General features: G+C 40.5%; 12 protein-coding genes and 2 long non-coding RNA genes across 16 annotated transcripts; 4 read left to right on the top strand and 10 right to left on the bottom strand.

Annotated features, from left to right (window-relative positions):
- The first annotated feature begins 271 nt into the window (after positions 1-271).
- On the top strand, positions 272-5,047 carry LOC108897645 (putative gonadotropin-releasing hormone II receptor). The gene is made up of 3 exons (XM_018697371.2): positions 272-977; positions 2,925-3,129; positions 3,286-5,047. The coding sequence occupies exons 1-3, from the start codon at positions 429-431 to the stop codon at positions 3,795-3,797; spliced, it is 1,266 nt and encodes a 421-aa protein (XP_018552887.2). The 5' UTR covers positions 272-428; the 3' UTR covers positions 3,798-5,047.
- Positions 5,048-16,000: 10,953 nt separating this feature from the next.
- On the top strand, positions 16,001-74,034 carry LOC108897662 (solute carrier organic anion transporter family member 3A1). 2 transcript variants are annotated; one of them, XM_051076415.1, is made up of 10 exons: positions 16,001-16,076; positions 52,552-53,011; positions 65,695-65,793; positions 66,039-66,308; positions 66,414-66,578; positions 66,748-66,946; positions 67,428-67,563; positions 67,675-67,847; positions 68,685-68,749; positions 68,945-74,034. In XM_051076415.1, the coding sequence occupies exons 2-10, from the start codon at positions 52,717-52,719 to the stop codon at positions 69,319-69,321; spliced, it is 1,779 nt and encodes a 592-aa protein (XP_050932372.1). In that variant the 5' UTR covers positions 16,001-16,076; positions 52,552-52,716; the 3' UTR covers positions 69,322-74,034. The 2 variants fall into 2 exon arrangements, with proteins under 2 accessions (XP_050932372.1, XP_018552897.1); XM_018697381.2 differs by lacking the exon at positions 16,001-16,076 and adding an exon at positions 48,783-49,386.
- On the bottom strand, positions 17,878-18,852 carry LOC108897667 (high choriolytic enzyme 1-like). The gene has a single exon (XM_018697387.2). The coding sequence runs from the start codon at positions 18,706-18,708 to the stop codon at positions 17,932-17,934; it is 777 nt and encodes a 258-aa protein (XP_018552903.1). The 5' UTR covers positions 18,709-18,852; the 3' UTR covers positions 17,878-17,931.
- LOC108897668 (high choriolytic enzyme 1-like) lies at positions 20,900-22,014 on the bottom strand. The gene has a single exon (XM_018697388.2). It carries the CDS (start codon positions 21,795-21,797, stop codon positions 21,021-21,023), a length of 777 nt encoding a protein of 258 aa, XP_018552904.1. The 5' UTR covers positions 21,798-22,014; the 3' UTR covers positions 20,900-21,020.
- Positions 24,118-25,038, bottom strand: LOC108897672 (high choriolytic enzyme 1-like). Its single transcript, XM_018697391.2, has one exon. The coding sequence runs from the start codon at positions 24,892-24,894 to the stop codon at positions 24,118-24,120; it is 777 nt and encodes a 258-aa protein (XP_018552907.1). The 5' UTR covers positions 24,895-25,038.
- Positions 27,110-28,266, bottom strand: LOC108897663 (high choriolytic enzyme 1-like). Its single transcript, XM_018697383.2, has one exon. It carries the CDS (start codon positions 27,990-27,992, stop codon positions 27,216-27,218), a length of 777 nt encoding a protein of 258 aa, XP_018552899.1. The 5' UTR covers positions 27,993-28,266; the 3' UTR covers positions 27,110-27,215.
- Positions 30,263-31,365, bottom strand: LOC108897664 (high choriolytic enzyme 1-like). The gene has a single exon (XM_018697384.2). It carries the CDS (start codon positions 31,089-31,091, stop codon positions 30,315-30,317), a length of 777 nt encoding a protein of 258 aa, XP_018552900.1. The 5' UTR covers positions 31,092-31,365; the 3' UTR covers positions 30,263-30,314.
- LOC108897665 (high choriolytic enzyme 1-like) lies at positions 33,353-34,455 on the bottom strand. Its single transcript, XM_018697385.2, has one exon. The coding sequence runs from the start codon at positions 34,179-34,181 to the stop codon at positions 33,405-33,407; it is 777 nt and encodes a 258-aa protein (XP_018552901.1). The 5' UTR covers positions 34,182-34,455; the 3' UTR covers positions 33,353-33,404.
- LOC108897666 (high choriolytic enzyme 1-like) lies at positions 36,443-37,553 on the bottom strand. Its single transcript, XM_018697386.2, has one exon. It carries the CDS (start codon positions 37,277-37,279, stop codon positions 36,503-36,505), a length of 777 nt encoding a protein of 258 aa, XP_018552902.1. The 5' UTR covers positions 37,280-37,553; the 3' UTR covers positions 36,443-36,502.
- LOC108897671 (high choriolytic enzyme 1-like) lies at positions 39,551-40,497 on the bottom strand. The gene has a single exon (XM_018697390.2). It carries the CDS (start codon positions 40,377-40,379, stop codon positions 39,603-39,605), a length of 777 nt encoding a protein of 258 aa, XP_018552906.1. The 5' UTR covers positions 40,380-40,497; the 3' UTR covers positions 39,551-39,602.
- Positions 42,631-43,465, bottom strand: LOC108897669 (high choriolytic enzyme 1-like). The gene has a single exon (XM_018697389.2). The coding sequence runs from the start codon at positions 43,457-43,459 to the stop codon at positions 42,683-42,685; it is 777 nt and encodes a 258-aa protein (XP_018552905.1). The 5' UTR covers positions 43,460-43,465; the 3' UTR covers positions 42,631-42,682.
- A 4,503-nt stretch (positions 74,035-78,537) lies between the features above and the next one.
- LOC108897658 (uncharacterized) lies at positions 78,538-81,749 on the top strand. Its single transcript, XR_001963337.1, has 3 exons — positions 78,538-78,602; positions 81,521-81,575; positions 81,705-81,749. It is a non-coding gene; the product is annotated as an uncharacterized LOC108897658 (long non-coding RNA).
- Positions 81,750-84,659: 2,910 nt separating this feature from the next.
- On the top strand, positions 84,660-91,796 carry LOC108897656 (COUP transcription factor 2-like). Its single transcript, XM_018697379.2, is given in 4 exon segments — positions 84,660-85,469; positions 85,472-85,756; positions 87,086-87,610; positions 89,864-91,796. Coding segments are annotated over 4 exon segments (1,293 nt in total). The 5' UTR covers positions 84,660-85,261; the 3' UTR covers positions 90,139-91,796.
- On the bottom strand, positions 88,263-94,437 carry LOC108897660 (uncharacterized). Of its 2 annotated transcripts, none has more exons than XR_001963339.2 (3): positions 93,915-94,437; positions 92,031-92,099; positions 88,263-89,901 (listed from the first exon to the last, which is right to left on the bottom strand). It is a non-coding gene; the product is annotated as an uncharacterized LOC108897660 (long non-coding RNA). The 2 variants fall into 2 exon arrangements; XR_001963338.2 differs by lacking the exon at positions 88,263-89,901 and adding an exon at positions 90,041-90,127.
- Between the last annotated feature and the right edge of the window lie 11,542 nt (positions 94,438-105,979).

Here is a 105,979-nt window from a genome sequence, read left to right as displayed (position 1 = left end):
TAAGCTAAGGCTCACCATAGAAAGAAACATGAGTGGAAACAACTGACTCTTTTTTTTCTTTCTTTCTTTGCTCAGATAAGATGATATTATCATAGGGTGTAATTAACTTGATTGCTTGTCAGGTGTTGCTGTTGGTGCAGAGACCCCCTCCTATGCACATGATGTGGTTTGTTAGAGGCAATCATAACATCTTTCCACCTCAGTGAGCATCGGAGAGATGTGCCCCCTAAACAGCAGACTGCTTCCTCTCTGCCACTGTATTACTCACTGAACTATTTTTTAGTCTTCTTATGCAAATGCATGGAGATGAATATTTTGCACCAACATAATGCATAAGGCTCATGTATATGTCTTGCTTTATCTGCCTGTGGCGCCGCCAGCCTCCATGTTGCTGAACAAAATGCTGACTCCTTGATGAGGGTCAGAAAATGAACGCCTCCTCCTGCTGTGGTCCGCCAGTCACCATGTATCAGCAGAGTGCCGGATTTGACCTCAATGCCAGCTGTGACTGGCTGGCTCCTCACTGTAACTGGACATCAGTGGACACAGCGCTGCAGCTGCCTACCTTTTCTACAGCAGCCAAAGTCAGGGTGATTATTACCTTCATCCTGTGTGGCATTTCCACTTTCTGCAATTTGGCTGTGCTGTGGGCAGCCAATGGCCACAAGCGCAAATCCCACGTCAGGGTGCTGATAATCAACTTGACTGTAGCCGATCTCTTGGTTACCTTCATCGTGATGCCCATGGATGCCGTGTGGAACATCACAGTTCAGTGGCTGGCTGGCGACCTGGCTTGCAGATTTCTGATGTTCCTAAAACTACAGGCCATGTACTCCTGTGCCTTTGTCACAGTGGTGATTAGTCTGGACAGACAGTCAGCTATCCTCAATCCTCTGGCCATTAGTATGGCCCGGAAAAGGAACAGGGTCATGCTGATGGTGGCGTGGACTATGAGCACCTTGTTCTCAATCCCTCAGGTAAGGCCAAGTAACACTGGTTTGATAAGACAGGTCATTACAGATTGTCTGGTACAGTTAAACAGAGGCTGGCCACTCTGAAGACGGTGGTTCAGAGAGAAGTGCTGGGTTATAGGATGCAGAGAACTGATCCCTCTCCTGTGTTAGGCTTTTCCTTGTACATCTGAAACCTCTCCTCCATGATCCATACAGTATTACAATAAGGAAGGCTATAGGTCTTTGTACCTGGCAATGGATGACTGGATCTACAGTATAGATATTATCTTAGTCTCATAGTGCTCACATGCTAGAGGAAATTATAACCTGGCTTTGCATTTACTTGAAACCACTTCTTACACATTTTGCACCATTCTCTCTGTTTACATCTAATTTACATAAAAAAAATGTTTAGGCTTTGATTTAATGCAGAAAAACCTGTTGCATAATTGAGGGGACCCACAGTGACTCAGAGCAAGGGATTAGTGGCTCTATCTGAATAACACTAGGACAGAAAATCCCTAATCCTGCCAGTATAGATGCTTCATGGTGAAGCATCTATACTGGCGGTGAGGGAAAAAAAAAAAAAAAACAGAAGTGTGGCGATACAGTGCAGCCCTCACCACACAGAGCACTGATGTTAGGCGTTACTGCAGAAAAACAGATTACATTTGATGGCATTAGGTTTAAATGTTCAGTACCAGTGTTTTTAAATCGCCAACTTGTACAATATCCACACATAGCAAATACAACAAGAGCTGAAATTATTAGGTGATCAATCCATTGGTCTGATAGGAAAATATACTACTTTGGTATTTGCAAAATTTGAGTGGGCATTTGTGACTATTTTTGGACATGTTACAAAATAACTAATTGATGAATTAAGAAAACAACTGGCAGTAATTACAAATAAGGCATGGTTGAGGTTAAGACACCAAAACTTAGATTAAGAGGTAGAGAAAAATCGTCTCGATTAAATATGCAAAAGTCAACACAACTGATTGTTTGTTGCTCTGTCTGTTGAGCTTCCCATTCTCACACAGCATATACAGTTTCCAGTGGTAACAGTGGCTGATATACCACTCAAAATTCTTCATAATCTTCACAATGAGCCCTTAATTTCAGACAGATTTAGGCAAAAGCATGCTTCTCATTTCAAGCCTGCAACTGTCAACTTTCCTAGTGAAAATGTCAGCTGTTGCTAGCAGATTTTACCAGCTAGCTAGCTCATTAAACTAACTTGTGTGCCAACTTTTTGATGTATCATTAACCTGTTTTAAAATGGGATCCCTGCATAGGGTCTTAAATCAACAACTCCTCCAACCTTAACAACCATATAGGTCACTCGTTCCTACCCTCAGATATGACCCATAGTAGTCCAACGACAGCCACACCAGGCCTCTGTTGTCATGGTAACAATAATACACAGTGAGTGTTGTTGCATTGAAGGTTAAGGAACAGTCAAGGTTTAATTATGTTTAGGCACAAAAATGTGTTTTTGTTGGGTTTTGGAAAAGATCATAGTTCAGGTTAAAATAAACACTTCCTTTGGGTGAGAGGCCCTTCGACCTGCCATCATGGTTTCAATAATTCATACTTTGAAGTTGTGGAACGGTTATGGATAAAAGAAACAACACGGACTATTGGTTTCACATGGGTAAATCACTGTGTGAAAGTCCTGTGTTTTGACAAAGCATCCATCCACCCCAACAGCCTCCTAATGTAGGCCTCTCCTATGTAATATGTCACCTGGTCCTTGGTAAGCATCAATGTTAAATGTGTAAAATACTTATCAACCACCTCCATTCCTTTAGTTTTTGCCATGTTACATAGAGGACATTTGGAAGTAAATAATGTAACCTGTTGTAAAATGTTATTATATTTCACCAAAGATCCAAACAGAGAAGGAAAGGGAAATACTGAATGACAACTCCAGCTATCTTAATCATTATTTAATCTCTAAACCCACAGATGTTCATTTTCCATAACGTGACCATCACATATCCAGCCAACTTTACTCAGTGCACCACAAGGGGGAGCTTTGTCACTCACTGGCAGGAAACTGCCTACAACATGTTTACCTTCTCCTGCCTCTTCCTGCTGCCACTGGTCATAATGATCGTCTGCTACACCAGGATCTTCATCCAGATCTCCAAACGGATGACAAAAAAGAGCTGTAAGTTTTCTGCTGAGGCCGGTGTATCAGTGGATCAGAAAAAGCCCTCAATTTGATGCACTTACTTTAAACAAAAGGTAGAGTACTAGTAAGTAATTATTTCCATACTTGCGTCCTAGCTATCCCTTAACACTTGACTCCTCTTCTCTATTCTAGTGTCTTCTAATGAGCTACATCTGCGCTGTTCAAAGAACAACATCCCCAAAGCACGAATGAGAACTCTGAAAATGAGCATCGTCATAGTGATCTGCTTCATAGTCTGCTGGACTCCGTACTACCTGTTGGGTTTGTGGTACTGGTTCTTCCCAGATGACTTGGAGGGAAAAGTCTCTCACTCCCTCACCCACATCCTGTTCATCTTTGGTCTTTTCAACGCCTGCCTGGATCCGATCATCTATGGGCTGTTCACCATACGCTTCCGCAAGGGGCTGAGGAGCTGCTACAGTAAAGCCACGGTGACGTCAGACAAGGAGAGTAACGCAGTGATGACAGAGTCTTTGAAGTGTACTGCTGCTGTGTTGCCTTCTAAAAGAGGAATGACCACTGGTGTAAAAGACATCAACTGTGAACAGGCTGAGCCAAGATCCACAGATGACAGGTGTCTGACTGTTTTCAGTCAAAGAGAAGCAGGACAACCTTGCCACAATAGTGCTGAGAGCACAATATGATGATGAGAAAAAACAGAGTACAACCAGGAACTTTATACTATTTAACGGACTGGTTCCATTATTTCACCGTTTTCAGTGTTATCTGTCTATCTGTACAACATCTAACGTGCATGTGTAGAGTAAGTCTGAAAACATAGAATATCCATCACTAATGTCTCATGTAGAGACAAACACATTAGTCAACATTAGTCTACTTAGCCTGACGCTGTCCATCTTACTTCAGGGTTATTTAACTTTATGAATACAGTATAACATATGTGGAGCTGTTTGATGGTTTGTGTGTTGTGTAACTGGCTCCCATCTTGAGAGAAGTTTGCTGTATGTAATGTACATTGACGATACCCTGCAGAAACGTTCAGGACTAAATGAAAAGTAGAAGACGGAGATTGCCAGGTTACACAACAGTGTTGCCTGTGTTCTGTATGTGGCTACACACTGCCCACAGGTCTGTTAGGATGTCTCATATGACTGTTGAGATTACTGAGATTGCAGATTTGCAGCTGCAACACAATCAGATCAGATGTTTCAAACAGAAATCATATGGTTTGAACTATATTATCCTTAGCATGTACACCACATGTTATAGGCCATAGCATTGTTTGTGTAACGAATAAAACTGCAATGAAAAAAGACATAAAACACAACATGAAACACAATACAAAATTCCCATATTAAATATAACTGTCCACCTGATAAACGTTCACTCCAACTCTCTATTATGTGTGTTCAATACAGACTTGAGCTTTGACATGCAGTATGTAACTACAATTGGCTTTTTTCACAGCGGACATTTTGACTTGTTAAAGCTGGAAAAGCACAGGTGTTACATTAACATTAATGATGGCTCTGATCCACTGACATGTCCCCGTATGCTACGACAGAGTGACAGCGAGGCAACATGCACAATATCACAATATCAGGACCTTGAACGGAAGCAGCTGAAAGCAGCAGATTTGTTAGAACAAATTTGAAAAGATCAGTTTATGTTTTTTTTCAGAGCTCATTCATTTTCAGCAAATATGTTTTGTGATTTATAATGGAATATTAATGAAAGAACTGCCTCCAGTAATATAATATGGGGATAATGCAAGACCACTGCTGGAGCCGGGACTTGGTACTACTGCATGCACTATTATGCAGATTACAGTAATATAAGAAATTCATAAAGACAGTCTACTTCTGCAGTTGCCTGATTATGTAAACAGTTTGACTGCTGCTTATTTTTATGTATGTCTCTAATAACTGTTCATCTTAATTTCTCCTATATGCCTGGAAAAGGTTCATGCCGTGCTGTTTCAGTGCTAGATAGATCCATCTATCCATTACTGAGAAGCTAATCTACTTTTTTTTTTTTTTTGCTTTAAATATAACTTATACTTAAATGATCAATCAGTTATCAAAATAGTTTCCAAATGTTTTTTTGTCAATTGACTTTTCAGTTAAATTGCTTAGCTCTAGCTGTTACCATTGGGCCCATCCTTCTTCAGAATCTTTGGAATGGCACATGAAGAGATGTAGTTTACCTCCCTGTTTAATATATGTGTTATTTCCAAAAATCAGCATTTTGTTTTATTAAATGTTAAGGTTTTAATAGTTTCTAACAAACATGTATCCATTGCATTAACTAGGGTGCAGTGTAGCCTCAACAAAGAACAAACGTCAAGGGACTTGTGCTAATGGTTAGCATTTAGCCAGGTCACCACCTATTAGCTAGTTACCATAACACTGTTAATTTATGTGCTTTGGAATGATGCAACTTGATTCTGTGTTGGGAAATAATTAATTCTGCAAAACTGTGATATGCATTTTGATATTCTTTTGTCTCCAGTTGATTCCTAAATATCCAATGGATGTCTCCAGCTAGCATCATGTAGCTCCAACTCTATCTCATAAAATTCTGTTAAATGAGCCCAGAATCCCCAACACACTAGAGATAGATTGCTGTGGAGACGGATGGGACAGGGCCACAAATCAAAGCATGTTATGCACCAGATAATCCCCCCATACCACAAAATGAATGTCTCAAACATTTGAATAGGAAACAACTTTTGCACTGAGCATCACAGTTACAGTTTAGGCAAAAAAAGAAGAATCAAAATAGGTTTGAAATTAGCATAAAGCAAATAAATCTTAAGGTTGGACAACTGAGTTAACTCTTGTGTTTTCATAATGGGTTAGGGTTAGGGTTAACAAATGAATGGCAAAAATTGAATATACTTCCTTCTGGACTACTTCAGTATGAAACAACTGCCTGTTTCCCGGTGGGGTAAACAGATTTTCCCTTTACTTTTTGCTTATTTTAAATTCTTGATAGAGTTCGATTACCAGCCATTGGTTTGGACAGACTGAATGTCACAGACTTTGACTTCTCATCAGTATGTGGCTCCTGTCATGATCTGGTCAGAAATCTCCTGTGATTACTCAAGAAAGGGCAGCAAATCTCTTTGTCTCCCCTCTTCACTGCTTTCTGATGATCAGGATTCAGGATGCTATGGTCTTTTGCTTCACCTCTGGGACTCACTGGCTGGGCTCTCATCTAACTGTAGCAAAGAAAATGAGCTGACCAAACATATGTACAGAAACCAATGAAATCCTCTCAGTCATGCCTTGTATGACTTGGATTAATGGATAGAGCTAATAGAGCCAGGAATAAGGGTTTGCAATAGCAAAAGATCACAGTTTTTCTGTAGCTATGTCTTGTTAGTATAATGCATTACTTTGTATCCATGAGCTTGCGTGAGCAGCAGTCATATTGTGTGCATTGCTTTGGGCCATGTGGCTGGACAGAAAGCTGAGCCACAAGGCAAATCTCTCATTTAATTGGACAATCTTTGTTCCAACCCCCTCTCTATCTTGGAGGCTGTAGCCATGAGTGTAAGATCGTGAAGATAGTGAGTGAAAACACTGAGACTGCAGATCCAGACAGCTAAAAAATGTGTCTCAGGAGATTTAAGAGCTCAGAAATCCAAGACAACCAAAGCCTGTTGGTTCTGGCAGCCTTGATGGATGCCACCTGGATGCTTAGTGTGCAGAGCATGACTACCTGTGAGGATGTTCTGAAGCCTGCATCTCCCACCTGTGAGGGGGAGTTTGGACCATGCTGAAGAGGATAATGGATAGGCTACTATGTAACAGTATAACCTGCTATGCAGCTGTATATATAACAACGTGGTGTGGTTAGCTATACAATAAAGTACCACTATTATATGAAAGAATATAGATATCTAATCCCTTCCTACCTTCCAATCTGTCATTTTGGTTTGTAAAAAGTGCTACCTCTGTATCACCTCCGATGAAATTTAATGCAGATTTTTATTTATTTTTTATTTTTAATTAGAACAACAAAATGTATTGCTCTTGTTGTTAAAAACTTTATCAGATGTAACTAAATGTGGAAGGAGCAATAAGCCACTCAGATGTTATACTTGAGATGAATTCCAAAACAAATGGACTTGTCCAAACTTGCTTCCTAGTAGATTTATAATTTGAAGGAATAGTGTGACATTTTGGGAAATACACTGATTTTCTTGCAGATAGTTAGATGAGAAAATTAACACTCACGTATGTGACTCAGATGTCGAGCTGTAACTGAGAAGCATTTAGCTTAGCTTAGCATAAAGACTGGATAAGGGGGAAACAGCTATCCTGGCTCTGTAGTTACAGAGAAATCAAGCTATCAACACGGCTCAGTCTCACTGTTTGACATGTTTTTTGTTTAACCTTTGCACACAAATGTAATAAAGACAGAACTATCATGTTCTTAACGAACATTAGTTCATCATTTACATTCCTTTAATTATACATAAGTTAGTGTATGTGTAATATACAATATATATATATACAATATATATATATATAAACAATACAGCATGTTACTGAGTTTTTGAGATGGTGGTAAGTGTATTTTTTAAATTTTGGAAATAACGATGCTAGCTGTTTCCCCTTGCTTCCAGTCTTCATGTCAAGCTAAGTTAAGCTAACGGTCACCTGGCTTTAGTCCCATACCACTGCAGAGTGGTATGGGGCTTCTGCAAGACAGTGAATGAATGCATTTTCATCATAAATAATATACAATCATACAAAAATATTTGATAGATCGTAAACCAATCATGGTATATTGAATTTCTTTGTTGTGACACCGCTTTTTCTTTTTTTTTTTTTTTTTTTACACTGTTGTTGAAGACACATCTGTTGTTATTGGCTTTACTGGGTAGGATTTTCTGTCCAGACTGGCTGCTGTGTTGAACTGGATGAGATGGATGGCCCAAATCACTGTCTGTCTCCAAGGGGGCTTGTAAGCTCAGAACATTTTATCACTGATGTTTCCAGTTCCACTGAATCCTCTGGAGACCCTGAAGCTAGGTCCCTATTACCAGAGCAGTCAGCACATCTGGTCAAGGGCAATGATGGTACTCTGTCCTGATGATCTAAAGGACTGAATAGCCTTTGGCTTAATGAAAGAATAAAAGATTACACACTCACCAACAACATACAGTTGACTGTTGTTTTAATCTAGTTGGTCACCTGCCAGGACCTATATCAATGATACCAGAGCTGTTTTCAGTCTAATCCTATCAGCCAAGAATGAAAGATCCTGTGTGTTGGATGACTGTTGTTACTATTGTTGCAGCAGAACAAGTTATTGCTTAGATTGTCTTGGACTTGGCCCACATTATTGTCTCATCTCTTCTCGGCTGGAGAAAGCCAGCTCATTCACTGTTCACTGATCCTTCCCAGGCCTGTCCACTCCTATTACATCTCCTCTAGTGAGAGGGGAGCACGCTGTCTGATGAGCGCATCATCACGTAAGCCTCCCTTCAACATTTATCTCAGTCGTACCTCTCACAAAACAGATGTACATACCTGTAGCTTGCTAAAGGACAGCTGCTCAAGCCAAGAAACATGCCTGTGTTTTCCACCATGCAGCTGCCAATTCAATGCGTTGATCAGCATGAAATCCACAGGAGTGTACTGTTTATGTACAGCATGTACAGCCACTTAAAGACAGTCCAGTGTTACGCACCACTAGTTCTGTATGAGCAGTGCATTTCTTACCGAGTTCATGTAACATTTGTGCTTTTTCATTGCTCTGAATCAGCCAGCTGCTCTGGTCAGATCTTCTAGTCTTTTAGAAATCACCACTGCTCACTGCTTCACTGTTCTCACATTATGTCAGCTGGGTCAGATGATGTCTCTGACTGAGATATTAGCCAGAGTACATTTATTTGCCTGCAGTTGCTTAGCTGTTGTAAGCCTCACTGAATTTTGTGGCCATAAAGTTCATAGTGAGCTCAGGCTGGAGGGTTTTTTTCACCATGTGCATTCAGACTTGTCTGTCACTGTCAGTTAACAGTCCAGTTGCTCTTATTATACTAAAACTACAATAGGACGTGAGTGCATTTTACAAAGTACAGTGATAACTTCTGTTCTCTGTGCCTGCTGTCTTATGGAGGTGTTTTGAAGCACTGCAGGACATTTCTTCTGTGTGCAGCAACGGTTTTGAGGGAGCCCTGTGGAGTTGTTTGAGTCCATATCTTAGTCCATTTCTTAGCACCATCACTTGAATTATTACTGTGACTTTCTGTGCAGTTTTTATATGGCACTGTGGTTCCATTTTCAAGGAGGAAAACATTACATCAAATTACTTTTCTGTAGCTTTACATTCAGATGAAGTAGTCTGTAAAATTCTTGTGTGACTTGTACCAGCATAAGTGCTACCCAAAAAGGGAAAATCTTACTCAGGAGCCAAACCCCTTTCCTTTTAAAAGTCACTTTCAGGTAGTGGTAGAATTGTTGGATTCGTGTTATCGCTGCAGTTGAACCACTGTGACATATAGGCTGATCCAATTTTCCCTGTCAAACATTGGTGCAGATTAAGTGCAGAGATAGCTGAAAGTCATTACGGGCACATTAGACTGTAAGCTCATCCCTCACTTTCCAGATACAGAGGGCTGCAGTCATTGGTAACTGGCTTTGCCATATCAAAGTGGCATTTAACACATCTATCGTGACCTTTTCAAATATGTCAACACTATCAGACAATGGACTGCACTTTGAGTTCTGCTGCAAAGTAAACCTGGAGACGTTCAAAGAGAGTACTTCTCATGTGAATCAGTGTTGATTCAGTTAAGTCTCATATTTAATTTTATTATAAGAGGAATAGGAATTGATATTGATACTTTTGATATTTTAAGTATTTTTTTGATGCAGATACAGAACATTTTAAAAGCATGAATTTTATTTGTAACAGAATATTTATACACTGTGGTATAATACTTGGACTTAAAGGGGCTATTTTTAAGTTTTCTCTGTTGGCAAACATGGTTTCTTGCAGGGAGCAGGTGGTGGATGTGATCACTTGGCAAGAGCTTCAGCCATTGGACTGGGATTTGTCCCAGTACGCTTGATGGCCAGTCTGACAGTGCTTTGAAGTTTATGATACACAGGAGCAGCATGTAAGTAAAACAATACAACTGACAAATACTGATAATGAAAGAATAAGGACCAAACAAGTTTGATGGTTGCCATTTATGTCTAAACCAGGTTAGGGATGTGTTCACCACTCATAAGTGAATTATGGACTTGTGTATAGTATAAAATACTAGTTGAAGATATAAGGTCTACAGGCGAGTAGTGTAACTGCACTGGAACGATATGTTCTGATGTCATTTTATGAGGAACATCTCTCTCACAGGTTTTTGGAGTCATACACCTAAGACAACAGCTCCTTCAACAGTGACACCTGTGCTTTTGTATTACAAGCAACTGTCAGTGCACTGATGCTTCAAGATGATTGGTCAACCCTGTATAGCTTTATTAGAGGGTGTGTATGTATGGTTATAAGAGGGTATGGGTTTGTTTCAGGAATTCAAAATAAAAGGGATGCAGTGACCTTGACTATTTAATTTCCCCTCTTACCAGAGGTGTTGGAATTAATTTCTATAATCATTTGACCTGCAAATAATCAAGAGTCGTTGCACCTGATTAAACTAGGCATGGCTATCTGACTGCTGCTGTGGTCCCGCCAAGCATTTTCTCCTGTGAATGCAGAATATCACTAAAGTCCTTTGCATTTATTTAATCTCTTGTGTGTCTCCTCTCTGTCGCTGTGAAGCTTGCTCTGTGGTGAAAATGTCAAATGGATTCTCGTGAGACCAGAGAGGAGGATGAACTTTAAGAACGGCCTCATCTCAGTGTCTGTGGATTATTCATTTCATGGTTAATCAGGGAGGCTGTTTTTTTTTCTTTCTCCTGCAGCCCGAGGAAGAGACTAAGCGTCTGTAAACTCACTCTACACCCCACACCTTTGCCAATCTAAATTTCATGATCTATCTTCAAACTCAATGCCATGTCAGTGCAGTAAGTGTTTTAAATACCTCTACACAATTTCAGTGCAATAAATGTCGAAAAGGAGCTGAGGACTTTGACAAACAACTATTTAGACACAAAAACTCACAGTTACAAAATAATACAGGGGATTGGCACCTCCCTGTATGATGGATTTGTAAAGGTAATCCAATCAAGTCATTCAATTCGATGGTTTACGGTGAACTACAAGGCAAATTGTGAAAAAATAGTTTAATAATGAGAGAAGGAATAGCAGGTAATGCACTGATTGACAATTTATTAGTATATATGCAGCTTCAAGATAAAATTTCAGACATATCTGAGCACCTGAGGTGTGATAAAATGAAATGAAATGTATACTGAGCATAATGAACCACTGAACATTAACAGTCATACAGCTTACTTCACTCTCAGAGAAATGTGAGCTTCTGAGAGCTCCAGGACAAAGAACAGTTTTGATATAAAAAGTTAGCTTGTGAACCATGAAATTCCTAAATACCAGACAATAAAATATTAAACATTTTAAAAAGTGCATGGGGATGGACGTCATCAGAGGACAATCTTGAAACGTCATTGTGCTCTTCACAGTCAAACGCAGAAAACACACATACATGTACATATGGGAAGCAGAAGGCCCTATCCCATCTGATTACGAGACAGGGGAAGGGATATACATATATTTTAGCATTGCTTGGCTGGAACAATGTTATCTGTTTCTTTTCTGCATACTTGCACAAAACATAATACTAGAGCTGCTTCTTGGGGATCATGCTGGTGCATACAAACAAATCATTGCCATATTTTCTGATGCTGTTTCTCCATTTTAGACACAAAAATATATTTCAGTTTTAAAACAATGAAAGCGAAGAAGACGAGCTTGAATGGAAGTAGTAGGTATATCTAAGTACATTGATTGATTGATTATTGGTACATTTTGAGGTTCCTCTTAGTCTGAGAAATTACTAACGATAGATTTGTTAAGAGCTGGATAAAACAGTTTGGTTCTCTTTTACCTTTATGATCTTACCTTGTTGAAATCGTCTTCTTTTATGTACATGCTTATTTCATTGTTTTTGTCTTGTCTAACTTACCTTGATCCACTTCAAGCAAGGTCCCTGATACTATTGGGAATATTAAGAAATCCTGAGGTTTGTTTTAGCTGAGAAAAAAGTGAACAATATGCAAAGACAAACACTTATGTTTTAAATGAAAGAGTTTTTTTTTCTTTTGCACTCAAGTATGTGATATAAAAATACATGCCAGAAAGCTAGTGGAGTACCTTGTTGTAATAGCCCTTACAGGGACAGGAAATATATTTACTTTATGGACCCAGAAATTCAAGTTACATTGCAAAACCCTCAAAAGGAAATAAGCTTTAAGGTCTGGGTGTAAGACTGACTAAAGACTAAGTGACTAGGAATAATTTTACATTGTGGGAGGTACACTTTTTTTTCTTGCCTAGAGTTTGATCAGGATAGACCGCTCTTATGTCTGTACAGTAAATATGAAGGTGCCACCAGTGGCACAAAGACTGGACACGAGGCGAAGAGGCTAGACTGACTCTGTCCAAGCATAACAAATCCCCCACTAGCACATCTAAAGCTCACTAATGAACAAGTTATCTTGTTTGTTTAATCTGCCCATAAACCGAGGATAAAAGGAACAAGCTGTGGTTTAAAGGAGGGTAATGTAGCTTGCTAATTATTGGCTGGGAGCACTAAATTCCTGGATTCTTGTCCACACAGTGAAAACGCCAGGCATCCAGTGGAGAGTCCAATAAATCACTGCTCCTGACCAAGAAGTAGTCCTGTGCATGCTCCCTGGTAAAACCACAACCTGTTACTTTTAGGCCTACACCTTGGTAATTATAGGTGCTGATATATATTTGACAGAGCAAGTCTAGTTGTATCCCTACTTTCCAGTCTTTGTGCTAACCTAAGCTAACCAACTGATGACTGTAGCTTCATAAGCATATAGACATGAAAATGCTAATGATCTATTCATCTAACTCTTGCCAACTTAAACCTGAATTAACTGATTTTTAGTTTTTTGACTGACAAATAATCACGTTTCAATGAACTTGTTAGCCAACAGTGTTGCTAAGTTTCAGCTGTTTCTGGCCAACTGTTGAATGTAAGTCCAATATTCACTCTGCTTTTAGCTCTTTTTTGGTCTCCACCAGCTCTTGAAAGAATATTTGGTCTTTAGCTAATAAATGCTCCATTGTTGACCAGGCTAACTTTGTCCTGCCATTTGGTGCAGGGAAGACAGCAGCAAATCTCTGATGAGAGCAGTGAAACTGATCCAAAGAAACCAAAATAAAATAAACAGCAAAACACCAAATAAACAGAATACTAATGGTATACAGCACAGTTAGCTGGAAACACTATCTATTTTGTTGACAACAAACCCAATTACAGTTTTACATAGACACTGAATGATGAATTGATTAATTATGGTTACATGATTATGATCTCCTCACTTTGATCTTGCCTGTAAATCCGCTGTACCTAATTGAAATAAATACATTCAGCATCTGGATTACTAATGAACTCTCTGAGGGGATCTCAGTAAGACCAGCTATCATTCAGTTGGCAGCTAATTGTGATCCTATGTAAGAAGAACATGATGTTTACTTTTAAACCACACAGACCCTATGTGCTTGATTATTCCTTTCTCCAGATATGAAAATGGAAACATGGGTTATTTCAAAAAAAGAGCTCTGAATTAAAGAACACACATGAGAAGCAAGCGAACAGCAGGATTACTTCCTTACTCAAAATGCAAAAGTCTGTTAACAATGGAGTGCTTTTGTTGGGGACCTTAAATAAAATAAGTGGCAAGATGCACCTATACTTACTACTAGCTTTTAAACTAAAAGGGCCTCAGTATGTGTGTGTGTTCCTGACAGGTGTATGAGTGGATGAGGTAGATGAAACAGTTGCTATATGCAATATAGCTGCTTGGATTTTGCTAATCTGTGTTTCATTTCTGTCAATAGATGGAAGGGCTGTGCAGGATCAAAGAAAGTTTTGAAAAAGCTACAGTAAGACGATGCCACGCCATGCTAACACAATATGTTAACAGACAAAGAAAAAGTGTGAGGGGGAGAAATAGTTTTTTTTGGATGATGTTTTTTGACCCTGTCAGATGTGTGCACATTCAAATGGAAATGGTTTGCAGAGCAACATCTGATATAGCTGCTCAGTAAAACCAGTCTCCTGTACCAGTGAAGGTAATGTGTAGGTTATATTGTATAACATTCCAATATAATATAGGGCAGTATATGTTGAGGGATGAGGGGGATGAGTTTCTCATTTCCTTCCCCAGTCTCTCTGGGAATTTGAATTTGTGACCTCCTGTCATCTCAAGACCAGGATATGACAGGACAAAATGAAACTTTAATGACCTCAGTGGGAGAACTGTGCCAAAGATATGAAGCAGATAATAGCAGACAAAGAAGAGGAAAAAAGACACAACAAATAATGTAGGGACAAAATATAACTGAAATGACAAGCACAGCAAAGACATCAATAAAAGGCAGACGCAGTACAGAGATAGCACGTGCATATTAGAACATTAGAGTGACACAAACATCAGGTGCTTTGCTGCCATCTAGTGGCACAAAGTCCACACACAGCACAAAACTTCAAAACCTGTAATTATATAACTGTAAGTTCAACAAATTTGTAAATTCAGTTAAGAAGTTTGAAAAATATTGCTGTTGTTATCACTTGCTTTCTGTAAATCATGTAGATTTGTGAAGTTTGGTTAAGTTAATCCTTTCTCTGTATATAATTCCCATATAATTTCATTTCATTCCCAGTACAAATATAGTCTGATCTGTAGCACCTCAAACTACTTCAACTACTTTATACTTCAACTTCATGCGCATTTTAGATGTAGTACTTTTTATACATTATATTTACTCAGATTAAGATTTTATAAATAAGAGGTTTGAGCGGCCCCTAGACTATAATAATGAAATGGCCTCCACAATAAACAACTGCAATATTAAAATTCTACTTATTGCATCAGCAAAAATGATCAAGGGCATTTGTATTAATGATAAGTATTGAAAATAAAATATTATAATCCTACTCATAAGGACATGTATACACACTGAGTACTTTTATTTGTAATACTTTTATTTAAATATAATTTAGAATGCTGTGCATCCACTTGTAATGGAGTATTTTTACTTTGTGGTGTTGTTACTTTTACATAACGATGCTATGGCAGATGGGGACAAAACTCTTGACCTTTAATTACACGGGAGGCTGCAACTTCACATCACCAAAATACAAGTAATCTGTCGTGACAATAGCGACAATCATCGTTTGTGTAAAGCATCTACAGGTCACTATATCTAATCTGTTATTTGACTGAGTCACAACTGCCATTGCAGTGCTATCTCGTTATTTTGACTGCTGGAAAAATGAGCCATCTGACTGTCTTGTCTTTTTGTTGTGATTTAATGTCACCTGTGCGCGCGTGTGATCGAAGTCTAATTGACACTCCACAGCGACGAAAATGAGCTGCACTACCACTTTCAGCCACAGCAAAAAGTAAATGTGTCGATGGCGCTGTTTCAACATGTAGGCAGCTTGTGAGAGGGAATGTGATGAAGAAAATGTGTACTACCTGAAGCCATAACCTGAAACTAAATCGGCTTCTCCGAGGCAAATGTCTCTCTCTTTGACAGTTCATTACGCGCAGCATTCTTTCTTCTTTTAAATAAATAAATAAAATGTGCTGGGTAGCACAGAGTAAGAGAAGGGGGAGGTGCACCAATTAGTGAGTTGTCAGGCATCGGGCTACCTGCAGGAGGAACGCAGGTAGCAATCGTGGGTAAGACCGGTGCAGTGATGCAGGTGCACGCCTCACTCTGGCGTGCAAGGAAGACAGCCCATCAACAGCAGCACCTAACTGGTAGGCCTTAGGCAGTTTACTGCGTGTGGTCTTTTACGCTGTTAAGTTTGAATGTGTGTACAACAATTCGTGTTTTCATGTAGTTCAGCCCTGTTTCTCTGCGGGGCTGAAGGCGGTTGGTCGTCGGTAGCAAAGTGGATCGACGTACGAAGTATTTTAAAGTTTGCTCATGAAGTTTTAATATGTCGTCAGTGTGTATTGTAATATTTTTGCAATTCAGTTTTTGAAAAAATTGTAGAATTGCACTTTTTCAAGGAAGTTGTTGCCACAGTCTTTACAAAACTTCACACAAAAATTAATTACATGAATACTAACATGAAAGAATTATTCATACAGGATATATCCATTGTTATGTACACAAATGTATATACATAGAACTTCTACGCATGATTATTACTATTACTATCAACAGTATTATATTATTAGATATTACTATCACAAGATTATTATTTTGTTTCAAGTAAAGCATCTGAATACGTCCTCCATCACTGATTGGACTGAACTAACCTCCAGAGGGCACTACAGAACACTGTATGAAGTGTACAAATTGAATATGGAATGATAGTTAAATTTAAGGCACTTAGTTTATCAGATTCAGAGATGCTACAATAAAAATGGATAGGCAATGTAACTTAGGTATGACTTATGACTATTCCTTGTGGTGGTTTAGAATTTTAGATAGAGAAAATAGAAAATTCTGAATACAGGCCATTGTCTTTAGTTAGTAAGATATTTATTCATGCTCACATTATGTTTCAAGTCCATGTTATCCTGCTACCTACCATCAGACACCCCCTGCAAAATGGTCCATGATCAAACATGTGGTGCTGTAGTGGCTGTAATACATTTTTTTTTAAGGTTTAAGAATAAGCCATTTGCAGTGAGTGAATTTTGCTGTAGCACATTGTTTATTGATCTTACTTATATTACAATCCCTTAAACAATTGTTGGTTTACAGATCTTTTCTGTGTGGGACATTCACTTGCTGTACAGTACGGTGTAAGAAGCTGCTTTCTGTCTGTCTGTTGTGTATTGGATGGGGGTCCTCCATATGCATTGGAAATGTTCTCATTCATGGCAGAGATAGTTGGCAGGCACACAGCCGAGGTGAGAGATACCACAGGAAGATGAAAACAGATGGGATGAACATGCAAAGGCTGCCTCTCACTGGGGTAAAGGGTAAAAAAAATCTGTTTCAACCCCACAGTTCATCCAAGGTGCATGAACCAAAAAAAGAGAGAACAAAAAAGTGAGCAATTTTTTCGCCTTCTCATTAATTCAGTCTATACACTATAGATATTTATAATAATAGTATCTTTAAAGCTGTATTATCACTTGTATTAAACAGCAGATGAAGCCTCTCACTCTCACCCACCTACTCACATCACACCCCCACTGGGCTATAGGGTTCTACGCACCTGTTTCATTGTGGAGCTAAAAAAAGGACCGACTCTTCAGATGACACTCTGAGAGACTGTTAGTGTTCCTCTTATTTGCAGTAGTTTACACCATTAGACACAGTGCCAGCTGGAAGATTTGTTTTTGTGTGTTGGGGTGGCCCCTGCCGAGATTTACCTGTTTCTGCAAATGTGTGTATATGTAGGCTACAATTTTTGCATCACAACACAATTATCAGTAGGTTTTTGCACTGACTTTATTACAGACATTGGCTGTTTCATTTCCTTCTTGACTTTATCATATATTTTATTGTCTGAACATTTGAAGGTAATGGTGTGGTAATAGAAACTGAAATTGATTGCATTTATACCATATAATTTTTTTCTCATCATAATAACTGGGAAAAAAGTGATTTTGTTGTGTTTTGCTAAATGCTAGCTGATCAGAAACATTGTAGCTAGCAGCCATACAGTGTGTTGATCCTCCTGATGTCCCAGTAGGACATGCCCTGCCTCTGGCCGATCTGGACGTTGGGGTCTGGGATGGGGGTAATGGTTTCCATTCCGTACTGGATGGAGAAGGCTGTTCTTCCATAGTGCATGATGGAGGAGTAGTCGTAGGGAGTGTTGAGGTTGTTGGTGGACTGCCTGTAGAAGTTGTAGGCCATCTGTGGGTCGATGTTCTCCCAGTTGATCTTGACGTAGTAGTCGCGGTCACTCCTGGTCTGCTCGTGCTGGAAGCCCAGAGCGTGGTTGATCTCGTGCTGGATGATGCCGTGGTAGAGGCAGCCCTGTCTGTTGAGAGACAGCACCTGTCTGCCTCCCTCTCTGCCCAGAGCAGAGAAACATCCGCCTCTGTTCTCGATGCTGATGTAGTCGTACTCGTTCTGACGGGGGACGAAGCGGATGCAGGTACTGCTGTGGAAGGACTTCATGGCATTGTCGATCTTCTGCTTCTCCCAGCCGGTGAACTCATTGCTCATGGTGAAGGGGATCATCACATATCCATTGGAGGCTTTTTTCCACAGGCAGCTCTGGGACCAGCACATCATGGCGTTTCTGGTTCTGGGAGCTAGCAGATCTCCTTCCAGCAGGATCTCATTGGTGGCATTGTTGGAAGTAAGAATCCTTGTGGTGATGTCGACGGTGTCTTCTTCGACTCCTTCCTCCTGGAGAGGATGAGCCTGAGAAAGGCCGAGCAGGAGCAGCAGCAGCAGGCTGGCAGAGAGAGTCATCTTCAGGGTCAGTCTGGAGGCTATGGTGCTTCTGTGGGGAGCTGCTGTGGAGAGACTCCTTGAAGCCTGATGTTTGTCTGAGTGCAGGCCAGGGTCTTTATACCCTCCTCTACAGGTGTGTCTGCAGGAGGATTATGGGATGGGGTCCACACTGTAAGGCCTAAATAAACCTCTGAAGGGAGGACTCCACAGACAAACCTACTGTTTCAACATGGTTTATTATCTCTGATCAGTAGATGGATAAACAGGGCTTTACTAAGTGGGATATTTTTGACCAAACACTTTAAGTGGTCTTCAACCAATAAGACCTTATGTGATCTTAGAGGAACCACATGTAATTAATGAAGGGTGCTGTATACCTTCATCTTTTGAGACTTCCTATTGATATTGATATGAACAGATATTGCACTCTGAAGTCATACATACACGATCTGAACATTTGCAGTAGTAGATGTTTTTTCCCATGGGACTGACACAGTTAGCCACAAATTTGACAATTCTTCTTATCAGTGACAAATTGACAACACCATCCACTCACTACTAAAACCAAGATATCACTTTTTACTGCAGTGGCAGGATATCTGATGTTAATTGAGCTTAAAGGTCCACAGATCATTTTTAGAATAATAGAGGAGAGGTGACTCTTCATCATCAGATACAGACTTTTTATTTTTGTATCAGGGTAATCCAGGTGATTCTTGTCTCAATGGTGTGTAAAATTAACTGCTAGTAACCAAAACAGAATGGCTTTTAATGATGATTTGGCAAAATTTAAAGAAATAGGGTACAGGTTAAAAATGCAGAAGTGCACTTAGTTTTATGGAAGTTAAATAATCAGACATTTAGCTGGCTCCAGATTGTGCCTCTTATTTTATTATCACTACATTTCAGTCACAGAGCAAAGGGTCCAGTTTTCTAAAGATTAAATATCCCAGAATCTTTGAACGAGATGGGTCTGCAGTTATGCTAGCAGCTCTGTGAGACTCTTCTCTGGCACAGTGATGCTTCATGCTAAATGGTAATTTCAGATTGCTAACATGTTCACAATAACAATGCTAACATGCTAATGCTTAACAGGTGTAATGCATATCATGCTAACATTTGCTAAATAACAAGTAATGCAAAGTACAGCTGAGGCTAATGGGAATCTCAGTAGTTTTGGAGATATTTGTTACTCAACCAAAATATTGGACAAGTTAAAAGTCTGAGCTGATTGTGGCACTAGATGAAAACGTATGGTACCACCAAAATTGTTAGGGTTCATTCTGTGGAAACCATGAATGTCTGTACAGAGGTTTTGGCCAATCCATTGTGTAGATTCTGAGATATATGAGAGGATAAGGGAAAGCTATGACCTGATGGTGGTGTTATAAGAAAGGTCAGGGGATCACTTAAATCTTTAGGAATCGTCCTCTTGGGACCACATATGTATCCACAAAATTGCATGGCAATCCATTCAGTTGGGGTTGAGATATTTTAGTCTGAACCCAAGCAGTCTTCTGACCAACCATCTGACAGACCAAGACTGCCATCCCTGGAGCTGTTTGGCTACCCTGCCAAAAAAGCCCAGAAGATCATTTAAAAACACTGCTATTCTGAATGTATTTCCAGAAACATTAGAGAGACTTCTAACAAACTGGACAGAATACATACTGTATACAGAGACTGTAGATTAACATTACTCCCCAATTAAATAGTCCATTTATATCCAGTTTCCAACATTAAACATATAATACAAATATCTAAAGACATTAGTGCAGAGTAAAAGGTTCTGTTAATGTGGCATAGTCATATTACATTATCAGAGGGTCCTGTTCCTACATTGATGTGCCTTTATGACAAACAACTAGGCTTGTGTTGTTTTCATTCATTAGATATATTGTAATAACTTGTGTGTTCTGCACAGTTAAAACAAAGCTTTTAGCTTAAAGATCTCCTGAGAGTCGTGTTACAGTGCTCTTGCTGACAGTCATTCAGATCATATGTCAGAACTGGTTCAGTGCACTGCACTTACAAGATATATCTTATTCCTACTTCCAGTGTTTTGCAGATATTCAAGAATTATAGAGCCATTCATCACACTGCACGTGACTGCATGTTTGTGCTAATGTGTGCTTTTGTAAAACTTTTGCAGGTACAAACACTGATAGATAAAAACTAACACAACATCAGTCATGTTGCTTCACTTTTATTACAGTCATCCTAGATATGTTGGAGGTCATATAATCTGTTGTGCTTCTGCTTTTAATTAATTACAGAAAATCAAACATAAACATGGTGTGAATTTGTGACATTTGGCATCAGCATTGTAGTTAGCAGCCGTAGAGTGTGTTGATCCTCCTGATGTCCCAGTAGGACATGCCCTGCCTCTGGCCGATCTGGACGTTGGGGTCTGGGATGGGGGTGATGGTTTCCCTTCCGTACTGGATGGAGAAGGCTGTTCTTCCATAGTGCATGATGGAGGAGTAGTCGTAGGGAGTGTTGAGGTTGTTGGTGGACTCCCTGTAGAAGTTGTAGGCCATCTGTGGGTCGATGTTCTCCCAGTTGATCTTGACGTAGTAGTCGCGGTCACTCCTGGTCTGCTCGTGCTGGAAGCCCAGAGCGTGGTTGATCTCGTGCTGGATGATGCCGTGGTAGAGGCAGCCCTGTCTGTTGAGAGACAGCACCTGTCTGCCTCCCTCTCTGCCCAGAGCAGAGAAACATCCGCCTCTGTTCTCGATGCTGATGTAGTCGTACTCGTTCTGACGGGGGACGAAGCGGATGCAGGTACTGCTGTGGAAGGACTTCATGGCATTGTCGATCTTCTGCTTCTCCCAGCCGGTGAACTCATTGCTCATGGTGAAGGGGATCATCACATATCCATTGGAGGCTTTTTTCCACAGGCAGCTCTGGGACCAGCACATCATGGCGTTTCTGGTTCTGGGAGCTAGCAGATCTCCTTCCAGCAGGATCTCATTGGTGGCATTGTTGGAAGTAAGAATCCTTGTGGTGATGTCGACGGTGTCTTCTTCGACTCCTTCCTCCTGGAGAGGATGAGCCTGAGAGAGGCCGAGCAGGAGCAGCAGCAGCAGGCTGGCAGAGAGAGTCATCTTCAGGGTCAGTCTGGAGGCTATGGTGCTTCTGTGGGGAGCTGCTGTGGAGAGACTCCTTGAAGCCTGATGTTTGTCTGAGTGCAGGCCAGGGTCTTTATACCCTCCTCTACAGGTGTGTCTGCAGGAGGATTATGGGATGGGGTCCACACTGTAAGGCCTAAATAAACCTCTTAAGGGAGGACTCCACAGACAAACCTACTTTTTCAACATGGTTTATTATCTCTGATCAGTAGATGGATAAACAGGGCTTTACAAGTGGGATATTTTTGACCAAACACTTTAAGTGGTCTTCAACCAATAAGACCTTATGTGATCTTAGAGGAACCACATGTAATTAATGAAGGGTGCTGTATACCTTCATCTTTTGAGACTTCCTATTGATATTGATATGAACAGATATTGCACTCTGAAGTCATACATACACGATCTGAACATTTGCAGTAGTAGATGTTTTTTCCCATGGGACTGACACAGTTAGCCACAAATTTGACAATTCTTCTTATCAGTGACAAATTGACAACAGAGAAACACCATCCACTCACTACTAAAACCAAGATATCACTTTTTACTGCAGTGGCAGGATATCTGATGTTAATTGAGCTTAAAGGTCCACAGATCATTTTTAGAATAATAAAGGAGAGGTGACTCTTCATCATCAGATTCAGACTTTTTATTTTTGTATCAGGGTAATCCAGGTGATTCTTGTCTCAATGGTGTGTAAAATTAACTGCTAGTAACCAAAACAGAATGGCTTTTAATGATGATTTGGCAAAATTTAAAGAAATAGGGTACAGGTTAAAAATGCAGAAGTGCACTTAGTTTTATGGAAGTTAAATAATCAGACATTTAGCTGGCTCCAGATTGTGCCTCTTATTTTATTATCACTACATTTCGGTCACAGAGCAAAGGGTCCAGTTTTCTAAAGATTAAATATCCCAGAATCTTTGAACGAGATGGGTCTGCAGTTATGCTAGCAGCTCTGTGAGACTCTTCTCTGGCACAGTGATGCTTCATGCTAAATGGTAATGTCAGATTGCTAACATGTTCACAATAACAATGTTAACATGCTAATGCTTAACAGATGTAATGCATATCATTGTAACATTTGCTAAATAGCAAGTAATGCAAAGTACAGCTGAGGCTAATGGGAATCTCAGTAGTTTTGGAGATATTTGTTACTCAACCAAAATATTGGACAAGTTAAAAGTCTGAGCTGATTGTGGCACTAGATGAAAACTTATGGTACCACCAAAATTGTTAGGGTTCATTCTGTGGGAACCATGAATGTCTGTACAGAGGTTTTGGCCAATCCATTGTGTAGATTCTGAGATATATGAGAGGATAAGGGAAAGCTTTGACCTGATGGTGGTGTTATAAGAAAGGTCAGGGGATCACTTAAATCTTTAGGAATCGTCCTTTTGGGACCACATATGTATCCACAAAATTGCATGGCAATCCATTCAGTTGGTGTTGAGATATTTTAGTCTGAACCCAAGCAGTCTTCTGACCAACCATCTGACAGGCCAAGACTGCCATCCCTGGAGCTGTTTGGCTACCCTGCCTAAAAAGCCCAGAAGATCATTTAAAAACACTGCTATTCTGAATGTATTTCCAGAAACATTAGAGAGACTTCTAACAAACTGGACAGAATACATACTGTATACAAAGACTGTAGATTAACATTACTCCCCAATTAAATAGTCAATTTATATCTAGTTTCCAACATTAAACATATAATACAAATATCTAAAGACATTAGTGCAGAGTAAAAGGTTCTGTTAATGTGGCATAGTCATATTACATTATCAGAGGGTCCTGTTCCTACATTGATGTGCCTTTAGACAAACAACTAGGCTCATGTGTTGTTTTCATTCATTAGATATATTGTAATAATTTGTGTGTTCTGCACAGTTAAAACAAAGCTGTAAGCTTAAAGATCTCCTGAGAGTCGTGTTACAGTGCTCTTGCTGACAGTCATTCAGATCATATGTCAGAAGTGGTTCAGTGTACTGCACATACAAGATATATCATATTCCTACTTCCAGTGTTTTGCAGATATTCAAGAATTATAGAGCCATTCATCACACTGCACGTGACTGCATGTTTGTGCTAATGTGTGCTTTTGTAAAACTTTTGCAGGTACAAACACTGATAGATAAAAACTAACACAACATCAGTCATGTTGCTTCACTTTTATTACAGTCATCCTAGATATGTTGGAGGTCATATAATCTGTTGTGCTTCTGCTTTTAATTAATTACAGAAAATCAAACATAAACATGGTGTGAATTTGTGACATTTGGCATCAGCATTGTAGTTAGCAGCCATAGAGTGTGTTGATCCTCCTGATGTCCCAGTAGGACATGCCCTGCCTCTGGCCGATCTGGACGTTGGGGTCTGGGATGGGGGTGATGGTTTCCATTCCGTACTGGATGGAGAAGGCTGTTCTTCCATAGTGCATGATGGAGGAGTAGTCGTAGGGAGTGTTGAGGTTGTTGGTGGACTGCCTGTAGAAGTTGTAGGCCATCTGTGGGTCGATGTTCTCCCAGTTGATCTTGACGTAGTAGTCGCGGTCACTCCTGGTCTGCTCGTGCTGGAAGCCCAGAGCGTGGTTGATCTCGTGCTGGATGATGCCGTGGTAGAGGCAACCCTGTCTGTTGAGGGACAGCACCTGTCTGCCTCCCTCTCTGCCCAGAGCAGAGAAACATCCGCCTCTGTTCTCGATGCTGATGTAGTCGTACTCGTTCTGACGGGGGACGAAGCGGATGCAGGTACTGCTGTGGAAGGACCTCATGGCGCTGTCGATCTTCTGCTTCTCCCAGCCGGTGAACTCATTGCTCATGGTGAAGGGGATCATCACATATCCATTGGAGGCTTTTTTCCACAGGCAGCTCTGGGACCAGCACATCATGGCGTTTCTGGTTCTGGGAGCTAGCAGATCTCCTTCCAGCAGGATCTCATTGGTGGCATTGTTGGAAGTAAGAATCCTTGTGGTGATGTCGACGGTGTCTTCTTCGACTCCTTCCTCCTGGAGAGGATGAGCCTGAGAGAGGCCGAGCAGGAGCAGCAGCAGCAGGCTGGCAGAGAGAGTCATCTTCAGGGTCAGTCTGGAGGCTATGGTGCTTCTGTGGGGAGCTGCTGTGGAGAGACTCCTTGAAGCCTGATGTTTGTCTGAGTGCAGGCCAGGGTCTTTATACCCTCCTCTACAGGTGTGTCTGCAGGAGGATTATGGGATGGGGTCCACACTGTAAGGCCTAAATAAACCTCTTAAGGGAGGACTCCACAGACAAACCTACTGTTTCAACATGGTTTATTATCTCTGATCAGTAGATGGATAAACAGGGCTTTACTAAGTGGGATATTTTTGACCAAACACTTTAAGTGGTCTTCAACCAATAAGACCTTATGTGATCTTAGAGGAACCACATGTAATTAATGAAGGGTGCTGTATACCTTCATCTTTTGAGACTTCCTATTGATATTGATATGAACAGATATTGCACTCTGAAGTCATACATACACGATCTGAACATTTGCAGTAGTAGATGTTTTTTCCCATGGGACTGACACAGTTAGCCACAAATTTGACAATTCGTCTTATCAGTGACAAATTGACAACAGAGAAACACCATCCACTCACTACTAAAACCAAGATATCACTTTTTACTGCAGTGGCAGGATATCTGATGTTAATTGAGCTTAAAGGTCCACAGATCATTTTTAGAATAATAAAGGAGAGGTGACTCTTCATCATCAGATTCAGACTTTTTATTTTTGTATCAGGGTAATCCAGGTGATTCTTGTCTCAATAGTGTGTAAAATTAACTGCTAGTAACCAAAACAGAATGGCTTTTAATGATGATTTGGCAAAATTTAAAGAAATAGGGTACAGGTTAAAAATGCAGAAGTGCACTTAGTTTTATGGAAGTTAAATAATCAGACATTTAGCTGGCTCCAGATTGTGCCTCTTATTTTATTATCACTACATTTCAGTCACAGAGCAAAGGGTCCAGTTTTCTAAAGATTAAATATCCCAGAATCTTTGAACGAGATGGGTCTGCAGTTATGCTAGCAGCTCTGTGAGACTCTTCTCTGGCACAGTGATGCTTCATGCTAAATGGTAATTTCAGATTGCTAACATGTTCACAATAACAATGCTAACATGCTAATGCTTAACAGATGTAATGCATATCATTGTAACATTTGCTAAATAGCAAGTAATGCAAAGTACAGCTGAGGCTAATGGGAATCTCAGTAGTTTTGGAGATATTTGTTACTCAACCAAAATATTGGACAAGTTAAAAGTCTGAGCTGATTGTGGCACTAGATGAAAACTTATGGTACCACCAAAATTGTTAGGGTTCATTCTGTGGGAACCATGAATGTCTGTACAGAGGTTTTGGCCAATCCATTGTGTAGATTCTGAGATATATAAGAGGATAAGGGAAAGCTTTGACCTGATGGTGGTGTTATAAGAAAGGTCAGGGGATCACTTAAATCTTTAGGAATCGTCCTCTTGGGACCACATATGTATCCACAAAATTGCATGGCAATCCATTCAGTTGGGGTTGAGATATTTTAGTCTGAACCCAAGCAGTCTTCTGACCAACCATCTGACAGGCCAAGACTGCCATCCCTGGAGCTGTTTGGCTACCCTGCCAAAAAAGCCCAGAAGATCATTTAAAAACACTGCTATTCTGAATGTATTTCCAGAAACATTAGAGAGACTTCTAACAAACTGGACAGAATACATACTGTATACAAAGACTGTAGATTAACATTACTCCCCAATTAAATAGTCAATTTATATCTAGTTTCCAACATTAAACATATAATACAAATATCTAAAGACATTAGTGCAGAGTAAAAGGTTCTGTTAATGTGGCATAGTCATATTACATTATCAGAGGGTCCTGTTCCTACATTGATGTGCCTTTAGACAAACAACTAGGCTCATGTGTTGTTTTCATTCATTAGATATATTGTAATAATTTGTGTGTTCTGCACAGTTAAAACAAAGCTGTAAGCTTAAAGATCTCCTGAGAGTCGTGTTACAGTGCTCTTGCTGACAGTCATTCAGATCATATGTCAGAAGTGGTTCAGTGTACTGCACATACAAGATATATCATATTCCTACTTCCAGTGTTTTGCAGATATTCAAGAATTATAGAGCCATTCATCACACTGCACGTGACTGCATGTTTGTGCTAATGTGTGCTTTTGTAAAACTTTTGCAGGTACAAACACTGATAGATAAAAACTGACACAACATCAGTCATGTTGCTTCACCTTTATTACAGACACCCTAGATATGTTGGAGGTCATATAATCTGTTGTGCTTCTGCTCTTAATTAATTCCAGAAAATCAAACATAAACATGGTGTGAATTTGTGACATTTGGCATCAGCATTGTAGTTAGCAGCCGTAGAGTGTGTTGATCCTCCTGATGTCCCAGTAGGACATGCCCTGCCTCTGGCCGATCTGGACGTTGGGATCTGGGATGGGGGTGATGGTTTCCATTCCGTACTGGATGGAGAAGGCTGTTCTTCCATAGTGCATGATGGAGGAGTAGTCGTAGGGAGTGTTGAGGTTGTTGGTAGACTGCCTGTAGAAGTTGTAGGCCATCTGTGGGTCGATGTTCTCCCAGTTGATCTTGACGTAGTAGTCGCGGTCACTCCTGGTCTGCTCGTGCTGGAAGCCCAGAGCGTGGTTGATCTCGTGCTGGATGATGCCGTGGTAGAGGCAGCCCTGTCTGTTGAGAGACAGCACCTGTCTGCCTCCCTCTCTGCCCAGAGCAGAGAAACATCCGCCTCTGTTCTCGATGCTGATGTAGTCGTACTCGTTCTGACGGGGGACGAAGCGGATGCAGGTACTGCTGTGGAAGGACTTCATGGCATTGTCGATCTTCTGCTTCTCCCAGCCGGTGAACTCATTGCTCATGGTGAAGGGGATCATCACATATCCATTGGAGGCTTTTTTCCACAGGCAGCTCTGGGACCAGCACATCATGGCGTTTCTGGTTCTGGGAGCTAGCAGATCTCCTTCCAGCAGGATCTCATTGGTGGCATTGTTGGAAGTAAGAATCCTTGTGGTGATGTCGACGGTGTCTTCTTCGACTCCTTCCTCCTGGAGAGGATGAGCCTGAGAGAGGCCGAGCAGGAGCAGCAGCAGCAGGCTGGCAGAGAGAGTCATCTTCAGGGTCAGTCTGGAGGCTATGGTGCTTCTGTGGGGAGCTGCTGTGGAGAGACTCCTTGAAGCCTGATGTTTGTCTGAGTGCAGGCCAGGGTCTTTATACCCTCCTCTACAGGTGTGTCTGCAGGAGGATTATGGGATGGGGTCCACACTGTAAGGCCTAAATAAACCTCTGAAGGGAGGACTCCACAGACAAACCTACTGTTTCAACATGGTTTATTATCTCTGATCAGTAGATGGATAAACAGGGCTTTACTAAGTGGGATATTTTTGACCAAACACTTTAAGTGGTCTTCAACCAATAAGACCTTATGTGATCTTAGAGGAACCACATGTAATTAATGAAGGGTGCTGTATACCTTCATCTTTTGAGACTTCCTATTGATATTGATATGAACAGATATTGCACTCTGAAGTCATACATACACGATCTGAACATTTGCAGTAGTAGATGTTTTTTCCCATGGGACTGACACAGTTAGCCACAAATTTGACAATTCTTCTTATCAGTGACAAATTGACAACAGAGAAACACCATCCACTCACTACTAAAACCAAGATATCACTTTTTACTGCAGTGGCAGGATATCTGATGTTAATTGAGCTTAAAGGTCCACAGATCATTTTTAGAATAATAGAGGAGAGGTGACTCTTCATCATCAGATACAGACTTTTTATTTTTGTATCAGGGTAATCCAGGTGATTCTTGTCTCAATGGTGTGTAAAATTAACTGCTAGTAACCAAAACAGAATGGCTTTTAATGATGATTTGGCAAAATTTAAAGAAATAGGGTACAGGTTAAAAATGCAGAAGTGCACTTAGTTTTATGGAAGTTAAATAATCAGACATTTAGCTGGCTCCAGATTGTGCCTCTTATTTTATTATCACTACATTTCAGTCACAGAGCAAAGGGTCCAGTTTTCTAAAGATTAAATATCCCAGAATCTTTGAACGAGATGGGTCTGCAGTTATGCTAGCAGCTCTGTGAGACTCTTCTCTGGCACAGTGATGCTTCATGCTAAATGGTAATTTCAGATTGCTAACATGTTCACAATAACAATGCTAACATGCTAATGCTTAACAGGTGTAATGCATATCATGCTAACATTTGCTAAATAACAAGTAATGCAAAGTACAGCTGAGGCTAATGGGAATCTCAGTAGTTTTGGAGATATTTGTTACTCAACCAAAATATTGGACAAGTTAAAAGTCTGAGCTGATTGTGGCACTAGATGAAAACGTATGGTACCACCAAAATTGTTAGGGTTCATTCTGTGGAAACCATGAATGTCTGTACAGAGGTTTTGGCCAATCCATTGTGTAGATTCTGAGATATATGAGAGGATAAGGGAAAGCTATTGACCTGATGGTGGTGTTATAAGAAAGGTCAGGGGATCACTTAAATCTTTAGGAATCGTCCTCTTGGGACCACATATGTATCCACAAAATTGCATGGCAATCCATTCAGTTGGGGTTGAGATATTTTAGTCTGAACCCAAGCAGTCTTCTGACCAACCATCTGACAGACCAAGACTGCCATCCCTGGAGCTGTTTGGCTACCCTGCCAAAAAAGCCCAGAAGATCATTTAAAAACACTGCTATTCTGAATGTATTTCCAGAAACATTAGAGAGACTTCTAACAAACTGGACAGAATACATACTGTATACAGAGACTGTAGATTAACATTACTCCCCAATTAAATAGTCCATTTATATCCAGTTTCCAACATTAAACATATAATACAAATATCTAAAGACATTAGTGCAGAGTAAAAGGTTCTGTTAATGTGGCATAGTCATATTACATTATCAGAGGGTCCTGTTCCTACATTGATGTGCCTTTATGACAAACAACTAGGCTTGTGTTGTTTTCATTCATTAGATATATTGTAATAACTTGTGTGTTCTGCACAGTTAAAACAAAGCTTTTAGCTTAAAGATCTCCTGAGAGTCGTGTTACAGTGCTCTTGCTGACAGTCATTCAGATCATATGTCAGAACTGGTTCAGTGCACTGCACTTACAAGATATATCTTATTCCTACTTCCAGTGTTTTGCAGATATTCAAGAATTATAGAGCCATTCATCACACTGCACGTGACTGCATGTTTGTGCTAATGTGTGCTTTTGTAAAACTTTTGCAGGTACAAACACTGATAGATAAAAACTAACACAACATCAGTCATGTTGCTTCACTTTTATTACAGTCATCCTAGATATGTTGGAGGTCATATAATCTGTTGTGCTTCTGCTTTTAATTAATTACCAGAAAATCAAACATAAACATGGTGTGAATTTGTGACATTTGGCATCAGCATTGTAGTTAGCAGCCGTAGAGTGTGTTGATCCTCCTGATGTCCCAGTAGGACATGCCCTGCCTCTGGCCGATCTGGACGTTGGGGTCTGGGATGGGGGTGATGGTTTCCCTTCCGTACTGGATGGAGAAGGCTGTTCTTCCATAGTGCATGATGGAGGAGTAGTCGTAGGGAGTGTTGAGGTTGTTGGTGGACTCCCTGTAGAAGTTGTAGGCCATCTGTGGGTCGATGTTCTCCCAGTTGATCTTGACGTAGTAGTCGCGGTCACTCCTGGTCTGCTCGTGCTGGAAGCCCAGAGCGTGGTTGATCTCGTGCTGGATGATGCCGTGGTAGAGGCAGCCCTGTCTGTTGAGAGACAGCACCTGTCTGCCTCCCTCTCTGCCCAGAGCAGAGAAACATCCGCCTCTGTTCTCGATGCTGATGTAGTCGTACTCGTTCTGACGGGGGACGAAGCGGATGCAGGTACTGCTGTGGAAGGACTTCATGGCATTGTCGATCTTCTGCTTCTCCCAGCCGGTGAACTCATTGCTCATGGTGAAGGGGATCATCACATATCCATTGGAGGCTTTTTTCCACAGGCAGCTCTGGGACCAGCACATCATGGCGTTTCTGGTTCTGGGAGCTAGCAGATCTCCTTCCAGCAGGATCTCATTGGTGGCATTGTTGGAAGTAAGAATCCTTGTGGTGATGTCGACGGTGTCTTCTTCGACTCCTTCCTCCTGGAGAGGATGAGCCTGAGAGAGGCCGAGCAGGAGCAGCAGCAGCAGGCTGGCAGAGAGAGTCATCTTCAGGGTCAGTCTGGAGGCTATGGTGCTTCTGTGGGGAGCTGCTGTGGAGAGACTCCTTGAAGCCTGATGTTTGTCTGAGTGCAGGCCAGGGTCTTTATACCCTCCTCTACAGGTGTGTCTGCAGGAGGATTATGGGATGGGGTCCACACTGTAAGGCCTAAATAAACCTCTGAAGGGAGGACTCCACAGACAAACCTACTGTTTCAACATGGTTTATTATCTCTGATCAGTAGATGGATAAACAGGGCTTTACTAAGTGGGATATTTTTGACCAAACACTTTAAGTGGTCTTCAACCAATAAGACCTTATGTGATCTTAGAGGAACCACATGTAATTAATGAAGGGTGCTGTATACCTTCATCTTTTGAGACTTCCTATTGATATTGATATGAACAGATATTGCACTCTGAAGTCATACATACACGATCTGAACATTTGCAGTAGTAGATGTTTTTTCCCATGGGACTGACACAGTTAGCCACAAATTTGACAATTCTTCTTATCAGTGACAAATTGACAACAGAGAAACACCATCCACTCACTACTAAAACCAAGATATCACTTTTTACTGCAGTGGCAGGATATCTGATGTTAATTGAGCTTAAAGGTCCACAGATCATTTTTAGAATAATAGAGGAGAGGTGACTCTTCATCATCAGATACAGACTTTTTATTTTTGTATCAGGGTAATCCAGGTGATTCTTGTCTCAATGGTGTGTAAAATTAACTGCTAGTAACCAAAACAGAATGGCTTTTAATGATGATTTGGCAAAATTTAAAGAAATAGGGTACAGGTTAAAAATGCAGAAGTGCACTTAGTTTTATGGAAGTTAAATAATCAGACATTTAGCTGGCTCCAGATTGTGCCTCTTATTTTATTATCACTACATTTCAGTCACAGAGCAAAGGGTCCAGTTTTCTAAAGATTAAATATCCCAGAATCTTTGAACGAGATGGGTCTGCAGTTATGCTAGCAGCTCTGTGAGACTCTTCTCTGGCACAGTGATGCTTCATGCTAAATGGTAATGTCAGATTGCTAACATGTTCACAATAACAATGTTAACATGCTAATGCTTAACAGATGTAATGCATATCATTGTAACATTTGCTAAATAGCAAGTAATGCAAAGTACAGCTGAGGCTAATGGGAATCTCAGTAGTTTTGGAGATATTTGTTACTCAACCAAAATATTGGACAAGTTAAAAGTCTGAGCTGATTGTGGCACTAGATGAAAACTTATGGTACCACCAAAATTGTTAGGGTTCATTCTGTGGGAACCATGAATGTCTGTACAGAGGTTTTGGCCAATCCATTGTGTAGATTCTGAGATATATAAGAGGATAAGGGAAAGCTTTGACCTGATGGTGGTGTTATAAGAAAGGTCAGGGGATCACTTAAATCTTTAGGAATCGTCCTCTTGGGACCACATATGTATCCACAAAATTGCATGGCAATCCATTCAGTTGGGGTTGAGATATTTTAGTCTGAACCCAAGCAGTCTTCTGACCAACCATCTGACAGGCCAAGACTGCCATCCCTGGAGCTGTTTGGCTACCCTGCCAAAAAAGCCCAGAAGATCATTTAAAAACACTGCTATTCTGAATGTATTTCCAGAAACATTAGAGAGACTTCTAACAAACTGGACAGAATACATACTGTATACAAAGACTGTAGATTAACATTACTCCCCAATTAAATAGTCCATTTATATCCAGTTTCCAACATTAAACATATAATACAAATATCTAAAGACATTAGTGCAGAGTAAAAGGTTCTGTTAATGTGGCATAGTCATATTACATTATCAGAGGGTCCTGTTCCTACATTGATGTGCCTTTAGACAAACAACTAGGCTCATGTGTTGTTTTCATTCATTAGATATATTGTAATAATTTGTGTGTTCTGCACAGTTAAAACAAAGCTGTAAGCTTAAAGATCTCCTGAGAGTCGTGTTACAGTGCTCTTGCTGACAGTCATTCAGATCATATGTCAGAAGTGGTTCAGTGTACTGCACATACAAGATATATCATATTCCTACTTCCAGTGTTTTGCAGATATTCAAGAATTATAGAGCCATTCATCACACTGCACGTGACTGCATGTTTGTGCTAATGTGTGCTTTTGTAAAACTTTTGCAGGTACAAACACTGATAGATAAAAACTGACACAACATCAGTCATGTTGCTTCGCCTTTATTACAGACACCCTAATATTAGTCATAATCTGTTGTGCTCCTGCTCTTAATTAATTCCAGAAAATCAAACATAAACATGGTGTGAATTTGTGACATTTGGCATCAGCATTGTAGTTAGCAGCCGTAGAGTGTGTTGATCCTCCTGATGTCCCAGTAGGACATGCCCTGCCTCTGGCCGATCTGGACGTTGGGGTCTGGGATGGGGGTGATGGTTTCCATTCCGTACTGGATGGAGAAGGCTGTTCTTCCATAGTGCATGATGGAGGAGTAGTCGTAGGGAGTGTTGAGGTTGTTGGTGGACTGCCTGTAGAAGTTGTAGGCCATCTGTGGGTCGATGTTCTCCCAGTTGATCTTGACGTAGTAGTCGCGGTCACTCCTGGTCTGCTCGTGCTGGAAGCCCAGAGCGTGGTTGATCTCGTGCTGGATGATGCCGTGGTAGAGGCAGCCCTGTCTGTTGAGAGACAGCACCTGTCTGCCTCCCTCTCTGCCCAGAGCAGAGAAACATCCGCCTCTGTTCTCGATGCTGATGTAGTCGTACTCGTTCTGACGGGGGACGAAGCGGATGCAGGTACTGCTGTGGAAGGACTTCATGGCATTGTCGATCTTCTGCTTCTCCCAGCCGGTGAACTCATTGCTCATGGTGAAGGGGATCATCACATATCCATTGGAGGCTTTTTTCCACAGGCAGCTCTGGGACCAGCACATCATGGCGTTTCTGGTTCTGGGAGCTAGCAGATCTCCTTCCAGCAGGATCTCATTGGTGGCATTGTTGGAAGTAAGAATCCTTGTGGTGATGTCGACGGTGTCTTCTTCGACTCCTTCCTCCTGGAGAGGATGAGCCTGAGAGAGGCCGAGCAGGAGCAGCAGCAGCAGGCTGGCAGAGAGAGTCATCTTCAGGGTCAGTCTGGAGGCTATGGTGCTTCTGTGGGGAGCTGCTGTGGAGAGACTCCTTGAAGCCTGATGTTTGTCTGAGTGCAGGCCAGGGTCTTTATACCCTCCTCTACAGGTGTGTCTGCAGGAGGATTATGGGATGGGGTCCACACTGTAAGGCCTAAATAAACCTCTGAAGGGAGGACTCCACAGACAAACCTACTGTTTCAACATGGTTTATTATCTCTGATCAGTAGATGGATAAACAGGGCTTTACTAAGTGGGATATTTTTGACCAAACACTTTAAGTGGTCTTCAACCAATAAGACCTTATGTGATCTTAGAGGAACCACATGTAATTAATGAAGGGTGCTGTATACCTTCATCTTTTGAGACTTCCTATTGATATTGATATGAACAGATATTGCACTCTGAAGTCATACATACACGATCTGAACATTTGCAGTAGTAGATGTTTTTTCCCATGGGACTGACACAGTTAGCCACAAATTTGACAATTCTTCTTATCAGTGACAAATTGACAACAGAGAAACACCATCCACTCACTACTAAAACCAAGATATCACTTTTTACTGCAGTGGCAGGATATCTGATGTTAATTGAGCTTAAAGGTCCACAGATCATTTTTAGAATAATAAAGGAGAGGTGACTCTTCATCATCAGATTCAGACTTTTTATTTTTGTATCAGGGTAATCCAGGTGATTCTTGTCTCAATGGTGTGTAAAATTAACTGCTAGTAACCAAAACAGAATGGCTTTTAATGATGATTTGGCAAAATTTAAAGAAATAGGGTACAGGTTAAAAATGCAGAAGTGCACTTAGTTTTATGGAAGTTAAATAATCAGACATTTAGCTGGCTCCAGATTGTGCCTCTTATTTTATTATCACTACATTTCAGTCACAGAGCAAAGGGTCCAGTTTTCTAAAGATTAAATATCCCAGAATCTTTGAACGAGATGGGTCTGCAGTTATGCTAGCAGCTCTGTGAGACTCTTCTCTGGCACAGTGATGCTTCATGCTAAATGGTAATTTCAGATTGCTAACATGTTCACAATAACAATGCTAACATGCTAATGCTTAACAGATGTAATGCATATCATTGTAACATTTGCTAAATAGCAAGTAATGCAAAGTACAGCTGAGGCTAATGGGAATCTCAGTAGTTTTGGAGATATTTGTTACTCAACCAAAATATTGGACAAGTTAAAAGTCTGAGCTGATTGTGGCACTAGATGAAAACTTATGGTACCACCAAAATTGTTAGGGTTCATTCTGTGGGAACCATGAATGTCTGTACAGAGGTTTTGGCCAATCCATTGTGTAGATTCTGAGATATATAAGAGGATAAGGGAAAGCTTTGACCTGATGGTGGTGTTATAAGAAAGGTCAGGGGATCACTTAAATCTTTAGGAATCGTCCTCTTGGGACCACATATGTATCCACAAAATTGCATGGCAATCCATTCAGTTGGGGTTGAGATATTTTAGTCTGAACCCAAGCAGTCTTCTGACCAACCATCTGACAGGCCAAGACTGCCATCCCTGGAGCTGTTTGGCTACCCTGCCAAAAAAGCCCAGAAGATCATTTAAAAACACTGCTATTCTGAATGTATTTCCAGAAACATTAGAGAGACTTCTAACAAACTGGACAGAATACATACTGTATACAAAGACTGTAGATTAACATTACTCCCCAATTAAATAGTCCATTTATATCCAGTTTCCAACATTAAACATATAATACAAATATCTAAAGACATTAGTGCAGAGTAAAAGGTTCTGTTAATGTGGCATAGTCATATTACATTATCAGAGGGTCCTGTTCCTACATTGATGTGCCTTTAGACAAACAACTAGGCTCATGTGTTGTTTTCATTCATTAGATATATTGTAATAATTTGTGTGTTCTGCACAGTTAAAACAAAGCTGTAAGCTTAAAGATCTCCTGAGAGTCGTGTTACAGTGCTCTTGCTGACAGTCATTCAGATCATATGTCAGAAGTGGTTCAGTGTACTGCACATACAAGATATATCATATTCCTACTTCCAGTGTTTTGCAGATATTCAAGAATTATAGAGCCATTCATCACACTGCACGTGACTGCATGTTTGTGCTAATGTGTGCTTTTGTAAAACTTTTGCAGGTACAAACACTGATAGATAAAAACTGACACAACATCAGTCATGTTGCTTCACCTTTATTACAGACACCCTAGATATGTTGGAGGTCATATAATCTGTTGTGCTTCTGCTCTTAATTAATTCCAGAAAATCAAACATAAACATGGTGTGAATTTGTGACATTTGGCATCAGCATTGTAGTTAGCAGCCGTAGAGTGTGTTGATCCTCCTGATGTCCCAGTAGGACATGCCCTGCCTCTGGCCGATCTGGACGTTGGGATCTGGGATGGGGGTGATGGTTTCCATTCCGTACTGGATGGAGAAGGCTGTTCTTCCATAGTGCATGATGGAGGAGTAGTCGTAGGGAGTGTTGAGGTTGTTGGTAGACTGCCTGTAGAAGTTGTAGGCCATCTGTGGGTCGATGTTCTCCCAGTTGATCTTGACGTAGTAGTCGCGGTCACTCCTGGTCTGCTCGTGCTGGAAGCCCAGAGCGTGGTTGATCTCGTGCTGGATGATGCCGTGGTAGAGGCAGCCCTGTCTGTTGAGAGACAGCACCTGTCTGCCTCCCTCTCTGCCCAGAGCAGAGAAACATCCGCCTCTGTTCTCGATGCTGATGTAGTCGTACTCGTTCTGACGGGGGACGAAGCGGATGCAGGTACTGCTGTGGAAGGACTTCATGGCATTGTCGATCTTCTGCTTCTCCCAGCCGGTGAACTCATTGCTCATGGTGAAGGGGATCATCACATATCCATTAGAGGCTTTTTTCCACAGGCAGCTCTGGGACCAGCACATCATGGCGTTTCTGGTTCTGGGAGCTAGCAGATCTCCTTCCAGCAGGATCTCATTGGTGGCATTGTTGGAAGTAAGAATCCTTGTGGTGATGTCGACGGTGTCTTCTTCGACTCCTTCCTCCTGGAGAGGATGAGCCTGAGAGAGGCCGAGCAGGAGCAGCAGCAGCAGGCTGGCAGAGAGAGTCATCTTCAGGGTCAGTCTGGAGGCTATGGTGCTTCTGTGGGGAGCTGCTGTGGAGAGACTCCTTGAAGCCTGATGTTTGTCTGAGTGCAGGCCAGGGTCTTTATACCCTCCTCTACAGGTGTGTCTGCAGGAGGATTATGGGATGGGGTCCACACTGTAAGGCCTAAATAAACCTCTGAAGGGAGGACTCCACAGACAAACCTACTGTTTCAACATGGTTTATTATCTCTGATCAGTAGATGGATAAACAGGGCTTTACTAAGTGGGATATTTTTGACCAAACACTTTAAGTGGTCTTCAACCAATAAGACCTTATGTGATCTTAGAGGAACCACATGTAATTAATGAAGGGTGCTGTATACCTTCATCTTTTGAGACTTCCTATTGATATTGATATGAACAGATATTGCACTCTGAAGTCATACATACACGATCTGAACATTTGCAGTAGTAGATGTTTTTTCCCATGGGACTGACACAGTTAGCCACAAATTTGACAATTCTTCTTATCAGTGACAAATTGACAACAGAGAAACACCATCCACTCACTACTAAAACCAAGATATCACTTTTTACTGCAGTGGCAGGATATCTGATGTTAATTGAGCTTAAAGGTCCACAGATCATTTTTAGAATAATAGAGGAGAGGTGACTCTTCATCATCAGATACAGACTTTTTATTTTTGTATCAGGGTAATCCAGGTGATTCTTGTCTCAATGGTGTGTAAAATTAACTGCTAGTAACCAAAACAGAATGGCTTTTAATGATGATTTGGCAAAATTTAAAGAAATAGGGTACAGGTTAAAAATGCAGAAGTGCACTTAGTTTTATGGAAGTTAAATAATCAGACATTTAGCTGGCTCCAGATTGTGCCTCTTATTTTATTATCACTACATTTCAGTCACAGAGCAAAGGGTCCAGTTTTCTAAAGATTAAATATCCCAGAATCTTTGAACGAGATGGGTCTGCAGTTATGCTAGCAGCTCTGTGAGACTCTTCTCTGGCACAGTGATGCTTCATGCTAAATGGTAATTTCAGATTGCTAACATGTTCACAATAACAATGCTAACATGCTAATGCTTAACAGGTGTAATGCATATCATGCTAACATTTGCTAAATAACAAGTAATGCAAAGTACAGCTGAGGCTAATGGGAATCTCAGTAGTTTTGGAGATATTTGTTACTCAACCAAAATATTGGACAAGTTAAAAGTCTGAGCTGATTGTGGCACTAGATGAAAACTTATGGTACCACCAAAATTGTTAGGGTTCATTCTGTGGGAACCATGAATGTCTGTACAGAGGTTTTGGCCAATCCATTGTGTAGATTCTGAGATATATAAGAGGATAAGGGAAAGCTTTGACCTGATGGTGGTGTTATAAGAAAGGTCAGGGGATCACTTAAATCTTTAGGAATCGTCCTCTTGGGACCACATATGTATCCACAAAATTGCATGGCAATCCATTCAGTTGGGGTTGAGATATTTTAGTCTGAACCCAAGCAGTCTTCTGACCAACCATCTGACAGGCCAAGACTGCCATCCCTGGAGCTGTTTGGCTACCCTGCCAAAAAAGCCCAGAAGATCATTTAAAAACACTGCTATTCTGAATGTATTTCCAGAAACATTAGAGAGACTTCTAACAAACTGGACAGAATACATACTGTATACAAAGACTGTAGATTAACATTACTCCCCAATTAAATAGTCCATTTATATCCAGTTTCCAACATTAAACATATAATACAAATATCTAAAGACATTAGTGCAGAGTAAAAGGTTCTGTTAATGTGGCATAGTCATATTACATTATCAGAGGGTCCTGTTCCTACATTGATGTGCCTTTATGACAAACAACTAGGCTCATGTGTTGTTTTCATTCATTAGATATATTGTAATAATTTGTGTGTTCTGCACAGTTAAAACAAAGCTGTAAGCTTAAAGATCTCCTGAGAGTCGTGTTACAGTGCTCTTGCTGACAGTCATTCAGATCATATGTCAGAAGTGGTTCAGTGTACTGCACATTACAAGATATATCATATTCCTACTTCCAGTGTTTTGCAGATATTCAAGAATTATAGAGCCATTCATCACACTGCACGTGACTGCATGTTTGTGCTAATGTGTGCTTTTGTAAAACTTTTGCAGGTACAAACACTGATAGATAAAAACTGACACAACATCAGTCATGTTGCTTCACCTTTATTACAGACACCCTAGATATGTTGGAGGTCATATAATCTGTTGTGCTTCTGCTCTTAATTAATTCCAGAAAATCAAACATAAACATGGTGTGAATTTGTGACATTTGGCATCAGCATTGTAGTTAGCAGCCGTAGAGTGTGTTGATCCTCCTGATGTCCCAGTAGGACATGCCCTGCCTCTGGCCGATCTGGACGTTGGGATCTGGGATGGGGGTGATGGTTTCCATTCCGTACTGGATGGAGAAGGCTGTTCTTCCATAGTGCATGATGGAGGAGTAGTCGTAGGGAGTGTTGAGGTTGTTGGTAGACTGCCTGTAGAAGTTGTAGGCCATCTGTGGGTCGATGTTCTCCCAGTTGATCTTGACGTAGTAGTCGCGGTCACTCCTGGTCTGCTCGTGCTGGAAGCCCAGAGCGTGGTTGATCTCGTGCTGGATGATGCCGTGGTAGAGGCAGCCCTGTCTGTTGAGAGACAGCACCTGTCTGCCTCCCTCTCTGCCCAGAGCAGAGAAACATCCGCCTCTGTTCTCGATGCTGATGTAGTCGTACTCGTTCTGACGGGGGACGAAGCGGATGCAGGTACTGCTGTGGAAGGACTTCATGGCATTGTCGATCTTCTGCTTCTCCCAGCCGGTGAACTCATTGCTCATGGTGAAGGGGATCATCACATATCCATTGGAGGCTTTTTTCCACAGGCAGCTCTGGGACCAGCACATCATGGCGTTTCTGGTTCTGGGAGCTAGCAGATCTCCTTCCAGCAGGATCTCATTGGTGGCATTGTTGGAAGTAAGAATCCTTGTGGTGATGTCGACGGTGTCTTCTTCGACTCCTTCCTCCTGGAGAGGATGAGCCTGAGAGAGGCCGAGCAGGAGCAGCAGCAGCAGGCTGGCAGAGAGAGTCATCTTCAGGGTCAGTCTGGAGGCTATGGTGCTTCTGTGGGGAGCTGCTGTGGAGAGACTCCTTGAAGCCTGATGTTTGTCTGAGTGCAGGCCAGGGTCTTTATACCCTCCTCTACAGGTGTGTCTGCAGGAGGATTATGGGATGGGGTCCACACTGTAAGGCCTAAATAAACCTCTTAAGGGAGGACTCCACAGACAAACCTACTGTTTCAACATGGTTTATTATCTCTGATCAGTAGATGGATAAACAGGGCTTTACTAAGTGGGATATTTTTGACCAAACACTTTAAGTGGTCTTCAACCAATAAGACCTTATGTGATCTTAGAGGAACCACATGTAATTAATGAAGGGTGCTGTATACCTTCATCTTTTGAGACTTCCTATTGATATTGATATGAACAGATATTGCACTCTGAAGTCATACATACACGATCTGAACATTTGCAGTAGTAGATGTTTTTTCCCATGGGACTGACACAGTTAGCCACAAATTTGACAATTCTTCTTATCAGTGACAAATTGACAACAGAGAAACACCATCCACTCACTACTAAAACCAAGATATCACTTTTTACTGCAGTGGCAGGATATCTGATGTTAATTGAGCTTAAAGGTCCACAGATCATTTTTAGAATAATAAAGGAGAGGTGACTCTTCATCATCAGATTCAGACTTTTTATTTTTGTATCAGGGTAATCCAGGTGATTCTTGTCTCAATGGTGTGTAAAATTAACTGCTAGTAACCAAAACAGAATGGCTTTTAATGATGATTTGGCAAAATTTAAAGAAATAGGGTACAGGTTAAAAATGCAGAAGTGCACTTAGTTTTATGGAAGTTAAATAATCAGACATTTAGCTGGCTCCAGATTGTGCCTCTTATTTTATTATCACTACATTTCAGTCACAGAGCAAAGGGTCCAGTTTTCTAAAGATTAAATATCCCAGAATCTTTGAACGAGATGGGTCTGCAGTTATGCTAGCAGCTCTGTGAGACTCTTCTCTGGCACAGTGATGCTTCATGCTAAATGGTAATGTCAGATTGCTAACATGTTCACAATAACAATGTTAACATGCTAATGCTTAACAGATGTAATGCATATCATTGTAACATTTGCTAAATAGCAAGTAATGCAAAGTACAGCTGAGGCTAATGGGAATCTCAGTAGTTTTGGAGATATTTGTTACTCAACCAAAATATTGGACAAGTTAAAAGTCTGAGCTGATTGTGGCACTAGATGAAAACTTATGGTACCACCAAAATTGTTAGGGTTCATTCTGTGGGAACCATGAATGTCTGTACAGAGGTTTTGGCCAATCCATTGTGTAGATTCTGAGATATATAAGAGGATAAGGGAAAGCTTTGACCTGATGGTGGTGTTATAAGAAAGGTCAGGGGATCACTTAAATCTTTAGGAATCGTCCTCTTGGGACCACATATGTATCCACAAAATTGCATGGCAATCCATTCAGTTGGGGTTGAGATATTTTAGTCTGAACCCAAGCAGTCTTCTGACCAACCATCTGACAGGCCAAGACTGCCATCCCTGGAGCTGTTTGGCTACCCTGCCAAAAAAGCCCAGAAGATCATTTAAAAACACTGCTATTCTGAATGTATTTCCAGAAACATTAGAGAGACTTCTAACAAACTGGACAGAATACATACTGTATACAAAGACTGTAGATTAACATTACTCCCCAATTAAATAGTCCATTTATATCCAGTTTCCAACATTAAACATATAATACAAATATCTAAAGACATTAGTGCAGAGTAAAAGGTTCTGTTAATGTGGCATAGTCATATTACATTATCAGAGGGTCCTGTTCCTACATTGATGTGCCTTTAGACAAACAACTAGGCTCATGTGTTGTTTTCATTCATTAGATATATTGTAATAATTTGTGTGTTCTGCACAGTTAAAACAAAGCTGTAAGCTTAAAGATCTCCTGAGAGTCGTGTTACAGTGCTCTTGCTGACAGTCATTCAGATCATATGTCAGAAGTGGTTCAGTGTACTGCACATACAAGATATATCATATTCCTACTTCCAGTGTTTTGCAGATATTCAAGAATTATAGAGCCATTCATCACACTGCACGTGACTGCATGTTTGTGCTAATGTGTGCTTTTGTAAAACTTTTGCAGGTACAAACACTGATAGATAAAAACTGACACAACATCAGTCATGTTGCTTCGCCTTTATTACAGACACCCTATAATCTGTTGTGCTCCTGCTCTTAATTAATTCCAGAAAATCAAACATAAACATGGTGTGAATTTGTGACATTTGGCATCAGCATTGTAGTTAGCAGCCGTAGAGTGTGTTGATCCTCCTGATGTCCCAGTAGGACATGCCCTGCCTCTGGCCGATCTGGACGTTGGGGTCTGGGATGGGGGTGATGGTTTCCATTCCGTACTGGATGGAGAAGGCTGTTCTTCCATAGTGCATGATGGAGGAGTAGTCGTAGGGAGTGTTGAGGTTGTTGGTGGACTGCCTGTAGAAGTTGTAGGCCATCTGTGGGTCGATGTTCTCCCAGTTGATCTTGACGTAGTAGTCGCGGTCACTCCTGGTCTGCTCGTGCTGGAAGCCCAGAGCGTGGTTGATCTCGTGCTGGATGATGCCGTGGTAGAGGCAGCCCTGTCTGTTGAGAGACAGCACCTGTCTGCCTCCCTCTCTGCCCAGAGCAGAGAAACATCCGCCTCTGTTCTCGATGCTGATGTAGTCGTACTCGTTCTGACGGGGGACGAAGCGGATGCAGGTACTGCTGTGGAAGGACTTCATGGCATTGTCGATCTTCTGCTTCTCCCAGCCGGTGAACTCATTGCTCATGGTGAAGGGGATCATCACATATCCATTGGAGGCTTTTTTCCACAGGCAGCTCTGGGACCAGCACATCATGGCGTTTCTGGTTCTGGGAGCTAGCAGATCTCCTTCCAGCAGGATCTCATTGGTGGCATTGTTGGAAGTAAGAATCCTTGTGGTGATGTCGACGGTGTCTTCTTCGACTCCTTCCTCCTGGAGAGGATGAGCCTGAGAGAGGCCGAGCAGGAGCAGCAGCAGCAGGCTGGCAGAGAGAGTCATCTTCAGGGTCAGTCTGGAGGCTATGGTGCTTTTGTGGGGAGCTGCTGTGGAGAGACTCCTTGAAGCCTGATGTTTGTCTGGGTGCAGGCCAGGGTCTTTATACCCTCCTCTACAGGTGTGTCTGCAGGAGGATTATGGGATGGGGTCCACACTGTAAGGCCTAAATAAACCTCTGAAGGGAGGACTCCACAGACAAACCTACTGTTTCAACATGGTTTATTATCTCTGATCAGTAGATGGATGAACACAGCTTTACTAGGATTTTTTTAGACTCAGTCAATTAGATCTCACATTACCAGAACCACGCTTTTAAGCAGAGTGATGTAATTTTTTATCTTTTGTGACTTCCTGTTGAGGGCACCATGGTGTTGCAGTGGTTAGCACTTTTGCCTCACAGCAAGAAGGTTCTGGGTTTGCCTGGGATTCAAACACTGCGTTCTCAAACACTGTGGGGTTTGCATGTTCCTGCATGGAATCTCTCTGGGTACTCTGGCTTCCCCCCACAGTCCAAACACATGAAGTTTAGGTTAATTGTGAGTGTAAGTGTGAATGTGAGCATGAATGGTTGGTTGTCTCTATATGTCAGCCCTGTGATAGATGGGCGATCTGTCAAGGGTGTACCCTGTATCTTGCTAATGTCAGCTGGGATTGGATCCAGCCCCCCTAACAATAAGTGGTATAGATAATGGATGGATGGATGGATGGACTTCCTGTTCATGTGAATGCACTCTGAACAGATGCACACAGGAACTTTTGAATGGAAGACTTCATAGTCAAACCTACTATTTCAGCATGGTTTGTTATCTCTGGTCATTAGATGGCTGAAATGGCTGGTTTACTGAGTGAGGCATGATTGACTTAGTACTTGGTCCTCAATTATTAAGAATTTGCATTATCTTTGTGAAACCAACCTTAATTTCAGCAAAGAAAGACTTCCTGTTAATATGCGTTTCGTGTCCTATATTTTCTTTTGCCTTTTTTCAATAAAATAAAAATATCCAGAGTAAAACAGTGCACAACAGTGCAGTTAAATAAAAAGTCCTGTTTATGAAATTTTTCAGGGACAGCAGGGTCCAATCTTGGCTTTGACAACCCCTTTGTTCTATGAAATTGTGATAAGTCATTTTAATGGTGCTATTATTGAAATTGCATTATTGGACTTTCCAATGAGGTCAAGAGTAGAATTACCTCAGGTCTCTTTGTCAACAACATGACAGGTAGCCAACAGTAAGAAGGTCACAGTCAGAGACACAGCATCTGGCAAAAGACTCACTTTTTAGCCATATTTTTGAGGATTAATATTTTATACTATGTAAAAATATTGTTGTAGTGCATCTGCTGAGAAAGCAAAAAAGACAAAAGTGGCAGTACAGCTTCAACATAGTTTTTGTGTTGGTTCCTTAAAATTGAAGTGGAGGTTCCTATAGATCCACTATTTTACATAGATATTCAGCAATTACTGAGCAATAAATCACAGAAAAGAAATTTGCAATTTTTTTATATACTATCCTGCAAAAACAACAAAGTCTGTATGAATCCAAAATGTACAAGGGTCATCAAAGGTTTTGCCATTCAGAATAAACTCTGGCGTCATTTACATCTGTGTTCTGATGATTTATTTGTTTGTTACAGGATAAATGCATAAATGCATTCTTCTTTCAGTGGACCTTGTGATTAAGAGGCATCCTAAAATAATGTCTTCAGTTGGCTTGCCCTGCATCAGCAGGCACAGGGGTTGATCTTAAATCACCTCTGTACTCTGAATGACTCCATGAGAAATGGATGCTCCTCCTGCTGAGTCCACAGTTTGTCTGATAGATTGTGCTGCTTCAGATGCTATTGAATTGGTCCTGATAGAGCATCTGAATGGTCAGAGGAATATTGTGAGCCAAAAACTGTGGGGTGAGTGGTAAGTGACCTTGGCACTCAGTGCACTCTTATTTCATGACTATGATGGAGGATTTTCGGCCTGTGTTTTTTACTGCTGTCTCTGTGACACTCTGTCCTGCCACTCAGCTGTCATTTTCATCTCTTCTGCATGAAAAACTTCAGAGCAGATGAACTTTATCATTCAGATCCCTCACACAACAAAGACAAATACTTGGACGTGTTTTTGCTGGGAAAAAAGTGGTGCTAGGACTAGGAATAATGGTTGTGGTCGAATAGTCAAAAAGATCTCCTTTCCTAACCACTTTTCCTTGACATCGATGTAAAATGTCATGAGGTCAAGGAAAAGACACAAAGGAGAACTGATAAGGAAATAGGAAAAGAAAACCATGGTATTTAGAGAATCCAACTGCACTTACACTAGGTGTTTTTTTTAAGCCAACTTTATTTATAATACATAGAAGACACACTGTGACAAACTCAGTGCCGTGAGCTACAATTCAATAAGGTTTCCTATACAATACTAATAATATACATGAAAACATGAAAGGAATACAAGTTGGGAAAGTTGAGCCATTAAAATAACGATTAAAAAAGGAATTGTGCAAGAGTCCAGAGTAAATTACATTCAGACAGAAATATATAGATTCCTGTTTTTATACGTTTGTTGAATAGAGAAAAATATTTTTTTTAGAGAGGGGAAGTATTTTCATATGTTTTGGATCGTGTCACAAACATAAAACAGGAGCTCTGTTACATCTACATGAGGGCTACATGGATTTGCCACAGTGAAACTATGACAAGGAATTGTGGGACAGCATTCTGTCCTTTCATAAAGGATGGCCCAGTGTATCCTATGCTAAAGGAGAAAAGATAGGAAGCACTGAGGCTCCTTTCCTAAACATTTAAATAATTCGACCTGCTCTTATCATGGCTGCCACTGAGATACTTCTGGGTCATTTCACTCATTTAGAAACCTTCCTAAGCAAAAAAAAAAAAGGACTGTTCAGCCGCAGCCAATGTTTACATTTTATACGAGGGTCATTCAATAAATAAGGTGAATTTTTTGGTATAAGGACTTCTAATACAGATAGAAGCTTACTTTTTTTTTATTTTTCAACGTAGTCTCCCAGCACTGTCACACACTTTTCCCATCTGTGCACAAGCTTCCGTATTCCCTCAGCGTAAAAATCTTTGGACTGATGTCTCAGCCAGTTGCTCACAACACTTTTGACTTCATTGTCACTTTCAAACTTCGTGCCTCTCGTGAACGCTTTCAAGGGACCAAACAGGTGAAAATCTGAAGGGGCAAGGTCTGGGCTATAAGGGGGATGAGGGAGCAGTTCCCAGCCCAGCTCGTTGATGGTCTGCACCGTTTGGGCTGCTGTGTGAGGCCTTGCGTTGTCATGATGCAAGATGACTCCTTTTGACTGATGACCCCTGCGTTTGTTCTTTATGTCTTTCTTGACCTGCCTCAGCAGTTCACAGTAGTTAGCACTGTTCACAGTGCTTCCTTTTTCAAGGAATGAAATGGTGATTGGGCCTTGCATATCCCAAAAAACGGTGAGCATCACCTTCCCACTGCTCCGTCCTTCTTTAAACAATTTAGCCCACTTGTAGACATTTTTTTGGCTGAAACATGTGGCACCATACACAGTTGACATTCTCCTATGAATTTCAATGGGTTTGCACCCTTCAGCAACCAAAAACTTGATAACTGACCGCTGTTCAATCCTGGAGCATGCTTTTTGGTCGGCCATCTTTGTTAATCGCCAAAACTCTCAAAGTTTTTTTTAATCTGCAAAAGAAATTAAATCCATGTGAAAAAAAAGTAAAACAAAAAAAATTTAAAAAGTAAGCTTCTATCTGTATTAAAAGTCCTTATACCGAAAAATTCACCTTATTTATTGAATGACCCTTGTATAAAACATGTTTGAATAGATGAAAAAACAACTAGTCTAGTATTACATTTAAAAAAATAAAGCTCAAGCTGATCGGAGAATTACCCATGGGAGCCCTTTTAGAGGTGTTGCTGGTCATATTCAACCATCGCATCCATGCCAGATTTCCAGGAGGCATTAACTTTAAATAGCACAATGGAGAGTGACATTACGTTCGCTCGACTGGCAGCTGGATAGCAACAGCAATGCCAGTATTGTGATTTTTTTTTCTTTCCTAGAAATGAGGAAGCAAAATCAATGCATTCATTGGCAGTTGTTACCTTCATGTAGGCATGGTGGCTTAATGGTTACAGAGGTCAGACTTTCAGTTCTCAACCGCTATTACAGATTGTACGCACACGCCCTTTAACAGGACAACGCCTTTTTATCAGCAAGTTACTTGGATGAGAATCAAACTGTCTTGAGTGTCAAAACATAGTATCTTAAAGCTTAACGTGCACACTACAAATCATAAAATAAAAATGCTGTAGACTGTACTGGTCCCTGAGCATTTGTCCACACTGATACAATAGTACTTCACTGAATGTTTTCATGTAGAACAGCTGCAGCAGTACAACACAGTGGGCTGCTGATGTGTGTAATAGAGTTCTTGTGTGGCAAGTGTTGAATTTTTAACCACCCTGATGCCAGCTGAGTGCACTTCAGTCAAGCATGAAGATAGATTACCTAAGCTAAAGCCACTGTTACAATAATGTAACATAACGTAACATAACGAAACATAACGTAACGTAACATGTATGGGGGTGGGGCTGAAAGGGCAACTGCTGAGTTTTAATGTACCTTAATGGGACACATTGTGTTCATGCATCGCGTTTTCCCTAAAGACACTCTTATGTGTCTCCCTGGTTGACCTATGGGACCCTGTGGTTACTTCAAATGCTACACCAGTGCCTTGGGGCGAACATTAACCCTAAAACAAAGAAGTGCCAAAGCACAGAGGAAGTGCTGATTTCTTTTTCTTTAGCCCACATTTTGTTTCACCTTTATTCCCTACTACTACTGCATCCATGAACCGATAATAAAGGAGTAATAGAGCTATAACAGTTGACAGGTGTTTGACTGTGTTAAAATACAGTGTTAACAGTAATACGCAGTAATTGTGCAGTAGTATACCATAGAGGGAAAGCTCTACGCAGTGGACTCCTTTCTGAAACCATATAATATGGCTTTTAATGTGAAATCAGTTTCTCATTGGCACATATTTGAGTTGTTGCAGTGGCCTGTTAATATCCTTAAAAAACACACAACGTTAATAATCAGGAGAAATTGTGCTATGTCATCACATGTCCAGTTGATTTGTGATTGTGCTGGTTTTGGGAATACGTCAGAGAGTGTGATTGAAATGTTGCATTTTTTGTGAGAATGATTAAGCGGAAAGTCTGCACAGGTAAAATGATGTATGGAAACACGTTTAAGGAGAGGGGGGACAGGAGGAAGGAGAGAGAGAGAGAGAGAGATTCCACCTCTCTCGCCCTGCTGTGGTCTGTGGATGGGAGGAGCATCATATCACCGCCTGTAGGATGCAGAGCCGCGTTTCGGAACCCGGCTGAGAAACCAAAGCCAGTCGACACCGGTCCTGGGTGTAGATGTAACATCCCGGATGTGGAGAAACAGCGTCCTGTAGTTCTACGTCGGGTATTAGAAGCCGTCATACATATACATGCGTAACCTACGTATTTAAATATGATGTAGCAGATACGCACTGGCTGGACAGGCGGTGAAGAGAGGTCGCTGACGGACTGCGCGTAATGCTGAGTGGACAGCAGTATTTCTCGCTGTATATTCCAGCCTAGACGGGCTATTGACAGGAGATTCGCACTTCTTCTGCAGTGCAGCTCGTCATCAGAACCAGATGCGCTCCGCCGGACCGGACCCGTTCAGTTTCATGCCGTCCAACCCGACCGGAGCCTGAGCCGAAGGATGCAGGTTAAAAACCAGATCTGCACAGAGCGGAGCAGCACCGACGACCCGGAGCAGGATGACAACCAGAAGAAGACCTCGTGTTTTTCCAACATTAAGATTTTCCTGGTGTCGGAATGTGCGCTCATGTTGGCACAGGGCACCGTGGGCGCCTATCTGGTGAGTTTCCACAGAACAGCCACAATGCCGCTCTGAAGGAACGTCGTATCACAGTATATCTCAGGTAACATCGGGTTAACGCAGCGCCCTTCAAACAGGCGCAGGCAGACAGTGAGTAACGATGCGGCGCTTCAGCCGATGCGGTTAATAATCGTATTATTCTGATCACATTAGAATAATCACATCCTCCAGTAACCATGAGACGCGGCGCTTTCACTGATTGATGAGTTGCTGCGTATTATCCATCAGGCCTATGCACCATCTGCATGATACAAAGCGCGTCACAGCGGCAATAAGCTCCACGTTGTTGGAGAATTTTGTATGCGTCTGTGGAGGGTCTGTCGGAGAGCAGGTTACGAAACACTGGTCAGGAGGTCCATCCAACCTGCCGGCTCTGCTACATCCTGCACCCATATGCTTCAATAATGCAAGGGGCCTTTGACACTGGAGGATACAGGCCTAGGAGATGACGTGATCACCACAACAGAGGCGACAATAGCTTATATTGTATTATAAGAGAAGATTCTTCTCATTTTTCATTCAGTTACTCTTCATTGACAGACATTTCGCTCGAAATGATGTGCTATTCTATGTATTGATACCATTAGATTGATGTCAGCCTCAGAGATAAGCTCAATTCAGTAAATGCTCATATGAATGCATTCATTTTAATCCTAAACCTTTACTCTAGAATGAATGATTTCTTGCATATTGAAGTGTGATGGGAGTATTGATCGTGCTTTATAGTGTGGCCAAAGCCTCGACCACAGCAGCTGTTCCTGTATATGTGGTGACATCCACTTACATTAGTAAGAATTGGCCACTTCCACTTCCTGTAAATCTTTATTAAAGATACCATTGTATACAGGATTATTGTAGGATGGGGGTTGAAATTATTCTTTATCTAAGGGACAGAACACCTTTTCTAAAGAAGTTCTCTCTTCTAGATATAACTACAGTGTAGATAATTAGAAATGCCTTTAGAAAGGTTATTGGTGTCAGATTAGATCCAGCCTTTATTTTGGTGAAGCTTTTGTTTGGATGAGAAAACAGCAAAAGACCTAAAATGTATGTAAACAAACCCTTTAACAATACTGGCTGAAATTCAGGCTCTAGTAATACTGTGCCTTTTTACGTTTAAATGTTTTGCACCAGTCACAAATTTTAAAGTGCATTAGTATTTTCCTGCAGTGGAACTTTCTCTTTTTTAAAGCAGCAGCATCCCAAACCCAAAAGTGCACCTTTAGCAAATCCCTCTGCAGACAAAAGCACTATAGCAGCACTGTCCTCTGTTGTATAAAATATTGTTTGTCATCATCTTTTATTCACTGTCTCTTTTTAATTCTGCTTTTTTTGGTTCACAGTATGCATTTATTTTGTCCTCTTTATTCACTGGCACATTTTTTTATTTATTTTTTTCAAATAAATTACAGTAAAATTGAATGGAGTAGGAGCAAGCTATAATGACTGAAGGTCATCTCTGATCTGAACTGTGTCCTCCTAGTTTGTAAAGTCACGGAACAATTAATTACAACTTTGTCCTAATTCTGTATGAACAGTGGACAGAAGGTAAATGTTCTGTGCATGTAAAGTAGTTTTAACTAATAGGCTGGTAGCGGTAACATCTTGTTTGTCAGTGCTCCCATGTGTGCTGTATGGTGACAGAACTAGGTTAGTGTTCCACAGTTGAAATAATAGACCAGTGACAGCCATCTTCCCATTTTAGAAGAGAATTACAGATTGTTTGTCCTTTTTTGGAAAGTGAGGGGCTGCCAGTTGTCTGGTTTTGTGACTGTTATTCAGACACCTCTGGTGACGTTATACCAAGGACAGGCTCGGTACAGCATGACTAGGCTGAGGGCATGCCACTCAGTCATTTTGCCTTCAGCATAGAAACAGTTTCTACTAGAATACCCATTGGAAGATAAAATTAAGTAAGAGCTGCTTTGTGGGTCATCCTTAACAAAGTAGAAATGGTCCAGCAGTCTTGCTGTACCAAGTAAATAAACCTGCTGCTAGAACTGAAATGATAAGCTGAGTAATTGATTAGTTGATTAACAGAAAATCTGTTATCATTCTTTTTGGTCACTGATTATTTAAGTCATTTTTCAAGTGTAAATGCCAAATATTACCTTGTTCCAAGGTTTAAATAGTTATAATTTGGAGTTTTTCTTTGTTTTAAAGTGAGAGTTTTTGCCTTGTCAGTTGTTGGTGGAGGAAATAAGAACATTAAAACCATCATATTTGGCTTTAAGAATTGTGACTTGTGCTAAATGATTTTCTTACATTTTATAGAGCAAAGGATCACTTGGTGATAAACATACAGACTAGAACTTGTCTGATTCTGCAGTGGAATTTGGTGTGACAAGACGAAGAGAATAAGCAATACAAAAAAGATGAATGGATACATGATCCATCTGATTCTACATGCATATTCATGATTAAAGATGTTAGATGTAAGTTTTTGCTATCGCTACATAGCCAGTGTTAGCATTAACAGCTGTTCATTCACCAGTCCAGAGGTAACCTTGCAAGTTCAGCATCAAACTTTGTCACCAAGAGCTGTCTCCAGCGGCAGAAAGCAATGCTAACGTTAATCCTTGTTTTTCTTCAATTTCTATCACTTTTCTTCTGCTGAAGTTAGCATGCTACCAGAACACAGCTGGTACAACGTGTTTGTGACGGTTGCATAATTAGAAACAGCTGCATGAGGTTTCTTGCCTGAAGTCACACACATGCAGTTATCCCTTTCTCCCAGGCTGGCATCAGGCTAGCCTGAGGGTTGTTTCAGGAGAAAGAGGAGGAGTATGGGGATGAAGATGTTTGGAAACCACTCACCCTGCAGAGTTATCAACAGGGTGCAGATGTTGGTATGAGCTCTGAGGGAGCGGCAGATGGCTGTTTCTCCTTCTCCTTCTGAATAACACCTGAAGCTAAATTCTCAATATTTAACACAAACATTAAAATGGGATGGAAAACATGTAAAACTCACATCGCTTTGAGCATAATTACAGCAAGTAATAGAGTAGAAAACTAAAATCAAGTGTATAAATTTGTCTTAAAAAGCTTGTGGGTTGGCTATGATGTAATTGGCGGTCCTAAATGGTTACTGGTTGTAAAAGCACTTCATAATATTTGTTCTCTCCCTCTCTCTCTCTCTGCCAGGTAAGTGTTCTGACCACTCTGGAGAGACGCTTCAACCTCCAGAGTGCCGATGTGGGCGTCATTGCCAGCAGCTTTGAAATCGGCAACCTGGCCCTCATCCTCTTTGTCAGCTACTTTGGCGCCAAGGCACACAGACCTCGCCTGATTGGCTGCGGTGGGATTGTCATGGCGTTGGGGGCGTTGCTATCAGCCCTGCCGGAGTTCCTGACTCATCAGTACGAGTACGAGGCCGGGGACTCGTGGCACGCTGAGGACGGCAGGGACGTCTGCTCCAACATCACCAGGTCAGAGAACCGAGACTCTGGGTTTAAATGTGGCAACCGAGCCAACACCAACATGATGTACCTTCTGCTAATTGGAGCCCAGGTTCTGCTGGGCATTGGAGCCACACCTGTCCAGCCTCTGGGAGTGTCCTATATCGATGACCATGTCCACAGGAAGGACTCCTCACTGTACATAGGTGAGTGGCACTGAGCTACCGCACAACCAAGACATCAAAGCAGATTTTCTGTATTTTTTTTTTTATTATTTTTTTTTTTTTTGTAGTTCTAAAATGCAACAACCTAATTTTTATCACCAAACCCCAAGCTGAACTGAGCATACTAAAACACTTCCATTACTGATTGAATCCAAAGCTTTTTGTATTGGAACTTCCCTCAACTGCTGGCTAAAACCACTGTTGTTGGCTCTGCCCTGATACACAGTATGTTCCTTCCTGGTTAAACACTCACTCAAAGACCACAAAAGCCACAGAAATAATCATGATGTCATAAATGTGTTGTAGATAGCTGAGCTATTAACCTTTTTAACAATATAGAGGAAGGAATTGTTGGAACAAGCAACAGGCTTAAACCAATTCAGATTCAGAGACTGAACTGAGGAACAAACAGCACCTTAACTTTAACAGCTTTGTTCTCTTTGTGTACAGATTAAATGGTGTACATTTGATCAGCTATACTAATGCACGTTGTAAGTGACTGCAAATCTTTGAATCAGCTCGAAAGAAACAATTAATATCACCAAAGTGATTTGTAATTTCATTGTCCAAGTGGTAAAAGTGAATGAAATCTTGAACCTGGCAGCAGTAGTTCCCTGCTCTGTAATGTTCTACCACAGTGTTGTCTTTTGCCTATGAGGGCTTTAACAGGACATGTGACTTTTGAAGTACATATACATGCAGGGAATGATATCTTTAGCCCTAAGGCTTCAACATACTGTTGCCGAAGTCAAATTTGGCACATTCTCAAAGGCAGCTGAATATGGCGCTAGATGCCAGTGCCAGTATACTCAGTGACACCAGATGTCGGTCCTTCTTCACCAGTGGATGGAGTGCAGAGGTGGGGTGATATAAATGTGAGTCACTCCAATGTTCCCGGGGTCCTATGATCCCCACATTTAAATGGCATATAATGGGAAGCTGAAAAAGATGTTCTCCAGCTTTGTAGTCGGTTAATATGACATGGGCTATTGTGGGAACTCATCAAAGGGGATTTCTGTTCCCCTGCACTGCTGTATGGCTGTCAGAGTAATAGGCCTATACTGGAGGGAACTTAGTAGGGTCAGGGTTTTGAGCAATGGTAATACTGATAAAATATTTTAACTTGAAATGGGTCATCCAAAACAACCATAACACTGTTCCTGGCTTGGCTAAAATTGTTAGAATCCATCCCAACAACAAGAACAAGTTCCTTGATTCCTGAACCAAACGACAATTAGCAGCAGTATTTGATTCCTTCATTCTCTTGCTTTGGCTGACTTGCGATTCCAGTTAGCTGGAAGTAATGAAAGACTAAAGGCTAATGGCACAATAAAACCTGTACAATCACAATATCTATCAAAGTAAATGAGATGATTATGTTGTCATAATAGAAACATGACTGTGACATTAATCATGAACAGAGAGGCTCATTTCAGAATTATACAATTACAATATTACATTGAACCGTGTCACTGATGTAATCTTCATCAAATCAAATGCTATGGTCATTTTGTAAAGCAAGCAACAGAGGAAGTAGTGGTTGGGACTTGTAGCAGGTTGTTAGCTTGATTAAGGGTAGTTAAATTGTATTTTAAATCACGTCAACCAAAAGTAGTATTTAAAAGTCTGTTTTCTCTTGGCTCATTGGCAGTGCTTGTTGCCGTGGTGTTTCCAGAGTGGACTTCACATAGATCAGTTGTCAGTCAGCATGTCCAGTAATGTGATGCCGTCATTTGTGGATTTACTGTAAATGGACAGTGCCTTTCAGTTGATGACTCATTTCCTTAAACGTTTTCCACCACATTTTCTAGAGCAGCTCATGCCAACTGCTCAACTCCTCTTCTTGATACTGATCTACACTTTGTGCCTGGCCTGTCCTCTCTTCTTCTCTTCTCCAGCCCACATCAAAACCAATCATGTGCCATGCAATGCCAGTGTTTGTGTGTGTCCTTGTGCTGTTGCCCTGTTGAGTGAATTTAGCTCACGGGTTTAGGGACAGTCTCTTCAAAGTTTTCTGTCAGATCAAAATAAGAATATCACTAATAGAATAACAAAATCAATGGAAGAGATACACACATTAATCTCTCCTGGTTTCAAGGTGACACGCATGGATGAGTCGCATTACAAATTATATATTGACACACAGTGAAACTACCAACTACTGGTGCACACAATTTTATTTCTAAAAAATAAAAAATGGTTTCATACTTTTTACTGTATGTCTTTTTGTAACATCCACATCTAGGAGACGAAGCAGGGTGGGCAGCATGTTTCTGTGACCCTGTACTGCACTGTATTGATTTAGTTTTGCTCTGTTCTGATAATGAGTTTGGACAGTGGATGGAAAGATCCTTGACTATTAAACATGTTTGTTATGTGTGATCGGATGCATCAGCCCGTCAATACTTGTGCTATTTTTTGCTCTTCTTTACTAAATGGTGTCATGCAGTAGCAGCTCACTGTCGATGTTTCAAAAACAGCTCAATTGTGAAAATTTTGTGTTTAGTGTGATGACAAAATTGAGGAGTGTGTGTGTTCAAGGAACAAAAAATGACTGACAGTATTTCCTGTATTAGCAGCTGAAAAGGAAGTTGTGGGTGGGTGACCCCTCTCACACAGGGACCCTTGAGCAAAGCACTTTATTCTCAACTTCTGCAAATGTTCACAAGCCAGCAGCAGAGGACTGTGGTTATACTTACAGCAGAGACCAAGAGGTTGACATAACACACATTACAGCCTGTCTGCCAAAGTTGCCAAGGCAACAGTACAGAGAGAGGCACTGAGGCTATGTGCCATTCCTGTTCTTCTCACTGCTCAGCGACCTGCTAGTAACAGAGCTCCATCAGGGGCGGTGGAGAGAATGAGACCGAGGACGAGAGAGAGAGTAAAGACGAGAGACTTCTATTAAAGAAATCTAATGTGGACTGTGTGTTACTGGCATATGCTGTTTGTGTAGAGCATGAAAAATCCCACAAAATATTATTAAGGGTTTGTGATATAGAGGTGGCCAATACATTATCGTCTTATAACTGAGAAAAAGTAACAATTGTTATTGTTCAGATAGCAGAAATTAAGGCAATAATTACATTAGATAATAGGGAGTCGTTTTAAGCCTCGATCAAAGCAAGAATAATAATATTGAAGTCGGGCTGATCCTTCATGATCATCTGATCATCTCTAACAGCCAAATTTGCAAGTAGCACACAGCAAGGAACTATATATTGTGAGAAAATAAACTGATCAGTCTGAAAAGTTAGCTTGTCTGTCCCCTTTACGTTTTTGCAGATACAAGGTTATTAGCATTGTATTATTAATCACTGGTTATTGCGATCAGCCCTGAAATTCTATTTCTCCACTCAGCTGCAAATTTGCTAGCTATATATGACATTTAATTCTTGAATGATAATTTATACAGGTGAAATCACAGTCGCATGATAACTCCGTGTTTATGCAGAGGGCTGACACACTGCACATTATAGGCTAAACTATAAAAATATTTTACAGTTATAAAACTGTGGACCAAGGATTTATTTTGCTTGGCAAATGCAAAATGGCTTAACTTGATCCATCAATATTTTTTTAGGAATTCATCAGCACTGTTTGTGTCGAGATCAGTCTGATATCTGAGGACAGCTGTTACAATACCTAGCGTTAGCGACAGAGTCAGCTAACCAGTCATGACAGTTCTGTAAAATGCGGCAGGTCCACATAAGCCTCGATTATTCACGTTACAGTTCACAAGACTGGTGTGACACAAGATCACAGGCGGCTCATATAGCAGCTGAAACAAAAAACAAGGCAAGGAAAGTGCAAAGATCAAATTGATACAGAATCATTCAAATAACTGTTGCTACCACGTGGCTAGTTGCACCTCCTCGCAGTCTTCTCTGCTAGTCCTTGGTGACTCGGATTGTCTCTGCTTGTGTTTCAGTGCAGACCTCTTGCAGGGTGAGAGGCCCTGCGGTTTGTTCTGTACACGCTTTGATCTGTACAGTCTCTGCCAGCAGCATTCAGAGTGGAGGAGAAGAGAGGAGGGAAGAGAGGATGGACAGAGGATGGAGGGGAGGAAGGAGTGCAAACGAGGCTAGCACAGCACCCAACAGCCCACCCTACCCCCTGCTTGGCTAGAGGCCAACTCATACCAGATGCCTGATGTTAGACACAACATTTGATATTTCTATGCCAGTTTAGAAATTTAAAGGAATTCACTGCACTTTATTGAATACAACAATATGTTATAATATGAAGTCATTACCAAAAGTAATAGCTAATATTGATAAAAACATTTTTTTAAAAACTTACATTCTCCATACAACATACAACATTTGATTCTCCTTCATGCTTCCTGTGTAGAGTTTACATTCTTACATGTCTTTTTGTGTAAGTTTATTCCAGTACTCTAAAACATATCCAGGCCAGTTGAGAGGTACAGTACGGTCCAGTTGAAGTTCTCTCTGGAAATTAATTGTATGTATTTTTTCTGACTATTTTTTACACAAACCATCTAGTAGTTGCTGTGACATTTCAACCAAAACCACAAATGTCAACATCATGGTGGTGCTACGGGAAAAGTCAAGGGATCCCCAGAGTTAGTAGGAATGTATCCTCTTGGGACTATGAATGTCTATGCAAAGTTTCATGGCAATCCTTTGACAGTGTGACTAACCCACAAAGACAAAATATTAAAACTTTAAAAATGCTCGGGCATGACTTTTGACAGCAAAAAGAAGTGACTAACTGTGATTTCAGTTGGACTTAAAGTGTCAGAACTGCCTGTAAGTATGAATCTGATTGCGTTTGTCCGTTTATGTTTGCCCAGTGATGGACTGGATCTGACAGTCTAGTCAGTCAACCAAGGACGTCTCTTAACTGCAATTCTTAAAGAGGTACCACCATTTGTTGCTTTTTACCCCACTCCTTGGACTGACATCCTGACTCTGATTTTGTATCAGATACACTGCTCAGTCCTGGCTCAGTGCAAAGTGGACTCTGCAAGTCCACGAGGAACTATTTCTCTCATAACATCCCCCAAGCTTCTTCCTCTGACACTTACAGATAGTCTATTATTCTTTTCTTTCCACCACCCCCTCTCTTTACTCCTGTTTTTTTGACAATCCAGGCATGTTGATTGCCATGGTTACCTCCTACAATGTGACTGCTGGTTCGTCTGTTGAGGCTCAGTAATTGCACGGAGCCCGGTCTTTGTACAGTACATATGTGTTACATGCTGCTTAGTATTTCCATTGCTTCTTTTTCCCCAGTCTCAAGGCGGTGGGTTTGTTTGACAAGCTTGACGTGTGAAGACACAGTTGCATTGTAAGAAAACACTTGAATAATGCAACGTGACAGAAAGGCAGTTAGGAGTTGTTTAGCAAACATCCAACCAGATGATTAAATATTAAAATAGCAGTTCTCCACGGGCTCACTAACAAACCAGATGATAGACAGAGAGGCTGCTCTGTTGTGGCCACATCTTCACCCCACATGGATCAATACTGCCTGAATGAGAGATTGAGGACACTGGGAATACTCAGGAGCAAACCAGGAAACACAGAACAGTTGTCCCCCAGCATGCACCTGTCTTGTATCTGCTCTTTGCCATTAGTGCAGCCTGTTCTTTCTCAAATGTTGTGCAGGCTTTCACTTAGTGTCCATCACCTTTGTGTGAGTGTGAGTGTGAGTGTGTGTGTGTGTGTGTGTGTGTGTGTGTGAGTGTGAGTGTGTGTGTGTGTGTGTGTGTATGTCTGTCTGTCCAGTCAATGTGAACAACAGATAAGGCAGCAGGCTGGTAAAAAGGAACAGAGACCATGTTTTCTGGTAGCTGACTGTCAGATCATTGCTCGTGCCTTCTGGTAGGTGAGAGGGAACACAGATTTAAAAACTGTAGTAATGCAGCAGTGATGCACTGCAGCATAAACAATAAAGAGTGTGATGAAAAGTGTCCTACAGCCATGCTGAGGTTGCACTTGAGCTAAGTCTTTGTAAATCTTTTTCTGTAGAAAATGCATAGTATAATGCATATGTTTGTGCATACTGTGTGTATCAGCACACATGAAAGTTACAATATGTTGGTTAATGTCTATTTAATACTGAAAGTCTTGCCCTCTGGCTTGTACGATCAGCTGTGATACATTCCTGATGGAAGGAGAAAATGGCTTCCCAGAGAAAGACTAACCTGCTCCTGAGCTCTGTTGACTATAATGTCCGAGGTGGATTGTAATTGGATTATTGATTGCTTTCTACTGCTTGACTGATACCCGCGGCAAAGGCAACTAACCCCTCTATCTATTGTACCGCTCACAGAGCCTTTAACAGAAAAGTAGCTTTTCAATTGGAGTATTCTGTGCCTTTGTTTTTTACAGTACAGTGTCTGCTTTACATCCTAATGGGGTTCAGTATGTAGTGCTGTGTAAATGTTTGTATCTTGCTAATGGAAGGTGTAAATCTTGCTCTGCTGCACAGTATACACTCTGGTCTTTTGTGAACACCACAGCAACACTACAGTGCAATGCCTCCAGTTTTACTTGACTTCAGTGCATTTACATCTGCCTTGTGTATCACAAAAACAGATTTCCCTCAGAGGTAAAAAAAAAAAAAAAAAAAAAAATTACAAAAGGCTTTACAGAAACATTTGAACACATAAATTTTAGCAACGCCATTGAACTGTCAGTCAATCCACCACTTTGCCGCAGAATGAAATATCTTAACAGCTATTGATTGCATCGATATTCATGGCTGCCTGAGGATGAAGCCTAAAGACTGCATTGATTTTCTGACTTTTCATCTAGCGCCACCAGCAGGTTACAGGTTTCAATTATCCAGTGAAATATGTCAACATCTTATTTGCATTCATGGCTGGTGAAGTTTTTCTGTTTATGTTCACTGAACAGTAAATTAATGACTTGTTGCACCACCATGAGAATATATTTTATTTAAGCTGTTTTAAATTTTATCTAGTGTTATAGAGTGTGAGCATGGTAGCAGGCTGAATTTTGCGTTTATCTTCAAGCACTGCCTAAGTACAGCCTTACAGAGCAAGTAGTGTAGCTCTAATTCTGCCTTGTATCAAGTGTGTAGTAAATCAGACTAACTTATACTTATACTAACCATTATACTTTTTCTAACTTTGGTTCAAAGTTTAAGTAAGAATTGCTTGACTAACTAGCACACCCCACTTAGACCTTCCCATTATCATGTACATGCACACAGATGTTGAAAATCTGCTGCAGAGTGCCAAATGGCAGCAAAGCTGCAGTCAATTGCAGCACACAACTGTAAGAACAACTGTAACAAAGTACAGTAACCTACTGTACATTACTGTACAGCAAAGTACAAGAGCAGCCTACGGAGCCCTCAGGGTCCAGCTCTGCAGCCGTTGGGTCAGCTTCTCGCTTCCTGCCTCATATCTCAGCCTCTATTCATCGCTGTAATGTGCGTAATGAAGCACTGTGAGGCTGCGAGTTGAGAGTCCACTGCAGCAAAATGTTTTTACTCCAGTGCAGTTATTACTCTTCCGCTGTAGGACAGCAGAGGAAGGAATGGACGCTGACTCAGCACACACTGTCCGTTCAGACCGGCCCAGGTTGTTTTATATGTGCACCTCTCAGGAGCACCTTTGCCAAGATACAAAGTGCCAGTGATTGAACTGTGCCATAATGTGAGTCTGAGTGAGAAATTATTCATGTGCTGGCAGCGTGACCAGGTGGAGGAGCCCTGTCTCATACAGTATGACCTTGCCTCTGCTGCACTCATTACTGCTGGGTGTACACAAGGGGAAGGCACTGCCATCAGCCTAGGCTTGATTTTCATCACCTCTGAGTGTGCCGCTATTTATTTGGAGTTTGTGACTACTGTTTTAAAATCAGACTGCGTTTTATACTTTGATTTATATTCGTATTCAAACAGTTCTCAGGTTTGTCTTACTGGTTTTATTAAAGATAAAAAACTGAGCAACCCTCGACTGCATCCCTTCTTTTAAATATACACTGAGTAAGCAGTATAGAACCATGAGCAGTAAAGAAATAGTAGATTGTAATCAGGGCCATGGTTATCATTGAGGAATCTAAGGTCATGTTCTCAGTATTTTTTCTGGAAAAAACTCACTGGGAAGAGTTTATGTCCAATAATTACAACATACACATGGTTAGTAGTTCATAGGCTGATTGCTGTATTTTTAGGCTTAGCATATTTAAATTGAACTACTTTTATGACAAAAAATAGAATAAGTAAAGCAAGATAAGAAGAAACATTTTTTGACCTCCAGAGGGGAAATGTAGAAAATGTTAATAATAAATAAATAAATTGAACATAATATCTTTCAACAGTATGACAGCATTTAGACCTTTGATGTGCCGAAAATATAACTGTAAATGTAAATAAACTTACAACTAAGATGTGAAATATAGAATAAAATAATCCAAATAGGGACCTTTCTTTTTGTGTCTAGTGGAGGAAACTGCAGTCAGGATTTTAATTGATGTTTGACGCTGTAGTTTTTTTCTGTTATGATTGTGATGTTTGTAATATTTCTGCTCCTTCATGTATGTAAGCAAGGTGGAAAATATTGCTGTTTTATTGGAATGCAATATGATGTATATGTATATTGTATATTGTGTGTATCTGTCACACGGGACCACAAAACTGACTCACCATTTAAAACCATAGAAGAGTGATAAAAGCTCTCCCAGGCATTATTTACTCCTCATATTCTCTATAAATAACCATCCAACCGATAGTCCATACGGTAAGGTATCTAGCAAGCTGTTGGCTTGACGTCACTCCTTGTGCTTGTTTTTTCATGTGCATTTTCATTTGTAGTGTAATGTCAGGTTCAGGCCAAGACACAGGCCTATATTCTACTATATATGGTATTAAACTTACTTAGATACCCAAGGAGGAACTGTCAGATCCTCTACAAGCTCTCGGCTTAAGTGGAGTGTCTCTGCCTGCCATTTCCAAATGGCTGGGTCACACAGACAAAGACTGAGTGTTACATGCATATCAGGGTTATCGCAAAAGTCTTCCCAAATCATCTTTACATTCAAAAATGATCCTGTTAATTATACATTTCTTTTATAAGCAATATCAAGCTTTAGGTGTAACAAATAGTGCCATCGCAACTAAATAAGCTTTCTCAGACTAGTTTTATGGTCATGACCATCTCCCTGTACCTGAATCTGCTGACTGCATGTTCCAAAGCCATCAATCCTTTGATATGTGCAGCTACACTGTAGCTCAACAGAAAACACTGAAAGCATCTACAGCTTTCATCCTCTGTTACACCGAGGCAGAACTGCAATCACTGCATAGTCAATAAGTCTAGAGAGATTTATAGTCAGTCTCTAATGAGCAATCAAAAGCTAAACCAATACAGTGAACATGAACCTATCTCAGAGGAATTGATTTTTATAATTGATGTATTCAAAAATGCGTGCACATCATAGCTCCAAATCATTGCACCGGATGCTGTTGTTTGCAAAATTTATCAAATTACAATGCAGCAGATTTTATTTTAAGTAAAGTTAATATTTCTAGGACAAATTTGTCAGATTAAGATGACATAAATCTTTATGTTCAAAACTTCCAAGGTTTGAGAAATAAATAGCACATTTGCTTATATTTAGAAATAATATTATAGCTTTTTCTTTCTTTCTTCAAATAGACTTTTTAGATAACAGTATAAGACAGATTGAAATTTAATACAATTTAAAGTCATACTTTGAGTGAGTGAGGAGTGCCACAGTTTTCCATAATTTTACATCTGTAGGCAAATTGGGAAAACAGTACTAGATTTGGGTCACACCCAATACATAAACTGCCCACTGTATAATCACAACATACAATCATAATATGCAATATAATCCTGTACAATTGTGTAAATTTTTAATTTCAAAAATAGCTCTTAAGGTCACAATCCACAAATTTTAACTACAAATTCAACTCTGTTACTCTAATAATTATTATAATAATTTCACATTGTTGTAAAATATAGAAACAGCATGTAATCTTTCTTTCAGCAGAGTGTAGAAAATACATTATTTGAATACTGTATGTCGTTGTTGCCATACTAATACTAATAAAAGTTTTTCCAGATGGTTGAAGTTACATTAACTTTAAAGCTCACTTTAAGGCTTTCACTGCCATGACCCTTCAGTCGTGTCTCCAGGGAAATGGCCTCATATGCACCAACTTTTGAGTCCTAACAACAGACTGGCATCAGTCCTGAATGCTTCTCCTGATGGATGTCTAGCAGCTGTTGCTATAGGATTATGAGCTCTCTGTCTTTTCTCACGGCATAAAAAAGCTTACCAGTAACTCTCCCTCATCATGCTTATTGCTGCTATTAACATCAGCTGTTTCACTTCGAGGGCCACTCCAGGCTCTTCCATATTCCAGTCTGTAGGGGACACAGTAAAGCTAGTTGTACCCGTAGTGAGTTTATGAGAATATGGAGCTTTGGTGTACTGTAGATCACATTGGCTGGCACCCAACATTTTCTGCTGGTTCACTGCCATGTTTTTATGTGTGTGTGCGCACCAGGCTGCCTGCATCAAATACATTATGGATTAGTTTTGTTGTCCTGTGTTTGTCTGTGATTTGACCCCTAGTGGAAGGCAGAGCAGGAAATAGGAGTTTGTTGATTGGTTGGTGGTTGAGCTGGTCCTGCTATATCCTCAGATCTCCTCTGGCACCTGACTTTAGCCCCACCAGCATCTGTGACTCTGCTGAAATGAACATAAATGTATTTCTGCTGGCAGAGAAAGTCAAACATGGAAAGGACAACCAAAGTCCACTGTCATAGCTGATTCTTAACAGGAATAATATTTAAAGTATATTATCTATCATTTAAATTATTCTTTATTTTGATATTTGATCATTTGCTGTGAAATTTGGTTCAGTCATGGCCCACGTAAGATGAGCTGTAGTATCTATTCATCTTGCATTATTATCAGATCAAAATTTCAACCTGTCCAGTAGTTTGATTTATGACGAGGTACCTGCAAAACTTATGACATTACAAACAGCTTTACTTTGTGTGTAGAGGCAATTAGCAAATGTTAGCATGCTAGCATTCTAAACCAAGATGGTAAACATTACCCCTGATAAACCTTAGCATGTTAGCATGCCTATTGAGTGTTGAGCTGGGAAAAACCATTCAGCTTGTTATTCCGAGTCAGAGATACCAGGAATTTCTGACACTAATGATATCTTCCATTTGTGAGAAAAACTATAGACATGTTGACAAACTGTTGACAGAATGGCTGCGAACGCACCACCAATGGCAGTTACATCAAAATAGAGTCTAATATTACCTCTAATATAATCTATTCAGCTGGTTTTATAAGAGCCTACAAATACATAATTCAATGAATGCAGCATATGTACAGCCTTATAGAGCGGTTAGCATAGCTCTGTCTTGTTAAGAAACGACAGCATACAAACACTGGACAATGTAGAATCTGGTTTTATAGGCCTACCAGTAATATCCATTTTCTTCATTGATGATTTTGTAAAATATAAAAACCAAAGATCCAGATTTATGCATGTAACCAATATGTTTTGAAATTAGGCTTGGACTTCTGATTGTAGTGATTAGAGTTTCTAATTATTAATGTTTGGGTGTCTGTGCCCCAAAATCGGTCCCAGAATCTGTCAGAAGAAGTACAGATAGGGCTATAGCCCTGACCATCAGTCACATTTTCTGGCATCTCTCTAATGTGTGTCACTTCTAAAAATAAATATGTCTAAAAGTGCTTAAAGATGAATTCTGGATGAAAAAAAATTTTTTGGAGACAATTGTTCTTTCTCTAGCTATGTCTTGGTAACACTATGAAAAATGAAGCGGCCAGTCTGCTCTCAGATTTATCACTGCTGATAACCACAGCACTAATCATTACATCCCTCAGAGAGAAATTGACTGGCCGTGTCATTCTGTCAGGAGGGAGCAGCCTCCTCTGCTGTGGGCTCTGTTATTAGTAGTGAGGCTACTGGAGCTCACTCCTATTGTTCCACTTACCACCAGCATGGATAACTGAGTTTCACTGCCACACACACGCATAGTCTGCTGCTTATTGAAAACCTCTCAGCCCCTGGGCCAGACCGGGGCAGCTTTGCATAGAGGGGAAAGTCAACCACAGCTGCCGTATGTGTGCTTCCCCGCTGCTCTTACACTAAGAACCCATTTCCTGCTTGATTATTTATGATCCCGACGGATAATCTAGTCTTAGATCAATTACACTGTGCAACCTGTGAGCTGCATATTTCAGTGACAGTGAATAAATCTGTCAGTGGGAGACATCTGGTGAAATTTAAAGTCTGCAGGCATGGATTCAATACCTAATCTTTCCCTGAATAGAATACATTTGGTTCTTAATCATGTAGGTTTATCAACAGAGGTGTTCTCTTGGGTAGGAGGATTCATACCACAGCATATTTAATAAAAGGGCCTCGTCACAAGCACTTTACAGTCTTGGTACAATGCTGCCCTCTGCTGAAAGATCAGGTGAAATGCAAATACAGCCAAGCTGGGCTAAAGAGGATTAGAATGGTTCAAAAATAAAAGTTGATTTTATGACACTAACATTGAAATATTATGTTTTTCTGTTGCTGCCTTCATTTTCCAGTGACTGACATTTTCTATTCTTCTGTCCCTCTGTGTCTTGCAGGTATTTTATTTTCAACGTTAGTGTTTGGCCCGGCCTGTGGCTTCATCTTAGGTTCCGTCTGTACCAAAGTCTATGTTGATGCTGTCTTCATCGACACCAGTGAGTTGGCATTTATTCTTTGTGTGCATTTCCTGAGGTACATTCTTGAATTTTTCTTCACTCTGCAGAAATTATGTTTGTATCGACTTCACTGGGAAACTTGAATATATTACATCACAGTGGAAACATTATAAAAAGGCGAAAACAGGCAGAATTTACTGCTAATGGAAACCAGTTTCTTCACATTGATCTATTATTCAGCATCAATTCATTCATTGTGGTACATTCCCCTACCTCCTGTCCAGGTAAGCTGGACATCACCCCAGATGATCCTCGCTGGATCGGGGCATGGTGGGGCGGCTTCCTCCTCTGCGGTGCCTTACTCTTCCTGTCGGCCCTCTTCATGTTTGGCTTCCCCCAGGCGCTGGACGAGCAGGACATGGACGGCGGAGGGGAGAGTGAGCAAGCCATGCTGCCTCCTTCCCTGACCCTGGAATACCAGGGCTCTAAACCCAACGGGACAATTCATGGCTTTGATATAAACAGTGGACTCTCAGTCTGTGAGCACCTGAGAGGTAAGGGGGGGGGCAGATGGTGTGAAAATGTGAGAAATGTTGAAGAGAGGTGATAAGTTTTATCTTTTCTACCACTTCTCTCTGTTTCCTTCTCCCATGACTCAGTAATCCCTCGGGTAACCAGGCACTTACTCTCTAATCCGGTGTTCAGCTGCATCACGCTGGCAGCCTGCATGGAGATTGCTGTGGTTGCTGGCTTTGCTGCCTTCCTAGGCAAATACTTGGAGCAGCAGTTCAACCTTACCACCTCCTCAGCCAATCAGCTGCTAGGTAGGCAGGTCATTATACCATTGAAACATCAGGGCAGAAGAAGCAGGTTAATGTATACAAATCAAAAAATCAAGAACTACCACGACAATCTTTGTACAATGCAGGAACCTGTTTTGAGTAAAATGACAGTAAACGTTTTGGGGAAACAGCCGCGTCTTTCTCTCCTCAGGTATGACGGCTATCCCCTGTGCCTGTCTGGGTATTTTCCTCGGAGGGCTGCTGGTTAAGAAGCTGAACCTGTCTGCACTGGGCGCTGTCCGCATGGCCATGCTGGTCAACCTGGTGTCCACTGCCTGCTACGTCTCTTTCCTCTTCCTGGGATGTGACACTGGACCTGTCGCAGGGGTTACGGTGGCCTATGGCAACGAGTAAGAGTGATGTGAACGAGGAGTCTTTTAAAAAAATTTCTAGTTCTATATGGGCCTTGATCTGTCCAGAAGTCATATTTTCTGTGGAGTCATGATGGTGGTGTAAATCTTCTCATCTAACTCTTGCCACGATTTTCTGTATGGGTGTATTTCCATCATGTATCACTATGATGTCTCAAACAACAGATAAAACCTATCCGTTTTCACTGTATGCCGGAAATGTCTGATGCATAAATATCACATGCATATCCATTATTCAAGTGACAGCTGTCAGAAATCTTTGCTTTTGCATCACTGATCACTTTGTGCCCTTAGCGTTCACTGGTTGAACATTCAGCCCATAGGGAGCCCAGTATAGGCAAAAATGAAATGATGCTCAAAATAAATCTACTTTAAAAATTAACTGTGATTGTCTTTTTCATTTGGTGTGAACACCATACACATACGTTCTCCCTAATATGACATTTGACCTTCTCATTAGGACACTGCAGTCTTGGCAGAGACCTGAGTCAGCATGCATCAGTAACTGTAACTGCTACACAGCATCAGTGAGCCCCGTCTGTGGTTCCAATGGAGTCACCTACCTCTCAGCCTGCTTCGCTGGCTGCACCAAACCAGTGAGTGGGAACATAAATACTCTGGACACAGGATACATTCATACACTCCAACAGTCTTTCTTTAGACAGTGGAGTGGCCGAGCTTCAATTTCTCCCTCTTCTTTTTGTCAGAACCTGACCAGCTGTACGTGTATATCCAGCAACAGTGAAGACGCAGTGGCTTTACCAGGGAAGTGTCCCAGTCCAGGTTGTCAGCAGGCATTCCTCACCTTCCTATGTGTTATCTGTGTGTGCAGCATGATCGGGGCTATGGCCCAGACACCCTCTGTCATCATCCTCATCAGGTAAGAGACCTGCTGTTACACATGAACTCCACAAGAGGGAGCTGTTGACATTTATGGATGATCAAGGGCAAAATAAGTCACAGTCACTTAGGTCATCTCAGGTTATAGACAAGAGATATACTAGCAGACATAATAATTACATCTGTCTATCTACTACATGATTATTCTTTTGTAGTATAATTGCTGTCGGTTTTGAAAATAAAAAAGAAAACAGAAAATCATTAAGGTGTTTTAAAACATAGCATTTTGCTGTGTAAAATTTTATGAAAGTCAGTGATTTATTTATTGGTTTATTGACATCAGACTTTGCACATGTATCATTGAGTTTGTAGATTTTTTGTGGAACTGCCGAAATATTGTACGATAAAGATTAGTTTGTAGTCTGTTCTTTCTAGAAGTAATGTGTTGTATGAATATCCTTTGTGCATTGAATTGTGGGAGAATAAAATCCATTGGTAGCACAGTCAAAAATCTGGTATTTTAGTAGATTTTGACTGTTTTAAATAACTTAGTTCTGTCACTTTTTCACTGTGAACACATTACAAACTCAAAACCTACTTAGAAAGTGCCAGAAATTAAAATGACAGATAATTAGTCTTGTGACATTTTTGTTTTAGATTCAAATTCAAATAAAATGCTTTAAATAAACAGTAAATGAGATATATTCTTTAATTGTAGGGTATGCAGCACAGAGGTCTCTTGCTTGACCCCAGGGCAAAGGAACCCTAACCCGTGCTCTGTGTAGTGCCTTGCTCATCCTATTCAATCACAGACGGCCACTTGCTCACATCAGATCACAAGTACACATTGTTCATCCCAGATGTTTTTCTGTTTCAGAACTGTGAGTCCAGAGCTTAAATCATACGCCCTCGGAGTTCTGTTCCTGCTCCTGAGACTTATAGGTAAGACAGTCACTTACAGTATATCCAGAAAAGCTGTTCTTTGTTCTCTGTTTGTGTTCAATCTCACACTGTTGCTTGTCCTACCTGTCATCTAAATGTCAGAGAGATTTTTCACCTCAGTTGAAATGAACTTCATCAATCTGTCTGTGTGGATATAAAGTAACCTGCCGTCTGTCCACAATCCCCCTTCTCCAGGCTTCATCCCTCCCCCTCTGATCTTCGGCATGGGCATCGACTCCACCTGTCTGTTCTGGAGCTCGGTCTGCGGCGAGAAGGGAGCCTGCATGCTGTACGACAACGTGGCCTACAGGCATCTGTACGTCAGCATCGCCATCGTCCTCAAGTCATCAGCCTTCCTCCTGTACACCACCACGTGGCAGTGTTTGAGAAAGAACTACAGGAAATACATCAAGAACAGCGAGGGTTACCTCACTCCCACCGAACTCTTCGCCTCCAATGTGACTCTGGACAACTTGGGCAAGGAGATCACGCAGAATCCAGCCAACAGGACAAAGTTCATATACAACCTGGAGGACCATGAGATGTGTAACAACATGGAGTCAGTTTTATAGTGGCGCTCTGCACTGGGACTGCAGACTAGAACTGTTAATGTACAACTGACCTGATGTGCAATGTTTCTTTGGTGTCGTATCGGTTTAGAAGAATGTCCTCAGTAAGGGTCTTATCTTCTTCTCACCCAAAACATCAGACATAAGGAAAAAATTGAAGAGATGTTTCCCAAAATGCTCTATATCCACATTGCGCTTCATTTTTTTTCTTTTCCTTTTTTGTTTTATCTTAAATATTGATTATCCAGTCCAAACCAACTTTTTTGTTATTTTGGCATCTTGTCCCTTATTTGACACCTGAGTTTTGACTGACAGAAACCACTGAGAGAGACAGGAGGAATGACACGTAAACTCTGCACACCCCTGGAATGATTTTCTTTACAGTAAGATTTAGTGGAAATAGTCGTATTAGGCTTAGATATACTTCAAAATCATAACTGTGTGAGAAGCAGAAATCTTATTATTCTTTATTTATCAGCTTTATCAGACAGTTTATTTTCCTTCAGAAGGAAGTATTTCTCAGGTCCAAATGTCAGATAGAAAGAATGAGAGTTATTATTTTTTTCTTGTTTTTGGAGCACTTTTCAGATATAAAGAACATACAGTTGTAGTTCAATTGGGGCCTTTCCATTCAGGGAGTACTTATTAACACAATTTTGTGCCAATAACCCCTTTACCCTCACTTTTTTTTTAATTAAGTTTAACAGACAGAGGTGGGCCTATTTCCTGGCTAGTAAGAGAAGAAAGGAAAAGAGAAGAGAAGTACAGACAAAGCTAATTAATTTGTAACACTTTGCAAAATAACCATACTTGATCATCATGAGGATGAATTGAAAATGTAGTTTGGAAAACAACTTCTATTACTTCTATTATTATTCAATATCTTATAAAATAGCCTTGATGTTAAAGCAAGTACAAAAACATTTTACCAGTACAGTCATTTTTTAAATATTTTTGTGCTGAAAGTGGGGTTGACTTTTTCTCAAAAGGTGGATATCTCATTTTGGAGCCAAACTCTTCAGTTTGAGTTGATGTTGCACAAAAAAAAAAATACGTACAGTCTCTCTTAATAGCTTTCAGTGTAATTGGCCTGTTCTTGTTCTAGAGGGCATTTTAGGATAGGAGTGTTGAGCCAACACGTAATAATTATCCCTTTACTGTGTCATGGTGTGGAGCTTTGCTATGAATGCTGGACAAGATTCTGAGACCAATTTTCTGTTTCAGAGCCACAGAACTGTATTTTTTTCTACTTCACGATTCAGTTGATTTTTCTTTGTTTTCTCTTTGGCATTTATAGAAATTAGATACAACTTCCTGAAGCTAATTTACAGAAAAAAAAATCCTTCCCATTGTTTAAATGATGATCTCACCCAAAGCAACTGACTGTGGGTGAGGATAAAGGAGTTAGGAGGCCTACTCATGAATACTTGGATTAGACACACATGTGAGTTGATTCAGTAACTGAGCCGGTGACATTTCAGTTACATCAATATCTCTCCAACCACTGATTTGACCGTACCACCATTATAACTCTGTCACTCATGTCATTGGCAAATGGAGACAGAAATACAGTTTGACTTGGTGGTGTAATTCTACTCTTGGGGATGCCGCCTGCAGCAGAAATGCATGGTATACATAGCAACATGATAAATAACAAGCAGGGAACATTGCAAATAAGACTCTCCAGGGTACATGTATGTAGTAGGGGCTGACGCAGGTGGAGGCTGACTGACAGGGTGAAGGCGTTTAAGTAGAACGCCAAGTCAACATAGTGAGACGTGATGATTGTGGTGGGCTAGCTGTCAGCAGACACAGCATAGCATGACGCATAGTGTCCAGCCAGAATTAGTTCTTTTAAAAGCATGCTGGTAATGCATGTAATGATTAAACAAAAAAAGAAAAAAAGAAATATTCAGTATGTCACTAAGTTACACACACTCTGTGGTTTGGTGGTCATGGTAATGGTCAAATACACATTTAACTCTAATGGCCTGCGAAATCTATTTTTGACCATGGAAAAGCTTTATAATGCATACTGCATTGTGATGTTGACATTTAAAGAAAAACTGACTCATAATCACTCACACTGCAGTGATTGTCTAAATACAGATTTTTTTTTTTTTAAGGAATTCTATGGGATTCTGATTTCTGACATATCCAGTTTATATAGAGTATATTGTTTTTCCTGGCTTACTTTATAAGTATTTAATATGTTTTGCATCAAAAATATGGACATTTGTCCAGCTACTCACCATTGCAATAGATTTTATTTCCAAAATGTTTAATCCCTTTGGGGTTTTAGATTGGGGGTTAAAGGAGTATTTCGTCATTTTGGCAAAGACACTTATTCACTTACTTGCCTAGAGTCACTGCACTCTGCCAAGATAGTGCACATAACCCCCTAATAAAAGGAAACCTCTCAGTTTTAGACCTGTTTGTTGTATGGGCAATGAGATACAATGTGTTAATAGGGTAGCTTTAGAGGTGCTCATGGGTCCTAAAATGAAGCGAACCAGCTGCTGGTTGTTGCTTCATATTTGCTGAACAGACATGACAGAGGTGTCAGTCTTTTCATCTCTTGGCAAGGAAGCAAATAAGTGTATTTCCCAACATGTTAAAGTGTTCCTTTAAGTTTAAGTTTGTTAAAGCCACCTACTATTCTTTGAAAAGTTCCACAGTTCAGTTTCAGGATATATTGCCACATTTTGTGGGTCTTTTTTTTTTTGCCAATGGTGGAGATTATTTTGGAACCACACGACTCATGTGATGTCTTTAGTTTAGCACCTCATTGAACCAACAGTATAAGATTTAAACTATACACTGATGCTGCTTTAGCATCATAAATAATATAGAAAATATTATTCAAACGGGGAAAACAGGCAGTTGTTAGAGAATACTTGAGATCAACTCTTAATGGACCTACAGTTGACAGAGAGCCATGCCAAACCAGACCAGACTCATGTTTGCTTGGTTTGCAATGAGACTTGAATCCTTGAGATGGAGGAAATTTTCAGCACTGATTAGGTAGTGCCTGAAAGCTCAAAATTTGATCGTCCCTGCTAAGATTGGCTCTTAGCAGGACATTCAGGACAGCTGGACATGAGGCTGAGATGTACAAACAATTAAAAAGGAACTCTCCACGTTTCTAACAGGGAGGAGGGTGATAACTAACATTACCAGCTGGTTACCATCTCCTCCTTAGCAACCCCCCCCCCCCCCCAAACAGGTGGCGCTGTCTTTGATATCTGTAACGTCCAGTGTGTCATAGTGCTGACTCCTCTGTACATAATAGTGCCATACAAGTGCCAAAGTGACACCATAGAAGTGTTCTGTAACGTCCTGCAGAGAACTTTGTCTCAACACGCTGGAGCTCAGAGCAGATCCTCCAGCTGTATGTAGCCTTTCTGTGATATTCCCTCCACTTACTTTCACCATATCATACAAAAGTGTCCCAAAAACATATTGCCTATAAAATATTGTATATTGGTCTAGAAAACAGTATTATTTAGGATGTAATAACTGTTAATATGTAGGACTTTTCTACTAGTGAAGGTATTGTCTAATTTAGATTAATCTCTCTTTCCATCAGTGGCAAAGCTGATAACTGTTTGTTGCTTTGGTCCAAATAAAAACAATACTTTGCTTGAAATAAGTGGCACCAATGTTGAGCTATAGCCTGACATTGTACAGTAGATAACGTTGACTGTAGAAAATCAGCCAAACTTCACTGATAGCAGTCCTGCACCTGTGCCTGGATATTAAGCTCTACTCTGAGACTTTTTTCTGACGGGAGCCGATGTTGTGCCATATCAACCTGTGCACTGTAACATTCAACACTCGCAAAGAAGAAGCCAACATATTCTAGGTCTGTCCAATGCGCTGGCAAGTGTGACAGCGCCCGCTTGACCTTGTATTCACCTGCTGCGACAGGACTGTTTCTTTTGGCACCTAAATGTGCTTGAGATGTTTTTGCCTTGTGATGAGAAAAATACCTTTGGAGCGTAAACGTTTTTTTACATCCTATTTTCCCATTATTCTCTTTTGATGACCTTGCCTTTTGGTAACAGCAGGTTGACTTTTATAGCGGATCTATAGTGACAGAGATATTGACATATGAAGAGTTTACTGCCAAAATACGACATTTGGTGGCAAAGATGCTCTTATCTGAGGGATTTCGAGAGACATTTTGCCAACTTTGGCCAACAATAGACAGTTATCCTGTAAATAAGTCCACAGTTAGTTTGACCTTTTTGTTGCTGTTCATCATTTCGTACTGATAGTCACTTTTTGTAGATGAAGGATGTTATTTTGGAAGGAAACTCTTCATATGCAGATAGATAATCCTTTGGTTTGAGCCTTTAGGCAGCATGTTGCCTTTTATTAAAGTGAAACCATGTGCTAACCATGTTAGTGACGGTTTTAGAGTGATGTGTTTGCTTATGTTGTGGGTGATATTCAATATGTGAATTTCATGGCTCTTTGCAGGGGACCTTTGAAAAGGAAAAGGGCATTGAAATAAGAAAATATCACATATTTTCAAAGCATCACGAAAGATTTTTAGATATGCTCTATTGCTTCTTTGTCTTTTGTTTCCTTTGTTTCTTTAAATTACATGAATTTATATTTAAAAGCTTTATGTTCTGTATATTTCTTGGAAAAGATTACATGATTGTATGTTTATTGTAAATACATTAAATATACTATTTTTGTTTTTAATATGACCTTTTCTGCCTGATTATTGTCAACAAACCTATAATAATTTCCTGCTTAATCAGATCTCATTGTCAGTGTGAAGTGGTTTTCACACCAGTGAAACCTCATTTGTCATGTTCATAGTGCCAACACCTGCGCTGTTAAACCAGCGATAAATATTTTTCATGTTTACAGGGTGGCACAGTGGTGCAGTGGTTAGCACTGTCACCTCACAGCAAGAAGGTTCCAGGTTCAAACCAGAACCCTTTCTGTGTGGAGTCTGCATGTCCTCCCTGTGCCTGCGTGGGTTCTCTGGCCTCCTCCCACAGTCCAAAGACATGCAGGTTAGGTTAATCGGTGACTCTAAATTGCCTGCTTACACTCACCAATTAGCGCTAAACAAGAAGTACAGTTGAGACTGATCAGAATGTCATTAGTTTAGCAGGTACTGTATTTGGTCAAATAAAAATTTTGACCATATGATGGTGCTACATGAAAAGTTGTGTGTGACAAATCGCTAATTTAGATCTTATAGGTATGCTAAAAAATCAGTCAGTCAGTAATATCACAGATAATGAATGCCTGTACAAAATTCTATTCATAGTCCTCCATCTAACAGTTGCTAAGATATTTCAGCCTCGACCAAAGCGGAAGACCAATCAACATACCAACTTTACTATCCCTAGGAATACAAGTTTCACATCGTTTTTGCATTGCATCATTGTTTCCCACCCTTGGGGTTTGACCTCTACATGGGGTCACATAATATAGATATGGGGTCATGAGATAACAAGATAGGAAAAAAGAAAAAGATACATTAATTTACACATACTTCAAATCTTTGCTTTTATAATGCAAATGACCAAACAGCTTTTCCTACACTGGACTCTAAGAAGATTTAGAATCAAGCGGTCTGAGAAGGGAGCATAATTTTTTGGCTTAAGTGCTTACAACTCATATATTCTCATATGGGCTATATATGTGTCCTGTGATGAATAGAAATTTGCTGGTTATAGGAGTCACAAGGAAAAAGATCAGGAACCGCTGCGTTAGATGATGATCTGGAGAATATAAGATACTTTGTTTTTATTTGTTTAGACCTTTTTTCATACACAGACAACATGGTGTAATTTTCTACATGACATGTAGAAGCATTCTTGTGATAAAGGGCTATATTCACTCGGTCAGTGTAAGGCCAGATAGGGTGAGAGGTCACATTTTCTTTTCCCTGTCTAAACGCACTGACAGGAGAAGAAGATAGATCCTGACATCAGTTTAATCGAAATGTGCTTGTGCTTTGCTGTGATATAATTTCCTGTCATCCAATCCCTCTGGTTATCCATGGGCCTCCCTGCGGCGCTACAACAGCCAGCAGAGATAATAGCCAGGGTTATGGATTGACCAGTGAATCACCTTGTACCGCTGCTTTGAGGGAGCGATGTACGTGTTCGGGGCCAGGTTGTAGCGTTGCTTTTATGCGAGAACCGGGGCCGAGAGCTCTCCTGTTTCTCGAGTGCAGATGGGGTCTTGCCGGGGCCATGGTGCAGTGAAATGGAAAGCATGCCATTCCCTGTTCCGCTTGATGCCGAGTGACTGTGAGAGGTTGTGTCATGTTCCTTGGCTATTGACTCAATGACTTGGGACTTCACGACAAAAGCCTGAGCCTGTGCGGGCTTTCTGCGTGCTGACAGAGAAATGTGTCTTCCACTTGTCTTCACATTGACCCGAGGACTCTGCTGGACTGACGTGTCCACATCCCCAAAGTCTCACCTCCTGAACCCAAAAATAACCTTTCCACAACCTCGCCTGTCTCCTACGCTCTGTTAGCCGTGGGTCTGACTGCTATTGAAACAATTCAGTGAACTTGTGTTTTTTTCTCCTGATATAGCTATGGATTACCTGTCTGTGGCAGTCAACCTATTCAGCTTCCACTACATGGATGACATGGCTGAGAATTCAGCCATATGTGCAGCATATTATTCACTGTCACACTGGGTTGAAAAGTCAAGGCACAGAATAAGCACAGGCCATTAGCTGGTACTGAAATGACAGCACAAAGAGCCAGAGTTTCATGGCTGCATCTGCCCTGAGGTTCATCCAGGAAACAAAATCTCCATATGCCCTTCATTTGTTGTAAAAAATTAGGATATCTGGACTTGCCACAGTGCGAATAAATGATGATGTATTCCTCTTCACATTGTATGCAAAAGGATCATTCTGCATATTTGACTAATGCCTTGTCTTGTGACGTGACTGCGACAGCTGACCTGATTTATTGCAAGGTTCCTCACATTGTTAAAAAAAAAACAATCTCTGACTCAGTGACAACGGCCCAATTATCCTTTTCATGCAGAAAAGGTCCATATACAAAAGAGGCTGTGAATTGCAAATCCAGTTGCTGGCTATCCTTGCTCTCCTCTAATCTAATAATGTGATCCATCATTTCAGCAGCGACGGCTCTCCACCCGAGGCATAGAGAAGAATCCCACAGAGGATTTATATTATATATTAAACATAGGATGTTTGCATATCTCTATATACAGTCCTAAGAGGCTGTGTAGAGAAAAAAAATCTAAAAAACTTTAATAATTACTCTCATTTCTTTGCTTTTTTTCTTTGATGATGCCAAATAATAATAATAATAATAAAAATCTTGATGATATCTTTTCAGTCTTAACTGATACTGGATGTCACTGAACTTCCAGACATGCATTTGACATCCACAACCAGCATGGATGTCTAGAGGACTAGAAGCTCTGTTTTCAGACAGGAAAACCAGTAAAACGCTGTGTTTCCTGCTCAGTAGAGGCACTGTTGGTTGAAGGATGGTCCTGTTGCAGAATCATCCATTACCCTGATGAGCCTGCAGCCCCTGAGCTATGACAACACAGCCACACGATGAGCGAGACAGCCGACTGCCACTATTTGTTCCACTAAGGCATTCATCACACTAATTACCCATGGTGCCAAGCAGCTCCTGTAGCTGGTGAAGCTTCGGCTGCTCGTTTGGAGCAGAGGTGAGGTAGGGAAACCTCACATGAGTCTAAACAGGAGGCTGTCCTCTTTTTTTCTGCTTCTCCTGCTCATAATTAATTCAGCACTCCAGCAACTTGACAAATTGGAATGATGAATCTGGTCTCTATGAATAGATACAAATACATGATCAATCAAAACTACTGGACAGTATTCTCAGTCTGTGGAAATGTGCTGTTGTGAAGGACAAAAGAAGTGTCTTTGCGTTGACATGACATTTGGCCCTCTGATGGAAAAGTGAGAGGGGTTTTCTGTCTTTGTTGTGTTTGTGTGCTGTGATAATGTAGAAGCAAGTCAGCGCTAAGAGGGTGATGCAGGGAAAAGTGGCTGCAAAATCTCACCATTTCATTACTTAAATGCCAAATTAAAACCATCATACAGACTCCAATTTTCCACACATAATGCCTGTTTTAAAGGACAACACACGCAACCTGCCTCCCATCCTCCTGGAAAACTAGAACAGTTTTCCAAATGCAGACAGATCCACACTGACAGTCTCTCTGGATTACAGTCATTTATGCCACCTGACCTTGAAAAGCACCAAGAAAGACTCATGTTTTTTGAGTTTCCATGTCATTCATACAAGCCTTCAACTGCCTGTGTCCCCTCTGGCCTTTGCACAGCCATCTGAACCAGTGTAACATCCAGTACATCACAACATCCCAGCACCCCCACCCCGCAGTGGCTACAGATCAAGGACAAGGAAACTTAACTTGTCCTTGATTGACCAAATCCAACCTGCCTTCCAGTCACGCTGTGAAAATTTCATGGCTGCTCATCAACCAGGGAGGGAAAAACCTTGCCTAAAGGACTCATAGCAGTACATATGTCATAGACCCTACATCCTCCCATAGGTGGTTCAAAAATGAGCTGTATGGGAATAACAGCTTTTGTTAAATAAATATGCACAGATTTAGAAGATAATAATTGTTTGAATTCCACACTAACCTTATTTATTGTAATGTTTGGGTTTACATCATTATATTACAAATATTAGAATCTGTCTGTTAGCTATGCTGCCCATTCAGCTAAGCAAGCTAAGCTACAGCAGTTAGTTAGGACAACAGCTGTGCAGTTCATCCAGCAAATTCTCATTCACATAATTTAAATGTCAACTAAAACAGCTATCAATAACGTACATTAATTTTGCTGTGATAAAAAATACAGATAATACTTTATGTATCAAAGGTATTGTCTGCGTGAAATTATGTATATGAGTAGTGATGCTGATGTGGTTCACAATAAATACTGTATATATGACAAAAGTAATGATAAGGATGAAATAATTCTTTAAACTCCATGAAACATTTCTAAAAGAAATAACGTGTTTTTGACACACATAACTGAGGTAACAATACAAAAACCAAATTAAAAAGAGGTAATTAAAATAAAACCGTCAGAGTTTACTGTATTGAACCACACCGGTGCGATCCATTCCAGCCAATCATGGCGTTCGTGCTCGTTCACAGGTGAGAGGTTATAAATAGGGCAGCGGGAGCGAGCATCATGGACGTTTCAGCTCATGCTAACGCTAAGGAACCGAGACGGGGTAAGGGCAGGTAAGGACCCTGAGAGGAAACGGTTAGAAGACTATATGTTTAAGAAGAGAGGTATTGACAGAGCTAGTAGGGCAGTATTGATTTGTCCTGTTTGTTCTTGGTGTAATGTTTATCAGACTAGCAGGAGAGTTGTGAGTATCGCTGTTTGCGGTCACTGTGTTAGCTCTGAGAAACCGCCTCGGCCGCTCTGCATGTTAGCTTCGCTGCAGCTAATGTAACACACTCCGTCGTTCGCTCTGCATTGTGATTTTTTGTCCTTACAATGTTTGCGAAGGCATTTATAGACACGAATACCTGAAAACAAAAGTATGCAAGCACAGTGGAATTAGCGTTGAAATGCTTTCTAGGCGAAGTTAGCTTCCTTGTTAGCTAAGCTACAGGACTGTCTTCGGTCACTATAGTTTTGTTAAAACAATCTAAAAACCACTAACTCTTGCTAGTTTTTACTCCGTTGTGTTGCAGATGTTGTTGTGTTTGTGTGTACATCGCGCCTTTGGCGACGTTTAATATTACGTTTGTTTTGACTCAGCTGTTAACAAGCGGACGGAGTTTTTTGGGGGCGGGGTTTCTGAGGGAGCACTGACGGGAGGGGTGTGTTTGTTTTGCTGCTGAGTTCGGATATCACCAGTCTGTCTTTCTTAAATATCTGTATCAGTCAGTAAAAGAACACAAAATCTGATAATAACTTTTTTTTCATGACCAGTTTACACCTCTTTGCCTTTATAAATGCAACCAATACACAATCCCCATGTTGTAATGGCAATAATTTGTCTTTATGCATAACAATTCAGGACAATGTGCAGATGGCATAATTTGTAACAGTAAGAAGGACTCTTACAGCATGATGAAGTTAGTTTGACAAATAAATTCCTCTTTTTAAAATTATGTGTCATTTTGCTGTAAAGATTGTGTCTTATTTTGATCATCCCTCAGTACGTGGGTTAATCTTGTGCCAGATAATGAGATCTAGTCTGAGTGAGGTCAAAGGTTAAGTAGGACTTTGTACAAGGCCTAATGAAGATCCCGACATTTTGCTGGGATGGCTCTGTTCACAAAGGGGAGGACCATGGGTGGTGCATTACAATTGCACACTGACCTGTAGCATAATGTGTCTCTTAAGCATGAAATTCAACTTATGAGGAATACCACAGCAGCCCTGAATGAGTCAGAGGTCAGTGGTCTGTGGTTAATGAAAGGTGAGAGATGATCCGGCTGTCACAGGTGAAGCAGCGACTGAGGTGCTCTAATCTATCCGACTAAACTATTGTAGCTCTTTGCCCAGCATGTGACCCTGCTTAGGAGCCAAAGATACTTCAGATTTGTTTCAATGGCTGACAAGGTTAACAGCAAGGACAGCAGCACCCAGCTCTGTCCAGTATTGGTTGTCAGATTTTGGAACATTTAAAAAAAAAAAAAAGGCAGTCACTAATTATTGTTTCACTTATTACTGTAATTGTCAATATACATTATGTTTTGGGTACAAATAACTTTTTAATGTAACTATTTATCAACATATATATGATCATCATTTCAGTATTTTAATGTCTATATAATAGACCTTTTTTAGGGCAGGAAGAGCACAGATTATATAATATCATCAGTAATGGTAGTAATTTTTTTCTTTCAGGTGTTCTATGCTAATATCCATGTTTCCTCATTGACTTGGAGCCATCGTTACACCTGTGCTTTTCATGCTTTGATTAATAAAAATGTCTGCTTGGAAAAAGGTTGATTAAAATACAGTGGTATTATAGTAGTCTATTATGGTAGAACATTCAAAGCAAAGCACAAACTTCAGTGACATTAAACTGTAAGTCTCAGAATTAGTCATGGTCTTTAAGGCTCTTCACACCCTTAGTCCGCCTACGTAGTTCGTTTGTTGCCTGTTTAGATCTCCTCTCAGGACCATGCAGGAGTGCATAAGCTGTGGTTGATGACATCTTCCTTATTCTCCTTATTCGTTAGTTTTGTTGCCCCTTTTCAATCAGGACGACTTAGACTGTCAGCATTCCTAGCATAGCTCCACCCATTCTCCAGACTCAATGTTTAATCAGCCATGATAGAAAAAGCTGTTGCATTTATATCCACTTTGCTCATACAGGATGGCAAGATACTTACTAACAACTAAAATATGGATAATTCTGTAACTTTATGTCTTTTAAGATAAAACAGCTCATTGTTATTAGAAGAATTACATTTTAAAAAGGCCTGCTGATGTTGGTTTAGGTTTCGGTGCTGTGCCTGTGATAGCACGGGTACAGATGATGGATGGATGGGTTTCCATCCTGTTTTCAAAGACGGTAATACCCCCTGGTTTTGCTCAGCCTGTAGCCATGTGTTTGTCTCCCTTTTATACCCTGGTAAGAGGAGAATGTGATGGCCACTCTCCCAGCATGCATTCAAAACCAGATTTGCCTCTCTCTCTCTCTCTCTCTCTCTCTCTCTCTCTCACTCACTCACTCACTCACTCACTCACTCACTTGCTGGCTCTCCACATTTTACAACATACAATGCAATATATATACATTTGTCCACTAACAAACACCACAGTTAATAACCATCACACATATATGTTACTATATTATGTTGTTGTTTTATTTTGTTTTGTGAGTTTCCTTTTCTTTATCATGGCCTCCAGGCAGCGTTGTGACATTTCTGAGGTTCTGTTAAAACCATAGCAGGAGACATCCACCAGAGGATGTACAACAGGCTGTAATGTACTTTTAGATCACAACCATTAATCTCATTAACATAATGAGCTTACACCACACTCATTTACTCTGAATGGCAAGAATAGTGCTGCGTATTCCTAGAAGTCTTTAATGTAAACAATTCCAAAAACGCTCCCAGTCATAATTTCTCTGTCACTGCAGTATTTTTTGTTATCATGCCCATTACTGTGTTTCTTTTTCCATCAGATAAACTGGCCAACAACCTTTACAGGCTTTCAACAACCTTTTTAGTTTTATTCAGGTACATTACAATGCCAATTTTTACCAGTTTACAGAATACCAATTATTACAGAAGTAAATTTTCAGCAATGTGACATGATTCTGTCCTTTATTGACCCTGTGTGTGTGTGTGTGTGTGTGTCTTCTTAAGGTTTCCTCTGGTGGACGAGCAGAACCCCATCTCTCTTCTCAAGCAGACCTGTCATACTTTTACGGTATCTTTCCTAATATTAAACACTTGGTGGATTAAACAGATAACCATATGGTACCACTGGTTAGTTAGATGGAGCTCAGTGAGGAGATGCATGCAAAGTGCATGAAAAATGCTGCAGATCTGTGAGCAGCAAGCCAGCGATGCCTCCCACTGTGCTGTAAACAGTCACATCCTGGTGGTTTTTGCACACACAGCAGGTCTCTCCTGGCCAAACTCTCCCTCACTTAGTCTCCATTTAGCTCGCTTTCAGCTCCCCACCGGTCTTAAGTCTTAAAGGGCACCAGATCACGAAAAACAGGGGGGGATTTATCATCTTAAAACTCCCAAATCTGTGATTAATGTTAACTGGACTTGTCACATGATAGAGCAGGGGAGGGGAGAGTTCAGTGAATTAAACTGTGGAGGAATGAATCATCCCCATCCAGTGTGGTAAACACTTTAGCCTTGACCTTCCACCGCTGATTGGTCTTGGACGTCAGCCTTGTGTTTTGTTAGCAGGCAGAGCAAAGCTTGTTTTGTGTGTGAGCAGTCGCTGGATGACTGCAGTGCTGGCTGTCTGGAAGAACGTGACAGCGCACTCAGCCTCAAGGCTCGTAGAGCATGAGTCAACAGTGAAATGGCCAGGCAGACATGTTTGGGTGGCAGTGAGTTGCTATTAAAGGCCTCCATGAACATCAAGATCATTAATCACAGGAATTTTTCAAAAATAGACAGGATCCTGGTGAAACAGGTGCTGAAACATATCAAGAGATAACAGTAGTATGTAGAGACACAGATGGCAATCATACAGCTGTAAGTTAGTGCTGCATTATTACACTGTGTGTATTATAACAGAACATACTATATGATAGATGTTGTGCTATTTATGAGCTCTGTCTAACCCTAACCCCAGATTAGACCCTGGAAAAACATGATAGAAGTACTGAATCAGTCCAGTGTGGGTAAACTGACAGTATACTGTAGGGCTGGCAGGGCATTTGGTTTTAATGAAGTCCTGTAGTGAGGATGGATAAGATCAGACAATCAGATTATATATTGATTTCACATAAAAGACACAGTGATGCAAAACATTAATTATTTTTAGTATTCTTGTTTTACATGAGTCTACTGTTTTTGGTGATTGTAAAAATCTTTAATTAACAATAGCCTAATATAGAAAAGAATTTTAAAACCATAGTGGGAGCAGGCATGAAAACTAAACTAGAAGTTTTCTCTTTGGTAAAACTGTTATTAAGTAGAAGAACATCACTAATGTAAAAACTGTTTTAAGATAAGATATTCCTTTATTAGTCCCACAACATTTTTGCAGCAGTATCAGAGATTGAAAAGATAGAAAAAAAGGCATAGATATGAGTAAAAGACAAGGTATAAGCAAGATAATATTATAAAACATAGAAACATAAGAACAGTATAAACAGGACAATGTAAGAAAAAATGAACAAGTGAGCAATATACACAGGACTATATACATAGAGACAGATTGAACAGATATTGCCAATTTTGAAAATGATATTGCACACAGTGAATGACTGATAGCAGCTGTTTTGTCAGGATGCAGAACCTAGTGAAATGGTCCTTGTGACTGTGTGGTCTACTAGGAGCAGTGCTGGTTGTAGAGTCTGACAGCAGCAGGAAGGAAGGACCTGTGATACCTCTCCTTCACACACTTTGGGTGAAGCAGCCTATTGCTGAAGGAGCTCCTCAGTGTTGTCAGACTGTCCTGCATGGGGTGGAGCTCTCTGTCCATCAGGGATCTCTCCCACCACTTCCACTGGGTCGAGGGGGCACCCTAGGACAGCGCTGGCCTTCTTGATCAGCTTGTCCAGTCTCTTGCCTGTCCACTGTTGAGATTCAATTCAATTTTATTTATATAGCGCCAAATCACAACAAAAGTCATCTTGAGGCACTTTTCATAAAGAGCAGGTCTAGATCATACTCTTTAAAATAGGTATTTACAGAGAGAGACCCAACAGATCCCACCATGAGCAAGCACTAGGCGACAGTGGCAAAGAAAAACTTCCTTTTAAGAGGCAGAAACCTCTAGCAGAACCCGACTCAGGGTGGGCGGCAATCTGCCTCGACCGGTTATGCTGCTACCCCAGCCGATCACTCCATAGTAGATGGTTGATGCCGTAACAGTGTCTTAAAAAGTCCTCAGGAGTGCCCCCTGCACTCCAAAGGACCTCCTTTATAATTAAAAAAAAAAAAGCATATTAACAAGACAAACAGAAAAACTGATTTCTTTTTATTATTCTCCCTTCATAATACAAGGATACAAGGATTAATACAACCCCCAGAAAAAGTATATTTTAAAAAACATCAGGGTGATATTTGAAAAACATGCTAAGAAAAGAGATAAAATTACAGTCAGGGTTGATATACAACAGCACAGATGGGAGAGGGGAAATGAATTAAACATGGCCTATTGTCCACGTGTGATAAACACTTTAACATTTTAGAAATGTGTCTTAAGCCATGTGAGTGAGTTAGCCTACTGTAGGTAATTTTTTGTGTAATTTACTGATGACACTAGGTGGCATCAAATTACTGCAGTTAGGACATGCTGCTTCTGTCTGTAATACTCCTCATAAGAGACTAATAAAGTCTGAGCTAAAGTAAGTTATCTCCTTTTATGTTAGAGCAGGCTATACATGACAGATGTCCGAGAGAATAATAGCAAGCAACACACGCGCAGACACACACACACACACCAAGACAGACAGACGACCAGAAAACATAATGGGAGGCAAGAATTCACACCACATCCTGCCGTGTCAACTTAGAACTGAGGCCCCACACTACTGCTCCCAGACCAGCTTCTCCTCGCGTTAGCCCCGCCCCCCAAACGGAGACGTCAACGAGTCACAGTCGTGACGTGTGGACGCACCACTCTCCTCCTCCGTCCCGGAGCAAAGCATCATCAAAATCATCATCCATCACTCTCTCTCCCTCTCTCTCTTTCTCTCTCCCCCCGTTGTCTTTTTAATGTAACTTCTGACTGATCGGGAGAGCAGGGAGCGTCTGGAAAGCCTGGTCCGGCGACTCCATCATTGATGAAGGATCTGCTCGCACGGTATTCTCATTAAAGCTGGACACACCGGACAGAAAGGATCAGATTACATATTTTTTCTTGGGATAACGTTGCTTCCCCTTGTGGATTGTGGCTCAGTGTTGTCGGTCTTTATGTTTCCCTCTGTGGATGTTATAGTGCATTATCTCGGTCTGAATGAAGCTTTCTTTTTGGATTTCCCCCGCGCCGAAGCTGTTTCTGGGTGACTGCCCATTCTTTACTTGCGAAGTCGCGCGTTATAATTTTATTGCCGTTATCTTATGAGCTCCGTTCGTATTTTGAGGCTTAATTTGTATTTAATTTTGGCAAACAATGCCGCGGTCTCCTTGAACGTGTTTTTAGTAGTTAATGCCGAGAAACAAAGTGCGTTAATTATTGCGTAAAAAAGGAAAGTTGGGCGCGCAAAGTTTTGGTGACAGTCGATATGGCTATGGTTGCATGGAGAAACACTGAGGGCGTCGGGGATAGTCAGGGAACCCTCTCCTCCCCGGTGTCCCAAGTCGCACCTCTGTCCCTGTCCGGGGAGCTGACGGGACACATGAACCCGGTGTCCTCTCTGGAAATACCCCCGGCGGCGGCGGCACCACCCCAGGGCGCACCGCAGCCCAATCCGTCCAGCACCTCTACCGCGACCACACCACCAATAACAACACCTCCTCTTCCTCCTCCTCCTCCTCGTCCATGGACAAACAGCAGAGCCAACAGATCGAGTGCATCGTGTGCGGGGATAAATCTAGCGGGAAGCACTACGGACAGTTCACATGTGAGGGATGTAAGAGCTTCTTTAAACGCAGCGTCAGGAGGAACCTGACCTACACCTGCAGGGCCAACAGGAACTGTCCCGTAGACCAGCACCACCGCAACCAGTGCCAGTACTGTCGCCTCAAGAAATGCCTCAAAGTCGGCATGAGGAGGGAAGGTACGCGCTGGCATCCTCCTGTTGTTGCTATCGGTATTATCACATCATATTATCCAGCACTACACGGTCCGGGACACTGTTCATCTCTCTGTTCACTCACATTATTTACTTTAAACACACGTTTGTCCACTTAACTATTCATGTTGTGCATGCTACCTTTGTATAGCCTAGCTAGTCTCTATATAATTTATTTCTGGACACAGGGATGTAGCGTTAGTGTTGCTGTTGCCGTGACACTGTAGATATTTTCTCCGTCTAGAAATATTTATTTAACATATGCAGTAAAGGTCTATTATAATTCTGTTTGTCTCGGATACTAACCTCTGCAGCCCACTGTCTATCCTGTGATATTACAGGGATTAGTGTGTTCCAGCTAGCATCCTGTAGCATGTTCAGTATATTATTGTTGCTCCGCTGTATGTCCGTCATACTCGGCCATTGTGCGGCTCAAACAGCCTGAAGCTACTTTTAATATCACATGTTCAAATTCGACAACAGTGTCGCTACATTTCTATTTAGTTTCAATGTTTTATTCGTGATAATTGTAGCCTTCGAGTGCGTAACGTTTGTGGGAGATTATGTTTGCGCATGTGGACTGTGTGAGTGTGTGTGTGTGTGTGTGTCTGTGCGTATTCATTATGTATGCTGGTCGTACAGGCCCAACGTAGCCCACTGTAGCCCACTTTTACAGCGTCCAAAATAACTGAGTGACACTTCAGAGTTATAAAAGCAGATTTATTATAAATTGCAATACATTTTAATCCAGATTTCACCACTCAAAATAGGGAGATTAAAATACACACGCGCGCGCGTCTAGTAGGATACTATCAAAGTGGGTACAGGCGAAGTTACTCCCCAGAAAGTAGCTAATATTAGTGGACATTACTACGAGGTGCTAACACGAGACTTATGGCCTTGAAGTTAAACATTTTGATACAAAATAAGACTCGTCAAAGACCCACAACCACGCCGAAACATCTCGCACGCCATTATCTGCAGGTCGTGGCCTACAAATAGCCCAGATTTCCGAGCACCGAGCTGAATGTGACATTTCTTTCCAGGAGCTGTCTAAAATAGTTATTCGTGTGCATTTCTGAAGGGCCCGTCTAATATAGGCTAACACTGGACGCAGAAATGAACTTTAATAGCTAAAGGAAGAGGGAGGGCGGGGGAGGTTAGCCTGTACGATGTTCAGTTGTTTTAATGAACATGGATGTTGATTTAAAGATGTTTCCCGCATTTATCTGTTTGCATTTTCTTCGAATGTCATCTGTGTTGTTTTAATCGCCTTCTAGCGTGAATTGACATTTCTGCTGTTTTTCGTTGCAGCTGTTCAAAGAGGCAGGATTCCTACCCAGTCTTATCACGGCCAGTTTGCTCTGACAAACGGAGACCCTCTACAGTGTCATTCCTATCTGTCGGGATACATCTCTCTCCTGCTGCGGGCCGAGCCCTACCCGACCTCCAGGTTCGGCTCTCAGTGCCTGCAGAACAACAACATCATGGGCATAGAGAACATCTGCGAGCTGGCGGCTCGGATGCTCTTCAGCGCCGTGGAGTGGGCCCGCAACATCCCTTTCTTCCCGGACCTTCAGGTACCGGACCAGGTGGCTCTGCTTCGCCTCACCTGGAGCGAACTGTTCGTCCTGAACGCCGCCCAGTGCTCCATGCCCGTCCACGTCGCCCCGCTGCTGGCCGCCGCTGGCCTCCACGCCTCCCCGATGAGTGCGGACCGGGTAGTGGCCTTCATGGACCACATCCGGGTCTTCCAGGAGCAGGTGGAGAAGCTCAAGGTGCTGCACGTGGACTCAGCAGAGTACAGCTGCATCAAGGCCATTGTGCTCTTCACCACAGGTAAGCTCCCTGTCCCTACATCCAAACATTGAGGGTGAATGATGATGAATGAAATGTGTCTTTAGTGGCCTAGCTTGAAGTGTAACGGTGGTGTGACGTAGTAAATAAAATTATAAACAAACAGCCATCAGAACGAACAAAGGAAAAATCTTTAAAATGAAAGAAAGAAAGAATTTTTTATTTTTTTAAAGCCAAAATATAGTTGCCTCGGGCCTTAATGAACTAATGGCCGAACTGATCAACGACCATCAATTAGCCCTAAAAAGTTATTTACGAAAACCGATATTTGATAGTGATGATGGTCTAAACTGAACATTGGTGAAGTGTGACATAAAAAAGCTGGTTAAAAACCCTAAATATGCATTTAAAGAAATTTGTCCTTTTCTAGAAAAACCATAAATGTCCTGTGTTTCAGAGTGTGTCATGAAATGTGGAGGAAAAAAAAGAAAAGAAAATGAAATGCCACCACCTACCCTCCTACATTAAATGAATCTTTTGGGCCATTAAAGTTATAGTTAGGGTATTACTCCCAAAAAACAAAAATAAATAATAAAAAAATAAATAAAAATATACAATTAACAATAACAAGCACAAAAAAATTAAATATAGATTTTTAAATGTGATTAGACCTCCAGGATCATTATATATCTTTTGTATATGAACTATAATCTTCACTGAACTTATATGATCTCATATAGTTTGTAAAAGGAGAACTTTAACAAAGTATTTTTATTATAAAATTTAAAATGCTGTGAGTGAGGTCAGGTGGGTTTACAAACTGCAGGTATTTACCTGCAGCCCAAAAAATATAAAACACTTAATACAGTATGTAAATGAAAATAGGGTTTGGCATCTAAGTTTTGACACCATCTGATATTTTATTCCATTGCTGACACATTTTTTTGTGAACCCACAAAGGATTTTATCTAATAGAATGGTAGTTTGACAAGTTTCTATTTTTATTTTAAGCCCCAAAGAGAAAACAACTAAATAAACCTGTAATTTCTCAGCTTTAAATTTTGCATTTATTTATTTATTTTTCAAATAGTGAACTAAAATAATTAGTCAATTTTTTAAATGTTTTAATCTAATTCTATTGATAAATGTATAAATATTTACGCTGTATATTTAAATTGTCACATCTTTATGAAAATCAATACTGGCAATAGATTTCTTAGCAGTTTCCTATTTCACAACCTTTTAATACAGTCAGAATGTTTGATGGCTGGATTCAAAGGACAAGTAGCAGCAGAGTAAAAAATAAAAAAGGTCTCTTATGTAGGTCTATTTCAGTCCCCATGAGCACATCTGAACACGTGTCTTTAAACTGGGACACATTAACCGTTCTTTAACCCCTGCTGCCATCCGGCCTGCAGCGTTATAGTACAAACAGAGGGGTCCACAGTGTGTAGATAAACATACAGTATATAAGAGGTCATACACAGTAAAGCAGTTGATGCTCTGACCATGCTATTGATACATCTGTATTGTTTCCTCATCACTACGTTCTGAACATCGTTTTTTTTCCATTTGATTGGACCAATAGCACCATCTCTGATCCCTGATGGCAATAGATTGATAGGATATCAGTGTATCTCAATGACAGGTTAACTGTATGTAGATTTTTGTCTTCATGCTGTTGTGTTTTCACCACAGCAGGGACCCTAAATAAAAATTTAGAGGTTTGTTTCTCTCTTACATTATGACGCTACTGTGACCGATATATTTATTGTCAAATACTGCACATAGGACATTTAATAGTGTATATACCCATTTACTGTTCTGTTACTATCTCGCCCAGATTCATGTCTGATCTCAAATAATGGTAAACTATCTGAACCCAGCCACAAATGGTCAGTAGTCTGCAGTCCTGCCCATTCCTTTAAAGTTTCGATCAGAGGTGTAGTAAGTAGTATCAAGTAAAAAACGATAACTTTCAGAAACAAAACAATTTGATCGATGAAATCAAATGATTTTTCTGAACATATAACAGATTTTTGTTCCTGGTGGGCTTTTTTTCCCTTGTGATGATCAGGCTGCATCCATTTTTAACGAAATACTACATTACACGCTAACTTTGTTTTCCTTCCTATGCTGCTGTGTACTGTAGTCACTCTGTGCTAACCTGGTTCGTGAAATGAAACAGTTTTGAATTTTGCTGGCGATGCTTTCGATGCCTGGTTGAACCACTGGTCTTGATCACTTCTTCTCCTGCTTGTTGTTTGTCTCGCTGTTGTTCTCCCTTGTCTGTAGATGCTTGTGGTCTGTCAGATGTGGCCCATGTGGAGGGTCTGCAGGAGAAATCCCAGTGTGCGTTAGAGGAGTATGTGAGGAGCCAGTATCCCAACCAGCCTAACAGGTTTGGAAAGCTGCTGCTCCGCTTGCCTTCCCTCCGCACTGTCTCGTCTTCTGTCATCGAGCAGCTTTTCTTCGTCCGTCTGGTGGGGAAAACCCCCATAGAAACTCTGATAAGGGACATGCTGCTGTCCGGGAGCAGCTTCAACTGGCCTTACATGCCTATTCAATAGAGGAGAAAGATGCAGTGGTGCTGCTAAGGTCAGGAAAGATCTCACACCTCAAATCTAGTCATTTCAGCTGCTGCAGATTAAAATCTCTGTTGCTTCGAGCAAGGATAAAAAACTGCCAGTGGAATGAGATAATTACAGAAATTTTCAAGGTAAAAAAATTGATTTAGTCTCAGCGTTTTCTTGATACCAGAGGAGCGATCTGCCTTATTCTGTATTGTGTTCCTACGTTTTTAGAAAGGTCCCTGAAATAAACGGGCAGCGTGGAAACGATCAGATACCACTGGCAGAATTTTTTACTTGTTCAAAGAGAAATTAAATGACTGGTTATGATGGACATTTTTTACAGTGTGGTGACCAGTCACAGTGTATGGTTTTGGGATAACAAACAATATTTATTGGACCCTGTGTGTATATTTATCGTGCTTGTAAATTATGTTTTGGCTCCTTTTTTTTTTTTTTTTTTTTTTTTTTTTTTTTTAATGTTTTATGTATTTTTTCCCCGGCTAGTGAGAAAACTGCAGGGATTGTCTTGTGTCGTCTCTTTTTGTTTTTTTTCTTTTGGTTGTTTGTTTCATACCTTCCAGACATGGCACTTTGGACTAAAGGAACATTTCAGAAAGATTTAACACAAATGTTTGAATCCCAGCAACTTCTGACTTTAACCTACTTGCTCAATTGTGTATGGACAGAAAGGTGAGATTAACGCTCTGTTACTTTGGGTTCTTATTCTATTTGCATTATCGACACTGAAAGAATGCGAAGAAAAAGAGCAAAATGAATTTGGAAACTGCACTTCTCATGATCAGTGTTAGGCTGCGCCAAGTAATGCATTACTTGTTAATCATAGGTAGTATCATTACTTTTTTTTACATTAATATTTCTTTAAATGTTTTAGTTCATACTTCCTGGCAAGTATAAGTATTACCTCTTGCCACAATGTTCAATTTCTACTTTTTTTTTTTTTAACCCTCTAGAAACAATATTTTAAAAGATTTTTTTTCTCCTTTGGACCATGTTTCTTATCAAATTAGTGAATCTTGCCACTTAGAGAAATTCTACTTTTCTTGTTGTCTCTCATCCAAACTGAGATTTGATAAGGAGGCAAAAATGGATAAGGGACAGGAGGCTGAATGTTTGATAGCTGATATTTTTTTTATATTTAGAGGCGTTAAACAGAAAATGTATTCTTTTCAATGGAAACTTGTTACAGTGCAAAGTAATGACATTACTCTACTGGATTAATGACTGATGCATTACCACACACTTCATTCATTTATGTTTCCAGGTCTTTTACACTGACTGTCTGACAGAGATTTTATGAGCACTGGGCCTGATGTACAACTACAGTTTCTTACTGGGATAAATTAACTTTACACAACTTCCCAGGTCAAGTAACAAACTTATTTCATTATAATTCATGCATTTATGAGCCCAGGCCGCTTAATGGCACAATAGACCACTGCAGGGTATTGCTGAAATGAAAGTGTGTGTATATGCGTGTGTGTGTGTGTGTCTGTGAGTGTGTGTATATGAGTGTGTACTTGTGTTTACTTCTTTTTTGACAACCACTCTGATGTACTGTGAAAGCATATTGGTTAACATATTGGTACCGTATTAAATTATAACTCAAGATTTATAAATAAAGCGTATTTGGTTTATTTTGCCATGTCAATTCTATGTTGTTTGTGACTGCCCTCCTTCCTGACAGAAAAGAAAAATGTGTGTGAGTAAGCACATGAGTTTGTGTACTGACGCTGAGTAAGAAAATGAAAGTCAAGCAGAGCTGTCTGGTGTTCTGGAGCCTGTTTCTGACTGTAATCAGACCATTTAATCAAACTAATTGCTTTCTACTGACAGTCTTTATGTGTATGTCAGGATTTATTTGAATTTACCTTATTTGAAGAGCTCCTGCTTGGCTTGAGCTGAAATGCTGCAGTGGGCTTGATCAGGCAGCTGACCAACTGAAACATATAAAACTTACATGAATGTGATGAGCTATTTTATTCTATTCTACAGTTACCAGACCAGACTAACTTTTTTCACATTAAGTACTATATAGTGCATAAAAAAGCAAAACAACCATCAAAACAAACAACGAAAAACAAACGTGTTTTATACTGTGTAGATACAAGTGCAAGCAGTGATACAGTAGAAAATTATAACCGCAGTGCCAAAATAAAAGCATTAAATGACGCTTTTATTTTCACTTAACATAAACCTGTTCTTACTACTTGCCTGTAACTTAACACCTTTTAACAAACATGCTTTTTTGCTATTAGGATTCTATTAATTCATAAAGGTGGTTAAACTGGGCGTAAGAGAAGAGAGCAGAATAAAAAAGGAGTTATAATCGAGTCTGCGTTGCCAGATTGAGGAGGACAGAGAGGATTAAAGCAGCTTCTTTGCTTCTTAGTGGACAGAGAGCTAATGAGGGGCCCCCGAGTGCTCTGTCACTACAGTTTACCCCGAGGAGGATGAAGCTGGGCGCTCGACGGCCCCTGTGTTTTCTGGGCCAAAGGGCCAACATAAAACAATGGAGCATTTTCCCACACACGTACAGGTCCAGAAGAAGAAAAAGCCAAGGAGGGTTCAGGCTGCTCTGGTTGGAAAGAAATCAGTCCAGACTGAGGTGTATAAAGCAGGAAAAATATCTCAACTGTTGCTCAAATGGATTCTCGTTTGCTTCCGTATTTACGTCACTTTACTAAGATTGGTCCAAATCAACAGCGTCTTTGCTGTTTGTGGGCAACTGAGGCTGGATCAGTCATTACGCAGCCTGGTTTGGACTTAGCCAATCAGCTTTCAGGAGTTAAAGTACGTAGCCAATCAGAACACTGATCACAGATTTTTCTTTTGAAAATATTAATATTGATCATATGAGTGAGCACTAACTATTCAGCTTCAAGTCCGAAGCCAGAGGCTTTGTTATGTTTACAAATATTTTAGTGATTAGTAAACAATATTTATCAAATAAAATAAAATTTAAGGTAATATCTGATAGTATCCTATACAAATATCCCCTTTCAGTGTTTGTGCGTGTGTGTATGTGTGTGTGTGTGTGTGAATTTTATTGACCAGAATAACAATGACATATACTGAACCTTTTTTTTAAAAAAAAAAAAAAACGTCAAATATTGTTACAGTCATATATTTGGTTACTACATAAAGTTACCGTAATAATTTCATACCGTATTGCTTTCTCATAGTCAGCATGAAGTAAATAAGCCCCGTCTTTTTTACGCTATTTCACCTTTCTGATATTTCAGCTTTTACAGCCCAGTGGTGAAATAAAATCAGTCATTCAATGTAATTGTAAAAATTGCAATCTAATGTTAATAAATGAAATACTGTTTGGTTTCTGGGACGTGGCTGCTCTACTGTAGTTTCTTTACGATGTGACATAACTGACTGCAGCTTCTGAAATCACTTCAATGACATGTTTTAAACCAATAATTATCACCTTCAAATCTATATAGAAGCAGAAATGCTTCATTATCCTCCCCAAAATCTAATTTCTGCCCCATGTTGTTTACACTACATTAATGATAAATGTTTAGAAATAATTTTGGGATTAAAACTATACAAATTGTGCATTTACAAAAGATTTTCAAAAGGAAAAATGTGTGGGAAGATGCTTCGATTGAAGAGAAACAGTACAAAAAAAGCGACTAATTTTTCCTGTCCAGTATAAGTCGACAGTTGTCTTCCTGTTCAAAATAAATAAATCAATTAACTTTTATCAAGTCTTTTCCTTCTGTACACAAAGTTATACATACCTCATTTGCTGTTTGTTGTAGAGGGAAGACGCAGCCGTGAAAAACCTGAAAAATAAGCAAACCACAGATGAAGAAAATCTACCTCCTTCCGTTCTGCTTTTCTCTTTTATTGTGTTTAGATTTGTATTTTCTTATTTAAGATGTGCTACTGCTCTAGTTGAGTTGAATGACTTATTGCGGGAGTCGTGCCTGTCACAGAAAACATATATATAATAAATAAGGACTGATAATTGTCATAGGGGGAAAAAAATCCCGCGAGGGGCATAAACAGTTGAACCGTGGTGACATTTGTGAATGAAACATATCATTGTTGAAACAAAGTCTATTTAATATCTGATAACTTAGAGCCAAGGTATAATTTATAGATTTTAAACACGAATATAGCCTGGTGCAAAGAGTTTTACACAAATGTTACTTATATCACGGTTACATTTTTTCAAGGTGGAAAATGCAGTTCACTGTAATAAACCTCCAGTCCCGACACACACAGATAAACAGCATCATCAGAGCGTTTTTTTTTTTTTTTTTTTTTTTTTTTTTTTTTTTGCATTTTTAAAAATATTATTCTTGTAATGTCTTTTTATGTTTGTAATTATTGTTATAGTTTTTTTTTTTAAGTTTAACCTTATTGTGAAAAAGAGACCTGAATGAAAGAAAAATCGTATTTTTATATCGAAACACTGTCACCAACAAAAGTAATTTATTCCATGTTGGGAATAAATAATCATATGAAGAAGCATTAGTTTAAGATAATAAAAAAAATACAGTAAATAATCCTGTGGTAGCACAGAGTGAGTGAACGCTTGGGACTAAAGGAAAAAGCTCAGTTTTACTTTAAGGTGTTTGATACCATAAAGTAAGATGAAGCTTCACAACACCTTTGATATTAACTGTAAAGTGAGTTTAATTACACAGCTTTTTAATGTGTCCTATATTATTTCATTTTATTGATGTGATTATGGATCTGCTCAAATTTATTTATCTATTTTCTGTGCTTTTATTTTGAAGAATGTGGCTAAAGGTTATAACGCGCCGCAGTTCTACACTTTGTCCGCTTCAGGAATAGTTTTACACAGTCAAAGCCTACTTACTATGGCCTACACTGGCTTAACTTAATGCCTTTAATCAGACTTCCCCTAGACTGGAGCTAAAACAATAAGAATCCTCTTCTCTCAAAAACATACAGACTCAAGTACCGCAAGCGTCACAACAAGAGTCTATAGGCTAACAAATCAACCACATCAGATATTCTGTAAGTCGCAAAAGGTGTGCAGTTGCTGGGCTTTATGGATGTGAACGTATCATCGTCGTCAGATACTGCACGATCAGGAGAATTAAAAAGCACTTTGATCGCTGAAATGAAGCTCCATCTGTGTGGAAGCTGGCATTAACAGGACCTGCAGGCTGAAACATCTGAGAGGCAATTTCACATTTCTTGCGGAAAGCCTGTTCAAAAGCGAAATCTCTGGGACACATTTAACACGGAAACCTCATCAAATCAAAGATAAGTCTTCTTTCATCCTTTACAGATGATCAATAGTTGCACTTGACGATTACAGGGCGCATTTTTGATCATTTAATTACATATTGGAAATAAATTACAGTGTGTAATGTGTGCGTTTGTCCAGACTGCATCAGTCAAGTATTTTTCACTGTAGTCTGTGAGTTAGGTGAGGTCAAACTCAAACCTTCTCTGATCTTCATATGTATATGGATCCATTCTGTTCATCTATGGGACAACCTAAGCTGCTGGGAAAAGAGAACAAGGTCTTTCCTTCCTCTTTTATTTCACCTCCTTGTCCCCAAATTGCCCTTCTAATCCTGTTCTATATGTCAGGCTGACATCATGCCACTCTGGCTCCCTGCTCTGATGTCTTCAAGCTGACAGTGCGAATCAAGAGGTTCCCCTGGCTCCCTCTGGTGACCTTTGACCCAATGCTGCCCTTTCCCTGACACTGGCTAAAGCGACAGGGGGATATGATGGTGGCTAGTTGTCCAGGAATGACAAGCTGTAGCATCAAGCCACCAGAATCTATAGTCACTAAAACTAAAAAGGTCATTATTCATCATTTGCCTCAAACGTCCACTGACAAAATTCAGTTTTTGTTTTCTTTTAAATCAGGTCTTTGCTGTCATTTTTCCTCACTCGAACAATGCAAATTTACAGTCAGGGAGGCTCAGCTCTGACGAGGGCGCCACGCCTCAGCGAGCCCATCTGACGCTCATGGAAACAAAATCTTAAAAGCAGCAAGTATGGGAGGAAGCCTGTCTGCTGAGGAGCCCCCTCACAAAATATTTCAGCAACCAAAAAAAAAAAAAAAAGGGGTGGGGGGTGGGGGGGTGTGTGGAAGGGGGACCCACCAATCAACTCAAGGACTGTACAAAGAGCGGTCTGTCGTTGCTAAGAGACAGATGCAGAATAACCTCCAAGAAAAACCTGACCATGACCCTTCCTCCTCCTCCTCCTCCCAAACAGTCTGTCTCCTACCCAATTACTACTGAACATTAAAGCCCACCTCTGTCACATTAAAGCTGAAAAGGGAGGGGGAGGTGGGGGTTGGGTGGGGTTTGTTTTAAGAAGAGGCTGCACAGAAGATTTTGGATTATTCCTTACAGCTAAAAGCAAACCAGTTTTCCTTCCTTTGTTTTTTCTATATGAGAGAATGAATCTGGTTTAGGCGCAGCAGACATGAGGGGTTGATGCTAGTGTGCGTTATGCAGGCTGGTGTATGGGGCGGAGTTTGGGTTGGATAAGAAGAGGGTGGGGGGTGGGCAGAGGGAATCTGTCAGACGAATGAGAAGATGAAGATCTGACAGAGAGGTGACAGAGAGTTCACTTGATACGAGGCCTGTCGATTAGTGCGTTTGCAGCTGACAGGTGGAATCCCAGGGGTGAGTCTGTCACTGCAGTCTGCTGCCAGGCCCCGGCCGCAGCTCCGCCGCCGCCACCGCCACCACCACAGGAGACGCCCATGCATGGGCGGGGATACAGACACACCGCGGCATCTCATTGGCCTGGCCAAGGCGGCCCGGCCTCCCAGTCAGAGCCTAGATTAAAGCTTTATTGTGCACAGAAAGCAGGGTGAAAGTCATGTTAATCCCCCACTAATACATTGCTATCAGTGATCTGTTTTTACAACACGATCCAAACAAGCTTCCTGGAATGGGCATTAATCTAACGGAGGGCACAATAGATTTTTGAGCCCATGCGAAATAGTATTTTTTGTTTGTTTTTAATGCATACTGTTGCAGCAGTGCATGGGACGCTGAAAAGCCCAGTGCTGAGAGGGCCTCTGCTGTTGCTAAGATCCATTAAGATGCAAATCTTTCTTTTTGGAAAGTTTTTTTTTCCTTTGAAAAGGCAACTAGGGCAAAAGGAAAAATCATACTGGGATGAAGAAAAACATGCCAACAGTTAAATCAGACAGTATGGCAAAGTCAGATGAGTCTGGAGACAAAGGCGGGCCTCTGAGGATTCACTGGGGATTTAGTAATATCACAGATCTAAATGAAACGCTGGTTGCTTGTTGACATTTTACATATACAACTTGTGTGTTGTTGCACGGCTGTAAAAACAGCCATGACAACTCGCAGATGCACGTTTAAAACAAAACTTATTTTACATGGAAAAATTCCTGGAGTATCAGTATAACTAACTCAAGGCTGCTTTTTTCAGTGAAAAGTGTCAAGCAATGGAAATCATGCATTAAAGCAAAACTGCCTCCAATTTGTACTTCAGCACAGTGCTTAGTAAAACACAATTTTCTAACTAACGCTACATTATAATGAACAAAATTCAGTTCAATCAGGTGACACCAATATTCTTGATGAACCTTTAACTCCTCAAAAATTCTTGGAAGTTCAGCCATACAATCTATGTGGTGCATTTCTGAGAGGGAATCATATATTAACTACTACCCAGTGGCCAATGTTAGTAATAATCACTTCAAAATTAACTGTAGGCCCTCAACATTAATGGTTATACAATAGTCTTGGTAAAAGCCAATAAAACTAGATTTGTCTCATTAAACATTCAGACAAAAATTAACATATGAAAGTCTGATAAATATCTGATCTTTATGGTATCAGCTATATTCATATAAGTAAACAGATATGTATATCATTTGCTGTCAGGCTGCTGCTTTAAGACAAAATAGTGCCTCTTAAATTCCAGATTCTACTAAAACGGTAACATAAACAGCAAAAAGTCCCGTTTAGAAAGTCATAAAGTCAGACATGTCTCTCTACAGTATGCTGACTATTTTCTGTGAAGTCCCTCATTGGATTGACAGCATCTTAATATAATTATCATAAATCACAGTTTCTGATTGAATGTTTTTTTTTTCCATTTACTTAAAACATAATATTTTTAAAAGAACATAAAACAGGTCAAAACAGTGATTTTCTGTTTATGTCTCAGTGACCTGTGGGGACTTAGGGAAAACTTTGAACGTGACACCAAACTATCAGATAAATATCTCTGTGGCTGGGGGCAGTCATTCGTGTGGACCCAAAGAGATGTGTATGATAACACGGGGGAACCCTAGTATAGATTTTCCCTCCTGTGTTTGTTGTTGCCTATGGAATAGCATTGTTCCTTACAAAGACAGAAAGACTCTGATTTCCCTCTCAGCACTTGTTAATCATCTATGATCATTCATGGGTCACAGGAATATTGTCCGTGTGCTGTGACCTTTGACCTCTTGATCTCCTGACTACTGGTTGTTTGTCGTCTTGCTGTCTAGGAAATTGGATAACACTGAAGAAGTAAAGAGACTTAATTCCACAAATTTAACTCATTTTAATTAAAAAGTTGTGTGTTTTGTTTCTCGCATTTTAAAGGCTGTGTTGTGCTGAGCCATATGGGGTTGGGGGTTGGGGCTCTGGGCAAGCAGCAAACTGAAAATGTGTTCATCTTAAAGTGATTGAAAATATTGTGTAAAATCAAGCATTGCATACTGGTAAGCTGAAAGTGTAGAAAAAAAAGAACTATTTAAAATTTTTTGAGTTTTTGACAGTTACGTGTCGTAGCCGCAGCCAGTCTACGATGCTTTATAAAAAAGACGACGACACAAATGTGTTCATCTCATTCTTGACACAGTTTAGGAAACACTTTTAAAATTTTATTCCAGCCTTGATGGCCAGTGTGAGTCAGTGGTTCAGACTGTCCTGACTGGTAGTCAACATATCAAAGCTCTTTCATTGTGTCTCACCCCTCTCGTTAGCTGAGGTGAGGATCTTAGACTGACTGGATGAGAGATGTCTGCACAACATAAACATTTATATGTCAGCATTAACAGGTTTGTTTCCATATAAATACTATGGTTATTCAGAAGTTGTAAATCAGATGTAGGTATGGGATTTTATGTTGTTGTGTAGAGATACTACCATCAGTGACCACACTGGTGTCAGATTGTTATTGGGGTAAATGAGGAGAGTCTACAGCATTTTATTAGAGAGGGTACTATCCTTAAGCTGATGAGACATTTTGATTTGTACATTAAAATCCTATTTACTGCTCTCTTGAGATGAGAATGTAATGGTCATTTCAGTGAAAGATAAATCAGCTCAATATTCAAACTTGGCAGATTGAGGCATTAGTCCACTGGGCTGAATTGTAATTACAAGGCATAGCATTATCTTTGTAGAGTGCTGCCAGGGTAACTTTAACAACATTAACATCAGTATTAAATCATGATTTTTTTTCAACATTTTATAGGAGGCAAATGACATAGTAGAGCTTTACTTCTTAATTTGAAAAAGCAGAGAGGTCAGCAGAGGTCTGGATTATTGTCTGTCCACAAAGTTTTTTAGTAGTTTGTGTTTAATCTGGTTTTGAGTCTCTCTGTGGCTTTGACCCACTTTCTATCTCTAAGTAACATGACGTAACAGCACATTATTAAATGTTTAATTTAATAGTGCAAATATTCACAATACTGTAAAAGCTCCACTTTAAGTCCATTGTGTCAAACAAACAGAGGAAATGAATCTTAATCCAAAAACTAGCATCAGTTTTGCATGGGGTTGCGTGCAATGACAGTCTCTCCCTTTAGATGTGTTATGTAATAGGAAGCTGTAATCTGTTACATAATAACAGAGTAAGTGAAATGTACTTAACTTAGTGGGTTCCAGGATTTGTTCTTCATCTCAAAGCCAGAATTGTGTCTTTTTCTTTTAACATCTGTAAGACACAAAAAAATTTCAAGTAAAAATCAAATATTGCTTTCACAATGTTAAATTAACCCTTTTCAGTCTGGTTCAAAGCTATAGCAGAGTCACAATGTCACAATGGTGGTGCTTTATTTTTGACACAATTCAGTAGTCCAGTAGTATCCAGTAAAGGCAAAATTACGAAAAGATAAACAATTGTTGGATAAAAGGATTTCAAAGTTGAAGGTAAATAGAATCTTTGCCTCAGATATTTTTGCTCTGAGCCAGAGATTGATTTTTCCTCCAGCGTTCTGTGCATTAGAGCTTCACATATCTTTTTTTTCTTCTCCTTTTTAGAAAGTCTTCTGTCTGTGGCCATGTGTGAAGGAATGTATTTCACAATAGGCATAAAAAACAGACTATGACATGGTTGGCCCCAATACAATTCAGGAATGTGGTTTGGGTTGAGTACATTGATTTGAGAACAAGCAGAATGTGTGTGTGCAGCTGTGTATCAAAAGCCTGAAATTTGTTATAAGAAAATCTTTGACAAATATTTCTTTATATTTTTTTTCCCACTTTTGTTTTCTTCCATCAGTCCACAACCCATCGAAGACTCTGTGCCTTCCTTCTCAACAGCAGAAGAAAGAATGTAGAACCACACACCACATACAGGACATAGAGTCCAAATAATGCAGCTAACACCATAGCCATTTTTGGACTGCAGTGATATAATGGCCAAATTATAATGCTTTCATTTATTTGAAACTGCTGATTGAAAACTGCTGATTGTTGGTGCAGTTTTAACTCTGTATAAGATATAAGATTATGGGGATAGATTAGCATCTATTTCAATTTGATATGGGGCTGCAACAACTAACTGATTACATTTTTTCATGTCCATAGGGCCATACACTGAAAGAGTTTTTGGTGGCTGTGGTAACTGTTCCTCTTCTCCATACTAACCACTGAGAGATCCCTTCCTACTGCAACTCCAATGTAAGACAAGGGGGACAAAGTCTACATTCATTCTGTGTAAAAATACACTGAGAAGTTCAGCTAATTTTCTATGACACAAAGTGTTTTCTCTGTACTCTGATACCACACTGAAGCTTTACTCATGAGCTGGATATAAGTTGATTCTCTGCTGTTAGCACTTAACGTTAGCAAACCTCTACTTTAACATTGTTTTATCTAAAAACACTCCAGATCATTGCTAGAATCACAAAGCATTAGTTACTGTAAGTATATGTGAAACCCCTCATTAAACAGCTGAACAAAACTGAAGCCTTTTTGTATTATGTTTAGTTAGTTTGACCAGTTTCATGAATTTGTTCATCACACAGTCTGGGAGATCTCACACTGCAGATGATCTGTCAGCCTCATTCAAACAGCAAAACACAAACCAAAGCCTCTCTGTTACCTGCATGAATATTTCTTGTCACAGTGAGTCAGTGGGGGGAAATCATTTCATCCTCCTCAGACTGATTTGCTTTCTGTTTGTACTGTTTAGTAGACTCACATTTTCTCTCTACAGAGGATATTTTTGGCTCTCCAATGTGGCAAACAGAGAGATGCACAGAGTAAAGAGAGAGAGAGAGAGAGAGAGAGAGTGAGAGAGAGAGAGAGGGAAAGAGAGAGTGATGGCTGTCACAGGGAGAGAGAGGCTCACAGAATTCCCCCGGCAGGCAGTGTGTGAGATCTGGGGCCCCGGGGCCCTTTGGATGGCTCACGTTGAATGGGTGCCCTGGCGAGGTGACCATGCTCATTGAGAACAGGTTACGAGGGGAAGGGAATGCTTTTGCTCTGCGTTTGCCCCCCTGACCCACTGTCCAACGTCTGGCTTGGCAGCTTTGAAATCCAACATATTTATTTGCAACGCTCTGAAGAGAGAGGGTGGAGCAGCTGTCAGAATAAAGTCATCGTCCTGCTGACAGCTTCATCTGCTGTTGAAGGGCAGCTATGACAGACACACAATGTCGCTGCGTCGGCCAGCCCTGGGCGAAGGACTGTCATATGTGGACATGCTGGGAATCTAGCAGCCACCTCCCCTCTCCCAAGCTCCCTTGATACGCCAGAATTATTTCTTTGGCCCAGTTAGAAATGTTTTTCATCTCAGTGTTCAAGGATGTCAAATGGGTAACATGTGGGAACTCTCCACCTCTTAGCTTGTCCATTTTTGCCTTTGTTTTTATCATTATGACAGAGATAGAAATGTATCTGTAAATTACATCTAAATATATATGTGTCAATGTAAATATTTATATTTGAGATTCACCAATGTTCCCTCTAAGTTGAAATTTTGGCTGGCTGCACACTGAGGAACTCTGGCCAAGAAGTCACACAATGATATAAAGGAAAACAGCGTGGTATGAGCTTTAAGCTTTAAGTTGAAAGTCTGAATTATGTTTCTGAGTGCTAGCCATCTTCTTTTTATTGAGGATGTTTTACATTTTGGTGACAAATAAGATATGATGCACTTTTCCTTTGCCTTTGAGTTTATGTCTCTATATTTAAAAAAAGAGAGAGATTATTGCAAGATTAAGATGTACACACAGCGACATAAAATGACAGCAGAGTGGCCTCTGTGTAGAGGCCTTCTACAGGTAATTGCATTAGCAATGCCCTGGCTGGGAGAGCAGCAGTACTGTGACCAGCTGGCATCATGCTAATATACATGGGGCATCCAGCATCCACTCCTATCAATAAGTCATTATCTGAGCCATGCCACTGATGGGCATCCTGCAGCCCTCTCTGCAGCTCAGACAAAGAGGATGGAGGAGGTTTCAGCACTGGAATGCTGCCCGAATATGAGGTGTTATCCATGCCACGGAACAGCAGGACCACCATTGCTACCATTACACATTCAGACTAAAATTAACAAATGGCCTGCACCAGTGGCATGTTCTTGCAGGTCCTGGTCTAAAAAATATGATCCAAGACAAGAATAAAGAAGAAAATAAAATTCCTAACGTGGATGGCAGGACCTCCCCTCTCATTTTCAGAATCCTACTTTTGTCTCTTTCCCGACTGGAAAATTTCAGCTCTGTTTACTGACTAAAATCTTTACAAACATTGTTGCTATAATTAACATGAATGAAGCCCTGTTTACAAAAATGTTTACACACCAAGTCACCTTATATTACTCTAGTTCATGGCAAACTGAGCTGTATGAGCAGTAGAAAGTATTTTCTCTACTGTGTTTTTATTTTCTTTTTTTCCTTCTTCTTGCCTCTCTGGCAACAAACACTTACCCCTATCTTCTTAATAAAGGTTGTTGTAGCCTGCTCAGGACTGAAAAGGGGTAATCCACTTCCTCTGCATATATCACACCGAAGATGATGCAGTAAAGACCCATAATCTCTGTTGTAAAGATAGAAATACAATATTATTCATCACAAAGTCTTAGGTCTCTGTCAAAGAAACTAAATGTAATTATAGGGTTAGTGCATCGATAATGCTGAAAATGATAGCATGAAAAACACTACCATTCATACAGTGAGTGTAAATGGAAAGGGCAACAACTACCTTCATCCTAATTCTAGTTATTTTCTAGATTGATATAAATGTATATAAAAAGTTGTATTTATCGATTTTGGCTACAGATCCTCTGAATTCACGGTATCTGTTCTCACTTCTGAAACCAAAACCTATGCCCTGAATCCAGGAATTCCAGTTTGTTTAGCACATCCAAGAGTTATCAGAAACCAAAACTCTTAATAGCAATTAATGATACCATGAGCCAGGAATTTATGACTGGGGGAAGTTAGCTTGAAAACAACTATTTTATTCTCCATCACGATCATCAGAAAGTCAACAGTACAAACTGGGGATGTCCAAAACATCTTTGGCCGAGCCTGATCCAAGTCCTTTTATAATGTGGATCCACCAATTCTCAGCCCCATACTTACATTTATACAGCAGCTAAATATATGCAATGTTTAATAAATATGTATCTGCCACACTGAAATGAACACCTGCTAAATTTCACACATTTGCCACAAGCTCATTGATTCAAATGCTGATGATCCTGGTTCAAAACTCTAATATTTTATAAGGTTAAATTACAGATGATATGAATGGAAGTTCAAGTCCTGAGACTGGTATGATGTGATCAGCTAGAGAAGGGATGTATCACTCTGTTGGAGTTGTTGGAACTACAAAAACATTTGGTCTCCTCATGATGGTGCAGTGGTGTTACAGAGTGGAACTTCTTCAGTACAGACAACAGCTACAGAGAAACTGCACAAACCACCAACTGACAAATTTAATTTTGGAGTGTCATCAACCTACCCATGGAATTAACATTAATTAACGACAGCTGATATGACCTGCCGCCAGCACAGTCTGCACCACCAAAAAACAAGAAGCTGTTACCTGAATGTTTCATACACTGCTACTCTTCGCAAATGAGAAACAGAGCTTAGTGAATTTGTGTATGTTGCCAACGTGGTCGTCAGAATTCAGTCACTTTGCGTGTGGCCAAATAATTTTTTACCCTCACACATTTGCATATAGTATACAGCGAAATGCTTGTACTGTGGGTTGTCATATAAAGGAGAGCAGTGCTGAAACACTGGCAGGCTGAGGTGGTTAGATCACACAGTACAATAAGAAAAGGATCTGCATTTGATCAGGTTTATTTTAGCTAATACTCATCCTTTGTAATATCCTGACATCCCTGATAATAGGTCTCAGGGATGTCAGGATATTTCATCAGGATCAGCTCAGAACAGCTCTATGAGGAAATACCACATTCATGCTACAGAGTTATTTAACAGGAATATGACTTGCATTTAATTAAATTCATTGATGCAATGCGCTGACAAATACAATATATTGCTGCTTACAACTGTGCCAATGTAATGGTGCTTGTCAAATTAAGATGGCCATGTTTTTGTTTGACATAGTGTTGGTCTGAGCAGATCCTAGACAAGAAGTAAATACAGAGGAATGTTGCCTCACTCCACATGCTGCCACAGAATAGCTGAACAAAAGCTGGACTTTGCTGTGACATGAACTGCCCCGCATACACCCACAGCATCGCCACTAAACCTCTCAGCACCGTCTCCACCATCAGCTCAAATTACCATCCACCTCTAATTGATATGAACAATAACAGAAGAAAGCTTGTTAATGGTGAACATAATTGTCCCAGACAAAAGGCCAAACACCGCAAATCACACTTTTTCAGCAGGAGCGAGCAGAAGGCGACGTCTGGGCTGCGGCCAGTGAGCGGGGAGAGATATTTCACTACAGATATCCATCTACCACCTGAATCACATTTCATTACCGGGTCACCCATTAAACAGAGCGCTGAACTCCAAAAGCTCCACTTTCACAGCCTGATACACAACATGTCATTGCTTCATATTTATGAGTATACATGACATAGAAAACATATGTGTGTGGATTAAGCATGTGTAGTTTCTAAGCATGATTAAAAACTATTTATCTAAAGAAATGAATTCAAATTTCGGTTTTAAACATTTGGTAAATCAAAAGTCAAAAAGGCTGTATACATAAAAGGTCCAATATTGTACTAAAATCCATTTTCCCTCATTCTTAATCTCCTGTGGAATCCTTGGTGTGTGTACTCGTGTTTTTCATTAGGTACATTGCATTAAGCACTACAAGATAAAGCTCCAGCCTGCTGGAGATGTTAAATGAGGTAGACAAGGCTTAAATCCTCCACTGTGTGGATAACTGGCTCACCACTCTCTCTATTTCTAACACACTGCTGAAAGGAGGAGGGTTAACTATCAGCTATAATGTGTAACTGAAGATCAGCTTTCCCCCGCGGCTTCACTCCTCACACCCCCCTCACCCTCACCCCCCTCCTCCCACCATACTGCACCCTCCTCCCCCATCCCAGCCCCTCCATCCCCTCCCAGCATCCCCTGCTGCTGTTGTTG

This window comes from Lates calcarifer, linkage group LG2 (assembly GCF_001640805.2).
Source record: "Lates calcarifer isolate ASB-BC8 linkage group LG2, TLL_Latcal_v3, whole genome shotgun sequence".
Lineage (NCBI taxonomy): Eukaryota > Metazoa > Chordata > Actinopteri > Centropomidae > Lates > Lates calcarifer.
Note: the sequence above shows the minus strand (reverse complement) of the source record. Positions and strands in the feature narration are given on the sequence as shown.

Bases quoted from the DNA above. Each gene is read 5' to 3' on its own strand.
- LOC108897663 (XM_018697383.2), bottom strand. From the start codon at position 27,992: ATGACTCTCTCTGCCAGCCTGCTGCTGCTGCTCCTGCTCGGCCTCTCT.
- LOC108897665 (XM_018697385.2), bottom strand. From the start codon at position 34,181: ATGACTCTCTCTGCCAGCCTGCTGCTGCTGCTCCTGCTCGGCCTCTCT.
- LOC108897667 (XM_018697387.2), bottom strand. From the start codon at position 18,708: ATGACTCTCTCTGCCAGCCTGCTGCTGCTGCTCCTGCTCGGCCTTTCT.
- LOC108897662 (XM_018697381.2), top strand. From the start codon at position 49,228: ATGCAGGTTAAAAACCAGATCTGCACAGAGCGGAGCAGCACCGACGAC. The intron at 66,947-67,427 runs GTAAGAGTGATG...CCTTCTCATTAG, and splicing joins ACGGTGGCCTATGGCAACGA to GACACTGCAGTCTTGGCAGA. The intron at 67,564-67,674 runs GTGAGTGGGAAC...TCTTTTTGTCAG, and splicing joins TCGCTGGCTGCACCAAACCA to AACCTGACCAGCTGTACGTG.
- LOC108897671 (XM_018697390.2), bottom strand. From the start codon at position 40,379: ATGACTCTCTCTGCCAGCCTGCTGCTGCTGCTCCTGCTCGGCCTCTCT.
- LOC108897645 (XM_018697371.2), top strand. From the start codon at position 429: ATGAACGCCTCCTCCTGCTGTGGTCCGCCAGTCACCATGTATCAGCAG. The intron at 978-2,924 runs GTAAGGCCAAGT...CTAAACCCACAG, and splicing joins CCTTGTTCTCAATCCCTCAG to ATGTTCATTTTCCATAACGT. The intron at 3,130-3,285 runs GTAAGTTTTCTG...TCTCTATTCTAG, and splicing joins ACGGATGACAAAAAAGAGCT to TGTCTTCTAATGAGCTACAT.
- LOC108897672 (XM_018697391.2), bottom strand. From the start codon at position 24,894: ATGACTCTCTCTGCCAGCCTGCTGCTGCTGCTCCTGCTCGGCCTCTCT.
- LOC108897669 (XM_018697389.2), bottom strand. From the start codon at position 43,459: ATGACTCTCTCTGCCAGCCTGCTGCTGCTGCTCCTGCTCGGCCTCTCT.
- LOC108897664 (XM_018697384.2), bottom strand. From the start codon at position 31,091: ATGACTCTCTCTGCCAGCCTGCTGCTGCTGCTCCTGCTCGGCCTCTCT.
- LOC108897666 (XM_018697386.2), bottom strand. From the start codon at position 37,279: ATGACTCTCTCTGCCAGCCTGCTGCTGCTGCTCCTGCTCGGCCTCTCT.
- LOC108897668 (XM_018697388.2), bottom strand. From the start codon at position 21,797: ATGACTCTCTCTGCCAGCCTGCTGCTGCTGCTCCTGCTCGGCCTCTCT.